The following is a 141878-nucleotide window of genomic DNA, read 5'->3' on the forward strand; positions in this document are numbered from 1 at the left end:
CCAGGATATTAGAATGAAATTGATTAATTCTTGTTGATGTTTGGATAAGTACTCTTTATGGAAAGCAATCTTAATTCTTGTACTATCTTTTTAGGAAAATATACACTTGTCATTGTTTTTAAAGTAAAGATTTAGTAACAAATTCTGAAACTTCTCAAAGAGTTAGATCAGTGTATTGCCAACACCATGTGGCTACCATTAAGGTAGCTGTTGATGCGCTTGTTCATTAGCATCCCCTGGAAAGCCATCTGGGGATGTAGGTGTAGCTGGGGGTCATTGACTGCTTCTGTTAGACGTGGGCTCAGCTTTCTTCTCCTCTTTCTGACTTTGAAAGGACCTAATGTATTTTCTCCTTTCACATGGATTTAAGGGAGTTTTGGTAAGAAATAAGGATGAGTTTTGTTTATTTTTCTTTTTGAAAGAATGAGTCAATTACATGAAATTATTATTTGGTTTGGATGTGGGAAATGTCTTTTTTCTAGCACATGTTTTGAGTTTGGGTTGCCAGTCTCTATCTCATTCCTCTTTCTGAAATATTTTCTTCTATCCTTTCTCTTTAGCCTATTAATTCCATTATGTGATATTGTTTTTTCTTGGAGTGGAGGGAGGGAGTTGAAGTCTTTCCATGCTCTTTCCAGCGTCTTCCTGTCCAGTGACTACTTTTCTGCTCTGATATGGCCCCCTCCAGGCCTTGGGCTTCCTTCCTCCTCTCAGCCAAAAGCAACAAGATACAGCTCTCTGGAGCGACAGGAGTCTGTTGCTCCACCACACAGATGTAGGTGTGATGTCTCATGTGCAAAGGTCTACTCAGTGCCACAGCAAGTGTGGAAGAAGGTTGGTCAGGGACACGAACTGCTATCTCTGTGCACTACTGACTTACTTCATAGCTGACGAATTGCAGAATGTATCTGACTCCTGTAGTTGTTTATTTCAGACTTAAATGCATTCAGTGTGGTAAGACAGCCACACAAATCTCCCCCTAACAACCTGCTTAGAAAATCTGTTTAGAAAATATGAATATATATATATATCTACATACATATATTTCTCCAAAAGCTCTTGCTTTTGGAATACATTAGGATACGTTCCTCTGAAGGAGAGTTAGAAAAAGGCTTTTGCAACAAGTTGGAATGTGTTAGCAATATTATCATTTCAAAGGAAAATTAATCTTTTTTATGAAGTGTGTTGGTTTGTCTGTGGGCATGATTTTCTGTTATGCACAGACAATATATCTTTGCAAACTCTTCTGGCACTTCTAAAGCATCTTCTAAATAGTTGTGCTGCACAGTGGTGTAAAATACAAGAGTGAAATAATAAACTCCTCAAAATCCACACAAGTTTTGTACAATATTATAACTTCTAGCCAACAGTTTTATATTACTTGTAATTTCAACTTTTGAACTCTTTTTAGCCAGGCAAGGAGAGCTTATAAACAGTAATTTATGTTCCAAGCATGTGACGAATAGGGAAGCCTTCCAGTGGAGTTCTCTTTGTGTTAGTTGCACACAGATTTGTTGTACACATCTTAGTGGGTGGTTATGAAGTATGGACTTGTTAGAAAATAATATAACATAACTGTGTCTATTTTGAAAAGTTTCATAAGTGGCTGTAATTGAAAATTGTTGAAATCAATGGAGTCAAGAGGTTATGCTTAAGGGCTAATTACAGTGGCATCATGATATTATCTAGAAGAATATGACAGCATTACCACTGCATAGAGGATATTTGAAACTTTTCAGTAATTTGAGTTGGGGTGCATCTCTTGTTACCTTGTTTTGTGTCCTTTTTATTTTTAATCTTTATTTTTTTCCCTCTTGGAGGCATGATTAAAGCTCTCACAAAGTTTTTAGTAGGAGACTCAAACTCCTTGGCAGTTGCTACCACTATAATTGCATGTTTAATTAATTGCATGCTTGTGACTATTTCAGAACAACCGTGAAGCAGTGTTGATACCAAATATATCACCATCGTGTTTCATGTGGTCTCCCTCAGCCTCTCTGGTTTGACATACACATATATACACATGCCTTAAAAGGATGCTGTGAAGATCATCAGGTTACTAACAGATGCAGAGGCCATGCTGGTTAGAAAAGCTCTCCAGAAGTTGTCCAGTCCAACGCTCTGCTCACAGTGGGACCAAGCAGAGCAGGGTGCTCAGGGTTGTGCCCAGCTGAGATCTGAGTACCTCGAGGGATGGAGGCTTGATAGCCTCTAAGGGGCAGTGCCAGGGTTTGACCACCATCATGGTAAACAAACAACATTTTTACACAGATTCTGAGTTTCTCTTATTGCAGCAGGCCCACTGCCTGCGATCCTGTCACTCTTCACTCTGAGAATAGCCTGACTCAGTCTTCTGTACCCCCTGCCTTTAGGTGATTGTAGGCAGCAGTGAAATTTTGCTGTCTCTTCTCCAGGTTGAACAAGCCAAGCTCTGCCAGCCTCTCCTCACAGGACAAGTGCTCCAGCCCATGACCTGGGCTGAATTTGCTCCAGGTTAGCAAGGTCTCTCTTGCATTCTGAATCCCAAAACTTCAGAGTATAAGGGGGATACAGCAGGACTCTTGATGCAATATCACAAGTGCTGAGGGAAAACATCACATCCCTGCCGGTAGTGCTCTTTCAAACAAAGGGCAAGAAATGCTTGGTCTCCCTCCCTGCAAGGCTGTATTGCTGGCTCACATTCAGTTTGTTGTCCACCAGGACCCACAGGATTATTTCTACAAAGACTGTGTCTTGTCAGCAGTCATCAGCCTGTACCAGTGCAAGGGGTTGTTCTGGCCTACTCTGCGTGTCCCTTTGTTGAATTTTATGAGGTTCCTCTTGTCGCATTTCTCCAGCCCATCTAGACGCTCTGCACAGCAACTCAGCCATAATTCATATCAACTTCCTCCTCTGATTTGGTATTGTCCACAATTTGCTGGGGGTATGTTATCTCCTGTAGCATAGGTCATTAAAAAAAAAAGTAAGCAATTCCTCTTCCAGTACTGTCTACATGGTAAAGAGATCTGTATTCTTGTGTTTTATGCTATTCCTGCTGTTGCATCTAAAGGTTTTGGTTTTGTTTATGCTGCTTGCTGAAGTTTTATGAAGGTGTGAGTTTTGTTTCACCGCAAAAGAAAGAATTGCAGCTATGTGCCTATTTTCCCCTCTTCCCAACTGCCCATGACTCTATAAATATGTCAATCAATTTATTTAGCTGTTATTCTGTACCTTGAAAATGTGGTTAATGTTTCCAAAGCACTATGAAGTAAAGTGCTGCACTGAAAAACTGCCAAATATCATTAAATACAGATTTGTGCTTCTGGAGTATAAAAATAACAGCCTAATATCTCAGATATGAAAAAGGGAAAATCCCAGTTAAAGAACTGTGTTCATGATCATAATTCCAATTTAAATATTAAAATCAGAGAACGGTTTGGGTTGAAAGACACCTTAAAGATCCCCTAATTCCAATCCCCCTGCCATGGGCAGGGACACCTCCCACTAGACCAGGTTGCCCAAAGCCCCATCCAGCCTGGCCTTGAGCACCTCCAGGGATGGGGCATCCACAGCTTCTCTGGGCAGCCTGTGCCAGGGCCTCACCACTCTCTGAGTAAAGAGTTTCTTCCTTCTGTCTTAGCTAAACCTACCCTCTTTTAGTTTAAAGCCATTACCCCTTATCCTATCAACGCAGTCCCTGACACAGAGTCCCTCCCCATCTTTCCTGTAGGCCCCCTTTAGGCACTGGCAGGCCACTATAAGGTCTCCCCAGAGCCTTCTCTTCTCCAGGCTGAACAACCCCAACTCCCTCAGCCTGCCTTCATAGGAGAGGTGCTCTAGCCCTCTGATCATCCTCATGGCCCTTCTCTGGACTTGCTCCAGCAGGTCCATCTCCTTTTTATGTTGGGGACCTCTGAGCTGAACACAGTTCTCCAGGTGGGGTCTCACAAGAGCAGAGCAGAGGGGGAGAATCATCTCCCTCGCCCTGCTGGTCATGCTGCTTTTAATGTAGCCCAGGATATGGCTGGCTTTCTGGGCTGCAAGAGCAGATTGCCAGCTCATGTTGAGTTTTTCATCAACCAACACCACCAAGTACTTCTCCTCAGGGCTGCTCTCAATCTGTCCTGTATTTGTGCTTGGGATTGCCCTGACCCAAGTGTAGGACCTTGCACTTGGCCTTGTTAAACTTTGTGAGGTTTGCCCAGGCTCACCTCTCAAGACCATTAAGATCTCTCTGGATGGCATCCCTTTCCTCCAGTGTGTCGACTGAACCATGCAGCTTGGTGTACCATTGTCAGAAAAGTTTCCATCATCTTCTCTCTTATGATGGTTCTAATAAAGCAGTCTCTCTCCCATCCCAGGTGTTAAGCTGATTCATGGGCATTTATTCCTAATGGTCTTTTAAAAGCAAACCAACAAACTCAGACCAGCCAGCCAATACTGACAGGCCTAAAGTAGAAGTTCTGTTGACCTCCAGTAGTTCTCATGACTTGTCCAGAAGTCTGCAGTTTTTGAGGACATCCCCAGACTGTATTTCTTCCTTCCCAAGCAGAACACATAAACAGAGATTAGGTGTGCTGATAGACCGTCAGAGAGTTTAATCCCAAAGAGGAGATAGGTTCCTAGTCCATATTAGTAGCACCTTACCTCCATGCAAAGCAGGAGCTCCTGGCTCAGGATGGTTTTCTACTTGATTTTGGTGTTACAGATAGTAAATGTTACTTACCAGTAATGTTACTTACCAACTCATATTGGTATCTATGATGAATTACTGACTTGTATGACAGTTGGTACAGAAACAAGAGAAACATGGTAGCAATTCTACTTTACGCAATGTGGAGTGGTAAACCTTCAGGTAATTGGCAATGTCAGATTATATGTGGTGTTGGGGTGATATACTTCTCTGATGGGCTGTCTGTCAAGTACCATGTGGAAACATTAATCAACTCTGTTTCAAAAGAGCTGACTTTTAACCCCAGAAATGTAGAGATAGCAAAAACGTATCACATTGAATACTAATTGTTTACAAAGAAGTAGCATGTGTTTTGCAATAAACTTAGTGCTGAAGTTAATGAGAGCTGGCTGCAGTTGTTTGGATATAAATGAAGCCCCTGTGAAGAGCCCTCTGCAAGGGTATCATAGCTGACCTGCGTGGCACCTGAACTAGATTCCTGTAGTATGAGAGAAAACTATTGCGTTGCAGATGATGTTTAACCAACTCTAATAGATCATTCTTTCAACAGCTTTCTTTAGTGAGTTTTGAATTTATAAAGGATGATGGCAAATGACTTACATTTTTGCCTTTTTTTTCTTTTTTTATGCTAAAAGGTGAGTTTCTGGTCATTTCTGACGGTTGATATGAAGAGTGTAAAAGCCATTTGCTCTGGTTTTCCATTAAATCTGTCAGAGAAGCCACCTCTCTTTCGTGATCTGACAAAACAGGTTTTTGAGTTCACTGGAGAATGAACTTTGGAAGGTTTGCTTAGCACAAGCTTGATGGGTAGGACAGCTGGGAGCTGAGCTGCTTTGCGAGCTGTGAATTATCAGGTCAGGATGGGAGCACTCACTGCTGCTAGATGGCTGGTGCACAATGCGTAACAGACTACAGCTGTAGGTTCAGTAGTAGATATTTTTTTATAGATTCATTTGAGCAAAGTAGAAGACTGATTGTGAGCTGGTGGATTAGAAATAGCCTTGTTTGGCTGTCTTGCTTACCTTTGGCTTCTCTGTGTGGTGTACAGTGGCAGAGAAACTGTGCTAGCTACTTGCATCCTTACTAGCCATACTTTCATGCAGTGAGGTAAGAGGTTTATTGCAGCCTCATTGAGATCTTCTGTACGTGAACAAAAAGGCTAGTTCTCCTATAATTTGTAGGCACAAAACCATCTTTCCTGACTTTTTGTGACTCCGGTATCACCAAGGACTGAGTTTTCTACTGTGTGAACTTAAGATGAGGTAACCAAAACCTCTAAAATTTTGTCCTGTTTCTGTTGGGCACAGGACTAAAACAATTGAAGGACTTGCTTCCCGTAGATTCATAGAAGGAAAAAAGCACCCTTCTTTGTTTATGAACAAGTTTATGGGACAAAGAAATAAATGCGCACACACATACCTATTCTCTCCAGTTAACAAGATATGGAAATATGTGTGGTAACACAAAATGCTTTCATCAAGTGAAAATCATCTTAGCTACTTTGGATTATAATGTCAGGTATCTATACAGACTCTACTGTAAGTGGTCTAAGTGATGTAAATACTAGGTATGCTGAAAATATATCAATGATTTATGGAGAAAAATGCATTGAAAATTGTTACTGCATTTTTTTGTGTTAACCTGTCACCTAGTGATTGCTGTGGCAATACAGTAGGTAATAAAATCAAATATTACTGATAACTCTATAGGCTAAAGTACTTTGCTTTTTAAATATTTTTTCCTTTTTTTTTTTTTTCTACAGAGATTGCCCCCTTTAATACCTGATACATATAATAAGTCTTTAGATTTAACATCTTTCCATGACTAAACTTTTGCATCATTTAAATATGAGGAAGTTTTGCTGTTAATACTGATCGATCCATTACTGTTGTTTTCCTATATTTCATTTCCTCCCTTTCACTTTTCTGTTACTATGCTTGTCAGTCTTAAAATGCTGTATGCATGTTTAATATTTGATATTCAGAGGAATTGCGCTTATACTTTTGATTTAATACTTATAAAGATTATTCTGATCAATAAAGCTGGAGCCAACAGACCTATTTGTTTTCTGCCTCATTGTGTTAGTTCTTACTGGATTTATTTTTCCATTACTATGTCTTTCTTTAGTTGCTTACACCATACCCTTGCATTTCAGGAGTTTTCATCCAGCTGTTACTAGTTATATCCACATTAGTACCCACCAGAGATATTGTTAAGGGCAGTCTATCTCTATTGTATCCAATCTTACAATAGAGTAAAGTAATCCTTCTTATCCTAGCAGTTCCTCCTGGAATACACCAACTGAGAGTTATTCTTGACAGTTTCTGTTCTATGTAATTTTAAAATTCCCATCTGGCCACATAGAAGAAACAGCAGAAAGCAGACATGTTTGAAAAGTTTCCCAGTTACTTGATAGCATCTATTATCCACCACCTCCGGAGTGCCCATGGGAACGTGGCATAAAAGTAGCTCTCAAGTTTGACCAGAAGTAGGCCATGACACTTACACTCCCATCAAAGGACTCACTGCCCCTTGACTTGCTGTTGTCCCAGTCTCTGGGTGTTCAGCAGCATTTCTACAAACCCATTTCTCTACTGCTCCTCAGGAGAGGGACAGTTTCCACCAGGGCCAGTCTCTGAAATCACAGTATTATTGGTAAAATCAATGAACGAGCTAAGTATCTTGCTTCCTATGTTTACTCTTCCAAGAAAACAAAGTAAATTGCTCAGAATACTGCAGTCAGCACAGTGATTAATAACCCTGACTGGGTACCACCATGCTGAAAGTGGCTGTAATGGTACAGGATGCCCTTGCAGTGATGTCTCAAGTAGAGAGAGGTTAACAATGTCCCTGCCCTGTGAACACCTGCAGAAGCAACCTTTCCTCTGGAAACTCTGCATCCTGACAAACCCACATCTGACTCTTAGATAGAGCTGATATAGTTAAAGGGTGACTGCATTCATCTGCTGCAGCTGCAAATGGACATTCAGGATTCCCCAGCTGAATAACTTGACTGTGGATGTTAGAGCTCTTCTCACGTGTTTGAGCCAATGAATATTTAATTACATCATGTCATATTAAAATACCTTTGGCAAGAAACACGGTGCTTTTCTTGTATGCAGGATGTACAAATTACCAAATAACCAAAACTGGATAGAGCAGATGCTAGGTTTTTGACATTCCTGGTGAGTGTGCTCACTGCTGCTCTCACGTCTAGAAGAGTGGTAATGCACAAACTTCCTTCTCTCAGGACTGTGCGTGCTTGAAGTACTTGGTAGAGTGCTTCAGTACCTTGGTAGAGCTTTCACAGCTTTGAATCTCAGCAGAAGACATTTGTGGCTTTCCTGTCATCTAAGTGGCTTTCCTGTCCTCTAAGTGGCTGGAAGTGAGTGCTATGACTTAGCCTATAACCTTTCCAGCAATATTTTCATCTGGATAATTTAGAAGCTCCTCCACTCAGACCAATGACTTCTGTGAATCCTGGTTTTTGTTTGTGCAGCCTCTCTGTGCCTCCCAAAAGGAAGCCTATCATAATTCCTCAGGACGGTGAGACCCTTACTATTTGAGTTGTGCAGCTCCTGCACAACTGCTCCAGGGTGGCTGGAGACAAACAGTGTCAGTGGTATGGTATTTCTCCACATCCATTGCAGAAGACAAGCTATTTAGCAGCCTTTACCTTTGCACTAACTGTCTGTTGGATATCACATTTGGAAGGAAAGCTTGTGCTGTTCTGCTAGATGGTATATTCTTGCTTTAGGCAGTATGAAAGTGTCCTCCTGGTTCCCTTCCCTTGCTGTGAGTCTTCTGTTTGCTATAGATTCAAACCCCTGCTTTCTGAGGGCTCCCACTGGAAGTCAGTAAGTGTGAGGGGTGGAACAGGGATGTGACTTTGCTTCCCTCCCATGAGGAAATGGTGACTGTTTTTGTACCAGGAATGCAGCTGACTACTTGAGCCTCTGGGCAAAGGGGAAGTAAGGCAGGAATCATGTTAAACCTCAATTCCTCTTTAATAGTTCTGGCAGTTTTAAGTTACTGTTGTTTAACTGTCAAGCTGCAGTTGCAGCTGAATTTCTGCCCTTGACCATTGCTTTTCGTCACACAGGGTGACTTTAATTTCAGTAATGAAAACCAATTAGAAGCACATAAAAAACCAGTATCACAACCTTATGTTCTGCCTGAATCTTTTCTCTGCAGTAAACAGTCCCGTGGCTTGCTTTCTGATGGAAAAAACTCCGTGTTCCTGAAACAGCTCTGTGGAAATCAGTGGGGGTCACTTAAGGGGAGGAAGACAGTTGGGTGTCGTGCACCTCCCATGCTTGTCTCTGACTGCGGTACATAAATCTGCAAAATAAATAACACTGCAGTTGCTCAAAAAAGTGCAACGAGCCTGCATCCAGGCAGCTCACCCCTGCCTCAGACGTGAGGGCAACTTTTGTGGATGCTTGTGACTGCGATGGTTTACAGAGGTTGGCTGTTAATGCCAGTTTTTCCTGCGAGTGGCTGTAGGACAGGAGCATGTGCCATCTAGTGGGGGTTGGCAGGAGGGGCCCGTGGGCCCGAGGCACGGGCAGAAGGCAGAAATCCTGTTAATCCCACTTTAGACAAGGCTTGCAGGTCTTGGCGGTTTTCCAAAAATATGAAACGAGAATAAAAGCGACTAATCCTGGCTAATTTTGTTTAGGCTTTTCAGAGCTTGTCTCTGATCCCGGTGAGGAAATGCCAGAATTAGAGCTGTCCCTGCAGCTCTCCTGCACATCCAGGCAGACTTGGAGCCTTTGCGTGAAATGGTCTCTGAGATGCTTTTGCAGGGAAGCCATTCCCCATTGTCACCTGTGATCCTGGAGTGGATTGTGCCCTTGCGGTGAGCCCTGGCCTGTGCCTGGGCCTTGCAGCGCTGCTTGCTCTACAGCTGAATGCCTGGCCAATACAGGAAGCTTTCCGCTGAGGCTGGCCTTGTCAGGTTGGTAGTTACCTCAATTTTACAGCTGATGGCCTGGCATGCGTACCCAACCTAATATGCTTACAAGTGTATTGCACCAAGCACCTGGTATTACGCAGGGCTTTGTACAAGCAAGGCAGGCCTCTGGTGTAACCCGTGGATACTGGGGGCATGCAGCAGCTCTGCAAGGTGGGCAGCATGCTCCCCAGCACACCGCAGTGAGATGGGTGCAGCGCAGGCTGTATGAATTACCCACCATCACAGAAGTGGACCCTAAGGCAATTCTCCATGGGTAATTCAGTAATGTTGCCAAGACCCTTTGTTATCCTCCTGCAGCCCCCATCTGCACCATGCATTTGCTTTTCAGGAAATGCATGTGCAATTTGTTAATGCAGAAGAGATCTAACTGGACCAAGTGGATCTTTGCAGGGATGGCACGAGGCATCTCCATGAGGTAAAGTTTCCTTTTTGTCGTCAGTTAGGTTCTCGAACCAAAATCAAGTGAAGCACACGACCTGCTCAATGAAAAGGTTCAGGGTTCTTTAGTATACTGCAAACATTTTATATATTTTTTTCACTTGCTTTGTTTTGTAAAATGGTAATATCATTTTGACTGAAATCTTCTAGAGATGAAAAAGGGAAAGAGGAGAACAGGAGCTGGCCTGAGAAAGCTTGGTAAAGAGCTCAACAAAAAGCATTTCACTTTGAGAGTGTTTCATAGGCAAATAGAAACATGCTTTAAATTGAAGATCTCAGTAAACAGTACCACATATGGTCCAGAAAAAAATAAAAAATCAGTCAGGGTGGGTTTACCTTTCAGTGAGTTATGAGTTAAGATTGCAATAAGGATTTTGTAGAAATTAAAAAACAAAACAAAACAAAACAAAAAAAAACACAAGCTAACAAGGAATAAGTTGGCTATCATGAGAAAGCCAGGACATTCAAGAGTTAAAGGTTAAAGAAATCCAAATGTTTAAAAACATTGGAAGGTGATATTCAGGTGACCTAATTTGTCACTTCTCCAAGATGGCATGAGGACAGGCCCCCAACAGGAGACTGGTGTCCTAAGGACTGTCCTGTGTCACATGCTCACAGAGAACATGCTGGGCTACCATTTACATTTAGGTTACAGATTTATTACTAGTTTCTATATTACTTGGGGAAGGTGCTATTAGCAACCTTTTACAGCCATCTGCTTTCATAGCCATAAATTTCTACTCTGATTGCAGCCCTTCCAATGAAAATGTTTGACTAAGGGCATGATTTACTTTTATTATAAATAAAGAGCTTGTTTGCAAGAAATTAGTCCTTTTTTTTTTTTTTTCCTTTTAGAAACAAGAACGGCAAAAATGAATTTCATCAGAACTAGATAAAAACATTTACAGGATTTTGCACTTTTTTTAGTCTGTGCTCAGGTGGGAAATATGATTTTTTATTTTTTGATAATTAGTCTAGCAAAATCTGACCCCAAGTCTAAGGTGAAGATAGAGATGGCTAAATGAGGATCTTGTTAATATGCCTACCTCAGGCAAGCCTTTAATATAAAATTACTCTAAGCTAAACACTGGGGTTCAAATATAAGCAACTGTCTGAGGCTGTTTGGATTTTGTTACCTCCTGCTGGGGCAGTGCTCTATTTAATAACTCACCCAGGAAAGGTTTGAGACTGGCCTTTGAGCCAGACTGAGATTCTTTCCCAGTGAACTGCTCTTCTGGTCATGTGTGGACATTATGTGAATACACCTGAGGAGTACCAGGACGTGAGCAGTTGGGTGAGCAAGAACAAGTGACTTGAGCAGAAGCTGAGGTGCTTGAGTGAAATATTTGAATCCCTCAAAACCTGCTCTGTTTTTTAGTGTACCTCTGTACCTGTGCCCAGTTTATAGGCAGGAACCGAGTGTTTGTTGTTTTAATGTGATGTGTCCTCAAAGCCTCATGCAGACTAAGCATGAAAGGGATTCGTGGCTCCTGCTTTTCAGGAATGTGGTGATAATGCAGCCTCTTGCATGCAGTAACTTAGCAGTTCAGGTAGTGCTAACAAAAATCTGCAGTGAATGAGATGAGCATCTTGAATATCTTACTGGAGAGGACAGTGAAAGACTTAGAGCAGAGGCACAAGCTGATAAAACCAGATACATTATATCCAAGACAGAGATAGGGTTCATTAGCTTGGATGTAATGCTGTACAATGGTTGTCCTTCTGACATTGAGTTAGTTTGCATTGAACAGATCCAGCTTCTTACGTGACATATTTGCTCACCATTGGGGATATTTGTGTGGCTGTGCTGTAAGGATGTTGCTATCTGGTCTTGTCTTCAGGGAGCCCCAGTAAGAACTCAGTTTAAAAATGCAGGATGTGGGAAGGAAACCGATACATGGGGCTGGAATGACCCTGTCCCAGGGGTACTCCGGGTGTTTCAGCAATTCCTAAACATTTTTTTTTTTTGACAATTCTTGCAAACAACTATTCACTTTAATCAGGTACTTGATTGACAGATGTCCCCTGCACTATTGAGTAAAAGATATCAGGGGAAATGAAGGCCAGTTGCATTTGTCAGTAAATCCAGAGGAGCAGAAAGGTAAGCCTACAGAAATATTGAAATGGATATTATTGGACACACATTCTCTCTAACATGCCAAGAAAAGCTTACTAATTCAGGCCAAAGCAGATAATAATATCCCTAGACCTTCCACTGCAGCCACCTATTGCCAATTGCATAACACCCCTGCAGTACGATCACTGCAGCCATATCTGTCCTCCAAAGGTCTTATTGCCCTCTTGTACCTCAAAATACTTGTACCTTGTACATCTGGATGTGATGGTCTGAAACTTCGGTTTAGAAATAGTAGTCTGTAACCTCTCTAGGTGTTTTGTTTTTTGATTTAAGTTGCCAGGTTTCCTGTGACTCAGTCCTTTAAAAATTTGGTAATTTGAGGGTGAAGAAGCGTGCAGGCATACACATACATTCTCTATGAGATATTATTAACAAGAATGTAGAGGATTTATTGCAGCATGGTTGATTTGTAAACAAGTTTGTTCTGGGTATGGGCTTGAATTCCATCCAACATTTTTGTTTACAGAAATGATCTCCCAGCTTCCACTCAGGCAGTCAGTTAACATCACTTTCTTTCAGCTATTGATATCTGTCATTGTATAAATGTCACTGTTGCTTTTACTTGTCATCCTAAAATACAATATGCTGCTCTAGATCCATTCTGTTAAATGAAGTGTGTTTCACAAAAACTTTGACCAGGTGCTGAAACTGATGGTAAAGTCAATGGGGTCTAAACAACAGGTTCCTCTCTTTCTGTTGTGATGAGGCCCATGAACAGTTTGAAACAACAGGCCCAGAAGATCTCACAAAAGCTTGCTGCTCCCCCTCTAATGCACCTGGGGCTGGACCAAGCCACTCTTAGCATCAACAAGACCTGGGACAATATCTACTGGTAGACTACAACAACCAGTTGATCATGCATGTGCTGAAATACTGAAAAAAAAACTACACTGTGATGTGACACCTACTTCACTGATGTGGCCAGACTATGCTATTGCTCTTCCCCAGTCTAGGCTCACATATCTTCTTTCCAGAAAACCAGGGGACAAGGGCACAAGAGAATGGAGGATGTCTAGCTGTTTTCATCCTACTTGTAAGTCATGGGTCTGGAGCATGTGCCTTGGCCTGGAAATGCTGGGAATTGATCCCGCATTCCATAGCTAAGTTACGGCATGTGTGCATTGCCTGCAACAGCATCTGCTGAAAACATGCCTGGATTTTAAAAGTAGTAGTCCAAGGAAAGACTGACAACTTCCTCTCACTGCATGAACTTGTCTGAGAGTGAAAAATGTGACATTCAGAAATATGGGTAGATAAGGGTCACTTGGTGATAATACTGCAGGGCTTGTCTGTATATTTTAAGCATGTTCTTTCTGGGTGTTCTTTCAGGATTAGGCAGTGATTGTAGAACCTCACCCTTAAGCACTGAGGGTGGTAATAGGGCACCTACTTCAGTCTTAAGAAGTTAGTCCCAAATGACAGTCTCCCTCCTGCTCCCCTGAGGCAACTGTGAGTACAGCAGCATGTGATCAGGACATCAGAGACACCACTGTACCTTGGGATAATTTAGCTTAACCATAACAAAAGCAGGGTGATTACCTTAGAGCTAGGCAGCTGGGAAAGAACTAGATATATCTGAAAATAAAACAGTACAATGTTAAAGAAAAGCACAACATTAACAAAAACAAATTGACCTACCAAAAAATAAATCCTTCAAACATCCATCCTCTGAGGTTCATTAAACAAAATTGAATTGCATTGGAGTCTGTACGCTGATCATCCTGCAGTAAATCAAATGTTAGCAACAAGAACTGAAGCTGACCATCTGGCTATTTTGCCCAGTGCTTTGCTATCCCAGGCACTCATGCTGTATCTGCTGTTAAATGCAATGATCAAAAAACACTTAAAACTGTCCACATAGCTCTTCACCCTTGGTTCCAGGTTCACCTCCAAGCCTCACCATTACTTAGTAGCAGCCTTCTAATTTCCAGTTTCCAATCATGAGAAATTTGCTTTCCTTGTTCTTGAGCCAAATATAGTCTCTTGACTTACAGCAGCCTTCTTGTCCCCTCCATGATCTATGGTCGTCCACAGAGATATGTGGTTTATTCTTGTAGCCCTTCTAGGCTCCTATTCAAGTTGGATTTCACCTACCATGAGCAGAGGCGACCCAAATTGTGCAGAGTATTACTGTATTTATGTTTGGACATCAGTAGCCGGTGACAGAGACTAGGAAATACCAATCTAATATGTAATATAACATTTATTCCAACTATTTATAGCAATCACATTTACTTCTTTTTATTACTCTGAAGTGAAAATGCTCAGTTTCAGATTTGACTGTAGTGTATTTACTGCAGGAGAGATAAATAATTCAGTTGGTATTTCTAAAAATATAATTGGTTGATGAGTCAGAACAGAATTTCATTTTCATAAATGTTAAGGCTAGAAGATTGGGATTATCGTGATCAATGTGTGTGATCTGTGACTCTGCCATGTCTTAAGACTCTGCCTGATAATTCCTGTGTCACTTCATAATTAAGCTAGAACATTGCTCAGACAAGACCGAATAAAGGGCCTGAGCCACATTCTTGCAATTTGCTGAATGTTATTTCACACAACAAAAATAAAAGGTATGCCCCACAAACATGGCTGCATTTGATGATTCATCATTTTCATTTCAAAATTTAAGACCATTAACATTTACTAATGGGATAATTTCCAATAGTTCAGTATACATTTTTCAAGCATCATACATAACCGTGCACCACTATATATGTGTATATGTGTGTGTGTGTATATATATGTATTTATTTCTATATATATACACACCATTTCTTAAGGCAATGAAACCTATTTCTATATATGGGAATCCAAGTCTTACCAAGAACCTGTATCAGCCATGTGCAATGTGAAAATAGAAAAGGAAGCAGCTGGGATTAAATGAAAAGGCATAAACCAATCAAAATCCAAACTCCAATAAAAGTTGTTGTGAAAGAAGAAGCTGGAAAAAAAAAACAAAAATGAACAACACGTAGAGCAAAAGATCAATATTTTATTGACTGGAAAACAGACTGCTATGTACTTGTTGGTCAGTCATTATCCATATTGATTTTACGCCACTGCAGTTCAGCTCTGCCTTACCTATGCTCACATGCTCTTTTTTTTCCTGCCTTTTACAGTTAAAGTAGTGTCTGTCTTCAATATGAATAAAGCCCTCTCAAGTCAGCCAAAAAATTGTAAGCAATTAACATCAGGGTCTAAAGGACAATGCATGGTTTTAAAACATGTGAGATGAGGAATAAAACAGTGCTGGGCGGTGCAGAACCACTGCACCATTCACCATGGCCTGGTAGATACTGCAACATGAGTCAGACCGTTGTAACATACAGTATGAAACAAGGAAGAGAAGAAATGCTCGTAACTCAGTTCTAGATGACCTTTAATAACAGACAATTGAGCAACGGTCAGCAAGCAGGTATAACCTTCTCAAAGCCAGCTACCTAGAAATGAATACCTTGTACTACAAGCGAGGACTGCCTAGCTTGCAATGGCAACATTACAAATTCTTGACATAATATTGGCAAATGCACGTGGCACATGACAAAATGAATCAGGTATTGGCTCTGAAGAGCTTATAGCCTGCTACCGACAAGCATGCGTTTACAAGAAAAGGAGCAGACTGAATAAAAGACAGCAGTGTGGAAACGTCAAGGTCTTTAAGTGTCTTGATTGCTGGCAAATGGGTTTTGTGGGGAGGAAGAGTGCAAAGTACAACTGTAAGCGGACAACTGTGATTTGGTTCTTGTCTCTACTAATAAAAAATATATTTTAAGTATGTATTTGAAGGTCCAATGAAGACAATGGAGACAGTTTTAAGGTGTATTAGCTATGGAAAACTGTACATTAGCACTATCAAATATTGGGAAATGCTTACCTCTTACAAAATATGGTTTTATTTATGTTCTAAAATATTTATACCTAAAGAACTAAGTAAAATTAACCACTTTTGGGAGAGGACCCATCACTCAGTCTTTTGGATGACTAAAGTCATGGGAAACTTATTTTTCTGAGAAGCAATCTCAGTAAGGATAGAAAAAAAAACTTTTATCCCTTTATCTGGCACTAGAGTTGACTTCTCTGACTTAGTGTCTCTTTGTGTACACCTATGTTCTCTTTGTTAGGAGAGCTAATGCCTCATCATTACTTGTATGCCATACAGACTTTTCATACTTCTTGGTTCATGGGAGATGAAATGTAAATTTTTAAGCTTCTAACAGCAGAGTGCAGTATGTTACAAGGAAAACATACTGTAGTTATATTTTAAATATATACTAATATTTTCTGCAGTTTTCTTAGCCAGTATGTGGCTATTTATTATTATTATATTTTTAACAAACAGTTTAGAACTATGATAGAATTAAACTGCTGTTTGAAAATTATGTGAATGATTAAATAAGTGGTATGCTGTTTAGATAATTTTCTTATTGCAAGTAACAAAGCATATGGTTAAAGAGTGAGAATAATGCATCTGGATAGCTCTCCACAGAACTATGAAGCTGAGCCACATTCATTACAAAGGACATCATCCTGCTTAGTGAGGAATTCTTCGCCCACCAATGAGACAGAGCATTTTGCACAGTTAAAGCATTCCCCATGCCACTGGCGCTCTTCAAATGAGATAAACTTGGCACCTCCAAGAGCTGAAAAAGATTATGAGAATGAAGATGTGAATCCAGTATTTCTGGACATGGTTCAGAAATGCAACAGATTGTTTTCTGATGTATGATCATGTTGTTATTCATATAAGCAAACAAATTAATGAAAAAAAATCCATAGTCTGAAATGCCCTTCGTTAGCTGAATTGAAAAACAAAAACAAACAAACAACAGAAAAACAAACCAAAAAAAAACCCCAAACAAAACAAAACAACAACAACAAAAAAAACCCACAACCAACCACTTTAAGATAATGAGACAAAATAATAGTGAGATAGTGGGAAATATTTTAAGTAAAGCCATAAGTCACTTGATTGTTTTCATATCCCATTATGAACTCTGAATGGGACAGGTTTATCAGAATGGCCATTAAGATTTGCAGATCTTTCCAAGAAATGCTCATGAAAATTATTTGCAGTGCATAGATACATATAGTTTCTATACAACACTGAGTGAAATTTAATTACTTTCACCAAGTATCTTCAAGACAGTGTCTTTGGGAAATTTCCAGATCATGGAGTTTCCAGACCATGGAAGTACACAAGGATGCATACAATAGAGCTTTGTTATGTTTGGCAAGCTCTCTAACTTGACAGGTGTGCCTTACCAGCAGGCAGTTACCTCACATCCAATTTTATCACATTTGTATTTAAAAACAAAGGCAAACCAATTACAGCCATGAGGGACTTGTTTGTATTGGCTGAAGAGGAGCCAAAAATGCCTTTTCCTATATTCCCGGGGATGATTTTTAGTGCATAAAGTGCTAAGTCAAACGATGGGAGAATGTTTGGTAAATAAAAGAGCACAGGAGTCAGGGAATACATGTGATCTGTATGTCCTAGCACGACATGTTGCATTTGACAGAGAGGGGGTCTCGCCAGTACCTAGCTCCCTCAGTCTTTAATTATGATGGGACTATTTTTAATGCCATTTTCTAAGGTAAAGATCCGATTTGAGAGGAGACTGATGATTCCTCAGTGTCTAGTCCCTTCTAAAAGATAAGACTCACCTGTAATAGGTTTCTTGCAAGCAGTACACTTCTCAGCATAAAATTTGCTGTAACAGTCTACACAGTACGGATACTCATCTTTGGAAATAAACCTTTGTCCAGACAGCTGAGTTTTACATCCAGCACAGACAAAGCATTCTTTATGCCAAGGCTGGTCATGGTAGGTCACTCCCCCAGAAGTTATTACCTAACATATTGATAAAAAAGGACAGAGCAATAAAACAAAGGCATGAATCATGAAGGATTATCAAGTGTTTCGTAAGTCCTTCCACTTGTTTTCTCTCTTGCAGTATGCACAAGTGAAGAGAGAGACAGTATGGTCATGTCAACTGTTTTTCATCGGGAAAACTTGACTAAGACCTCATCTGGAAACTTGACTAATTGCAGCTGATCTGAATATTCCAGTGTTTTATTTTTATTTATTTTTATTTTTATTCTTGGTTTCCCATCACAGAATAAACTTATGTTTTGTAATAAACAGGTCAGCTTGTTATGAAATTTTTCTCTTACCCATCTGGGTAATGGCTGAGCATCAGACATACTCTCAGTGCAACACTTCTCAGTGATGGACAGTGGCTGATAGAAATGACGATGAGAATAGGACTAATCTCCAACTGGAATCGACATTTTGCTGTCTCAAAATTGAAGCAGCATTTTAAGTAGGAGGAAAAAGACAGTAAAGAAGCAGAAATGAGACAGAAAGGAGATCTACATTGTCAGAAGAAGGAAAAATAGTGTTTGTCACTGTCATCAAATTTCCATTCCCTGCAACTCACTCATGGCTCTACACTGGTTATTTCTGAAGAAGGAAATTTCCAGTTGCTCTAAGGCTTCCATATGTGCAGTAAAGAGTAGGTTTCAGAGAAGTTTTGAGGGACTGTATAAAGGAATTTCTCTAGAAATAAAGATGAGCTCTAAGATGGTGTTTCTACTGCCAAGACACGTATATAACAGTAAATGAATGAATGAGTGAGTGAATGAGTGAGTGAATTACTGTAGTTGGAACAGGAGAAGAAAGAGTTGGAGAAACTTAATTAAATAAAAATAAAGGCACCATGAAAAGTTGCTGGGAAATACAGCTTCAGGAAAATAAACAATTATACTGGGTGATGTCAGGCAATAAAAAATTTAAGTGGTTCCCGATCCTCTTAGTATTCTAGTATTGGGCTACAATAAGAGTTAATTTGTCTTTCCATTAAAATCTCAAAATTTCAAATGTTTTTTCTCTGGCACAGAACTGAAGACTTTAGCAAGTCAGTCTCTTTGAGCTCACTTATTTATGGAAACTGATGCAGTTTTATTCAGTAAAATTGTTTTAGTATGTATGTAGTCTATTTGCATTCCTATAATTTTTAAGAAGCAAATTCTGATTATTTCATATAAATGCTGTTAACCTCAATTTCTCTAATAAATATGGAGCAGAATTACTATATTTGTCATGTGATCATTTAATGCAAATAAATGGCTAGATATAGAGGCATAGGAATATCTAGAGGTATTTTCTAAAGTTTAACTATTGAAGAAAAAACAGGAAGCAGGCTTTGCTTAAATTAAAGTGTTTTGTTAGAGGTAGAAGTTTACAGCTAAACAGTAAATAAATTTAGAAATTATAAGTCATTTGAAGTGAAAAAAATATTTTTTGCCTCCAGAGTGGTAGAGATACTAAAGAATAAGTGAATTTCTACTATAAAAAGCAGATTAAAACATTTGTTAGACAGCAGTATCCCACCAGAATAATGCAATACTTCAATTGTTTTCACCACCCGGAGACAATTTTAAAACATGAGAAATTTAGGGAGGGAAAAATTTATTTATTTGTATTTGGGGGAAGAAAGAAAAACTCTTTTAAAATAACAGGCTTTCTGGTAACAACAGGGGAAGCCTCACGTATTGAAACAGTGGGACTCTTGACTTGTATTATCACAACTAAATATTACTTAATCTGATTATTGCCTGATACATTTCAAGAGAAAACGATGTATGACCTTGAACACTTTTGTCAACTTAGGTGGCTGATTTTGCATGTGAATACATCTGACAAACGTAAAGGGAGGCATATTTATCAAGGCAAGGTCAGTTGTTATCAGGAACAAAGGGTTTTAAACAACTTTCTGTAAAATTTCAACCTTTGTTAAAAATCACAACTAATAACGACAAAAAAAAATCAAAGTATTTGTTTTTGTCAATAAATATGTTACAAATATAATCAGGCTTATATAAATATTAGCTAGAAGATGGCAAACACTGTCACAGTTAGTTTTCATTGTCCAATATCAATACGAAAAGGAAGACTTAGCTCTTCCTATGATCCAGCATCTTCCCCCATGAGCAATACTGCTCCACTAAGGAGCACAGGCATCTTTGTTATGGCTTTAAAGTTAGGTGGTATGATACCCTCATTATATCCTATTTCTCCAGTGTTAGGAAACCTAGTATCTTGATATAACTTTGCTGTCAGGAAAAGAATTAATGTCTTCCACAGAAGTAGTTATTTAAAATACAGCACTGTTTCCCATAGATCCTGAATTACTATGAACAAGTCACTAAACAGAGAGACACCGTTCTTTTGTTACAAACGCACATCTCCTTTTTTATCATTTACCTCTGCTATTCCCCAGGTTTGTCTTACTGAGCTATCTAAACATACCACAATCTCTGGTGTATTTATTGCCATAATTTACACCCAACATTTCCATGAATTCTGGAAAGTTAATTAGCATTCCTATTCTATTGTTAAAAAACTGAAACAGAAAGGGAGGTACTAAAGCTTCCTAACTTCATCCATGTAACTAGGGCATCAAAGGTGGGAGCTTAAGCTCTTTATATACTTACAGGTGCTTTCCTAAATATATTGAGAGATCTACTGATGAAAAAAAAGACTAAAAGCTTCTAATTTAAGCATCCACATTAAATACTTAAAACAGGTGATATGAATACCTGTTAGTGAGACAAAGCAAGCTCCAGGTGCTCCTGAAAAGCAGCTAACAGCAATTATAAATTGTTGTTGTAGTTATATGCAATAAGAGTTCTGTTGATCTCAAGATCATTTTCCTCTGTTCCTCATCTGCTTTTAGAAAAGCATTTTAAAGCACTAAAAGCATTCTTTGTTGACAAAAAGTGTAACTAAATGGGGATAAAAAAAATACTTTGTTAAAGCTTGTTAAGTATATAGCCTGAACTTTCTTTCAGTTATGTGACTTGTCCTCATAATCTCTAATGTGTGAAGTGTTTTGTTTTTTTTTAAACTTTAGCTGTTTTCAGAAAAGAACTAATCTAAGAAGTCATGTGCTCTGCTGATATTCTCTTTTGCCCATTGTGACTTAAACTTCAGACTTCCAGATGAGAATGGAAGTAAGAATTTGCAGAGGTTATTTTAAGCCTGAACTTTAAAGATTGCAGAAAAAGCTGTTGGCATAGTTTTTGCTGTTGGACAATCTGGTCTTGACTTGACCAAAAATAACATGCCAGCACAGTGAAATTTCTCCATTGTAATTACCTTTTTGCAAGAGTAGCAATGGTGAGCAAATTGCTTCTCAAAACAGGGCACACAGTAATTCTCATTGTCTTTGGTGATCAATGGTTTTGTTCCCAGTGGCTGCCGGCAATACTGACAAACAAAACAGGATTCATGCCAAGAACTTCCCTTAAATTCCATCTTACGCGAACCTGCAAAAATCATCACAAACAATGTTCCCGAATACAGCCTTTTAACAGAAGTTTTAAATGTCAAGAAGACTCTTATTTTTAGTCCTTTTATCTCAGTGTCGTGTACCCAAAAAAATGCTTATTCTTAATGCCATACTTTCTAAGCGTATTTTATCTCTAAAACACATTCAATACTGTACAGTCACCTGGCAAAAGACATGCTAAGCTGTGATTTTTTTCAGTCCTTACCTATACGACTCTTTTAGGGTTACTGTTCTATGATACACTTCAGTTGTTCAGAGTTTTTCTCAGTGCAAGGACAGATGCAATTCCAAAAGGAAGTCACTTAGTTAAATGTCTGCCAGACGAGTTTCAGAGCTTTTAAGTTGTGTACAGGTGCATGGTACACCCTAATGTTGATGTGTAAGCCTAAGATATGTGCATATGTCTGAAAATGACTCTTTCAGTGACTATCCACCATAGCCAGTAGCATCAGACTCCCAAGAGAGGTGCCAGGCACTTTACCATCCTTTCCCTGGGAAGAAGAAAATTGCTGATATAACTGCTTAATCCTGGAACACTTGCTTCCTGGATTGTGGGCTTAGAGGAAAGAGAAACTACTGATGTACTTCAACATAAAAGGTTTGCAGCTTCCTCCTGGTGATCAGAAGGCTAAATTTGCTGTCTTTGCCTACTGGGTCTTTTCAATATACAGCTAGCAAAATGAAGAGGAAGAAGTCAATGATTAACAAGATAGAAACTTGTTAGCATCAGTTCTCTGTTTGCATTGTTATTCCTACCCTCAGCACTTGCTGTGAGGATTTAGTATCCTAGAGTCTAGGACAAAATCTACAAGGTGGGTGGATAAGGGTGAAAGGTGTTTATTTTGAGTTTCTCGCTGCTCTAATCTGCTAGTGATAGCCAGTACATTTCATTAATCTCCCTATGCTGAGTCTGTTTTGCCCATGACAATAATTGTTGAGTGATCTCCCTGTACTTATCTCAACCCTTGAGCCCTTTTCATTGTATTTTCTCCCCCTTTTTCTTTGAGGAGGGGAAGTATATTGCTACAAATACAACTGTAACCTGCAATGAAAAAGAAAATAAATTCAATAGTACTGGTACGTAGTTTTATCAACTCTACAGATTAAACCAGGACATGGGTAACCTAATATTTATATTAAGATGATAATTCTTCACAGCCTGGATCTTATTGTTTGGCGTTAATATGAAAAATAAACTCCCTGTGTTGCTGGTAAGTTTACTGATGTTCTTGGCCAGAGGTTCCCAAACTAGTAGTTATGAGGCCGTGGCACATAGCTTGCTGCTGGTATTTGGACCTGTATGTGTGATCTGTAAGAGGATGTAAGTATTGAGGGTTTCCAAAAGTTTGGGACCCACTTTCCTTGGCAGTCTACTCCATTTTGCTACATACATTGCTGTTGCTTCTCTTAGAGGCAGCCTCTGAAGAGGCAGCTTTAAGCAGTGTCTCTGGTGCATTAGCTTTACTGGTGTGGAGGTAATGAAAGACCTAGACAAACACAATCAAAAGCTGAGAAGCGGTTCAGTGGAAAGAGCAGAATTTTCAAAGTTGCTGATGTCAGGAACTAAACCCATTGTAAACACATCTGTATGTGTTTTTTAGTAAAAATGTTGATAATGATTTGAACATAAAACACCATGTTTTGACAATTAAAGCAAAATATATTTCTGAGGGAAAGAAATGGTTTATAAAGACTGTGAGCCAGGTCTGATACTCAAAGTCTTGCCAAGGCGACAGACAAAATGCAGATGTCTTGTCTAGCCCTGCACTCCTGCTAATGATCTCTGTTTGTCTACCTACACTCACAGTGGGATACACTTCCTAAGAACTGCAGGCAGAATCAAGGACTCAGCGTGAACACATCTTTTTCTATTTTGAACTCTAATATTCTTTATATGGATTCATAAGCCCTGCTAGTGCTAGACCTGAGGTGTTTGCCTTGCCTCTCTTTAATGCTGGGAGGGTACTACAAGAGAGAGATGCAGTCACCTGCAAGCTGTTTTGAATGTCAAGGACTTTGTAGGTAGGTTATTCGAGGATGTTATTTTAATTAAAAATGCAGTTCCATTTTTCAGGAAAGGGTCCCTGTTGTCTTACCAGGCATAATGGTCTTCTGACAGTGGAAACACTTAGATGAATACTCATTAGAGTAGCATTCAGTACACAGCAAGAGCTCATCCTTTGCAGCAAATGGTTTCTCCACCAGAGAGCGACTGCATTTGGCACAGTTGAAGCACCTCTCATGCCAGTGGCGGCCTTTGTAGGCCAGATCCTTGAAGAAAGTAAGTCCATGTTAATGAAGACATTTCTTTACAGTGTTCTTTTTGCTCAGCGGGGAGTGAAAAATGCAGAACATTGCAATGGCAACTCGAAGAGATTACAGTTGCATCTGTAGAAGGTGTGCTCAAAGGTGGTGTCAGTCCTCAAAGTGTCTGTGGTATTTTGTAGGGTATTTTGTAACTCTCTCGTACAGGACATTAGGATCTGCTTTGGCACAGGCAATTGAAGCAATTGTTCTTCCATGTGCAATATCAGAGCGATGTTTATATTGGAAGACCGATCATATATTTTTACAGTTGGCCTTCAAGGGAAAGCAAGTAATTAACATTTTTAATGTGCACAGGCCACCTGACAAGAAATGCATTCTCTGTAGACTTTTAAATAGAACTTCATGCATTTTTTAATGTTACTACTTTTTCTTCCAGCTGACTCTACATAACATTAAAGAAAGATCATATTATCGCAGAGAGCAAGCAATTAAAATCTCATTAATTGAGAACAAAATGATTCTTAGGAAGAGTATTAAAAAATCATTGCTTTTGTTTACACCTAATATAAGTCCTCCTAAAAAGCTGGCAGAAAGATGTTTGTTTAAGACTCAGCAGGCTTAGGAGATGAAAAAGCTAATAGTATATGTATGAGACCTCCACTAAGAATTCACAAAAAGAGCAAACACCAGATTTTATTTTTCCAAGGTTAAAAAAAAAACAAGGGAAAAATGCACCACCAAAAAAAAAAAAACTTAAAAAATAAACCAGACCCTTCCAGGTCTCCTTTATAAATAAGAAGCACAAAAGGGCACAAAGCCAATCTCATTTTTCTAGTTTGTCAGTTCCCCACCCCTTAAAATGCTAAAATGAGAAATGAAATACATACCAGGCTTCATTTTAGGAGGTGCTGAGTGCTTACCACTTTCATTTGCTTTAGTTAGCACCCTGAACCATTTAGGAAATGGGCTAACACCCCATGGCAGCCTGAGGCAAAGAATGGGTAAGATGGAAAGGAAGAGATCCAAGCTCTAGCACCTTGGCAGAAGTGGCAAAACCAGCTGTAGGCCTCTGTGGGCCACTTTTGCTGTGGCCCTCCTTTCATGTTATCTCTGATTTATTTTTTTCTCTCATTTTTTCCTTTCACTCAGTCAAAAGACTTTTGTTTGTTTGTTTGTTTGTTTGTTAATGATTTTTGATATCAGTGGTCTTGCCATTTAATTTTAAATTGTAAAAGTGGAGTTGTTGAGCGCAGAGTATAAGTTCTCCAGGTTACCCTGACTGGAGCTGCACGTAGAAGTTTGCAACTGAAAAACACTGGTGAATGTCTGAAAACTGTCATCATCCAAATTAGCGTTTTCCTTTGACTCCTTTATGGAACTGAGCTATATTCACATAATATACTTTGAAAACCATGAAATGTGTTGACCAGGGAGACCTTCCAAGAGGCTTATTTTATTAACTTTATGGCCCAGCATTCTTTGACACCGAGGGACATGGTTTAGTGATCAGACTCAGTAGGTCAGGTTGATGGTTGGACTGGATGCTCTTGAAGGTCTTTTACATTCTAAATGATTCTATGATTCTTTTATTTCAAAAGAACATAGACAAAATGAGCATTGGGAGAATGTGAGCAGTACATTCTGAACTCAGCAAAACCAAGGTGTTTTGACAGGTTTAATTTCAAATTAAAATTAAAAAAAAAAAAAAAAAGTGTCTGGCAGTAAATTGAATTAAAGAGTACTGGAAACCCTGTCAAAGGCCCCAAACGAATTCATATTATTAATTAATATTCTCAGAACCGGGAGAGGTGAGAGGAAAGTAAGTACAGAAATGCTGCCATTAATGTTTTCTCTGAGAGACAAGCAAAGTGGAATTAAGTTAAAATGAAAGTATATTTCACTTCCAAAAGACAGAGTGTATAAAATAAATATTATAAGCATTTCTTCTTTTCAGCTTGACATCTGTATGTCAACACCTGCAGTCAAAGTATTTTATAAAATAGTTGAAGTCAATTTTTCCAGTGCACGTCCCAGAAATTCTAAAGCTTCACTCAACCTGACCCACTGAATTCCATCGGCACCTTGCTGTTCCTCAAACTGTGGTGAGCACCTTCTGCTGGTGAGTGAGCAGAACTGAAGGATGGAATCCAGATGTGGTCCATGCGGACACCACAGCCTTAACATATGCTTGAAGTCAATGTATGTGCAGATTTCCTCACTTAGGAAAAACCATGGAGCTTTTTTATTCTGGGAAAATAGCTCTGCTGTATACATGTGTACAACTACTGTGCTTAGGTTTCTTCATCAGCACAGGAGTTTGCAGATGGACTGATATAGAATCCATGATTAAAAAAATGGGATTTGTGTGTAATCTAAGAAAAGACCAAGGAAGTTAAATCTTTACCTTAGAATCACACTCAATAGGTTTCTTGCACTCTTCACAGGGGTTGGCAAACAGGCTGTCATAACATGTGACACAGTAAGCGTTTTCTTCCCTTAATGCATACTTCCTTCCACGAAGAGATTGCAGGCAGTAATGACAATCTGTCTGATTGCTGGTCATTCTGGTGGGGCTTTCTGGGTGATCTGGAAAGATGGAAAAATCATGTAATTGAATGAATGGCAGTTTGCTTGCCCAGATAATAAGTAATGCTGCATTACCTGTGAAAGTCAGGATAGGTGTGTTTTAGTCCTTTGCAGTGCTCTGGATTTCTAATGCTGGGATGTTTTGTAATAAAATGGCAGTCTTTAATGACAAATAGTATATATTTTGTTACCTAAATAATGGGGAGCAAGAAGGTTACTTCAGCTTAGTTGAACGGTATTTATGCTGATAGGTCAGGTATGATGATCACGAAGGTGCTTTTGTGTTCTGTATATACAACTACCGATGTCACGAGCATTATGGATGCTGAATGGTGTGGCATGTTTTATTCAGAAATCAAGGAACTGAGGGAGAAATGAGAGTTCGAAAATTAATCAAACTGCCGTTAAAAGGCTGTAAAGAAATGTCAAGTACTTTTTGGTGTTCTCCTGGCTCTCCCTTGTCATTCCTGTTTTTCTGCTCATTCCTCTATTTTCAATGTGCTCCTCCCCACCCAAACCAACCAACCAACAAAACAGAAGGAAGACAAAGGACTCCAAGCTTTATGACTGTATTTTTGCATAATCCCAACTGTGCTGCTAATACTTGATGGCAGTGTAGGGTAATAAAAATACCCCTGGGTAGCAAAAGAGCAAAATATAAAAAGAAATAAACAAAATAAAATCCAAGCAAAATCATAACTCAAAGCAAGTTTCTTTTGTTGTTATTGGAAAAGACTGTTTTTTTCTTATATGTTTCTGTATTGCCAGGTTCCCTGTTGGCAGAGCCAAAACACTGAGATAGATGATATTTCTGTGCCAGCCAAGTGCAGGAAATACCACAAATCTATTGAGATCCAATTGTATGAGTTTCCCATCCTTCAGTTTTTCAGGCTAAAGAGGCTTGGATTAGTATCTGAACTTTAGCTGCTTATAGTTCTGTAACTGCTGAATGTTTTAAGGATTGTGGAGATGAAGACTTTTTTCAGTCATCTTGTTACTGGTTGAATTATCAGCACTTTGCTAAAATTGGGTCTTGATTCCTGGGAATGAAGGACGAAGAATCCAGAAAGTTCCCAGTGAAGCAAACCCAGAAACATCTGCTGGATTCATTGGATTGCAATCTTCATTAAACTCATCAGTGATTGTCACTGCATACAGTGCCAGCAATCATAAATTTTAGATTGAAAACAACTGGGGAAGGTCTCCTAAAATACTTACATATCAGTGACTTTGGGCAGCTGAAATCTTTTTACGCTGACTAATGGTGCAAGTTAGTTTATCTTAACCAGATGCAAGGCCTGATAGCAAGGAAGAGAAGCATATTAGAAACAGGATTTGAGGGAGCACTTACCACCACAGAGCTTACATCTAATCCATTTAGGAGAAGTCACTCATACTTGTTTTTATATATTCAATGGCTATCTTATATACATGGTTCAGATTTAAAAAAGCAATTAACTTTTTCTGAGTTTCTGGTTTGTGAGATGTAATCCAAACTGATAGCTTCAACTATGAGAAGGAACAGTTACTGGAGGTCTCCACTGGCAGTAATGCATAAAACCAGGAATTTATTAATCTATTCCTGGAGGGGCTGCAGTAAGCCTGTGGAAAAAGTGGCAGGGTGAGAGGCTATAATGCTTATCTCAGACCAAAAGTAATGACTTGTTCATTTGGCACAAGCTATGGAAAACTAGTTCCTGTAAATTGAAAATCTTTGGAGTTGAATTGATTTACTGTTTTTCTGACTGCCCTAAATCTTAGTGCTAGCCAAGACAGGGTGTAGTAAGGAAGTCAAATAATCTGTAACTCAGATCAGTGGGAAATGTGCTTTCTTAAAAATATTAAAGATGTGTTTTATGTGATATCCTTGGGATAATAGTATTTCCTTAAGATCAAAGAGAGCTTTGAGTGTGCAAAGAATGAACCAAAGTATGAGAGAAAATGACATCCATCATGCAATACATATAAAAACCAGGCACAGTACAGTAATTCAGTGTGTGATCCATACATAGTTGTCACTAAAACCAAAGTTAAATTTTGCTCATTTTCTTCTATATTGGGAAATTCTTCTAAATTGGTGGTTATAGAGACAGTCAAGAAGGAATGTTTGTGGTTGACTGGGCTCCACGTTAAAGGTCATAGGACAGGCTTGAAACTGGGTTTCAGGGGAAATTTCATTCCTTTTTTCGTGGGAGTTAGAATCATAGAATGGTTTGGATCGGAAGGGACATTAAAGATCATTTAATTCCAACCCCTCTGTCATGGGCAGGGAAACCTCCCACCAGACCAGGTTGCTCAAAGTCCCATCCAGCCTGGCCTTGAGCACCTCCAGGGATGGGGCATCCACAGCTTCTCTGGGCAACCTCTGCCAGTGCCTCACCACTCTCGTAGTAATGATTTTTTTTCTTTCCCACATCTGATCTAAATCTCCCCTCTTTTAGTTTAAAGCTGTTGCCCTTCGTCCTATCACTGCACTCCCTGATACAGTGTCCCTCCCCAGCTTTCCTGTAGGTTCTCTGTAGGTACTGGAAGTCTGCAATAAGGTCTCCCCCAGAGCCTTCTCTTCTCCAGGCTGAACAACCCCAACTCCCTCAGCCTGTCTTCATAGCAGAGGTGCTCCAGCCCCTTGATCATCCATGTGGCCCTCCTCTGGACTCATTCTAATACATACATGTCCTTCTTGTGCTGGGGTCCCTGGAGCTGAACATAGTTCTCCAGGTGGGGTCTCACAAGAGCAGAGCAGAGGGGGAGAATCACCTCCCTTGACCTGCTGGTCACACTGCTTTTGATGCAGCCCAGGATTCAGTTGGCTTTCTGGGCTGCAAGAGCACATTGATGGAATTATGTCAGTTATGAACTAGTCAGAGTTATGAAATGCCTCTGAGGATAACCCTGACCAGACTACCTTTCTGATTTCTTCTCTGTTGAATCAGTTCCTCAGCTTCCTAACAGAGTTTCACCTCAGCCTAAAAGTGGTGATGGTAAAATCCTAACAGGACATGTATGACAAACTTATCTATCACTTATAGTGGGTTGTGTTGCACAAAGCTCATCAAAAAATAGCTTCAGATATGTGCAGATACATTTTTTTTGTCGTTGTTCTAATGAATGTAATGAATGATAATAGGTTTTAACATTATTGAAAACTCTATACTGAACAATTTTGTTCAAAACATGGTTCTCTTGATTTTTTTCCCCGGGCCAGTCTGTTCCAGGAAGCCCAGGTTATGTGTTTGCACAAGACGCACTATTCTAATAGCTAAGAACTTCCAAATCTGTAATGTAGTTATCCTCTTTAAAACCTATATGAGTATGGTAACAAAGTCCTATTACTCTTGTTTTACAGATGACAGTGGTTGCTGGAGAACATAAAAAGAGTATCCCCAAGACCAGATTCGAAGGCAGAGGTACCCTTAGGCTGCTCCTCAAGTAAAGCCCTCAAGTCCTTGAAAGTTTTCTTCAGAAAGTGTTCAGAGTTTGACCATGATGAAATAAGACCATGTTTGGGTATGAAGCATAGATGGTATGGAAAAGAATGATTATTTTTTTGTAAATCCTTCGGCAAAGGTCTGGGTAATCTCTGTGAACTGCTTTTACCCTTAGACAATACAACAAAAAAGTGAATCTCGGCTCCGCCAACTCCACTTACCCTTGCTCCAGTAAGTAAATCACGTTACAAGCACCATGTAGTTAAGTAGAATGTTTTTCCTGTGCTTTGATCCCGATCTCTAGAGAAATGTGTTTACTTTAAGTTTGCTGGAAGCTAGACTCCGTGTTTTGAAGGTCAGTTCAGAAATCTCTGGAGGTCTGGTGCTATTCACTCTCATGGAATGAAATGCTGACTCCAGCATTCCAGCTGCTCACTTGCGCCCTAGGCACAGGGAGAGACTGCCATTTCTTCATTCCTTGGGAAAAGATGATTTTGTTATCTAGATTGGAGCAAAGCTAAAGTAGAGCTGATTTTTGTGTAGATAGTAGGCACAGTTATGCGATGCCATTTGTAGCATTAGGATACTCCTAGGGGTGCAAGGATGCAAGGATTTTGCAGCTGATGTCCCTGGGGTCAGATCTGAGAATGCAGCAGCCTCATGGTATAAATTATAAAGCAGATGAAAATAAAACAACAGAGCTGGCTAGTCTGCCTACTGTTCTAACAGATTAAGGCAGAATTTAGCTACAACAAATTAGGAGAGGGACTTTCTGTAGAGTCAAATGGTTTCTTATACGACATAGAGCACTGGAAGTCTTCTAGCACAGAAAGCCATAATAAAATGGTTGCCAAGTCCACCCAAACCTGATAAATGTGGAACCATCGGGAAAGGAATGCTGGTTTTCTCACTGGATGTAAGAAGCACATCCATAATGTTAACATATCTCTTGATTTATTTTAATGTTCCCTATAGATGTGATAATACACCTTAGATTATGTAAACATAAAAAGCACAAACATTAATCCTACTTAGAGGGGAATGAATATACATATGTATGTACTTATATGCATGCATGTAAAGATATATCTTTTGCTTTGTGGTGATTTTAATGGATTATTTTGTGATCTAAATAAGGCTGCCATTAAACTGCATCATCTTTTTCATTAAGAGCATACCAGGAATGGAACAGGGCCCTCTGTTAGACTCTGAAACAGGCACAAATAAAGAAAAATGATGGCAAAATAAATTGTTGCAACAATGAAGGATAAGTAAAACAAATCTATCTATTACAAGGGTGACATTCCTGCAAGCTATTCCAGACACTTTTTTACTTTCAGTTAAGTACCTATTTTCATCTTGGAACATAGTTTTGCTTATTCGCAAGTATATGCTGATTTAATTTTCCTTTTTTTTTTTTTTTTGTGTGTGTGTGAAAGCTGCTGGACAATTCATCGCATACATTTACAAAATACATTAGTGACTCAAGGTTACAACTGCATTATAAAGCCAACATCATTATGAAAAAAGTATCTAAGAATGCCATTATTTTATAAATGAAAGTTTTCAGCAATGTTCTCCAAGAAACATTTCAGAGATTACAGTTTTTGATTTCTCTGCATGATTGCTACCCCCTAGAAATTTGTTACTTTATTGTGGCTAGACCTAATGTAAACCCTGACCCCTCAAAAGGAAAAGAGAACAAAAAACAACCAACCAAAAAAAAACACAAAAAACAAGGACAACTAAATGGATGTCTTATTTTCAAAACATTGGCAATACCCTTGCTTTCTCTCCTCACTCCCTTAGAGTAACTGCAGTTTTCCTAGTGATACCCTGAAGTTATATTTGAGTGTTCAAAGATACCAGAATATTTGCTCTTATAAAAATGGGTAGAGAAGCAATAGGAACCAGGGGCATAAAGCACAAATCAAGTCAAACCATATACTTACAGGAAAGTACAGACAGATGTTAACTTTGAACAAGCTGTTTTATCTCAGTGGCGCAGCACAGTAGCTCAAAGTCGGATCCTGAAGGCATTTGAGCGGGTGCAGGGCTGTCGCTGACAAAGTCCTGGTTTCAGTAGCCAGGACAGCCGTGCTAAGCAGGGCTGTGCTGTATTGACATGACTACAGTGCTTCAAGGTCCACCAGTGACACAGATTTGGTGGACAGTCTCCGCAAAGCAGCTCATTCAGAGGTTGATCTAGTAGTGGCACCACACTGCAGTGTGCTATGTTTATGCACCCTGTGACCATGAGTGAAAAGGACAAGAGCTCCGGCTTAACTGGGGGATTGATCATCCCAAGTATTGTGCAATTTTCTCCTTAACTGGTATTGCCATCTGCTCTGTTTACACCATGCAAATTCAAACAGTGGTGTTAGTCAACTAAATTCTTCCTTCATCCCAGTGCAACATAGTTTACTGCTTACTCAAACTTCAAGCAAACACACCAGAGCAGTGAAAGCGCCTGGACTGAAGGTGTGCTGTCTTGCAGACATACAGAAATTCTGTTGCAGCAGAGACATGGCTAGCCTGTGTCTCAAAGTCTCCTTGCTAGCTGCAGAGTGGGTTGTTATGGCCTTACTCCAGTGTTTCTACAGCAAGCTGGGTATTTTCCTAAATTCATCCACAGAACTTTCACCAGCAGCACCCAGCTTGTCCAAAACCACTTGTACTTGCTACTGAGGTCAGCCTGAGGGATTTAGTTGGCAAAAGTCAAATTAATGGCTCTGTATGTTTCTCTCCTGAAGTGTATTCTTCCTCTACTGTGAGCTTTGCAATCGAAAGTCAAGAATTACCGCCGCATCAAGAATTACCATACCCACTGTACAGAGAAATTAGAGGTCAGAAATAAGCATATCACATGTAATAGCTGAAAGCTCTTTTTTTTTTTTTTTTTTTTTTACAGAAACGTAGCTGACTACACAATTAAACCTAATGATTTGCTGTAGTGCAATTCATCTTTTAAAACAAACACTACACCGGATCCCAGCAATTCTAGTCAGAACTGGCACCATTATTGTGAATGCAGAAAGCTCAACCGCTCATCAGTATAGCTGTTCTGTAATGCTGCTCTGTGTTTAAGATGAGACAAACTGTCTGTGGAGTGCTCGGTATTGATTCAAGTCTCTCCCAGGCTGTTACTCAGGAACACAAATCCTTTCAATCTGCCCAGATTCCTGGGCACTGTCAATATCGTCAACAGCAGCCATTCAAGAAAAAAAGTAAGGTTAATACCAAGGCTTAGATTGCTGCTTTTATTTTTCTGAAATCATTCTCACCTGCACTTTTTTTTTTTACAGGTTTTCACAGTCTGGTACAGCCAGAACTTTGTCCAGTGTGCACTGTGGATCTCATCTCTTTATGGTTACCGTGAGATTTACAGAATAACATGAAGCCATGAAATGTTTCAGTCAGGTACTGGTATGCCTTTTCATGTAAAATCATGGCAGTTTTCTCAATCATGCTGTATACATTTAGCCATAGAACAGATTTGAGGATTGTATCTGGCACAAAAGGGCCACGTAGAGAAGTATACCCAAATTACCTGGCGAGTTATATACTTAAAAGTCATTTAGGCAGTTTTAAAAAGATTAGCTTCAACTGCCCAAGCTCAAAAAGCAAAGCAGTCATGTATTTAGGATGTGGATGAAAAATCATTAGTGAATCCTAGGTACAACATTAAAGGAGCAAGTTTAAAGTAATTTAATTAGTGGTGTACTCCAGGAGCTGACACTGGGACCAATACCATCATTAATGACCTGGATGATGGGACAGAGTGCACCTGCAGCGAGTTTGCAGGTGACATAAAACTGGGAGGAGTGGTGGATACGCCAGATGGTCATGCTGCCATCCAGAGGAACCTTGGCAAGCTGGAGAAATGGGCTGCCAGGACTGACACGATGTTCAACAAGAAGTGCAATACCCTGCACCTGGGGAGGAACAACCCCAGGCACCAGCACATGGTGGGGGTGACCAGCTGGGAAGCAGCTCTGCAGAAAAGGGCCTGGGAGTCCTGGTAGACAACAGGTTGAACATGAGCCAGCAGTGTGCCTTTGTAGGTAAGAACAACAGCAGCAGCCTGTGGGACATTAAGAATAGCACCGTCAGCAGGTCAGGGGAGGGAATCCTTAATGTCTGCTCAGCAGAGTTGAAGCCACACCTGGAGCACTGCATCCAGTTCTGGGCTCCCCAGTGCAAGAGAGACATGGACATACTGGCAAGAGTCCAGTGAAGTGCCACAGAGATGATTGAGGCACTGGAGCCTGATGACGAAAGGCTGAGAGAGCTGGGACTGCTCAGCCTGGAGAGGAGGAGGCTGAAGTGATGTTCTATAAATGTCTACAAATACCCAAAGGGATGGCAGAGCCAGGCTCTTTTCAGCGGTGTCCAGTGCCAGGACAAGAGGCAATGGGCATAAATGGAATACAGGAGGTTTCCTCTGAACATCAGAAAACTCTATTTCACTGTGACGGTGACAGCACTGGAGGAGGTTTTCCAGGGAAGTTGTGGAGTCTCCTTCCTTGGAAATGTTCAAAACCCAACATGGTCCTGGCGAACCAGCCCTAGGGGACCCTACTTGGAGCAGGGGGCTGAGCTACATGTCCCTTCCCACCTCAACCATTCTGTGGTGGAAAACAGAAAGGTTTATCACTGCCGAATGATAAAAGAGGCTGGGTGAAACAGTCCGCAAAGCCTGTGTTCCCTTATGAGCATTTGGGCAGGAGCGGGGTCATTCCCATATCAGGAATAAAGGTCTCCTGTAAGGTAACTGTTGTGATTCCATGCATAAGCCAGCCATGCACGTAGTCTAAACACATGAGAAATGTGATTGCTTTCAGATGGAATATTTACATGCTCAAAGCTGAATGCATGTTTAGGGCTTTGCTGCCTGTATCCTTGAAGCATAGATTTTGAAAGATATTTTCAAGGATAAGCAAGAAATGGGATTTTTAAAAGTATAGGAGCAATTAGGTTCTTCATTACCATTAATGTCGATGTTTCCTAATATTTCAAATCTGATAAACACAGTCTGTAAATCTTTCTCAATTAAAATACAGTCAGTGGAATTGCACAAATTTGGTTACAGAGGAAACAGCAAATGAAACTTGTGATTCTAAATGATTTCTGTCAAAACAAACAAACAAAAAAAACAGAAACAAAAACCATTTTTCAGTAGATCCAGCATTTCTGCAGGGAAAAATCACTTCCAGCATTCTCAAGTTCCAGCCATGTGTGAAATTAAGAGAGACTGATATTACTTCGTATTGTCACTGAGTGTGAAATGTGATCAACATATCCTTTGTCAACCAGCCTGATATTTAGATGTGAGTATGGCCCAAAACCTTGGCCCTTTTTGGTGGAAAGGAGTTACTGGCTTGTCTGTGGTATCTGGTTTACCACAGTAAAGAAGATTTTGTTACTTTGGTTGTTGCAGGCAGATGCAAGAAAAAAACTCCTTTTCTTCACCAGTTATTTTAAATTTCAGCTGATGTTAGTATAGACGAGGCTACAGAAGAGATGTGGAGGTCTGGATGCCTTCAGTCATCTTGACTATTTTGACAGCTTGGCTCAAAAAGAAACGTAGGCTGAGCTCCATTGCTCAGCCTCTGCCCTGTATGGTACGATAAGGAATAAAGGACTGACATCTACATTAAACATAGTCCGTACTAGAACTTAGGAGGAGAAGCAGATCTAAAAATAATTTTGTGATGCTAAATGACTATAGGGGTACTTATCTTTTTCAGTTCAGCAGGCAAAAATATCCTAAGGAAGATGCAAGAAACCCTGCATGAGGCAACAACCTGCTCATGAGGAAAGTTTCCTAATCCCTTTAGAGGTTTAAATTCATGCTCTGAAACCTGAGCATTTATAAGCTTCCAAAACCAATATAAATTAAGAGGTTATTGCATCAGGGTATTTTTAGAAGAAAAAAGGAGCTTTGCAGAAAGCTTATTTGAAAATGCTCTAACAGTTGTTTTTTTGTTGTTTTTTGTTTTAATTATCTTTTTAATTTTGATGTATTTTAGTAGCAAATATTTGTGAATAAAAAAAACAATGGAAAATGTCAGTTTGATTTAGAAAAGTAAGATTCACAAAAGTGAAATCTGAAAAAGATATTGGTCTAAAATTAGCCTTAAATTCTCAACAGAAAATCTTTTAGTGAAAGCTTACTTTTTGACTTTTGATAGAGAGTTGAATATTTCACTGGGAGAAAAAATTTTATAGCTAGCTGTATGTTTTATTCTAGGAAAAAAAGATGGGGATCTGAGTTAGAGTCATCTCAGTTTGAGATAAGAAATTCGGTGGCAAAAAGACATTCGTGCTTCTTCAATTAAAATGGTGGAAAGGTAGAGAATAACATATTGTACTTGAATGGAAATATTAATGTATTTTCCTTCTATCAACCCACAACCCAGCAAGCACTAAATGTCTTTGAAAGAGAAAAAGGAACGTTAATAATTTGGGGCTGAAATGGTCAGGATAAGAACTGAGGTCACAGGTGATCTCCGGCAGTGAATACAAATTCTCCCCAGCTTTTCAGCCTGGCTTTTTCCAGTCCCCTTTCCTGCCTCCACTCTCACCTAAAATCCCCTAATTGTGGAAAGTACTTTAAAAGTGCTTGAATAAAAAGAGCATGGAAGTTACAAATAGAGAATTGCGTTGAAGTGCTGATCCAAGACTTTTGCCAGTGAATTCATCTGCAGCGTGCAAATGAGAGCAGCACTTCTTACTGAACGCTGCTAGAAGTGGGTCTGCACACCGAGATACCCCACCCAACTCCCCTGTATACAATGCAATGAAGCCAAAAGTCCATCAAGAAAACGGCAACATCTTAGCAATACACTAACAATACTGGGCAGGAACACATCTACCTGAAAACACAACAGGCTTGTCTTCAGGACGGAAAGCTTTCCTGGGGAAAGCAATAGCTGTAGGCAATGATGCCTGTGCTTCACAGGGAGTGGAGTTGCTCATAAAACAAAACAGCTTACAAGAGGTAACAGAGCTTCAGTAGTCAACACTGATGCTGATTTCAGCCTTCAAGATCTTATTAAGAAATAGGCTACGTCTTTTCTCTGCAGATGCATCAGCTGCAGACTGGATTTCCCCCACCCTCATGTTTTAGTTCAGGGACAGAAGGGAGGATGGGGAGTGCTGTGTCCTGTGAGACCAGGGACACCACATGAATTAAAATCCTTGTGAAAGAGTAATGACAATTCACTACTTACTACAACTTTATCTAGCTGGGTTCTTTAAAAGCTGGTGACCTACTTTAGGAATGCTTTAAGAAATAAAATGAGCAATAAGAAAAAGATGAGCAACAGCAGCAGATATGTTTTAAAGCAAGCTAAAATTTGAAAGGGTTTTCATTACTCCTTTTTTTTTTTTTTTTTTTAAAAAAAAAAAAGACCTCCTTCCTCCAAAACCAAACATAAAACCCCCAAGTGGTAACACAGCATCTGCTGCAGCAGCATAGCCTTTTACTTTTCTCTCCCAAAAGTACTGGGCCAACCTGACCTAGTTTTCTGAGGAAAAAATAAACTGAGCTGCAGCACTTTTGTAATAAAAATACGAAACCTTATTGAAATGAAACAAATCTAAGGATTTCTGATCTCAGCTCTGTTAAAAGATTGTTATGAGTTAGGTAGCATTATAGCTTAGGAAGAGCAAAGGCTACTGGTAAGGAGTGTCAGTACATATTTAATTGAGAGAGTTGAGATCCCTACCTCAATTTCATTCTTCCCGAGTTATTTATATTTTTAGGACCAGTGAACAGCCAGTTTTGTTGGGGCTCCATCAGTTTTGGCTGTCACCTTATTACTAAACTTTACACTGAAAACAGAAATGACCTGGTTCTGCAGACAGACTCGGGGCTGCTATGATTCAATCTGTGAAGCCACTGCTGGGCACAGTCTAAGAAATTCCAGCAGCAACAAATGTAGCATCTGCAGCCTCCCTTCATGTTACATGGGAGCTGTTGTGGGTGACCATTGAGAAGGAATGGGCAAGTACATTGAGTACAGCCACTGGTAGCCTCACCAGAAAGTGAGGGCTTTTACTGATAACTAACACGCAGTGTCTCAATTGTAACGAGAAGTTAGCTTGTACTGCTAACCATGTGCTCTAGCAGTAACAATCCTCTATAACTGCAAACTCTTTGGAAAGCAGGGATGCAATAAACACACAGTCTGGTTAAAATGCGTATGTTGCATCTGCTAGGTGGGTAGGTGATAAAAGATCTAATCTGTTAGAGAAAACCTGAAAGATGCGGTACTCTTTGCATTCTGATGCTTTTGCAGCAATGAATTGTTTACAGAATGTAATTGAGACGGGGGTAAGAAATGTTGCCAGGAAAACACAATGTGAATGGTCTTAAGTAGACTTATTTGACTTCCTCTCTTTCCCCTAAGGGTTACGTGAACGTGTGGTTTGTCTTCTCTTAGAACAGGACCCTTAAAACACTTACATATGTATGCAATTTAACATAGCCGAACAATTTCCCTCAATTTATGGATGTTAAATTAGGTGATTTAATATACACTAGATTAGTTTTTTAACTCTGCATTGGTGATCTCGTATCTACTGGGCACAATTCACTTACAAACTCTGAACGTTTGCACCAAGGTTGCAAAAAAAAAAACAACTAGCACAACATGGTTGCATGTGCATTTCACTGAAGATCTGGAATTATGGCATAGTAACTTCTTGTTTTTATTCTCTGCCCTGTATTTGTTTTAAACATACTGTAAAGCTGGAAAACCAAATAGTTATCTATGCAGATGAATCAAGTGCAGGCTGCCGCTGTTAGGATTCTAGGAAAAAAAAGATAAAATATTTGGATCTATGACATTCACTGTAAACCAGCATATTTCATTCCAACACAGTAAAAGGGTAAATGACATTCACTGTAAACCAGCACATTTCATTCCAACGCAGCAAAAGGGTAAACGACTCTCAGCGTAAAAACTCCTTTCTAGAAGACAGCTCACTGCAGGCCTTTCAAGGCAGTGAACCCCTTCAGGAATGGAGTGGCTGATAGAAAGAGCTGGGAGCAGAGATCTGTGACTTCTTGTTCTTCCTTTAGCAGGGAGGAAAAATAAAGGAGTGTTTCTAGGACTGAGTATAGATTAATATAAAAGTATTTTTTATATGTGGTTTTGTGAATTAGACATTAACCAGAGTAAAAATATTAATTGAAGATTTCTTGAATCTTGAGCAGTTGAGTAGATAACATCTTGCCAAACAAGATAAGAGTATCATGGCATCAACTCTGTTTTAACTTCAGTTCTTATATGCTGTGAGCAGCACCACTGACCAGTCCTCAGAAATTCTCAGCTCTGGGTTTTGTTCATGCCCTGCCAGTGACTGCTGTATGATCTTTCTCATGTACCCGAAATCTGCGTGCCTCTTTCTTTACCTGTTCTGCCCACTTAAGAGATAAGGTCTTCAGAACAGTTATGTGACTGGGTATCCTAACATTTCCCTTAAGCCTTAAAATCTCTGTGCCAGACATTAGACATATTTCTTTTTATTTTAACATAGTCTATCTTCCTAAAAGTGGCAATGATTTAAAATTAGACCCAGAAATGAATAGATCTTGGTATTCTGTCTTTCTTTATTATGATGTGAGGTTACTGACCTTTCAGTTACTGCTCTGCTGGGAGTTTTGTAATGTCCTGGCATGTGAAAAGGTCTTTTTTTTTTTTTTTTTTGGCACTATGACTTTCACAGTGGATTTCTTTCTGTGATTACAAATACGTGCTATCTTAAAGCTGGTTCCAGCGTGGGATTGCCCTACTTTGATTGAAGGAAAATTAAAACTAAAGATTATCTGAACACCTCAGACAGCCAACATTTGACTCAGATGAATTACAAGGAATAAAAACCATCAGTTAATTCTCAGACTGCTGGAGGAAACTTAGTAAGAATGAAGAAATTCCTTTCTAACATATAGGAACATTTTAAGAACAAGGATATTGTGGAATAATAAGTCCATTGAAACCATTTAAGTCTATTCAAGTGATAACGTAAAGCCTGATACCAAGCAATAGCAAAGCAACCATGAACATGGAATGGAAACTACCTGTTTCAATAGGGGATGTTGCTCAGAGTCCCTAACTGACCAGCTGTGGGGGTTGAGGCTGCTTTGCTCTGAGAGGGGCAGAGTGACAAGAATTAGCAGGAACTGTTAACAAACAAATACAGGTCAAGCTTTTTTTTACTAAATTACAATGAAATTGGTAAATGTTTTCAGTAAAAAGTGCAAGACAATGATTAAATACATCTAAAAGTTCCGTTCCTGCATTAAAAAGACAAAACACCCCCCCAACATTTTGAGCTTTTAATTTGGAATATTTCTCAATGCTCTTCATTTCCAAATTAAACAGACTCTCAGCTCATCAGCATTAAACAGTTTTCCTCTAATCTTTTCCTTTTTTCGCATGCAAATAGCGCCCCAAATCCAGATACTCACAAAACTCTAATTATGCCACAATTTCACATTATAATACATAAATGAATTATATTGTGGTTGAATTAGAAATTTGCAGAGCTCACTTGTGGAAGACTGGGCTACTGGTTATACATTTATAACCTAACAGAGTTCTGGGCTTCTGATAAATAGAATTATAAGCTAATACACTGAGGTATTTTACAGTCTTCCTTTCAAAGATTTCAGAATGATTTTCTGATGATAATAAAGCAACCCCAAAACACAGTTGTGAGATCCTTGTCTACAGAAAAGGTTAATGCTTGTCCAGGTAGAGGAATTGGCTTGCTCAAGGTCAGAGCTCAGACCTGGAGGAGTGGGAAGACAAGCATCCAGTCATTACGGCTTTGCCACTTGGTGGGTCTGCTCATTAGGCTGTAGGCATGGCACTGGCCCAGGGTAGTTAAAAGCACTGTACAAAGGTTGCCAGGTGGTCAGCCTCCAGTGCTACAGGTAAAAGGCACTTCTAAAATTAGCTGAAGCAATAAAATATTCCAGTTGTGAAGATTACAATTGTCCTTAAGGACTCTGAGGTTATGATTAATATTCTTACACAATTGGTTGAGAGAGTTCCTGGTTATTAAGGCTGTTTCCAGTCAATAAACATGGTTTTGGACTCATTTTTTTTCCTCCCTGAAGTAATAAACCCAGTTCCACATATAGGGAACTGAGGCACAGAATATCTTGCTGAAAGTGGCTCTGGGCTGAGTTGTGGCCTCCCACGTGTGTTCTGCCCACAGTTATGTCACGCTCTGTCACCAGCATCCCTCCTTCTATCAATTCTGTTATCTGCATGCAAAGACAGGTATAGGAAAATGGGCATTGTTCTGAGTCTTAAGAGCATCTAAGTGTGAGGCCAGCAATGAACCAGAGCAGCCTGTTTAGATCCCTTAACCATAATATGTTGAGATGTGCAAGAATTTACCAGTCCTCATATATGGACCTAGAACAAATTGAAACTCGAACGCAACCATGACTGAGAAGGAAAGTAACCTACTAGCATGAATGAAGTAAAACCAGAAAAACCCGCTTAGTCTGAGAAAGGGAAACAAGAAGGGATAGTTGACTTATGCTGTTCAATATCAGAGGAAAATGGGGATATTCACAAAAGCAAACCTAAGCCTACTGAGGCTAATTCACAAGACACTTTTTATAGGTAAAGGAGAGAGAAAAATTCCTCTCCAGGGTGATTCCTAGCAGAAGCTTAATTTAGCTGTTATTATAGAGGCAACCAAGGGAAATTAGTTAGCCTTTGTAATAGTTTTGTCCCTCATTGTATTTCTGTTACATAAAATTATGTCATGGAGTTTTATTAACTTATTTTTAGTATGTTAGTTCAGTGTTTTGGAGTAACGTCAGTGCATTTCTACAAAACTGCCCTTATTTCATCCCCCTTACATTTTACTGGAAAATATAAGCATATGACATTAGAAGTTCACAGCCTCCTAACTAGAACTGCGCAACCTGTTCCCAGAAGAGTGAATTCCTCTGCAGGAGCAGAAATGGAGCATTTCATCATTCCAGTTTCTGAACTTTGGGCTCTGGAGGTTTTAATAGAAAAGTTGAGCTGGAAATCATTAATTTTATGAACATCCTAGAATTAGACATAAGACATCATCTTACCTTTAACTGGCGGGGAAACATGCAGAAAATCTTAGTTTTATTCCCTATATAATCTAAAAGCCTGAACTAAGTCTAGAGCTTGTGTAGTTGTCAGGAGGACCACTCATTTGAACAGGGTCAGGATTTCACCCTCTGAGTTTAGGGTTGAGATTAGTAAGTATGCTGGTTAAGATTTTCACATTTCTTTCTGTCTGTCCATGGTTAGGCAACACTGATTTAATTATTTTTTTTCTTAAAAACTCAAAATTTAAAAAAAAGGTTTGCAGAAAGCTGGGATTATTGGTATATGGCCCATAGAATCTACATTTTACCAAGTCAGCCAAACGCACACACTTAGCAAAATATGATTGCCTGCAAATAACCCGGAGATACCACAGGTCACAATAGATCAGAATCTCTTTCAAGCAGCTTCTGCTTTCATGTTGCTGTAATTTTGCAAGACAATTAGTATGTCATCTTAGGTTTCTACCAGTTACACAACTTTGAATCAAAGTGACTTTCGTGGCACTGCAATCAAATTGCATGGCAAGACCATCAGCAATCTCTTATAACATTAACACATTAAATACATTCTGTTTTGTTCAAATACTCTAGAAATGTCAACTCATCACAGAAATAGAAGAAAAAATGGGTGAAAATGTTAAAGAAAAACAACAAAGGCATCTGAAACTGGTTTTCTAAATAAAAGTCCTCATGTCCAGGTCCAGATATAAAAACAGAACTTCTGAAAACAGAGACAGTTAAAGAAAAATATTTTCAACATTGGTATTATTGAAATATTTTAATTCAGTTCTGATAGTTTCATCCAAATTTAATTTTGATCCCATTATTCAAAAAAAATTGCCACTGTGAAATCAGGTATCAGTACAATTAATATATGTAGACTTTAAGGAATATTTCCACCCCATTACCCATATTTCTTTTTTAATTCTGCAGTACAGGCACGCATTTCCAGAAAAAATACAGCAAGCAGTGGCATAGCCTTTCAATTCCACTCTCTTCAAATTCCAAACCAAGATTATGTTCATAAAAATATGACAGACTGAAGATAAAATAAGTTATATAGAATTGCAAGATACTACCTGATTTCTGTAACAAGCCAAAATATTTCTGTAAGTACCAGCTTGGAAACTGATTTTACTTCAAAGAAAATGCAAGAACAATCAATATTAGGCGATGATATTGTTTGTGACTAGAAACAAGTGACTTTTCTGAAAAGGCATTATTTAGAAAGTTTTCTTGCAATAGCAAATAGCTATGAAAGCTTGATAAGAGATGAGAATGATGATTCAAATGTCACAGGAAACAGCACACTTTTTGTTGGCTTGTTTTGTGGAGTAAACAAAATTAATCCTCATCTCATTACAAAGGGAACCACAGACAATCTTCCCCTATGTTAATGTGAGCCAATTCATAAAATGAAAACTATTGCATCTGAAAAAAGTGTGGCATCTCTTTCAGTACACAGATTTTTTTTTTTTTTAATACGTATAGAATTCTGCATACAATTTAAAGAAGCAGTATCCATGTGAATTAGTAGTTCTGTGTCTGAAGAAAAATACTTCTGTTTCATTTCTCAAAAAGGTAAATTAGTTACCTTGTACAGTACCACATCTAAGCGTTGTCATATAAAGGAATAATGGAAAAGAACCTCAATACTCACATTTGGTTTTAAGCTGCTTCTCCTGGTAACTTGTGCAGCAAAATGAAGAAGAAATAATTACACGTCTGCACAGAAACAAGCATTCATCAAGTCCAAAAGAAACAGAACACTTTGCCAGAGCTATTTGAGGGTCCCATCAGAATTTGGCTGGATGGAAGAAGGCTGAGGGTCAGTTTGTTTCCCTGAGACCTCATGACATGCAAATAGCTAGCTGCCTCACCACTTAATCAAATCTTTTTTTTTTTTTTTGACATACTCTGTTTACAAATGACAAATACATACCGTGTAGGAGGTTCTTAAAGGAACGTATTTCAGACAGTTGTCAAAAAGGAAAAAGGCACTTCTGTTAAAAAAATCAAGAATTAAACCCCCTAATCCGCCAACTGTTTAGCAGAAAATGAAGATATGGATCATCGTTCATCTCTGGCTATGCTGTGGTCCACGCAGAATGAATCCAACAGCCCTCACTTGGGCTTGTAATTCAGAAAAGAAACAGAAAAATCGTGATTACTAACGTATGACTGCTGCGTACAGGAAATGGGCGGGGGGGGAGCAGGGAGAAAGACTTCTCCAATTAAAGGAAAGATTTTTTGGGGACCGAGTTGAATTCCTCTAACACTACTAAAGCAATTTCTGGGCTGGAACAACTCGCCTCTCCTCCAGCACGCAGGAAGTTGTGCATACGGCATTACCATTCGTGGTAGGAATGGCCTCGTCGAGGCTATCCCTCAATATGTCTCAGTTCTGGCCTACTTCAACTTGCAGCCACCTCTTTTTGTTTGGACACAGGAGGGGCCAGCTAAGTTTTGCAGACAGTCTACTGCATGCACGAAGCACACAGAAGAGCTTGTAAGCAAAGTACTGCATCAGGCTCTGTGCAGCACTTTAATCAATTTTAGCTGCAAGTAAGCATATTGTGTCGATTTAAAAGAGCAGGCTGAAGCTAAGCAGAGTGAAAAAAAAGGATGGCTGCTTGTGGTATGAACTACTATTGACCTCCAGGCAGATTTTCCACCGCCAAGAGCCAATGCATCTGAATCATTTAGTCTATAATGTCAAGTGGGTGGGACCTGCTTCATATCACAGGCAGAAGAAAGAAGGAAGCATTTAAACGTTAAAGATGTATTATGTTCTTTGATAAACTGGCAAATCTGGACAATGCGTTCTGGAGGTTATCTGTGCCTGGGTAGTATCTTGCAATTACGACTGATCATTTGATTGTTATTGTCAAAAATTCATCATTTCTATTTGTGGCTGACTGGTTTGTTAAAACTCTGCACACATTTATTTGTCTTCCAGTCAAATTGGATTGAACTTTTACCTCCTACTGTACAAACTATAAGCTTTATTTATATTGAGCACTTCAATGCTTATTTTTCAAGCTTGCAATTTTTGTAGATTGAGAAGGAAGACAGCAAGTTAGGCCTGAATGCATGTCCAAAAGGAGAATCATGAATAGTTTCCTCTTGCCTTTACTACCAAAAAGAAAAAAAAATCTGAAAGTACAATTTTTGATCAAGTACATTTTGAAACCCACAAGTATGAGCAAGACAAAAATATTATCCAAACTGATCTGTCAAAAGACCTAATGACACTTATAGATAGTTCCAACACAGAAGGTTCTTTCCAGAAAGCACGAAAAGCACAGGAACCTCCTCTAGCCATATTATCTTCCTTAAAACTTCAAAGACCATCCTTTTCAAATTTTTCTAGTCGGAGAGATAATTGCTGTATTAATAGAAGTCTTGCTAAGAGAAGCTCTTAGAGGAAAGTATTTTTGCCAACAGGTGCAAATTGAATACAACAGAACAAAAATTCTGCTTTTTCGTATCTCAGTAAGATGATGTCTCATACAGATCTCACATCTTTTCCTGAACTTCCTGAAACAGAAAGCAGTTTATTTTGTTGACCCCAGATGCAATCTGTCTTGACCTAGCTTCCTCTTCACATTGAGGATTTAGGAGTTCATAAACCAAATGATATTTCTCTTTAAAGATCTCAAGTTGCTCTTCCCATCTCAATTTAAAAAACAAAACAAACAAAAAAAACAAGATATAATTCCTTGCTTAAATATTTAAGCATTCCTAAAAAAAAACATTATCAAATTATTTATTGTATTCCTGAGAAAACATCTTTGCCTTTTACTGAATATGCTATTATTTGGGCCAGCAGAGAGAAGGAATCCTGCTCTCACAAGTATCCTGTTTATCCCAAAGCTTCAGATCATTACCATTTTTTATGTTTAAAGTACAACCATCATTCAAAATGTTTGAGTAGCATGTATTTGGAGGCTCCAGAAATACCCAAGGGAAAAATCACTACATGCCTTACGCTTATACTCCTCCCTAGGCAACCCCTTTTGGCCGCCACTGGAGAAACGATATTAGACTACACAGACATTTGATCTGACCCAGTACAACCACTCTTGTGTTTTCTGTGTAAGTACTAAACTTCCTATTCCAACAACAGTAACAACAAATCTACCCAGTTCTGTAGGAATTTCCATTTTCCTGTCCTAAGGAAATATAACTGCTATTTAAATAAGGGAAATCACAGAGCAGTATTTCAGAAGAAGCCTATTCAAAGACCCTAAAAAGCCTGTAGTTTATCTGAGCAAGCTGTTAAAATGCATTAATCCAGACAACAACCCCCAAATATTAACTATTATTTGGAAACTTGTGCCAATTTTTGTTTCAAAGATGTTGCAAACCAAGAGAACAGGAAAGAAGGCTGCGAGTTCCCGCAGAGCACCAGTTCACTTATTCCCAGCAGACCTGAAATAACCAGCTACAAAAGTCACAATTTGCCACTTAGTAATGGGGAAAAGAAAGGCTACTGCTGAGAAAGATATTTTTCCACCTACAGTTAATGCACCTACTCTAATTTGCTGAGAGCAGCAAACGAGACCATGAAAAGTCTGTTTATAAATGTTTGTACATATGTACATGTATTCACAGGAGCTATAATGGTGGTGTTTAAGGTGAAGGACACAAGAGGCTTACACTAAATACTTAAAGCCAAAGTAACAGTGTTGATTTGTATATTGTGCATCCCCTTTCATTTCCCTAGATATGCCAATAGGCACTTCTGTTTTGTGAACTGAACCTCTATGACAAGAATACTCTTACACTCACATACACAGAACCATAGAGTCGTTAAGGTTGGAAAAGACCTCCAAGATCATCTGGTCCAACCATCACCCTACTACCACTGTCACCCACTAAACTATGTCCCTAAGCAACAAGTCCACCCTTTAATTTCTCATAGGGAGAGGTAAAACCCACAAATTAGCATCATATTCAGGAAATTATAAATATTCTTTTTCCCTCTCTTTCAAGATATGTCTACTTCATAAACTAAAGACTGTTTTTCCATATCTAAGAGACAACAAAAGTATCTGTGGGAAGGTTTTCCAACCTGTGTGTCCTAGAATTCTTAGTAACCATAAAAGACCTCTGAATTTTAGTGGCTTTTTCTCATCTACTTAGAAGAATACACATATTTTTATAATTCTTATAACAATGGCTACCATATAGCAACTCTAATGCATGATTTAGTAGATTTTATAAGTTATTATTCCAGCATAAAACAGAATCAAACAAAAACACAGGGACACTCAAAGCAGCATTTTATATAAAACAGTGCATATAACTGACTGCTGTTTGAAAGCTGCAAGTCGCAAGATCATCAACCATTGGTTAGATCAACAAAATGCATTTTAAATACTTCATCATTTAATGTTATTAAAATAATTTCATATTTGCATACAGAATGTCATATGGCATACTATTTACAAAATAAATCCATGTTATATAAAATCGTTTACATTCAGTATAGGAAAATTGTAATTATTCTGGCTAAATAACAACAAATCAAGCCTATTCACTGTATGCAAACTTTTTCTTAAACAAAGCTGAACAGCCAGAACACTACTTTTCTCTTATTCCTCACTGTCCTTTATTGTCATCTAAGATAGCCTCCATCCAAAGAAAAAGAAACAACTACCTTTGCTTCTGCCTTACAACTGGCACACTGCTTTTGTCTTACAGTGGGTAAAAGATCAGAATTATGATGTGAACATCATTAAATATAATGTACTTTTATAATTTTTACCTTATCAAAATTAGCTCAACCTTGGTTAATCTGAGTTTCCATATGTGACCTCATCAACTTTTTGTTGTTCTAATTTCAGGCTTTTAGATAATTTTGATTAAGCATGTAGAATACATGAATGGTATTTGTTTTGCTGAAAAACACAGTATTTAAACAAAGTAGGACTTGCACAGAATATATTTGCTTTCTTTCATCATCAAAGAATTTTGGATAGTATGGGTGAACAACTTTTTCAGTGAAAAGTATGCTTTCTTGTCTTAGTACTCAAATTTGATTTTATGCAAAAAACTGGAATTACACATGTGAAACCAATAGGCCTTACTGAAGTAATACAAAGCTAAGAAGAATCTGATACAACCAAAATATTTCTGGTTTGAAAACGATCTTATTTTAAGTACAAATTAGAAATTAATTTGACAGTGTTATGACAAGTTTTATGTCATAAATAGTGGCAGAACTCTAATTTATTTAACGTACACATTTTCTGCTTTCCTGAATACATAAAGTACTTGTGAAAATAAGGCATGTAAAAAACTTGAGGGAAACACTTTCAACAATATTTAGCTATTTCAGGTTAGAAAAACAAATTTCAGTCCATAACGTTTATGTAAAAATATCTTAAAAGTTACCTTTCAAAAATTTTTTTTTAAGAACCTCAGGGTAAACAGAATACCCGAAGTTCCCTTAAGGCAGCTGCCAGAATGCAAGCATGTGCTTCAAACTGCGAAGGGAACTGGACTGAGAAATCAACAAGACTGCTGAATAACATGTGGTATGTTAAATACGGAAGGTGCAACATCATTTCTCCACCCTCAAAATATCAGTGCAAAAGGTTATTGCCTCTTCTGTCCCAATTACAAGTTTTAAATGAGCTGCTATTACGGATGTTAATACACGAATAGTATGGGTGTGCTGATTTTTGAAAGGTTTCAGTACCTTTAGAAACTCACATTAATACTGAGTCACTTAAGTTTAGGAATATAAACTTGTACTCAGTGTTTTTACTCTTGCGGTTTAGTGAACAGAAGCTGCAAATATCTAGCTTGATATCAAAAAGTAAATATGGCCTTTCATTTGTACACCATTTATAGCAATATTATCATTTCAAAACTAGTCTTTGAGATTGATACATACGCTTACATAAACTTATATGCAATCCTTGTATCACTATAAATCCAAATCAGAAGAGCATAACTAGAAGCATGTAACAGAATAGTGTTATATGAAAAATAACCATTTCTTGAGGTCTCATATGAAGTCGCCAATTAAAAAAACAGTGTTTTCATACCCAAAGTGCCCACATTTGCACTCTGTCACACCTACATCTAATGCATTATTATGCGTGTTACAGGTATGCTGCAGTAGTACATAAACAAAACTCTATTTGTCACTATCACACAACAGCTGTGTACCCTGGCTGTGATTTGCGAGAAGCCAAATATTAAAAGTTTTTCAAACATTTTCTCCTATCCTTCCCCTCAGGATAAAAAAAAAAAAAAAAATCTGACTATATCATGGATGTGGATGTACTCAATAATCATTTTATTCCTCTGTTACAGAAGATTTTCTAGGTCTGAGAACAAGATCTTTGATAGAGGTAGCGATTTCCTGGAGCTCTTTCCGAATGGCATCTGCTCCTTCGTCCTCTTCTTCTGTTTTGTCACTGTCCCCCTGTTCAGTCTTCTTAGTCTGATTGATCAATTGTTTCACTACTAATCCCTGGTATTTGACTAATAGAGAATGCTGATCCTGAGGGAAAAAAAAAAAAGCACAACAAAAAGAAATGTCAACATTACGGAGAAGGTACACAAACTTTTAATTAATTGAAGAATAAATGTTAAAACAATAAAGATTCTTCCATTCTTATGTAAAGGAGGTTAGCGATGCATCTATTTCCATCAAGTTATTTTGCAACCTAACCTAAATTCCATGAAACAGGTAGAAAAATGAAAGTATTTCCATGCTGAGGGAACAGGACAATTAACCACTGAAGCAGTAAAGCAATGCAGTCAGTAAACACCATTAGTTTTGGCTGATTAGATATAGAATTTGAAACTTTTTATTTTTGAAGAGGTACATCTTTTTTAAAACTGAATCAGAAAAGTTCAAAAGCATTCACGCTCTAGGTAGGAGAAAAGAGAGTTTTAAGAATTTTTATTGATTTATAACATTCCATAATGGATAGCTGACTCTACAGATAAAGGCAAAAGCTACAGAACAGATGGATGACAGATTTTTAATTTTATTTAAAAAATGTTGAAAAGAGATTTCTGAAATGATATGCTTGAATAGAAACACAGATCAGACAAACTGCATATTCTGCACATAAAGTAAAGATTAGACATGAAAAACAAAGGTGCTAGTGTTATACAGCAGGAGGAGTCAGTATGAGGCACAACTCTTTATGTTTAGTCATAGAAAAAAATGTGCTTTCCCGCTAAAAGGCTAGAAAGGAATACCTCTGGGATCTTGCCGCTTAGGAAATTAATGATCTGTGGTACAGATCTCCCTGGTGCATGAAGCATACAGTGGGTCGAAAACTGAAATAACAGTACTGATGTCAGGTGCAGAACAAGAGCTGGATCTTCTGTTACTTTTAGCTGTTCAATCAGAGCTTGTCTATGCTGAAACAAGACTTGCCTAAGAAACAGGAATGTATTAGATTAAAATATGTTTCCCATTCTGTCTAAAGCTCTTCTAACATTAATAATGCTATTTTCTCCTCTGATTGACCAGTTCTTGATATGAAACTCCACACTAAAAGGAAATTAAAAACAAAACAAAATGCACTGGTGTAGCTCAGATTTTGAAAAACTCCCTAGTGAACCTACACTGCTATGTTGTAGTAACCAGTCAGCCAAGCACCTTAGGTAAATACAAACTCTCCTCTCTGCCTTCTCCCATGGAATTAGGGCTGCCTTCCTTTGTATTTTTCAGTCAAACAGTTTGGAAAGAAAGACTGCCTCTTACGCATTCTGTGTGACTGCTACCAAACTAACCATCTGACACTTGTGCAACAACAAAGCTACATTTCACACAGTGTAAATAGAATAAATAAAATTAAGGTACCTTTCTTTCTTTTTGTCTCCTTTTTTCACCATAATATCACAAATATCTGCTGCAGAATCAAGGTATGAAAGGAAATCTTCTAAACTCTATTAAAAAAAGTAATAATCTGTTTTAGCAGGTTACAAAATAAGCTAATTACTGTTCATAATTAATCACCCAAACAGATGACAATGAATACACTTGGAATAAACTATGTTAGGAAAAAAAAGTATTTAATAAAAATTAAGTTTATCCATCTTCCAATAGTTCACGTATTTAAATACAAAAACTGTATTGTAATGTTAGTCTTAGAAATGAAATACTAAAAAGGAATTCATTCTACAGTTCTCTGTAGACTTTTCTTCATTAAGAATAGCATTTTGCATGTAAGAAATAATAAATTGTGTTCCTTTATACTTTGACTGCCATAATCTGTTTTTTATTTTATTATTTTAAATACCCAGGAATACTAGTTGAAGAATACATGGGAGAACATCAGGAGCTTCAGGAAGTAAATACAAGAAACATCAATCACTTTAAACTGCAGATTCTCTCTCAGCTTTTGTTTTTCTCATCTATGCATAAAAGATACACTAGAGTCCATCCGGAAGCAAACAGCCAGGTGACCATCAGTATCAAAATATAAGATTTCACCTCTTAAAATTCACAGATATGAAAATGTACTTACTCTCACTGACTTACATACATTCAAAAGATGACTTTGCCTTCAGCATTTAAAGCAGCAGCACCATTTATGTACTACACTATGTCTTTCAGCTGTTTATTAACATAGTATCACCAGAACAGAAAATCTGAGCTCAAAACATTCTGGAATACTTTACCTTGCCATTCAGAGAAGTATGCAGTTTAGTTAAAGGACCTTTGGTGTCTTCTGGCAATTTACCTAAAATCTTAGTCCTGACCTGTATGAGAGAAGAATGGAAACAATCTGCAATACAAATTACTATTTTAACTGTAGGCATATTTGAACAGAAGATAATTAAATATTAAATAAATATCACTGATCTACTTGAGACTGGCGAAAAGGAACTGATAGCTGCGTACCTCACTTGTGATGGCAGAATAATTTTCTGTTGTCATCATTGAATCAGATGCTAGGAAGTTGAAAATAAGATTTGTAATGTCTGTACAGACAGTCTTCAACAGGTGCTTGACAAGGTTAGTCTGAGTTTCATCTGTTTAAAAAAAAAGAAGATTAAAAGTGGGAAAGTAACTTATTACAGCTGATTCATACAAACAATTATCACAACACTTCCTAAATCATGGACTCTATCAACCCAGAGTAGTACAAGAAAGTTATCTAGATACGTGAAGAGAATCTTCCCTCATTTACAGTTCCTCATTCCTCAGTGAAAATGTGGACTTTCGGGTCTGTAAGAGCATTTGAATGCACAGTTAGTACTTCAAAGGTGTATCTGTATGAACAAGAACTACTAATGAACAAACACACTGTTGATTCTACCAATCAACAAGTAGAAGTATGAAAAAGAAAACTCAACAAGACAAGCAGTTAAATGAGCAGGCATGTGACATAAGACTGAAATAGCAGAATTTTAGGAACAAAAGAACCAGTGTACAAGAACAGAGGCTAATGGGAAATAACTAAATTTATTTCAAAACACATGAATACATTTATTTGTTTTGTGTGTGTTAATATTTCCTTTTGCTGTAGCTTTCCACAGGGAAAGTTTCAAAGAAAACTGAACAGAGCACAGAATCTTGGAAACATTTACAGCATTAGGAAGATGCTGTATATATATATATACATACATAAAAATAACATACATGTAATTTACATGTATTATACATAAACACATTATATATACACATATTTTATACATACACATATATATATATACACACATATATGAACAGGAGTTGGCCTGTTAGTAACTCAGCACTTCTGTTTCCAACCAATTTAAAAAAAAAAAGCCACAAGTCTTTGCTTGTAACAGAAGTCCTTTCTGTAACAAAATATAGGTAGCTAAAGATGACACATCACAGAGTAACCCACTGCAAAATGAATCTACACCTTTTTGAAAATGTACTTACAAGGAGAGGTTCCTTTCAATACAAACCAAAAGAAGGTTGAGAGGGGAGTTCTCAAGAGTCAGGTGCTATTCAGTGTTTTCACTAGTTACAGGGGTGACAGAGTGAAGTCAGTTAAAAAAATAGTAGAGAGAATAAAAACTGAAAAGGGACACAAACACTTTGGAAGAAAGGACAAGAATACACAATGACCTGGTCAGAACAAAGACTGTGGATATGAAATAAACAGAATGTGTTTCAGTAAGTGTGCAGGAGGTCAGTTTTAGACATTATAAATACATCCCTAAGTTTTCATTTTCTTAAAATTGTTGTTCTTCTTTGACTCTGAATGTAGATTCTGGAATAAATTCAGCATCCTTGAAGGAGTGCATTCATTTTAACTATATATTTATTATACCTGTGAAATGCTTTGTTCCTTTTTCAAATAACCGAATGTTGTTGTACAAGTTTGAGAATTCTTCCTGCAAGTCCTTCATAGTCTGTCTTCTGCTAGCTCCAGAGGAAGATGTTGAAGACGTAAAAACGGAACGCACAACTTCTTGATAGCTTTTTGTTAGAGGTCTTAGAACAGGGAAGATGAGGGAGAAAAAAAAAGAGTATTAAGCAAAGTGTAAAAATGTTGAAGGTTTTTCCAAACATACCAATAGAGAAAGCTATGTCACGACAGAGTGAGTGGGACATAAAAGCCACAGAATGATGATATAAAGCAAGCCCATAAGGGGCTCTTATGGTCTTCTCATGTCCTCTTTGCCCTGAATACATACACTTATATCTCTCTCTCTCATGGAACATCTTTTAAAATAAATTATTCATCTTTGCTGACCTAGCTTACCATCCAGTTACACAAGTGCCAGTAGTGCCACAAAGGACAGGGGACATACAAGAGCTGTACACAAGATGGCACTGGTGAAATTCCAACACAGATCAGTGTAAGGGTGTGGAAATGCAACCGTGACCCTGAAATCTCTTCCTGACATAGGACACAGAACTTCCTACAGCTTGGCAGAAGCATTATTTCTCATTATTGTGACAGTACAGCTTTCTAATACAAAAGGAAGTATATAACACAGAGCTGTACAGAAAGAGAATATTGATTCACTTCCATCAGTATTTTTTTTCTAAACAAGAAAACAGAATCAAGAGAAGATTCATCTGAAATGAATCACAGACTTTCTAACTCTGTTTGAATTACAGAAGTTACCTTATTAGATGTTCAGCAAGTTCTGTAATAAGCTCCTCAGGGCAGTCTTGCATATGGGTCTTTAAAACATCCTGAACTTCCTCTTGGGTCATGAAAGGGAACTCCAGATGCTTATTCCTATCTGCAGTAGCCATAAACAACATTCATTGTCAAAACTCTATACTTAACATTGCTTTAGTTACTCTGTGGCATGAGACACTGAAACACCTCAAAGTTCAAACCTCCTCAGAAGAAATACATTACCAACAATGCAAAGAAAAAGATGACTATAGATGACAATAAAATTTTGTACATATGAAAAATTGATGAAATCTCCCTTTTGATCACAGTTATTTTCTGTTACGGACAACTTAAGAAATACACAAAAACATTTTGATAGAAGATTTCAAACTGCCTGGCCCATATATTAGTTCAGGAAGGATGACGTCACCAAGACCAAACAGATTTTTTTTTAATGTCAAAACTGAATGGAACATTATTACTTGAGGGATTTCACAAGTTATTTTTTAAACCCAGTTAGTAATGTAGACAATCATATAACAGAGAGTATCCTCAACTTGAGGTTACAGTTCAGGATTACATAGAATTTCAGATGGGATATAGCAAGAAAATTAAACCAGACAAGAAGTTCTGGTATTTTCTGGTATTAAGACCACTTTCTATGCTGCTTGTAAATGCATATAAATTATTGCACCTGTATTTTTTTTTTTGGGCAATATATTAGGTTCATCTGCATGCTGCAGATGTTAGTTTTTACATATAAGAATGAGATCAGGATGATGACGGGGAACTGGAAAAGCACAGGCATTACATATTCCAGCTGCAAGATAAAATAGGGTTATTCTGCACATAAGGTAACTGAATCAAAGGAAATCAATGATTCTCCCAATCGTGCTACAGTAGCAGTGAAGAACATACAAGACTATATAAAACAGATGGAAAGAAGACTTAGACCAGTTTTTGGAAGGGTGTTATTTATATTTGAATGGTTACATCTGAATTTATCTTGGGATTTTAGTTCATGAATATGATGACTGAGTATTTTTTTTCTCCTGTAAAAGAAGTAACTTACAAATGAAGTTAATCAAACAGCATTCATCACACACTATTTAATTCAGTCTATTTATTACAACACAGCAAAACTAGCAACAACTGTAAAACATGAAAGGTCACACACAAAAAAAGGCTGATTTAACACTGTGTTACTCAGTAACTCATCAATCTGGAATAATAACTTCATTTATATGTGAATTACAGGAAACTATGAGAGTGGTATCACCCAAAATTAAGATGCTGTGCCTCAAAACTTCAAATATGTTTAAAAGTGTTTTGCAGTCACTATTAGAAGTCTAGATACTACATATAAAATGGAAGCACACATCTGGTACTTGAATTAAATACAAAATACGTAATTATCACTGTTTCATTTACAGCCACTGTTTAATGAAAGTCTAACCATGTAGGCATCTGCTTATGAGGAAGCCTCCATGCTCCTTTTCCTAACAATCAGCAAGGAGAAATGGGCACCAGCAGGGAGTGATTCAAACTCCTCCTATAATACACATCTAAAAATAGTCAGACTGATGGGCCTTCAAAATACCTACTTTCTGCCACTAAAATGTAGGCTTACAAAGGTAACTAGCTCAGATGTAGAAATCTCATTAACACAAGATGAATCCTATTTAAAAATATTAAAACTGTCTTTTTATGCTTATGAGGACTAATGTCTAAGTACCGTTTCAATGCTATAATTTGTTTAAGTTAACCAAGCTTTGGAACTGGATGAGAACTACTTTATTTATCATAATTCAGCATGAGTTAAGAAACCCACTACAATACCCCTATCACAGAAACACAGCATGGTTGAGGTTGGAAGGGATCTCTGGAGCGTCATCTGGTCCAACCCCTCAGCTCATGCAGGGCCACTCAGAGCTGCTTTCCTAGTACCATGTCCCAATGGCTTTTGAGTATCTCCATGGAGGGAGACTCCACAACCTCTCTAGGCAACCTGTGCCAGCACTTCATTATCTGTACAGTAAAGAGTGTTTACTGAACAGATGAAACATCTTGTGTTCCAGTTGGTTCCCACTGGCTCTTGTCCTAGCACTGAGCACCACTTAAAAAAGCCTGGTTCTGTCTTAATTGCACCGTCCCTTTAAGTATTTATATACATTAATATCATCCTGAAATCCAAACCATTTCCTACATAAAATCAAAATTTAAAAATATCTGCTTTATTTTCCATTACTTCGGTTTCTTTTTCAAAGACTAAGTTATACTATTCAGTGAATATGTCCATTTCACGTAAATAGCAGTATTACATCCATTGATATAATTCTAACTGAATAGTATTCTCATATTCTTTGATATTTTACCTGACCTTACCAACATAGTGGGGAAATCAAAGATGATGAAAAGCAAGTGATATAGACATGTCTCTACGAATAGATAGTACCCAAAATAAAATGACGTACCTGTGCTAGTTGTTTGTGACTCTTCATCACTGTCAGCATCCTTCCTTCCTTTCTTCTTGGTTTTCTTAATCTTGATCTCTCTAGCATTACCACCTCCTCCTCCTCTCACACTTCCACTGCCCTCTGGTGGAGAATTACTTGCTTAGTTCACAGTTCCAGCACTTAAAAGTTCACAATATTATAGTAATTTATCTGCAGTACTTGTTAAAATTTAAATTAAAAAAAAAAAAAGTCAACCTGTCTTGAAAGGTAACCTACAATACATATTCCAAAATACTAGTGTCATAAGTTTAATTCTTAAGAAAAAGAAAAGCATACTGAGTGAAAGCTTCATTTAAGCCAGTGTCACAAATAGACACAAATACTAACCATATATGCTATTAAAAAAACAAACACAATAATGTCTTTTTCCAGATGAAAACAGATGAAATACTAATTTCAATTTTGTAATGGGAGATTTTCTATTGGCTGAAAATAGCATTTTAGTAAACATTTAGCATTTTGTTCAGTGATGCTGAATAACCAAGTTACTCAAAAATATTCCAGATAATGCAACTTTGTTGACTTTCAGAGAAATAATCCTCCATAGTAAGCATTTATCCAAAATATTCTTGAAAACGTGCATTCAATTAACTAGAACACTAAGTTTTGTTCAACTGTTCCATTGCTTCACTGTGAAGCAACGAGATGATCCAGTTCCGACACAAAACAAATTACTTAGTTCATAGGTGCTGTAACCCACGTATTTACACTGCAGATAGCATCTCAACTTACAAAACATTCCCTCTGCACAATGTAAGTTGCTTAGCTGTTTGCTCCCTTTTTCATTACTTGTTCCCTTGTTTTTTGACTTTAAGCTCCAGAATAATTAGTTCTATGCATGCACTAAGTCTTCAGAAAGTAATTATTTTTCCAGTTAAATATAAGGTCCAAGTTTTCAAGTTACTATGTTACCTAACAGTACTACCACCATTTGAGAAAAGGAAACACAAGGGCAAGATGCTACTACTTAGAAAGCTAACTGCATAGCATTACTTTACAGGAACATCAAACTCGTCCAGTAGCATCTAGCAGCGCATTGTAAGATCTTCTGAGTTTCTGACCTCTCCATAAAACAAGAGTTGATGTTTTTCACAAACTTATTTAAAATGTGACTGCATTCAGATGAGCAGATACAAACTGTTTGTGAAGTGTGCAATGTATTAGTTATTTTGAAAGCAAGCTACTTTCATCCTGCATTTAACTTGAATAGCCACACTAAAAAGCCACAATCCATAGTCAGGATCACATTCAGAGAGCAATGAAGAAAGTGAGACTACAACTGGAAAAGAAGTCATAGTTTATGACAACAGGATGGACTGTAACCTACAGGAAGGATCATTTCTGCAGCGTCCATATATACTTATTTGTAAGAGACTGCTACAAATGGCATTATAAGTGGACAACTGACAATTCATCTTGAAATCACTAAGTACATGGCAGAATCCGTATTTGTACTAGTGGCGTTAACACTTAGGCCATGCCAGGTTCCACTTGCACAGAGACACACCTGCACAGACAAGACGGTAAGGCAATGTGACATCGGCCACGTTTTGCCATTATGCAGCAACACCTAATCCTTAAACCATGATTTTGAATGTTGTGAGGTAACACATGTAACAATCAATACAAAAACACTTCACAGTAGTCTTGCTTATTGTGCAGCAGATGTTATCTGTGGATATGAACAAAACTCCAAATGGTACATGCTCAGTAGAGACTTTAATCCTCAGAAGGCTGGAAACTGAAGTCATTCTATTTATGACAGTTCAATTAAAGTTCAAGCTTCTCTACTTCAGATACGGCCTAGAAAAATCTGCTGTCTCTTGTGGCAAGAGTAAGTTTAGTTTCCATGCCAACTCAGTCATGGCCTTTTTAAGAGTAGAATCTTATATTTTATTTTTCAGATGAGTATATTCAATTAAGCTAGATGCATCACTGCTCTAATTCTGTTGCTTTCAATAGCATATAAAACTCTGCATGTGGGTTCAACATAGATTGCTCAGCTGTGCCGTGGCAACACAAGAGTCATGTGAAGCCTCTGGAACTGAAAATACAGTGTTTAGTCCGAAAAATGTTTTAAAAACTAGAAAGATTTCAAAGGGTTTTTAAAACTACATATTTTTATTCTCCTTCAAATTAAAATTTATTCCAACCAGCCAACAGACAAGTGGAGTAAAGCATGGAATTAATTTAACACACAATATACCATAAAGTAAATTGTGTGAAACTCCAAATGACTGTTATGTATGCAAACATAAAATTATTGGCATGGGATTCTCAAAAAAGAAGCATAACATTCCCAATAAAAAAACAAAACACCTTAGTATCTCATTTCTGAAGTTAGACTGAGTGATTTTGGAAGTAATTTCTGAACACTGTTAAGAAATATTTTAATTTTTCTGGATCTCTGAAAGTGTAGAGAGTAAGAGCATATCTGCACTGTGTAGTAAGAAATGGTACAGATGTCCCTGAGCTGGTTCCACAAGACCTCACACACAACTCATTCTTATGTGAATATACCATATACACAAATAAATGAACACGGATTCCATTTCTAGAGCCATGTGCTTTGTGCTGGACTAACTCAGGATTTCTTTATGCTACTTCATCTGTACTTTGAATCTGAAATGAGTTCTCATGTACATAGCTCAGATACATCCACAACTACAGTATAATCATGACAAGTGGTTGGATTGTTTCCTAAATATCTTCAGCAAAGGACTGGAGGAAACTAATGGACTACAAAACAGAATAACTTCATATTTAAGTATTTGTAAGGCTAAACATTTTTTTTTTCATAAGCAAAACATTGATGCTTTACCTGTTGCCTTCTTTCTTCTTTCATCTTTTTTGTCTTTTTTATTAGCATTTGAATTTTCTAAAACAGAAGCCTGTTTTAAATCTTCTTCAGTGATTAAATGAACAGGGTTATTTTTCATTTCCTACAACGAAGAACATGAACTTAATGGGAAAGATATAGACAGCAACAAAAGATGCATACAGGAATGTTTAAGCCATTTAGCAATTTCAAAGTATACTAATCTAACATGATGTTTTCCAAGAGCAACACGTGAAGACACATTTAGTCACCTCTCTAAACTCAGTATCTGATCATACTGTTACTGTGATGGTGTTCCCTGAGCAAAACTGGATATACACTAAACTGCACCAACTGCATACACAAATTCTTTCCTCATTTTTTGCTCGTCTTCTTAAGCTGTATTTCAGATGAGAAGTAAAAAGATGGTAACAGCAAACAGAAAGACAAACTATGCTCCAAAACTCAATGTAGCATCTTGACCAATGAAAAACTGTACCTTTTCAGCCTTCTGTTTCATCATATCAGAAAATAGATCAGTACAGCTGCTTAGAAATTTCTCACTGACCACAATGGTGTCACTGAAGACTAAACCTGAAGAGTTTTTGTTCAGAGATCTCATCACTTGTTGAAGCAAAATTCCAGAATCTTCTACTGACAATGAACTTGGCAGAAGAGTCTAGGGTAAAGAACATCAAAGTTATTTACATACATAGAGTATTCTAGAATAGACAGACATACACATGTATGGATAAATAGGACTCACAGATTTGCTGTTAGCTACTTAAAATATATTTCACTTATAAAATTAAACTAGTAATTTAAGAGTAAACACTATTTTAAATCTCCTAACATCCCAAAACATCACTGCTACATCTGGGAAAAAGCACACTGATTTCTTCAAAATGCAGCTCAAAGTGATACTCTAAGGCCTAAAATAAGGATTTACCTAGGACAAAATGGCTAATATCCCTTACTGAACACTTACATATACTTACTGAAATTTACATAAGACTTCAGCTTAAGGCTTTTTCCAAAAGAATACAAAAAAAATATATTGTTCTCTAGCAAAAAACATTAGCATTAAATTTAAAATGAAAAGTTAGTCTTATGTATCTATCAAGTGAATACTGACATGGCCTTCCTTTGCTTTTGTTCAGACCAATGTAAAGGAAAATAAAGTTTTTTTATATTTGTTATGATATTTTGTCTGAATATTTTTGTTTGACAACATGGGATTTACACTAAACATACATGTAGCTTCAATAAAATATCATCTGACACAAAAATAAGACAAAGCAGATAAACCCAACAACAACAACAGAAAGGATCACTTACTGCTACATCTATCCAGGTTCCAGAACTGATTGCTTCTTCTATGGAAGCTTCAACCTGATCCACAATTTCTTGACCAACACAAGCTGTTCTCAGAAATAAGAGTTTTGCGGACTTGTATCTTTTTTTAATGTAGCCTGCTGGGTCAGGGATTCCAAGTCTGTATAACGCATCAAATTCTATAAAACAGTTAGAAATGTGTTAAGTTTAAATATCTTCTTATACTATTCATGCTACTTACAAGATCTTATGTAGCAATTTTCTAGAAAAGCAGGAAAAAAAGAATTACGTATAGTTTCTATATGCGTAAGTGCAACTTCAAGCTGATGCTGACCTAAAACTTGCTTCAATACAAGCTACAGCTAAACGCAGTCGATAGAAATATGAAGAATAAACCATGGACATGACTTCAGTCCAAGTTTTGGAAAAAATGCTTTTTTCAGATTCTTACACCATTAAATTTATCTTTCCAATGACATCTTCCCAAATCATTCTAACATAGCATTAACAATATTTACAATATGTAAAATGTCAAAATCTTATGTTTTCTAAAATTAACCCAATATACTCGTAGAATTGTTCAGTGCCTCACAAGCAAAGCATTTAAAGCATTTGGCAGTTTAAACTTAGATGTTCTAAAAACATTCAAAGACTCTGATGGATACTCTATTAGTTGAGCAATATTACGGAAACACTTAAAAAAGTACTACAGTATGTAGAAAAGTATGTTGAGCCTTTTCAAAATGCAAGACATTTTCCAAAATGCAGGATTAATAAATGGCCCTCTGGGACCATAAGGGTACGCTCCCCTTTTTATTCAGGTCCACATTTTCCCACAGCTCCCGTTTTAAACCACCATCACCAGGCATCAGTCAGCTTTAAGTCAGATAGACATATCTGGATTCAAATAGGACATGAGTGTTATCCACTCCAGTTCTGCAAATCTTACTGTCGAAAAGGTTCTTCCTGTGCACTGCATGCTTGGCTATCAGGACAACCAATAGTCAAAGTTTGTTTGCAATCTAGATACCTGACCTAAAATTCCCAACTATGTGGGCCAAATACAACCACCTGAAAAGTCCACCATAAGCAGTCTATTTAAGAAACGTTTCCAGAACAGTAATAGAAGTAGCATTTTTAACACCATTTGTGTGAAATAAAGTTACTGTTTAGCAGTATGGTTCTCTCTGCTGAAATATGGTTCCTTCTGCTGAAGTAACACATAATTATAAGCAAGACAGTCTTTTAAAAGGAGTATCAACTGTACTTATTACCACTTATACTTGCAAGGCTTCACACTAGATAGTACCTATATTAGAGTAAGACTAAACACCTATACTAACTTTAGAAAGGTATTTTATCCAAGAGAAAAAAGATTAATTACCTAAGTAACCATTCTGCTTGAAAAAGGAATCCACCCAGTTGCTTTGTGTTCTGGCATAAATGTCTGGAACAAACACAGCCTTATCCTGTTTCCCACCAACTACAGTGCCTTTTAGACGACCAGTGTTAACAAGTTCTTCTAGCACAGCTAAAAGAAAGAAAAACAAGTGAAGCGACATTTTCCACTTTGATGTATCCATTAATCTAAACATAGCAATTATTTTCCCCGTTTTGTTTCTTCTTTTCCCCCTAATTAGTTTTTTTTTTTTTACTATTAATTGAAAGATACTAGAGATCAAAATGCAAGTGCTTGTTCTAATGAAACATTACCAAGTTCTATCCATTATTTTTAATGCTTCTAAGAATTTCTTGACAAAAGCTCACAAAATCATACAATGTTCTGAAAGAGTGAGCCACTGCGGCAGGATCAAAAGTCTCTTTATTCAACATAGGTCTGGACAGTTTCAGCCTTTAAGAAACGCAGACATAAAAGGCTTGTTCTCTGGGCAGACAATACAATATAAAAGTATTTTATTAATAGTGTTCTCTTTGCATTCACTGTTTGCATGTTAGACAATGTGGAAAATAGATTTGAACATACTAAAAAGACATTAAAAATTGCTATCTAAAATGCATAAATGTTAGCACCTATCATACGGTTTACAGTGAGTAATTTTATAATTTTACCATCTTTACGGTTTACAATGTTCACAATGTTGCTAGTAATAAACTCCTTGTAATGAACAAATATTGCTTACAAAGAATGTACTGGTATCTGGTAGAACCAAAGTACTAAACCTTTCTTCATGCTAACTATGGCATTTTCATTCCGTTAAAGGCACATGGGAATGTATGATCTGGCTCTTATGAAAAGGGAAAAGCAGAGCATAAGTCACTAGGTATATTAAAAAATAAAATAAATCAACTGCCAAGTTCTGCAGCAGTTTTGTCTGGAAGAGGCAAAACTCACAACTGCTACTTTAAAACACATTGATAATAACAACAAACATAAAAGACAAAGAGTATAAATAAAGTCATTGAAAAGATATTTTCAAGTTTCCAACATTTGTGGAAAGTTCTAGTGAAACATTACTGAGTTCTATTGATTATTTTAATATTATCAATAATTATCAATTATTTTCCCTGTCTGTGGCAAGGGGGTTCCCTGCTCACGGCAGGGGTGGGTAGAATTAGATGATCATTAAGGTCTCTTCTAATCCAAACCATTTTATGATTCTATGAACTGAAACGTTATCTCTGAAAAATGGATCAAATGAGCTCTGGCAATAAATAAAAAGTTCTTTGAAACTTATGAAACATCAGAGGGAATGAAATACAGTAAGAAGTAAAGAAAAAGATGAACTAACTCATTAAAAAAAAGGGACAGTACTAGAAGCACACTTAGCCACTGTGCTGATTGTTGGTGACAGGAAAACACTCAAACTTCAATTCAAATTAACATTGTACATGAGCAATACATAATCATGTACTTGCAGAGCCTGTAAAAAGGCTAACTGTATACTGAAATTTGTTGCCTGCTGCAACATTGCTATAATGCAGTTTAGCAGATTTCCCTTTTAACCTACAGACAGTTGGGCAGCACATTCCTAGAAAAAATGAAACCTTAAATTGATTATATGAAAGCAGGTTATTTATATGATTTGATTTAACTGCTAAGATTTTCATTTGTAATGAAGAAGCTTGTAACAAAGCAAGAAGGTAAGCACAGATTTTCCTGTGGAGCTCAAGCATGCAATGCCCCGAAGGCAAAAAGACTCAGAAGAGAGAGATTATCTTTCATGAGAAGAGATGGAAAACCATTAAAGGATTCTGAACAGCTGCAACACTTGGTCAGCCAACACACAAGACTAATGATGCTTGAAGCATCATCTTGAACAGATGGGAGGGGATTCCTGGTGGTCAAAGAAAAGCTGAAATATTAGAAGTGAGAAACAATTAAGTACTGCCTACAAGTTTCAGCAGTTGGATAGGAAATCTTTATGATTTTCTATATAAAGAGCTGCAGAAAATAAAGGTAAACAGTTTAAGAGTATGTTTTATCTCTCAGCATATAAAGACATTTAACTATGACTATAACAAAAGCTCTGCCTCTGCTATCAGAGAGAAAAGTCAATAAATAAAATCCAGAGCAGTTAATGCTGTTTGGATACATAAAATCTGTCCCCTTTTGTGCGCTTCACTGATAAAATTGCCAGTAGCTAAGGGCAAGTAACGAAACAGATGGCAAAACGAGTACTGTACTTCTTGCATCATCCTGCCCCCAGAGGCATTTCATTACTATATGCTTTCATTGCTTTAGATACAGAGAACATCTCTTCAGTTACAGATAGCACAAAATGTTTAATGCTTTTTATACTAGAGAGAAGCATACTGTTCTTTACTCCAGAATTAGTGGTATATACTAAAATGCTTCTTTGAAAGTGCACTTCTGGTAAGGAAGAATCTATGAATTAACTAACAAAAATACAAAACGGTCTGAACAAAACTCACAGTAAAGTAAATGTTCTTGAAATCCATACCGAGTGATCAAGTTACTTATTGGTGTAGGCCTTGGAAAAAAGAAAAACAAAACAATGTGACTAAATGACCCGAAATGGATGTGGAGAATCTAGAAACAAGAGGTTATTCCAGATAGACAAAACTATGTAGTATCTTCGCCCCACTCTGCTACACTGACAATTAACACAGGTTACAAGGTTTTAATTGTAAATTACTACGAAATTATAAGATATAACAGAGCTCTGGTAATTACCGTAAGTGACATTTTTTTCTTCATGCAAGCTGACACGCAAGATTTTCGATCTATTAAGAAACATTTCCTATAGGAATGTTTACTGGGTAGATGTTTATACAAAACTGACTGGGGAGTCGGGGAATGACAGTAAGGATAGATATTCTCCAAACAAACAAAAAAAACCCCACTGATCCACACCTTCAGTCAAAAAATGTAAATGTGTCTCAGTTATACTTCCTTGCTCTCCCAGAACTGAACTATACCTAAAGAAAGCTATCCATGAGTTTCTTTTCTTTTTCAGTCTCAAGTGAATTTGGTTTGTAAAGAACTATGGAAAAAAAAAGTTTTAATATGCGGTTGCAGGTGCTGCAATTTACCGAGTAATTGCACTGAAGAGACCACGAATGCGTGCTCGATGCCGGGAAACAAAGGCTTCTGTGAAAATCACCCCATGGTTTTCCTGGTCTAGTCGTCCGTGAATAATTCTACCCAAACGCCTGGATAATGCCTGTAAATAGAAGCAAGGATGACTGATAAAATTGCAGATAAGCAATGTTAAACAAAAATGAATTCAAAAATCTGTATTAACAGATAAGCCAGATAGTTTTGCTGAAAAAGGCAAAATATTCCGAAAGGAGGACTATTGGAAATTATTAGATATATTAAGAATGTGTCTAACTATATGTATGTTGATGCCATTGTAGCCCACATTTCAAATCAGGGAATTCAGCTTCCCTAATAATGCTCTCTTCTGTCTGTCTTAAAGGGATTACTATGTATGCATCCAATGTTGACAGAAAACTTTGCAAAAGAAATCCATGAGGTTTGGAGATGCACAATCAAAACTAAGTTTTAACCTTTCTATTTATTTTGTATGAACTAGAGGCAGAGAAATACACTAACCATTTTTTCAAACAGTCAAGAAGTAAATTAGCAACAATAAACACAAAAGAGGTTTTCATAAATATGCAAAGTAAACTAAACCTTCAGCATTGCCCAAGAAAGAAGGAGAAACCATATAATAACTTTCATTTTTAGAAATGTTTTTTGTAGAAGCTAGCCATCTAACAAACGTTAGAGGAATTCTGTTCACAAATTAAGAGTCAGCAAGTTGTAATTAATATGACTGCTCACTTAATACGCCACAGAACTACCCTTTGAAAAAAGTATCTTCCAAAAAATATCCAACCTTGACTGAAAGTCCCCAATTCTCCCTAATCCTTTTAAGTACTTAAGATAGTCATTTAAAGAAGTAAATAGTTTTTGTGAATGTCTGGCTTCAGATTCAAAAAAATATGTTTATTTTACCTTTCTTGAATAAACTGAAAAGTCTCTACCACTGTATTTCTGCCTCCTGGCTAGGTAATGAGACTGATGAAGTTACCCTAACATCTCTCTAATATGTCAAACAGTGAAATTTTCAGATCTTCCGCTAGTCTAACACATCCTTCTGTTCCTAACACTCAAAAAGACCCTGAAGAAATGTTGCCCAATACTGAAAAGGCAAACATCAATCTCAATCTGTCAACAGCTGTCACACTGCAACCTTTACATAGTAATTCTTTTCTGCTTAGAATGACAACCAGCCTGTCACAATTAAAGCCATGGATATTGCAAAGATGACAAAAGAAGGTGAACACAATTGATTCTACGTTTGATAAGTTGGTGGGTTCCATCACCTGTGTCAGGAAGTCTCCTGGAAGGTCATATGCCTTGCAGAGTTCGGATACTGTCACCTGGCCAGTTTCCTGTAGTTTATCATTTATTTCTTCTGCTAATTGGTCTAGGTAACTCCTTATTTAAAATGCAGGGAAAAAATAAGAGATGAAATTGATGTGAAATTCAAAGTCAACCTGTTATCCACATGCACTTCCGCTGCTGAATTATTAATTGGCCTGGCACTATACCTCGTTCTAGTGCATATTCTCAAAAACAAACTGAAAGTTATTTTACTTGAATAAAAGAGAAAGATGCCAGTGAAAATGTGTGTTTTTAAAAGCCTTGTAACCAAGGCAGCTAGTATTAAAATTGGTCATTTACCTGCTTGTATGAATCTGCCAAAAAAGAAGAAACAGGAAAACATTTTATGACAATGAGACTTAGAAAAAGGGCTTTAGTAAACATAGTACGTCTTAATTGTTTCAAGAGAGCCAGGAACTACACATTCTTTGCCAAGAATAAATCTTGCAATGCAATCAATAATGGAGACAGCCGCATAAGAGTATTACTTCAGTGTTTGTTGGTGTGTTGAAAGCCACAAAATAACTCATACATCTTAGGCTTGTGAGGTAAAGCAAGAGGTGGGTGAAAATGAGAGGGTTTGTCAACAGCTGAGGCAGACAGCGAGCCCACAGAACAAATGAGATCTGTCTCCTGAGCACAAAGACATGAAGAAGTAAGAAATAAAACCTCTGAATACTGGGCAGAGACATTCAGAATGCCTTTGCCCCATGGCTTCAGTGAATACCTTCAGACTGGCCTCACTAGCCATTTTGAAAATAAACAAATCACCAAGCAGCTGTAATAACAATCAAGAAAAAATGTATTTTGCCTCAGAAACAACAAAGGCTGACTCTCATTGTTAGCCTGTGTTTCAAAAAATAGAAGAGATCTAAGTTATACATGCTGCTCCTGAAAGCACTCACTCATTTATAAGTTGTCCCAGCACAAGCTGAATAGCTTTGTCTGACTTAACGATATCATTAGCTCTGTTTTCAATGTGCAGAAGGTCCACATTTATTATCTAAAAAAAAACACAAACAGAAACCAAAACTGTTATAAGAATTTTAAATTGAAAACCATTCTTAAACATCGAGCTATTATACTTAAATATTCTTATGTCCTAAGAAAAGCTGCTTTTATTTTTTTCTAGTATTGCATACATATACTGCAAATCTGTGATTTGGAATGAAGCTGCATTGGGTAAAAATACTCTTTGCAACTGTGACAAGGTTAATAGAAAGCTATGCAATACAAAATTGCATAAAGCTATGAATAGAAAATACTAAATTGCCTTTCAGAAAGGTTTTCTGATTCTAAGTAATTTTTCTCTAGCCAGAAGGGAAAATTAGTCACAGAGGAAGACTACTGGAGGATAAAGGTTAGTGGAGACAAGAGATTAATGTAGGAAGAGGGAAGATCCAAAAAGGCATGCAAAGTTAATTATGCATGCTCCTGCAGTTTTAGATTTAAATGGGAAACAATTCTTTTTTCCCCTTAGTCTGCAAAGGAAGAGTCCACAAAAAAATCTGTATATTTTGGTGCTGATTTCACAGATCACAGAGTATCTGTAAGTACAAAAGAACTCTACATAAAACAGTAAATGGATGCGTTAAATGATCTGCAGTACTCTGACAAAGGCTACCGGCTCGTCATAAACTGTTCTCTTATTAAAAAATGAGTGTGACTGACGAAGTCCACATTTACAACAAACATGATAAAAAAGAATATACTTTTTTATTACTAAAAAGTTACCTGTTGCAAGTCAACAATGTTTACTCGACCTTCAAAAAAAAGTACAAACATACTTTTAGTATATAAAACATATTTAAACAGGTTTAAAATACAGCATAGTCCATTGTGTACAGAACACTTCACTACTTTGTAAACCAACTAAACCAATTTCAGCTTTAAATATTGACAAATCACAGAAATCACTGACAGTAAGTGCAAGATATCCCATGCTGTTCTACACTATGGCTTTGCTGACAAACCAATACAGAAACCCCAGAAATAAAAATCACTTTTTCAGCTCCCTCCTGACTGGTTTTGCCTTGATGCTGATCAAATTTGACCACTAGTCCATAAGTATTAACACAGAGGCTGTCAAGCTTCTTACCTTTGCATAATGCTACTGTCAAACATCAGCAACAGTAATTTAAAAACATTATTATTACAACTAATGATGTGAACAGAGAATGGTTTTGAAATTCTGAGTCCTGTGCAAACATCTGGGCCAGATACTAAAATGCAAAATTCCCTTCAAGTAGACCAATTGCACCTCAGAAATTCTACATAGGCGAAAAAGAATCAAGTAACGTATCTTGATATTCTTAATTAAAGCCTAATACGGATTTGAAATGAAAAATTAAATAAACAAATTCAGATGTAGATGAAGCAAGAGGGAGCACGATCACTTTTTTGAAACATTATGGGTACTGAAGAAAACTATCAAATTCGTTCTGTAGCCTTCAATATTAACTTCCAAGAGGAGGAAAGCAGATGTGACACTTACCACCACAAACATGAAGCTCATCCCGGATCTCCCTACTAATCTGTGCTGGCGTGACATACTCTTTTCCATCCAGTGTATGCACTACTTCCAACTGCTTTTCTGCAATCAGTTTAGTGACGATTTCTATACAGTTCCGTTCCGACAACCTATCAACAGCACAAAGAGCAATCGGTTATTCCAAGCACTCGCTAACTTCAAATGCGCATTTTAAAAATACTTAACAGAGGGAATAAATTGATTACTTGCTGTTCTGTGCATTAAATATTTTTTATGACAGTCACTTTGTGTTCCTACTTGTCTGATGCCCCACAACTCGCCCACACAGCTTTTTGTGTGCGAGTCATCGCTGGGAGGTGATTTCCACTGCCCAACAGCTGTCAGCCCCTTTCGCAGTAGGATCGCACCTTTCTGTGAACGCAGACAGGGCTGCGCTTACAGGCTTTGTTTGCTACCCTTATACACTTCTTTATTACTTCCTTATTTATTTATTTATTTATTTTTTTTAATATAATCGAGTTCTGGGCCACAACCTTAATTACCCAACGACTGCTGACAGATCAGAGCGCTGGGCCCGAGGATGTTTACCGGCCGAGCCTCAGTGTCTCTCCTGGACCTAAATACAATCCTGGGGACCCCCCCGCACCCCCAGAACCCCAACACCCCCACCCCAAACCTCCCCCCCTCCGTGCTGCCGGGCCTGGGGGGAGGCCGCGGGGCGAGGCTCGGGGCCCTGCCGGCGGCGGGCTGCGGGCACCGGCGCGGCCCCGCTCACCTCTGGGCCACCTCGGCGAACTGCGCCCGCTGGAAGTCGGCGGCCAGGCGCCGGATCTCCTCCCAGGCGGCCGCCATGGCCGCCCTCCCCTTCCACGTCGGCCCGGCGGGGCGAGCTACGGGCAGCCAGCGCGGACAAAGCTCCTCGACGCAGCCTCTCCTCCCGGCCGCCCACAGCGCCCCCTCCCGGCCCGGCTGCCCCCGGTCTGCGGGGTTACATTTATTTATTTATTTATTTATTTTTTTGAGCCCGGAGAGCGTAAATTAAACTTGGTTTAACGCGCGAGCCAGGCTTTTGGGGTGTTTGTGGGAACGTTTGTGGAATTAGATGAACGACACTACTGAAAAATTTAGGGAGGCTCAGAGTGGTGTGTGAGGCACACAGCCTGTACAGCTGCTCAGTGGCAGCTCCGTCAGGCAGTGAGCCCAGTTTGTGTGGCTGTTGAAACAGCGGCCAACCACGCATTTTAAGGGCCCCTTCTGCCCTTATGTGGCATCGATTTGTCAATGGTAGTGACAGAGAACATGGGAGAGCTGAGTGTGCTCCTCCTTCATGCCGGCTGGTGAAGGGCCTGGAACACAAGTGCTATGAGGAGCAGCTGAGGGCACTGGGGTTGTTTAGTCTGGAGAAGAGGAGGCTCAGGGGAGACCTCACTGCTCTCTACAACTACCTAAAAGGAAGTTTTGGGGAGCTCGGGGGTGGCCTCTTCTCTCAGATAACTAGCTGTAGAACTAGAGGGATTGGCCTCAAGTTGCGCCAGGGGAGGTTCGGGTTGGAAATGAGGAGACATTTCTTCTCAGAAAGAGTAGTCAGGCGTTGGAAAGGGGTTGCTCAGGGAAGTGGTGGTGTCGCTGTCCCTGGGGGTGTTCAAGGAAAGGTTGGACGTGGTGCTTAGGGACATGGTTTAGTGGGTGATAGTGGTGGTAGGGGGATGGTTGGACCAGATGATCTTGGAGGTCTTTTCCAACCTTAATGATTCTATGATTCTATGATCAAAGCTGCCCATTGTCAGCATGAAATGTTGTGTGGAGATGGCCAGCCCCTGCCCTGGGCAGCCGATGCTGTGCTGCTGGGGCTGTGCAGTTATCCACCTGAGTTTCCTGATGGTAAATTCCCTGCGTGAACATACGAGATGGTACTGGCATAGTAAATTATAACAGCGTGTTTGCGGTGGGATAGATACATAGCTTTGGTTTTGCTGGCCATTTGCTGCGTGAGAAGAAAGTGGAGACAGGATTCATTGAGCTCAGGCATCTGAAGTTAGCAGTTAAATTCTAGGCTCGGAGCTCTTCATAGGCAGTGAGATAGTCTCATAGGGTGAGATAGTCTCCTCAAACTGTTGTGTAGCTCTTCCTATCAGGAAAGTACAGTACTACAGTATTCTAAATATTACTGATTCCAGAGCCATGATAGTTATAGAAATGCTTTTGTTTCATTATAGCTTTGTTGTTAGTAAAGGATTAAATAAAACTTTATGTAACTGTTATAATATCGATTGTTGGCCACATTTATTGATACAATACCAAGCAAATAATGTCATATGATGGCCATGTACAATATTGCATTAGTTCACTCTGGCAGTATCAATTACCTTCATCTTAATTGCAGACAATAAACGAAAATTGTGAGGTTATTAATAGTGTCAAAATGAATCAATGCTGTACATCTGACGTAAAATGCATTATAAAAGTTCATATTGTAATATGTATGTTCATACATACTATACTGAACTCTCTTCTCAGGGAACTTGGAATTTCTGCCAGTCCATTGAAGGAACATGAATTAATGGAAGAGATTTTTCAGTCCTGAGGTCGCTCCTACTTGCTGATGCAGTGCATTAACCTCCAAAAGAGCAAAACATGAAAAACCACACTGAGTCACTCCTGGCTGCCTACTGTTACAGAAAGTTATAACTAATGGTTCTATATTCTACTCAATTGAAGGTATCATCTTCTAGCTATAAGACCAAAAAAAGTTTGTGAGTTCATTGCAACATTTAAAGCAGAGACAGACCCTCAAGTACACAAGCTCCTGTAATATTTGTGTAGAAACATCTAGTTCTGCTTCTGAAACTTCTTCTGTCAAAAGATTCCAGGCACATGTAATTCCATACTCTCTGGAACATTGGCTCCTAAGACAGAGTAAGAGTGTCCTTTTATTATTATTATTATTATTATTATTATTATTATTATTATTTTGAGAGCTCATCTTTCAGCTCTAGAAGCTTTCCTTGAAAGAGGCAGGAAATCTGAAAAATCCGTGCTTTTGGATTTTCTGTTTTGGTCTCTGTGTTCACATATACTTTTATTGCACATTTTATGGTATTTGTTGCATTATATCATTATTCTGGAATAGAGATTAATTAATAAAAAAAATAATTGAAAGAAGGCATCAATACAATACATGTTTGGAGTAACTAGTGATCCCTAAAATTGTCCTTGGTGCATCCTCCTTTGCTGCAGAGCAGGCTCTTCAGATGTCAAAGATTTTGAATCTTGGAGGAGATACCATGAATGTATTTGCAGGTATGTGTGTGCTGTGAAGACAGTGATAACAATGTCCTGCACATCATACAGTCTCACTTGTAGACCCACCAATTTCAGTCTGCGTGGCCATTCTTTTCTGCATTTGTTAGAAGGTATTCAGAAAAGAACGTAAGAGTGTAGTCAGTCCTCACATATTAAACCTGTCATGAAAAAGTATTGTTATTAATACCATTGAAATCTGGATAGCTAGGGATAATAGGTTAAATGTTTTCTGTATCATTTGATGTAGCTGTTGTTCATCTCAAGATAGATGAGGAAATGAATCTATTGATGAAGGAAATCCACAGGACTAGAGGACAATGCTGCAATATTAAATTGCTGTTCAAAGGTTATGGTGCCATGTGCAAACAAATCATACTGATAATATAGTAGGGTTGATTTCTTTTGACATAAAGGGTTTTTATCTGTATATAGAAAATACACAGAAAGAGTGAAAAATGCGAAGTAGAAAAGAATGAAGTTCCTAAGAGGTGCAGTCCCTGCGAAACCTTTTTACTTGGCAAAAAAAATCAGGGAAACGGTGATATGCATAGTGTGTTTTCTTTTCACTCAGCAGGAGTAGTGTAGAATCTTGTTCATCTGGGAATTAAATGTATCTGATATTAACAGAGCAAGAAAGTGTAAAAAAGTGATTATTTGGTAGACTGGACTGTGTGCAGACTATATGTTTTTTATATGGGGCATTTTGATAAGATAACCTGCAAAGACGGGAGATAACAGTGTAACCAGTAATGATAAAAAAAAATAGAAATGTAAATGAAAATGAGTAAATACTTGTCCAACAGGTTGTGTGGGGAACATTTTCATATTCGCAGTCCCTCTTTAATGCACAGTTATAAATAACAATGTTTTGCTTTCCACTGCAATCTTTTTTTCTATTTTGTGCAGCAGTTGTTCTGTATGCTGATGAGAAGGTGCTTAGTTCAACCTCAGGCAGCCTTTTCTATATACTTCAGTTACAAAACACCATACATTCAATTAATTGGTATGATTATCTACCGAATTATAGGTAGAAGAAATTTGTTAATTTGGTTCTTCCTTTGCAGTGAATGTTTATATCAATAGGAAAAGCTTCCCCAAGTAAAATATTTATAAATATACAGAGCATGAAACAGGACATGTGTGTGTATAGTGTCACTACTAAAATAAAGTATTAAACGCACGAGCAGCTGCCTTGTTCATATACTTTATGAATGTTGTTTGGACATACTCAGAAAATTATATTCATATAGATACAATTTTTACTGTTTTAAGTAACTTTTATTGTTGTTGGTATATGTATAGAGCTAATCAAATTTTCTCTACTAAAAATATTAAGTCCAGCTTATATTGTTTGACCTTTTTTTTTCTATATTTGGCTTAGAAGAGTAAATGTACTGAGGTGTTTAGATGAGCAAATTCCCATACTGTGTTTGACAAAAGCGCCCTCGATCTTTTTTGATAAAGTGTTAGACGTAATATACAGAATTCAGAGTAACCATTTGTTTCACCTGGTATTTGAACATATTGCAAAATGTTTAGGGGAAGAGAGATGCATTTCTACAGGTTTTCGGCCATATGCCCAATTAATGTACTGCTGCATTTGTATAAAAAATGCTGGTGTAAATAGCTGTATTTTGCCACTCAACTAAATATTTTGATTAATGCTAAATTGAAGACCAAGCTGTCATTTGTGGCATAGTATGTCATAGTGAGGTACTGCAAACATGAAGTATATCTTTCTCTGATATACTGAGCTGTCGAGGAACAGAGCATTGAAGTAGTATATAAAATTTTTATTTATAGTAAATCAGAAGCACTTGTAAAATATTACAGACAATATAAAATATATGCTGTTGCATAAATACAGAAGTATTTATACTACTGGAGGCAACAAAGAAACTTTTAAGAGGTCTGCCAACAGTTCTCAAAATCCAATGCCAGACAAAGACTTGGGTAGCAACTAAGACCAGAGAAATAGAATAAAAGCACTTGAAGATAGAAAGAAAATGCAGATTTATTGTTAATACACTTTCAAAATGCAGTTATATTAATGAACATGCAAATAAAAAGAAAGCCAGATATTTTTATCAACATTCTTTTTCTGCAGGATTATATTTTCAAATAGTTTTTCATGATGTTTTCTCTGTATTAAGCTTCTGTTGCAGCTAAGATGTCATTGATTTTATCTTAAAACATCTGAACTGAGCTTCTGCATATTCTTGACAGGCATTGAATTATCAGCAGAGGTGTAAGCTCAGGGCATAGTGTGGGTTAAAGCATTAAAGGTGCTGAAAGTCAGCATAAAATGGAAGAGTACTTTATACAAGCATAGTATTCTGTATTTCAGATATGGGAGAATTTTAATGTGAAGAAAAGAGACAGGTTTCAAGCCTGCCTGCCTTCGTGTCACCTCATCACCTCCAAGATCATCCCTTTGAACCACGTGGTTTCTATCACTTTGCTAGGGAGAAGGCTTTTGACTGCACGTTTCCTCTCCCAACCTCCCCAGGCTGCTTTTCAACCATGAATGAGAACAGGGACTTTGGATCATCAGTTCTCCTTTCTCTTTGTTCTCTATGTTTATGCGCATATGGGTTTATTAGTCAATCGCAGAATCAGTGTGGCCTAAAACCATGTAATATTTGTGAAAAGATTCAATAATGTGAGATAAAGGTGCATGGGGAAAGATCTTTCTGGTGAAGATGGAAGTGTTAATGCCACAGAGAAAGACACTGGTTAGACTTCATGAGAGTCATGTACAATTCTATGTGTCCAATTAAAAAAGACAAAATTCTTGTGAGATCTGTAGGGACAATTTATGAAGGCAGAGGAATAGAGGGTCTGTTTTATGAGAAGGGTCCATCTTGTTCAGTTGAAAAAGGCTGAAATGTGATTTATCCCATCAGAAGATATGCAACTGATATGTGGGGAAAACCTATAATTAAGTTAGGGACAAAACTGGCACAAAACCCAGTAACAATGATGCTCTGTAACTACCTCAAGATGTAAGTTATGAGGCAAAAAACTGAACTGATTTTCAGTTGGAAGGGAGAATAGGGTATTTGGTTGCCTAAAATATTCAGGGTCTGGGTCACTGTAGGAGAACTTTCTCATGTTTGCGTTCTTATATGTGGTTATGTGGTTTGTAGGAAAAATAAACTACGTATGATTTAGAGATCATATGATTCAGAGATCTGATCATTGTGTAAATATGAGTAGAAGAAATGGATGGTGATCAGCACATTTCAAGATTTGATCTAATTTGATTATTTAAAACATACGGTGACTCTATTCCATGGTAAATCATTCTGCTGATTTAAATAAGTTGCATAGTTGTGTGCTATATTTGAATCAGATTCTGTGAATGGAGACACAATCAAAAAGTATGATATAGCATGGATGAACATGCTCCAAACCTTTCCAACTGTGAAAGAAAATAAACTCAGGGTTGAAACAACTTTATTTTATGTTGCAGTGGGACCAGCTAGAAGCTTGTGGTGGTCAATCTTTACATCCCAGTTTAATGTGTGGTAATTTGACAAGTTGCAGTAACCCAAATGCTTCTGACTGTGTTCTTGCGTATTATTTGCTAATCCATTTTCTCACTGCTGTTAGCAAAATTTCATTTACAGTAGTAAGCTAAATTAGACAAAGTGTAAGGATGTTTTTCATTTATGAACTGAGCAATAAAATTATTTTAAAAAGTTAATTTTAATATCTTTCTAGAAAAAGTTAAATGGGCACAAAGAAGTAGAAGTGTGGAAAAAAGAATTTAAAGAGTTAATGTGAATTTTGTATAAGCTTTTTTGTTTCAACCGAGCCTCTGAAATTATAGGCATGCTCAAGAAAAACAACTTTGTTCTATTTTAGATCAACATATTAATCCATTCCATTCTGTATATATTTTTAGAGAGTGCCTTCATGTTGCACACACTGCAAATAGCACAGATGTGCTAGGATAAAAAAACTCCACTGTTTTTCAGATGGATCTTTATGAAATGCCAGTGTGTGCTGAGAAGAAAATTCATCCTTCTATTAGAAACAAACACAGAAAATAAACGCAAGTAAAAATTAATCCAAATCTCCTTTGCTAAATTTGCACCTGTAAGTATTAGATTGAAGAAAAAAAATCTTTAATAGTGTTGAATTGATAAGTATTGAGGCTAAGGAATCAAATATTTAGGTAGGAAAAATACCCCTTAGCTTTTGGTTTTCTGCATAGTGTTGTATTTACTATTGCACTACCTTTTTTTTTTTCTTTTTTTTTTTTTTTTCAGGACTTTTAAAATTTAAATCTTGAAAAATTAATTTGTAGAGATTTTCCTCTTCTATTTTCTCTACATGTCACATCCTCTCAATATTTTGGATATTACATGATTAAATCTTTCCTTGCAGAAATACTTTTATTCTGTTGCCAGCCTAATGAAAGAGCATAGAGGAAACTAGTGGAAAAAAAATCTTAGAATTCATTATTGATCTTACCTAACCTCTTACCTAACCTTTTTTTTTTTTCTGGAGTGGGGAATTATGTCAAGAGAAGTGGGTTTTCTGGCACAATCTAGATACAATGCATATATATATATATATATATATATTTTAAAATCTGTTCAACTCTGTGTCTTTGTTTCTAAGGTAGGTTTTTAAAAAATTATTTTAAAACTAGGAGAAAGCTTTCAGGTCAGTTTAGGAACTTAAGATGTCAGTTTTCTTACAGAATGTAATGGTTAGATTGCTGGTATGCTGAGAGCACCTCATGTCTTAAAGCACAGTGGTGTGTCACGGTTTCAGTGTGCTTCCTCAGTGCCAGTCAGCCACCAGCTGCTATCTCCTGTCTTATAAATAGATTGTGTGCTACTAGGGCAGAGATTTGTCCTTTTGTTGGCTGTATATATCACGTACCAAAGTGGAGGTTCGGTTTGGGAAAAGAGTACCTAATAGGGTGATACAAAAGAGCAAAATAATGTTACTTGCTTTTTAGAAATGGAGGATCGCACTGTTGTCTAAGCCACAAGTTACACTGATGGGCAGCGGTGCGTAACATTGGCTTACACAACACAAGTAATCTTCTTACTAGTTACAGCAGTATTCTTGAATAATGCCCTCAACTGAAAGTCCCTGACCATTTTGTGCATTTTTTTTTTCATGACAGTCTTTAAGTTACTTAATTTTAAGTATTAGAAAAGGAACCTTGCAAGGGATTAAATCTGAAATTAATATAACTAAATTTGTCATCTCCGTATAGGTAACTGTAGGGTATGCAAGGTGTTTAAGGTACTTCTGCTGTCAATGGAGAGCTAATTAAGGTGAAGAAGAGTATTTTGAGATGCTATAAAGTATCCAGAATATCTGCATGGATTTGCTCTGTATGACAGAAGGCCTAAGTGAGACCTGGGCTGACAACTGAAAGTTGTGGAAGACCTTTAGGCATCTCAAAAGATTCTCATGCTTGGACAGCTAAAATGAGCACCTAGTCAATATACCTAGCGGAGCCCAGGGAAAGGTTCAGGTGATCAGCCATGAGAGTTGGTTGCACATATACTTAGTGTTATTTCAGATACTAAAGAGCCACCCTACTGGCCTCTGATTTCCACTCCAGAAGGACGCTGGGTCTTCCTCAAGTCCTATTTCATGTTTGGCAGCCATGAGCCTTAAATACCTTAGGGCATCTGAAATAGTAGATCTTCAGATGGGCAACTAAATCAAGCTCTCAATATCTACACAATGAGTTATTGCTTGTCCCACCTTTTAAGACAAAGGGTAACACCAGTTAATTTAACACAACAAGTTAACACTTTCAGTCTGAGGTGCTCGTGAGCCAACTCCCTACCTATTTCCATAACATATCTGTGCTATTTTTTTTGTTACATGCTTATTCCCTCTTTCATGACACATGCTTATGGATTCAATGCTTTTGGCGTGTGCTGTGTAAGAAACCTGGAGAATTACCTTGTTTTACTTTGTAAATGCATAATTCTAAGCATTGTGATACTGAAATGGATAATTCATTTAAATAGCAAAACCACAAATAATTTTACTTTGTACTTGGTTTCATTCCTCCAACTACTGCAGCCTTGTCAGCAGCTCGTCTCCTGGAAATTTGTTTGCTTGTTTTGCATTGTCTGAGACAGGATATTTGAAAAGTCCATTAGCAGAGTTCTGCGAAATTGTGCTTTTTTTTTTCCTTTTTTTTCTTTTCTTTTTTTTCTTTTCTTTTTTTTTTTTTCTTTTCTGAAGGCTCATGTGTATTATATTATGTCTTTAGATATTAGTTAGCTACTAGCTATATAACAACTATGCTGCATTCTGAAAGATTTGTACCCAGAACCTGTCACTATGGAACTTGTTTTCCAGGCAGTTATGGACATATATTCACAAAAATGCCTATGTAGAACTCAGATATAGCAGAGTTCAGATAGTAAGCATTTTAAGCAACCTTTATTCTAGCTGACTTAGAATCTTGGAAGTTGTCTAAGTTTGAACTCCAAGTTTTTGTAGTCAGTGAAGTGAATCAAGTGTCTGCAGAGAGAGATTCATCTTGTCTAAAACGCTGGTTTTAGGATGAGATGAATTACTCTCTGGAGGTGCTTCGTTCATTCCTTTGATATATATATATAGAGCTTAAGGTTACTCGTTTTGAAGTAGTCAACTAACTTCCAGGTGACTGAAGTTGATGATATTAATCTTCCCTTTTGTAATTGGAAAGTGCACAGCTGAGAATGTGCTAACAAGCTCTCAGGCTTTTCATCAAAGGTACACTGACACTGAACGCTCAGAATTAGCTTGTGGAGGGTGGATGTTTCTGCTGGTCTTTTGGTATTGTCTCCAGAGCAGCATCACAGGAAATGATTCACGTTTCACCATTACCCAGCCATAAGAATCCATAGCAAAGCTGCTTAGAACAGCTTAAATGACTGCTGGAGAAAAAAAGTTACTGTGTTTGAATATTGTTGTGCGCTCACTGAGACTATCCCAACAGTTAAAATTGAGAAGCGTTTCTTAAATTTGTAACCGGTATCTTGGTTCCTTTGAAATTCCTTATTTCAGTTGAGGTTGCTGTGAGGTTAGCATGGACAGAAAGACCATGTGGTGGTAATGGTGTTCATAAGCTAAATGAGCTATGGCCAGGAGGCACATGGGTAACAATTTTTTTATTTTTTCCAGGAAGAAACCTGCCAAGGGAAGTCTTGGATAAAAGTGGGAGATACCTCTGCCTGGCTGCTGTTCACTATTTATCTTACACCTCAGGAGTGCAGTAACCTGAGTGCTGTGTACAGGAGCTGCAAATGGGGACTCAATAGTTAGCTTCCTTGACAAGGGGCCAAGCAATAGTAGTCCCTAATGTTCAGCAAAACCTGTTAGCCCCTGAAATTAAGAGTTCTAACTTTGTAGCTATATTTTTCTCCTTTTAATTAAAAGAATACTTTTGGAGTTCTTTGATTGCCTTCTAGGTTTACAGTCTTTTCAGTTCACTCATTATGTTTTCTTAGATTTTTTTTTTTCCAGCAATGGAGATTGAATTTCTTCCAAGAATAAAAGTTTAAACTCATACACTTAAGGTCTAAGTAAGATGCCAGATTTCATGAGATTCCTGGCTCTGGACTCTAAACTACCAGAAGCAGTAGAATAATTCCATACTGCTTTTTAAAGACAGCTTCTTAAAGGCAGCTTCCTCCATCTTAGTGTCAGGGGTCTGTTTTCACAGAATCACAGAATCATTTAGGTTGGACAGGACCTCTTGTGATCATCTAGTCCAACCCCCCTTGCTCAAGTAGGTCAGGTAGCGCAGGTTGCTCAGAAACAATATCCAGTTGGATTTTTAATATTCTCAGATGAAGGCTCCACAGTTTCTCTGGGCAATGTGTGCCAGGGTTTGACCACTTTCAGAGTAAAAAATATTTTTCTTCCAGTTAAACAATATTCCTTGTATTTGAGTTTGTGCCCATTACATTTTATCATGTCACAGAGAAGAATCTGGCTCCCTTTTCTTCATTCTCTCCCTTCAGGTATTTATCAGGTATTTATATACATTGGTTAGATCCTCCCTGAGCCTTTTCTTCTGCAGGCTCTCTCAGATACTTCAGCCCCTTCATCACCTTCATGATACTTCACTGGACTCATTATGGTATGTCCATGTCTCTCTTGTACTGGGGAACCCAGAACTGGACACAGTACTCCAGGTGTAGCCTCACGAGGGCTGAGTAGAGAGAACCTTCATCGGCCTGCTGGCAGTATTCTTCCTTAGTGCAGCTCAGGATACTCTTGGCCTTTTCTGCTGCAGGGGTGCATTGCGGGCATATGGTCAGTTTGTTGTCCACCAGGATCCTAAAGTCCTTCTCTGACAGAGCTGTCTTCCAGCTGTTCATCCTCCAGCATGTGGTGGTGCCTTGGATTACTCTTCTCCAGAAGCAGGACATTGCATTTCCCCTTTCTGAGTCTCATGGGACTCTATCAACCCTATTTTCTAGCCTGTCGAGGTCCCTTTGGATGGCAGCACATCCATCTGGTGTATCAGCCACTCCGAGGGTGCACTGTGTGTTGGCCCCAGTATCTGGCCCCACTATTGGCCTCAGTATTAACACCTGAGGTACACCACAGTGATTTGCCTCCATCTGAAGTTTATGCCCTGATCACTATCCTCTGTACCCAGCTGTTCAGCCAGTTTTCAATCCACCTTCATGTCCACTTACCTGGTCTGTACTTTGTTAGTTTGTCTACAAGGATGATATAGGAGGTGGTGTCAAAAGCCTTACTAAAGTCAAGATAAACAAGATACACTGGTCAGCCCTTATCCACCAAGCTATTCACCTCATTGTAGAAGGCTGTCTGGTTGGTTAAGCATGATTTCACCTTTGTAAATCCATGCTGACAACTCCCAATCACCTTATGCTTCATGTGTTTGGAAATGGTTTCCAGGATTAGTTGTTCCATCACCTACCCGGGGATCGAGGTGAGGCTGACTGGCCTGTAATTCCTCAGATCTTCTTTCTTGTCCTTTCTGAAGATAGAAATGATTTTGTAACATTTTACAGTTACCTTACACAGGTCAAAAAAATAGGCTGCAGTGGGTGAAAAGAGGTAGTAAGGTCCTCACTGTTTCTGTATTCTATTCTTTATCCTTAGCTGTCTCACCATGTAATAGTAGTAGGAAAAGCTTGTCAGGACAGCATAAGATTCTCTAATGTTGGTAGCAGCTTCTACCATAGGAAAATAAAATATATGTGGAGGCAAAACCAGCTTGTGTCAGAACTTTAGGGAATAGAATTTTAGAAAATGGAGAAAAAGGTGAGGTGGATTTCACAGAAGCCTAGTTATACAGACAGAATCTGATATTTCAAATTAGTAACAGACCCAGATCTGTTTTCTGCAGCTTTGAAATTTCAGAAATCAGCTGTGACTTCTTTAAACCCTTTTTTCTCTCATTGTATGAAAGTTTATTTAATGAATCTGGGGACCTAGGAATTTTTTAAGATGACCGGCACTCTAGTTCTACATAGTAAAAAAACTCCTTAGGGCATCAAGTACGAAATACCTAATGAAGTGTATGCGTGTGAATAGATTAAATATGCTTTTATAAAACTCTGATTATTCTGCAATAGGCTATGAGATGTGCAGGTTTCATGACAAAAATGCAGCTTGCAGGTAGCTGAGGCAATAATCTTTTAATAGACTGGAGATCAGAGTGCACAGAAATCAAAGGCGTAGTTTATAACCAGCCAGCCAATAAGAGGGATGCGCATTAAGTTCCACTATTTTACCCCTGCATTTTGCACAGTAGAAAGCTGTAATGTAAATGCACTGAGTAGCCACAGCTCAGTGCTGGCAATATGGCTTTTCATCCACAAACCTTTCAGAAACTCATATATATATGTATTATGTAATATAAAATAAATTTACAGTAGGGAAGACTGCTTAAAAGTAGAGGAAAAGTGACACCGTTTATAAATGTATACATTTCGTGTGAATTCTGAAATTGAAGAGTTATCCACTTAAACACACGTTCACTTTTCTGGATGAGGTAGCACCTTTAAATTGGAGCCAGAGCTTGGGTTCTCACATTCTATGAATCTAAATTGCATTGCTTATTTATTTAGAGTGAAAGATTCCTGAAGTAGGAAATACATTCCCTTCCTTTTATTTTTTTTTTATTTTTATTTTTTTTTTTGTTATTTGTCTTGTTTGGTCCAAGATTTGTCTTGATTGGTCCAACACCAATCAGCTGTCTTAGCTGAATGACTTCAGAGGTAAGTAGTTTGCCAAATGAAATAGACTGGCATTGTATTAGAGGAATAGAAAGTGAAAACTGAGACAAAAAAAGATTGGGCAGAATCATACATTAATACGATGGAAAGATTTATATCCCCACACAAAGGGTATTTTCTTAAATGTTTTAATATTCAAGATCTGTCAGACAGTAAACCAAGTTCCTTTGCCTCAGAAACCAGAATTCCTAATTCCTGCAATGGTGTATTTTGTCCATGCTTCACAGAGGGAGTGAATCGATTTGGATCATGCATTCTCTACAGTTAGCCAACATGCATAAGAGATGCTCTGCATGTAAGTGCTCTGTGTTCCTGTTAGTACTGCACTGTCAGTAGTAGTAAAGCTCTGTGTGTTGAACAGGCACAGCTGGCCCAGAGCAGAAAAATGGTCATCCTTTTTTTTTTTTTATATATATTTCAATTCCTGACAGAGTGCTTATCAGAAATATTATCACAATTGTCTCGGTTTCCCTTACAGCAAGCCCAAAAGGCACTAACAATTTTCTGCTGTTCTCCAATTCTCTGCTGAATAAAGAATCAAAACAACGATGAATATGAAGAAAGAATAAATGTGCTAAAATATTGTAACCTTTGGAAGTAGCTGGCACGGGAGGCAAAGAGTAGTTTAAATGCTTTGTTAAGAACATGCTCAGAAAACAGCTCTTTTAGTAGTTATTTTAAATATGCACATGCATGCCCACATTAAGCACACTCTTAGGGCTGTAGACTCACTGGGGAGCTGTAAACCCAGACTAGGATTTGCCTCCTGCTTTTCAAGCCACGTGGCCCTTTCCTTGAGGGTAGGGTGCAGAGGGAATGAATGCCCATGAGATACCTTCATTCACATAATGTGTTAATTATCTTTCCCAAGAAAACACCAATGTTTTCTCTTGCATGTCTGCAATCCCACTGAAATTGCTTTCCAGTCCCATGAGGAATGGGACTGTCTGCCTCACCTTATTGACTGAAAAGGAGACATCTTCCATCTTCATTGAGTCAAGGGTAAGTTCCAAAGTCTACCTGCTGAAAAACTGCAGCCATGCACCCAGACAAGCACACCTCAGTGGCTGTTGGTTTAGCTGGTTTCACCTGCTGGTGTAAAATACAAGAACAGCAACTGCTTTTAACCACACATGGAATTATAGATCAAAACCATTAACTAGAACAGCCCAAGGAGATGATGACTGAAATAAATATGGGGCATCTGAGTTTCTGAAGAACATTATACTGTCATGTGAAATACAGCAGTACTGAAATTGCTGAGTGGAAGCAGGCAAGAGTTACTGGCAACATGGACCCTCTACTCTCTTCTCTGATTCTTTAAGATGAAGGAAAACGAATATTCTTTCCACTATGCGATCTTAAAAAATCCTTCAGTTTTCTCTAAACTAGAAACAAGCCATGCTTATAAAACCTGAATGTACTCCAGTTAGAAACATTAAAATTTGTCTGCATTATTGCAAAAAGGATTTGCCACTGCTCGTGACTGCTGGCATTTAATTCTCCGAGGCAGCTACCTTTTGGATTTTACATGTTAATCCTATCACTGCATGAATCCCATCATGTTTATACTTCCCTGTTTTGAGTTTTAACTGCAGAGTAAAGGATTGAATACAGAGCATCTGTTTTAAACAGCATGCAAGAGCATCTGTTATAAATAATATTGCAACATAAATGGAAGTCTTAGGAAAATGCTAAATTGGAAATATCGGTTTGGTGGGCTGGTAAGAGGAAGAAGACGAAGGAGTGTTTAGAGCATCCCTTTCAAAACTGTTCCATTGTCTCCCCTGCCTTTCATCTTTCCATGATTTTGTGTCAATGCTACATCAAACAGCTCAGTGTAAATTAAATGGAAGAATTGCACAAGCCACTTAAGGCATTCTTTATCAGTGTGCTGATCACTTGTGCTACTCTGAACGTACTGGCCACATTACATATCAGACACTCAAGCTTGCTGTTGGTCTGTGAGTCATTAACAACCTTCTGGAGGGTTTCTTTGTGGTCAACAGGGTGCTGAGAGGGATAGAGATAGGGTTATGAAGTTTGGCAAAATGATTTGGAGGTCATGTCTCAGTTTCAGACATAAGGGAAATACCCTCTGAAGGAAGTACCTTCAGTGATATCACCTGGTCTAATGACCCTAATATTTACTAAAATTATTTTGCTTATGTCCCCTGACAATCATATCTAGAGTACCTCTAATATCTCATGCTTTGTGATTCTAGAAAATGAGATACAGGTAGGTGCTTTTCAGAAATATACCTGTATCTTTTAAAATTGATTTTCCCTATGGACTGATTTTCAGGATAAGTTAATCTCAGCACTCCCATTTGACAGTGTAACTCATCAGCCTTTTGTCCTCCCACTCACTCATTTGCTGAAGTAGTCAGAGATGTCTCTAGTATATGGCTAATTCCTTCCTACTACCAGTTAGTGATAATTTGTCATGTGAATCTGCCGGGAGGCTTGGGAAATGTTTCCTGCATGTTTTTCCCAACAATTTTCTGTACGTTTCAAAGAGTGAAATGTACACTTGGACTATGACTCCACCTAATAAATGATTAGCAAGACTACATGACCAGCCCACACTAAGTGACTGTATCACTTTTTGTGCTGTTCTTGTAGAATAGGGTTTTGATCTCAGTAGTCTACTCAATTCCATGGGTTTGTAATAGCTATAGAAAACATTGGTATAAAGATGCACCAGATATTCCCTTACTCTACGTGACATAAATAAAATAGTGATGCATCGACCATAACTAGTGAACAGAAATACGTGAATGGAATGAATGGGTAGAATTTGTTGTATTTTGTTTTAAAATCATCTGGTCTAGAAGAATGTTTGCTTTCCTTTATAGAAGAGAAAGCTGGCTTGAATATTATGGCAGACGCAACAAATTGACGACCCATTGCCCCATTTGGCAAAAATATAACTTTAGTACATTGCCTCTGAATCATTTCCATACTGTTTGCACCAGTGTATTGTCAGTGTACACAAGCTGAATTTTCCAGTACAGTGCAATCTAATGCAGACTGGTTCTGTAGCTTGGAATAGAATCTGAGCATGAGCAATCCATTGACTCATTATGCCATGATCAGGCCAGATGTCTATATAATACTAAACATCAGCAACCACCACAATGATATATGAAGAAAAAAGATATGCTTTAGCCATTGCAAAGTCAAACCCATTTCTATTTGCTTTGTCTCCTCTCTGTTTTCTGGTGCCTATTATTTAGAATGAGAAACCTGCTAAAGTAGGACTTTTGCCATGTTCTGGATAGTTCCTTGCTTGCATTTATACACTTTGTAAGGAAGCAAATTATAGAAATAGCTGTCTACCATCAGGTGGTGAAGAGAAGGGTAGTTCAGGTAAGCCATATCACTGAGCAGACACTTCTCTTGAACTTCAGTGTTTATGTACCCCTCAAAGTGGGATGTGACTGCCTGAAATAACAGTGGCAATATACTTTCTGTTAAGAGTGTAAGTATATATATATTTATATATATCAACCTATATGATTTATTGCATTTAGTAGTCTTAAGAAGTTTAATTTTTCAAGAAATTAGATGGGATGGAGAAAAATAAAGCAATAGCTGCTGTGACATCCCATCTTCACCCCATTTCCTCAAGAAATGTATCAGACAAATTGCTGACAGTTTGCTAACATAAACACCTACTCTCCTTGTCCCACTCCTTCCACCCCTGAAGGATATTTTATGGGACTGAGTGGATTTCCTGGCAGCGTGGCTGCTAAATACATGTTAGAAACTTACTCTCTTGCCTGTCACAAGATTATTATTGGTATCAGTTATGGTTATTTTTAAAGTCTCTAGTAAACAGGCAGAATAATCTGCTTTGACTTGTTCTCACCTTCTCCATTTAACATAGACATTGTTTCACAAGAGGAATCAGGGCACTTTTAAATGATATTTAACAAACAATATTTCTTACCCACAGGACCAGCATCCTATTCAGAAACAGCTGTATTCCTATTTTCACCCTGTATTAAGTTGGTGCTTTCTGAGGACACAAGTCTACTTGAGACCAGGGCACAGATCCAAACAAAGCAGTGCAGTTAATGCACATTCTAGCATGATTTTGGTCCATGTCTGGTATCAGTTTCTCAGACTTCCCAAACACAGTTTGGAAAGATGTAGAGGCCAGGGAGTGTTTCCCTCAAGCATTTTGAATGAATCTATCCTGTTTCGTGGAAAGAAAATGTAGCTGAACAGTTGCAAGTTTTGCTTTGGCACATGCCTCTGGGACAGCATTCTCTTTCTAGTGCAGGCAACAGAGGTTTGGGTTGACTCGTTAGAAGAGAATTGGCCACAATCCATGCTGTAAAGCCTGAATTTTACACCAAGGAGTCAAAACAGTTTAAGCTGTAAAGCCCTCTGGAGAAGAGAGAATCTCAGTATGTGTGGTTCTGCAAAATGACTCTTTTAGATGCAGTCTGGACAGAATAGGTGTAAGTGAAGCTTAAATCACCTACTGAGCAGGATATATTTGGAATTAGCTTTTTTTTTTTTCAGTTACCCCTAACTGTGAGGATGGAAAGAACCAGCATTGTGGGACTCAGTGAACACACACTTGCCTCTCAAGCCTGTTACCCACCTTGCAGTGTAGAAGCTACTGCAGGTAACGGAGCGGTGGCTTGTTTAGTCAAGCAGTACTCCTACTGACAGTATGGAAACAATTGGCCTAACCCTCCTGGCTGAGCAATTCACTATAGTAAAGATTTAGTTACTGTCATTCATTAACAGGCAGACAAGTTGCAGATCAGACAGTTACGGGGAATGTAGATTCACATGGAGCTCAGTGGAAATAGAAACTATCACTTTGACAGCAGGCCAGCAAAGGGAAAGGAAAAAATGGTAAGGTTATAGTGGGAATAAAAAATAAAATAATAATAATAAAAAAAAAACCAACACCAAAACCAACCAACCACCACCACCACCAACAAAACAGCACTTGAGTTTGAAGAAGCAGCAAGAAGGTAAAGGAGGGGAGAAAGAAACAGAAGACTTTTCCACCATATCCATTCCTTGCCCCAGTTCAGCTTGTTAAAACATGCATGAAAAAGTATTACCTTGTAATGATTGTGCCTTACTCCTAATTGAAATCTATAATCCCATTACAAATACATCCGGACACATTTAATCAAACCATATCCTGTTGTGCAAATTGAGATCCAAGTTCATAGCTCATTTCTAAGCAAATTACACACAGTGTGAGAGTCCAGGCACTGAATTAGGCATCTAGCAGCAAATGCTGCCAGCTCCTTCAGGTTATCTGAGAAACTGGGTTGCTGCTGTTTGCAATTTCTAAAGCATAGCAGGATAGCTCATTTTCCAGGCTGCCTTGGATTTCCAGTTAGCCTACCTCATGGGGATATTTTGTCTTCTGTGATATTCTGCTGGTGGAGGGAAGCTTAAATATACTTTCTTTAAGACTTTCTTGAAAACTGGCAGGCTTTTTCATCAAAATTGAAGGCAAGGCTGCTCAAGTAGAACATCGCTTAGTCTGCTGACCATTATTTTGCAGACTTGAAAATTGAACTGGAAATAAGTATATTTTAAAAGTATTCTGATAAATGTACAGAATAGCAACTCTGACTTTCTTTCCTGTGCCAAGTTCCACTTTTCAATGTAAGGTCTGAATTTTTCCATTACAGATTTTGTAAGCAAGACACTTAAAAATTCAACTTTAAGATTACCTACTGATTGCATGTTTTGCTCTTTCACCTTTCCCTGCCACTTACTCCCCTAAATACCAGCACCTCCACCTTCCTCTACTTCTTAAAATATCCACACAAATATGATAATTTTTCTTGAAAGTGAGTCTATTATCCATGGTTCCATAACGTCCCAATGTTGGACTCTAGGTGGCAGCATATGTGAGTGAATATTAGACGTTTGTGCTAAACTACTGATTTCAACCATGTCTCAACTGATAGTCATTATAGACTAGTCTTCCCTAATAGCACTTCTTTTTTCTCATCTTACTGTTTATTTTCATCCTATAAAACCTATTAATGTACTTAACCTACAAGTATTGAAAGAATTCAGATTAGCACGTTAACATGCCAATGATGGTTCAGGGCAGACTCCTGTGCTTTACTATAACTTGAGGCACAGATGAGGAAGAACTCCACAGGGCTCTGAGCTATCCTAGTCAAGAACAGAATAGACAATTTTTGGATAGAAGATGTGCATTTTTACTGCTGTCATGGAAGGTAATGTGCATCTCTGTGCCTTGGCTCTTGAGTAGCTGCCTATGCTGTAACAGATGATGCCTTGTTTGGGTAATAAAAGGCTGGGGGCATATATATGCAAGTCTTTTCCACCACCAAAACTAGTACTCAGGGGCTTTTATATCTGTCCCTGTTTAAGCATACTGAAAATGAAGGGAGGATAGAGAGTATCTGTGGAGTATTTTCTTGCACACTTTAAGCCACATCCTGATGTCAGGTTGGACAGATGAACATAGATCTATAAAGGATTAAGTTGATCGGCACTGCAGAAACAGGGATCTCATTCTGTGTTTTTCCTTTCCTCCCTGTCTGCAAATATTTTTGGGGGGGATGAAAAGAAAGTCTCCATTTCTTTGCATCTCTCACTAACTATCTGCCTAATCTGATGTAGATCCAGGTTTGACTAATGAAAATAGTACTTTAGGTATCAGCAGCTAACAAACAAGGCTAGAAACATTTCTAAAGATACATGCTGAAACCAGCACAGTAGCAATGTATTTTGCTTGGAGTCCATGTCCTTCTGCCTGTGTATGGTTGATAGCTAGCCAGCAGCTAAGCACCCACCCAGTTGCTTGCTCACTCCTCTCCCGTAGGATCTAGAGGAATATCAGAGTAGTTCCAGAAGAGTACCAGTGAAAAAGGATAGATACCAGAATTATTATTATTATTATTTTTTTCTAAAATAATTTGAGCTGTATTATGAAAAAGACTCTTCTGTAGTACAGTCAAGGAATAACAAGGTGAAGCTGCTCCACAAGACAAAACAAGCCCAAAACAACAATGCAGAGAGACAGAATCCACTGACAGAGGCATAGGCTTGAGAAGTGCAGGGATGGTGACAGTAAGAGGACACGTTTACAGATCAGTGATTTTATATAGCTCAGATCAGTGATGATCTGAGCTATACGAAACAACCTGTCAAAATAAACCAGGAAGAAACTGTGCACAAACATACCTGCAGGGTGATTCAGGCAAGGAGCCCGACTGAAGTTCGTGGACCGATGGGCAGATGGTGCATGGTGGAGATTGGTCAAAGCAATTAGAACCTATTGGTGCATGGGGGGCCCTGGCAATTAATTAGATAATACAGACCTGCTAAAACTTAATTGGAATAGTAGTACAGTCTTAGCTTTGTTTATGTGGTATGTCCCTTTTGCCCTTGATGAATTTGGGTGTAATGGCATCTCTTTTAATGGGCTAAATGCAGCTACAGCTCCAATTATAGCCCTTTTGCCACAGGGCAAAGACATGGACAAGTCTGTGTTCTGATACAGTATAAACATGGCCACTCTCACTGCCTAGGTGAGTCTCTTGGGCTGTTGTTTCCTCTGATACTGTGTAGTGATTAAATTGCTTCTTTAAAACATTTGTAGAGATATTGCTTTAGGTATGGACAATTGGATTGCTGGGTGCAGTGAGAACAGCCCCAAAGTAGTTTTGCTGTAGCGATCTTGTCTTACAACACTACACAGCAGTAGTATTACGCTTCTGGCACCTAAGAAAAAAAAAAAAAGGGAAAAAAATGTGTAGATAGGACACCAGTCTGAACCTCTATCCACACATATATGCACAAACATAGAGCCACATAAAATAAAATAGATGATTAAATTTACTTGCTTGATGTTCCAGAATGGGCTCTGAGAAGGGAGTGAGCTTTATATGTGAGCAAAATCTGTTAGACTTTGATTATCTTTAGCTATCACTCCTGCTCACCTACCCCCACATCTATGTAAATAGAAAGTTATTCTCTGTAACCTATAAAATATGAAATAGAGCATATGCTAAAATTCACATTTTTCCTTAAAAAATTCATTTGCCTCAGGAGATACCTCTACTTCTCATTAATACCAATCAGGCAAAGACTTGAATAGTGCTGATAATTTTTTCCATCTGTTAGTATCTGTTTAGACTTTCCATTGTGATACTATTGCTTCTATAATTAGCCCATGTCTGGGTACCTGTAGATTTCCAGACTCAACTCTTCAGTATTCATATGCAGGAAGAACAACAAAACACAGCTTTTACCTATATATGCTTCAGTCTTATGCTCTGAGTAATAAGCAAGCAATCTGAGAAATTTTTCAATATCATCTAGCAGTGTGCTGCAGAATTGCATTTTCTTGTTATGTAGTATTTTCATTGTTGTCATTAGTGACAAGTCCAAGAGCTATAGAATGTTTGGATTTTATAGGGTTTATTTTGTATATGGAGCAGAGTCAATGTACTTTTATTTAAATATGTACAATATTGAATCTTATAAGGATGTTAAATATTTCCTATACACATATTTGAATAATAATAAAGAGAGGTCAAATGGGAAGGTTAACAAAAGTCATTTCTTGGGCTCATATACTTTGTTCAAAATATTACTTTTAAGCTCTAAAAATTGACGTGCATAAGGTAGAAGAAGATTTCAACTGATGCCTGACCAGCAGAATGCAAAACAGTGGACTGAATTCTGACTTAGCAAACAGATGTTCAAGGAAACAGTAAGAAACATAGGCATAATTTGGGTTAGATTCATGGGAAGAAGCTGGCCCAAAGGAGCAAACTAAATATGAGCTGTCAGTGCAATACTGTTAGGATTATTCCCATGACCAGTATTCCCATAATCATCCTCATTTATGTCAGAGCTTTACAGAGAGGTTGTGTATTTCACTTGTACTGATTTGCTCATACTTAGAGATAGGTATGGTGAGGTAGGTTTCAATGAAGTTCTAATATAAGTGACTTACACTCTTTGGTTATATTTGGATGTGGGTCTCTGCTGCTCTTAATGAACTAAATGAAAAAACAAAATCTGAATTCCCTCAAGTTATGAAAATCAGATTTTTGTTCTACCTGAGGAAAGTCATAGGTATCTCCCTTCCTAAGAAAATAGGTTTTTATACAAAAGACCTCCTAAATAGATGTGCTTAGGCTAGCATTGCTTAGTCATCCTCATTTTGTTTATGAAAGACCATCTATGCAGCCAGGAGCAACAAAAAAGTTATATTTATGTTGCCTCAATTATAAGCTGTGTTGTGTGGGCTAGATTTACCATCCTGAAACTGTTGGCTTGATACTTTGCTGTAGCATATAGCACACAAACACATAGATACTGTGATAATGGGCAAAGGTGCAAGAGCAATTATACAATGAACTAATTATGTAGAATAATTATATATAATTTATTTATTTATATTTCCTTGAAAGCCACTGAAAGCACTTTCAATTATTTCTAAACAGCAGTGTTGTTTCTAATGCTTTTTAGCTGGTAGAAAAATCATCAGAAAATTCTGGAGTAGATTTTTGTGTGAGAGCATTCATGTAAATGCAACAGAGGATCAAGAGAACAGTATGATACAAAACAAGAAAAGGTAGTTTTTTATTGTCAAAATAATATTAACAAGATGAAAATGTGTGCTGTTGTATGTTGGAAGACAGAAACAAATGTCTATTCCTTTACAAAGGACCTTGTAGCTTTCTCCTCCATGCTTTTTGCACTTAGCCTAAGTGAATGTATTCCTGCCTACTCTGCAAGTGTATGGTTAGCACAAGGAAAAATTACTGATGGCACCATGCAGGGACATGAATACATCAAAATTCTGCAAGGTAGTTAAGGCCAGTAAAATATATGTATGGAAACATATGTTCAAACATATTACTATGTTTCTTTCCACCCAAGCCCTAATGCTAGGCGAGCCTCAGAAAAAGCATGCCAGCCCCATCATGACAAAAAGTTCCTCATGGGAGAATTACAGTTTCTTTTGGCAGCCCATTTCCAGTGGCCATGCAAGTGCAGTTTTGAGATATCTCTTTTTCTCAGCCCTATCCATGGGCGTATATCTAGTTTAAACCATAGGACAGGGACAACACTTTAAGCAAAGAATCACTATTCTCGAAAAATGGATGAAATGGAAAAATGGAAAAGGATTTTAATGTTAGTCTTTACTTTTTAAGCTGCCTCCAAACTGTTATTTTAGGGTTTCTCTTTGTCACAACAGTGACCAAAGCCCTAACAACAAACCTTATACCTCTACTGAGTGTCACAAAAGGCCATACTGAAAATTGGCTGAAAGAAATTTTACTTCTGCAACTCACAGTTCCCTTTGGCAGCCTTTCTCAAGAACCAGTCCCCCTGAAGTTCTGGTCTTTTTTTTTTTCTTTTTTTTTTTATTTCCCTCAAAAGGCCTAACCCCAACCATGTACATTAAGCCTAGGCTGGACCATAGGAGAGAAAACCTCTATTCAGCAATATGCTCTCATAAATATGATGTAATTCTCCATCAGTAGCACCAACTCTTAGCAGAGAGTACAGCACAGTCCCACCATAACTTCACCTCTGAGTTCGCTCTGTATATCTTCTCTAACACAAATGCTTGGATGATGCATATGCCAAAGACAGTGCTCCATCCAAAGATTCGGTGTTCCTCAGAGAGAAATATTAGAGTCTGCTCATGGGTTTGTTTGTCAGCTGCTGACCAGATGCAATCAAACTTAACTCTGGACTTTCCCTTTCAGTCAAAATAACCCTAACCCAAAGCCTAAAATGAACCTTAGAAAAAAACACGGTAGTGAAGATGAAAAATTCCTGAGGACAGAATTATTTTTGCACCACTCAGTTCCTTTAACAACTCTCCAATGATTGAGAGAAACAGCCTAGAGCTTGAGTGGTGCAGGAGAGGGTTCATTTGAAAAAAAGAGAAAAGAAAAAAGAAAAAAAAAAGAAAAAAGAAAAAAGAAAAAAAAAGAAAAAAAAGAAAAAAAGAAAAAAAAGAAAAAAAAAGAAAAAAAATTAGGCTATATTTCTCCCTTGAGTAAATCCTTTACTGGGCAAGATGAAGTTGGGCAACATCTAGGCTTAGTTTATTGTAAGGATTACACTTATGAATAACAGTCAAGAGAAAAAGCGAAACTATGGGATAACTGTTCTTGGGCATCTGGAAAATCTAAGAAAAGGAACACCTGATATTTGAATTTTCATCTCAGGGATAAAAAGCCCTATATCAAGCCCTCTGATATGAGCAGCAGTCATGACTGGCCTCTTATTACAGATCCTTACGGTTCAAGATAAAAGAACCACAGAAGTCCAGTCACACTTAGGTCCTGGCCTCAGCAGAACCTTTGTGCCCAGTTCCCTGGTCCAAATGAAAGGTTCTCAGGGGACAAAATTCTTTTTACAATTTACCTTCACTTTTTCAGTCTGTTTGCAGCTCCATTTCAGCTGGAGCTCTAGGCTTTCTCTTTCCCCTAATGCTAATGGAATCCTAATCCAAATCCTTAACCTTAGCCTCGAGGCATATCCTGTGCTTTATACCCAGATTCCCAGACAAGGCAGAGCTGAGAAAACTTTCAGGGGATAATTCTTTTACCACCTTCTTCCCTTCCCCCTTTATTTTGGCTTTTCATTTGCAGCCCTACTACTACTAAAGCTCTATTTTTTTCTCTTTCTTAGACCTAACCCCTAACCATTGCAAGTGGTGATGGTATTGGCTTTCTTGTAAGTCATACAACCCTACCAACTTCTGACCTTTTTGCCACCATTTCCACTCTCATTCCAGACACAGCTATTTCCATATTGGAATTCTTGCACCAACCTGTCCCTTATTTTTCTGGAACTTTTCCAGAATCCTTAAAACCATTCTTCTGGTGTTTACCTTTCTCTATTTCCTTATTCTTACGGTCTTGGACACCTGTTCCATCACAGGTGCTATATGCTTGAGGACCATTCTGTCCTCAGCTCTTCCTTTCTTTTGGAGAGTCTTTTTATTAGCAGTGGAACTATGAGTTTTTTCTTCGTCTCAACCCCAACCATAAACCTAAGAACAGTTGGAGCTAATGGCAAGGAAATTCAGCCTGCATCTAGACAAATTTTTCTCAGTACAGAGATCTCTTTGCAGACCACACTTTGCTTTGGCAGCACCTTTCCAGACCCCTTCAACTGGAACTCTGTGTTTCTTATTTTTCTTTTATGTGTACCAATTTGTTAACCTACCTGACCACCTAGCCAGTGTGCATGCTCAGTTCCATTATGCAGTGCTCATAGGTGTGAATACTATGTTCATTGTTTCTTTCTACAGCCCCATCACAGACCAATCTGCAGGTGTTTTAAGTTTTTTTTAAACATGTTACTTGCATTTTAAATTTTAGCTCTGTTGGGTTATGTAGCACTGTGGGTCATTAATAGAACTGAATGATAAAGAAATATTTTAGGGAGAAACAGATTTATGTTTAAGGTGATATCTTTGTTTCTCAGGTAAAATTGCTTTCAAATTCCGTATGGGCTGCATACTGTAAGAAAGAAAGTCATGCACGTAAGCCCTGAAGAGCTCTAGCTGGGCTCTTAATCTGATCAGTTGTGAAGGAAAGCATGCCGCAGCACTCAGTTATAAGGACTATCTCTGAGTTGTGGAAAGCCATGCTTTTTGAATAATAGTAGCACTACTTGCTACCTTGATATATAGGTAAAGAGGTAAGAAAAATATTTTTTTTTCTTACAATAAAACACATGTTCTTTGCTTTTTCTCTTGTTCGTTATCTGCTTATGAGTGGTTTTCAAATGCTAAATTATTGATTAATAGCACTTTTCCTATGACTCCCAGGAAGTTAAATTCTCTAGGAAAGGCCAGACCTGTAGGGCTATTGGTACCAGAACCAAATGAAGTATTCATAAATCTGAATCTATGATATTTTAAAGTTGACTTGAGGGGATGAGTTTTTGATGGAATGTACTGTTGGCACTGTTGGCAGTGCTGGATGGCACTTGAAGAAATTTTCCCTTTCAATCATTAGATAAAATCAGTGTCAGGGATAAAATTCTGTTAAAATTTTACTGAAGGAAGGCTATAGATTTATTTGCGTTTGAGTCTTTAGTAACACCAATGAAAGTTTTGTTCAAAACTTACAAGAATATAGCAAATTAAACTATGGAATATTTTCCATTTTCCTGCCCCACTTTCACATTTCTCCCCTTCATATTCCTTCAAAATGTAATCTTCCTATCTGGAAGGGCAGTAGTCCACTCCATAGTCTTAAGGAAGTCATCATTTCAGCAATGGTAAATTAATTGTCATTTCACCCATGTGTAAGTTTGCATAACTTGTTCAGATGCCTGCATGTTTTCATGGATGCTATTCCTCCCAGCTAGTGTTCCTGGCAGAGGGTATTATTTTGAGCAAGCTTTTTTTTTTTTCTTTTCCCCTGAATTATGTAGGTCCTTGCAGACATTATACACTGTGTCTATTTTCTGAGCTATGATATGACAGAATTGATTTTCCTTGTTAGGAGGTTCAGGAAAATGCAGAAAAATGTTTCACCATCTACCTGAAGAAAGCTAGTTCAGGCTGGCAAGCGACGTCTGGACTTTTCTAGTTGGAAACTGGGAATGCTGTGTATCTTTCCTCCCCATTGCATTTCCAAATCATCTTTTTAAATGAATATCAAATCTAACCTAACCTAAAACACATATAGGTTTCCTGCATTGTCTCAAAGATTTCCTTTGTTTGTAAACTGGATTAGATACTTGAGAAACAAGTAAGAAAATCTGAAACTTTCAGCAAGAGAACTTCTGCTGTGATACTTTAAATAGTTGTGATTTCATCACAAAAGAGATGTAACACAATAAATACTTGCTATATGCTGAATCATTGTTCAGGGAAGTAAACAACTGTGTATTGTTTCACCCTATAAAATGTTTCAACATTTTAATGAATATTCCATATCCCTGTCGCACATTCATTCACTTGATAACAAAGATTTACAGTATGAAATCCACTCAGTGCCTGGAGACAAAAACTTAAGCTGCTTTTGATTAGCAATGTTTGCACCCAGGAAAGCTCGCTTTTTTATTTTAATTTATTGGAGAATATTTTTAAAACGCTTTTTACACAGATTATTGTTATAATTTTAATTAAAGTGGCAAACATGTATTTCAACTTTCCCTGCATTCCATTTTGATCCTCAGCCTTTCCCAGAGATCAGTACATCTTCATACATTTGAATTACCTATATTCTGTCACTTCTGTTAATGCAAAAAGCTTAGTAATCAAAATTGATGTAAATTCTTCATTTTTAGCATAATACGGGGAATGATTGTTGCACTAATTATGTTCATATAGTAATATATACTGTGATATTCATTTCTGATGGCATGAAATATTAATTAGATCTTATTTGTAGAATTATAATTCCCACATAAGATGACTTGACTTCTTAAACAGTTTCAGATAATAAATGTTCAACAAAATGTGTGCATCTATTAAAAGTATATTTCTTCTTCAAAGGCTGTATTTGCAAGAACTTGTGTAGAGGATTATTTTTTTGACACAAGACTTTGCTGTAAATTCATATATTCTATTACTCAAGAGGTATGCGCGGTATGTTTCTATGACATGTATATATGATCATACATACCTTTGTGAAATGACAATGTCTTTTTTTTAATTATAGAATTATTCCACAGAAAATGTTCATGAATTACTTCTGTTACTGAAAAAGACTGCAGAATTGCCATAGAAAAGACCTTGCATAAATGTGCAGGAGCATTGTCTTCTAATGGTGCTAAGTTCTGCATGTACTTCTCTTAGGTTGAGTTACTACTCTTTAAATACGAAAGAAAGACCTCTGCTGGTCATTTAAACCCAAACCTATCAAGAATCTATATAGTTTTCTATTTCCACAGTAACATACCTTATGCTTTTTAAATCTTTAATTTAATTGCAAATGCTCTTGCTCTTCTAGGAAATCTTCAAGTTTGTCAGTATCTCTCTTATTAATGTCCTGGGAGATAACCACAAAATCCACCACGTCGTCAAAGCAGACCAGAAGACAGAAAGTCCCACAGCTTCTTTTTCCATACTGTGGATACAACCCTAAATGGTATAAATCTGTTTTGTAGCCATATCACATTGCCAACTCCTGGCTTTCACCCTTTTGGCTTTCACCCTTGGGATTTTCATATCATTTATCTTGCCCAGACTTATCCACCAGAGTGAGTAGTTTTGTATGTTTTTAATTGGATTTCCCCAGTTACATTAGGTACCTTTTTTTTTTAGGAAATGAGGAAACTCATTTTGCTCCTTTTGGCTCAGATTTATAATCCCTCTAGGTCTCTTTGTGTCACGTCATCTAACTCGTTGGTTTTCACAGCTCCATTCAACAGGACTGTTTTCAAATTACTGTCCTGGTCACTCTATCTGCCTGAACATTCCCAAAGAGCTAACTGACTGATCTCCAATCAGGCTGTTTCCTCTCACTTCTGTTTAGGGTCTGTTAACCCACATGATAGCCATTTCTATGCTACTCAGTTTGAATGATTTCTCAAAGCAATTTCAAGATCGCTTTTTTCCCCATATCCTTGCTCATTTCCAAGTATGAATGAATCCATTCAATTTGCTGAAATCAGAAGCATTCCTCTGAATCAGTCTTACAATATGGACTGTGGACGGCACAGAGTACGTTTGAGTTTCATCACCTAATATGTATTGGTATGCTCTGGTTTACATACCTGCTTTGCAATTTTGTATCAGACAGACACTAAAATGAGTGAAATAATAGAAACCAAAACCAGAAGGTAGCAAACAAGAATTTATTATCTTCATTATTAGTTTATGACCACAAATGATGACGAAATTGCTATTTTTTGCAGCACCAAAATGTCTTGTGTCCAGTATGCTGAGTATCTAGTATGCTATATGTTTATAGTTATTCTTGGATAATTAAAATATAAATGGAGAGGAAATAATATGATTTGCATAATAACATGAATGACATCATTGTTTTTTGTACATCTGTGAATGGTAATGGCTTTTTATTTATTATTTAAAAATCATTTTTTCCTGTCATTTAAATGAGACAAAGGTTGAATGCAAAATGATTCTTGTGCTCTTCAACTAGAACACTTACAACATAAAGACCTTTTTAGAAGGAAGAAAGATGTGGAAGGTTTATTTAACTGAATTATTTAAATCTTTTATCTGATTAATATTAATTGCTCATATTATTTTAATAGGATACATAGAAAGAAGTGAATAAAATCAGGTGAGATTTGAATAATAAAAGGTATCTGTCCTGTAAAGTCAAATTTTAATTAATCTGTTAGTGTACCAAGCTTTTCATGACAGTATTTTACAACTTATGAGTTACTTTTATCCAAAAGCCACATAGGCTGTTTTTCATCTGTATGTGCTCCAAATCTTCAACTCATCACTTGCTACTAGCATTCTTCAGTTTAATACCTGTGCTGAAGTGAAAAGCCTCAAAAAGCCCTGTTGTGCTAAACAATAATGTGGAAATGATATCAGATGATAATAAAGAAAAATCTTTTTTTATTATTTTATTTTTTATTTTTTATTTTTATTTTTCTTCTTTAGATGCAGGTTTTTGGTTCAGACCTGCTGCAAGGCTGTGTGGTGCCTTGTTGCCATGCAGACAGGAATTTTAGTGAAGATGGATCGCAATTACATTCAACTAGGCTGCCCATATTGCAGTTATCTACATGTGGAGTGTTTTCATTAACTACTCATTGGAAACACTCTGACTGAAATAAGCATCTTCTGCTATTTGATTTGTGCCTATGTATGTGTGTATGTGTGAATGTGTGATGATTACTGTGGTACTTAGAGGAGTGCCAGGATAGCATGTAGTCAAATTCATCTCAAGGAAATTATATCCTGTAAAAGAAATCAGTTTCTATAAAGCCCTTTAATTGCCAAATAGTCAGAGGGAAACCATCAAAACATCCATAGCAACCACTGTCAGGGTGGCTGACCATGTGAAAAAAGTCTGGAGTGAGCTCCGTTACTATGGATATATAAGAAATACATTCAGTAGTTCCTAGTTAGCTTCATTTCTTATATATCCCAGATCTTTGGTATACTGCTTATAGTTAAAGCACAGAGCCAGAACTTTGCTTCATCTGTCTCATTCATCAGCTACAAAACCAGTAAAAGGCCACCAAAAAGGAGCTGCTGAGAATTCCCAGCGAGAAGGGAATTCTCCACCAGGAGAAGGTTATGTGCTACAGAAGGATATGGATGGGAATAAGATGAAAATCAAAGGTGTGTGATAGGCAGTAGTACAGTGAGGTCTCAAATGAAAATAAAATTAGATAGCTATATGGCATTGCAAGAGGACTGAGACATGTCTGCTGTACAGGTCTGTACTCTGCACCTGTGTAGTAGCAACCCAAGAATACTCCTCAGGTTCATACCGTGTACAGAGGAGCAAGCAGGTCTGCTTTTGATGCCAGATGGCTTATGAACACAGAAGAATCTGTCCTTTGTGAACTGAATTTACTAAGAAGTCATCCTACAGCCAGCCGCTTGCTGCAAATAACCTTACATAGGTCTCAGTCCTCTAGGATATGGAGAGTCTCACGGTTTTTACAAGGTGCTGTACAGGGACACTGGGCTTTTGTGTTATGAGGTGGCTGAAAAGTGCTGGTTGTTTTCATGATTTATATTTTCTCATTTCTGAGTTCAATGTGTGAAACTCTAATGCATTAACAATATTTATGGATGGTAATATAGAAGATTAATTCACTTGTAACGACCGCTGATGAGCTGTTTTTCCTTAGTGCTTCATTTTATTAAAAGATTTATGTACCTAACACTTTGCATTCTGTGGAGAAAACACAAGGACTTTATTCTCTACTTTATTATTCAATATGGGTATTAAGCTAGAGTGGTATTGAGGGGGGTGAGGCTTGGAAAGAGTTACAACAGGTTTTTATTCAGAAATGATAGACATGTACACGAAAATTCCTCTAACAGGACTTGGTACGTCACTTCTGCTCCTCTGGTATTTGAAGTTGATATGAGGAAAAGTTGCTTTCTGAGTATTCAAAAAATGCAGTTTGAAAACAGCTTGTTAAATATTAAAAATTACTACTGCTACTACATTTATATGTCACTTAAAGAAAGTCACAAATACTTCAAAGAATAAAATGTTAGGTGTGGTTTTACATGTTAAATATTTGCAAGAAAAGAGAACTTTCTAGTATGTGTGAAAAGTCTTGCAGAACCCACTAATTTCATTAATTTTACCACAAGTCCTCTCATAAATAGGAAGTATTCTGTTTACTTTTTTCTTAGGAGATAGAATGATTCTATTCTATATCTATTCTGTTCTGAATCATTCACAAATGAATCTATGATTCTATGCTTGATCCTTTGATTCTGTTTCATCAGCCCAGGAAGGAAAAGAAAAATCCTAACAGGTCATCTACTTTCTATTAAAATAGATTCAGCCGCCCACTTTGTCCAGCTGATAAGAAGTGGCACTCTTCTATTAAGGTTTGCCCCTTTTTCCTCTTCTTTTGTAAATTCTGGCCAGCCTGTCCATATAATAGTATCCTGACTAAACCAGTTCATGCCAGAATATTTGTATCACTTCTCTTATGTTGAAAACTTTAAGGAGCTGAAAGAATACCCAAATAAGTTGCAGCTCATGGTAAGAACACAGATACTGGCCAAACAAAGGACCAGCTAACTGGAGTCATGTTTGTGCTATCTAGTAGTATATGACTGAAGAAGAAATTATTGTACACTGTTCCTTCTCTGTGCCTTCTCTCAATTGCTTGGGCTGGAAGCTTCCTGAGCTGCAAATTCCATCCAATTCAATGAGTTTCACAGCTACAGTGAGCCTAATATGCTGTAAATCTGGTATGTTGTAAAAGAAACTGGTTGCTGGGAGTTCTTGCAGAAAATTCAACTACAAAGGATGATTTGATAACCAAAAATATGGTTGGATTTCTGATCTTTGCATAAGTTGGAGTAATGTTAATCAGGAGCACAAGACCAGTAAACAAAAATGCTTGCTCCTGCCTCACTTGCACTACGTTTATCTTTTACATTGCTAAATGAATACATGCCAGACATCTGCTTGATAGTAAACGTTCAGCATGCTCTGCGCAGACAAATGTGGTGGTAATGGAACTGGCCTTTAATAAGTTATTAAAGTTATAGAAGTCAACTCTCTACTACTCCTTCCTAATCTGCCCTGAGAAGCCTGAAAAGGCATGCAGTTTAATAAAGGTTGCTCACTCATTTAGAGCTAACTCTAGATTTGAAGGGTGCTAGCTATTATGTTTCAGCACAAAGCCCACTCAGTTCAAACAGAAGAACAAGTCTCCTTGAGACTTCAAGTTTGTAAGGATAAAGATGCAGGTTCAGAGAACCTGAATTCCACTTCAGTTTCATTGTACAGTACTTCCTATTAGCTGCTTGTCTCTGAAGACCTACCAGCAGGAAACAGAAAGTGCTAGCAGGAGAACTCGAATATAATTTATATCACCTGATTTTGTGCTCATGCACATCCTAATACATGTAAGCTTTCAGAAGTCCTGAATGACATAAAAACCAAGTGAACAAAGTGGAAAATCGGTCATGGGAGTGGTACATGATAGGAGAAGACTATCTCAGAGTTATGAGATTAAATACATGCTGCACTTGTTAAAAGATCATTTCTCCTGGGGAGAAGATAGCAGACAGAAAGTTTACTTCTGAAAGGAAGTAAGGAAGGCAGAAACATCATTAACAATCTATGTTTGTGATTTGTGAGTTGCTGGAGGCAAAAAGCAATATTTTTAAGGAAAGACATATGATGTGACAATTTTATGATAAAAAATGGAGTGAAGAGATAGAGAACAAATAATACATCTTGATTTTTTTCTAAAAGTTATATCTCAGGCTCTGTTTCTGTCACTAGTACTGATAAGTTTGGTGGTCATTGTTCAACAAAGGTTATTACTGTGGTTTCACTTACAGAACAAACAATATAATTGTTAAGCAAACTTAGAGAGAACACAGAAGGAAAGAAAAGAGAAAGGGCAAGGTCTTACCATTTCCTCTGCTCTGCACACCTTCAAACAAAGCAGTGACTGAAGATGAGGTATGGAAAAGAAACCCAACATTGTTTAACTTCTGGACATGAAAGATTTTCAGTGCTCCCAGCCACTAGTTTCAAAACAGGATCTCAGCTTCTCAGAGAAGGAGCATCAATGGCTCATCCCAACAGAGGAGCTGACTTGCTGCATTGCTGTTTTCAAAGTTTGGTGAATAATTTATTGATGTGTGCTTCTGTTTCACATCTGTACACACAAACAGGCAACATCGGTTTGAGAAAGGGTACTGACACGCTGAAGCAGGGATTTGTATGTATGACTGCTTGTTGCATTCAGTGAAACGTCTTTTGCCAGTGGGAGCTTCCTCTAACTGTGAGTACAATTTTCTGAGCTCGGATTAGATTCTGCCTTTGAAGAAAACACTATTCCTGGGCAATTCTTGGGTTCTCAGTACTTTGTGTTTTGTCACTCCCATGTAGTACTATTGTGTTTTCATACTACTGTGTTTTTTATAACCATTTATGCTTACTGTTTACTTTCTTCAAGTGTCTGAGATATGCTTTGTTTTGTTGTTTTGAGACAGGGACTGTGAAAGAAGTGAGAAAGTTTTGCACTTATTTATAGACCCTTAAGTTATATTGCAATTATTAGTTAACACTACAAATAGTAAAGGTTCAGAGTGTTGGCAGTTTCAAAGTCGTGCAAGTTTTAAACACTCATATAATAAATAATTATCTCGCATGTAACAACCTAACGAGTGTTTGCTGTAATCATAAATCGTTGTATCTTCATGTCTTCTTCTATTTTTTTCCATAATATCTGCCTCAAATGTAGAGATAGCAAGAGAAGTTATAGATCCACTAAATGATATGGAGAGACTGATTCTTGGTAGACCCTCACATAAATTTTTTGGACGTCTTATTACAGAGATTCACAGTTTCAAATGAATTTGTGGCATTTCCAGGAAGGTTCAACAAAATTTTCCTCTATCAGCTGCTGCTCAGCTGCTGCTACAGAGGTGATGTATCTCACAGGGAATTACTAAATTATTGGTCTATATGGAGAACCAAAGAGACTGAACATTGGCAATGCTGCTCCTCAGTGGAGAAACCTTGAAAACTCTTTCTCAGAAAAGAAATGTTCCAATTTATGTACATTTTGTTTTGCTTTTTGCCATCTAGTAAAATTACGTGAATAAAAAATTATGGAAAATACTTAGAGAAAGAAATTATCCAGCCTGCAGAAGAAAGATGTTGAAAAGGGGACTGAGAAGCCAGCATGTGGCTAGACTGCTAGTTACAATAGCAAAATCTCTCAATTAAAGACCTGATAAACAGAGGTTCATCAGAAGAAAAGAATTTTCTTTTATATTGTTTACCATGTGATGTAAGTAAAACAGTAGCAATAGTCAGTTTTGTGAGATTCATGCTGAGAAAAAGACTGTGATTAACAGCTGAACACTACGATCCTGAGAAAAAAATCGAACAACTTCAGACTGAAATACCAAACATACATACAAAAATGCAATGAATGCAAGAACTGAGCTGTATACAGAACTCCCATGATAAAGATGAAAAAAAAAAAAGAGATAATACCTTTTAAATATCTTGATGAAATAAAATAAATAAATAAGACACTGACATAGAGATTGTGTCTGAACAACAAGAGAGAAATTTGATGAGTTCTGTGACTCCAGACAAAAACTTCAGATCAAAACATGTTCTAAAAACTTGCACAGTTAAGAATTTTTCCTTTCCCACATAAATTTGGAGAAAGGAATCTCTAATCAAAGGCTGAATCTTTTGTGGAGAGTGTGAATCCAGCTTAGTGGGGAGATTTATGAGAGAAGCAGCTTTATCGCTATAAAGATGTCTCCTACTGAATTTCAGGGAGAGCGCTGAAGTAAAATAGCCATCGGTTTGGAACAAGTGTATCAAGATAAAAGGAGACAAGAAATAAGACAAAGAAAGAATAACAGGGAAAATAACCCTCATAGGTTAGTGTGCTGGAAAGAGCAACAAAACCAGGAAGAAGGACTAGCCTTTGGGCTATCATATGGAGGAGAGGGAAAACAAATCCAAGTCAAATCCTAAACTTCAGGTAGCCCCAGGACAAAAAGGTCACTAAGTACACCAACTTAAAAAGTGGAGCTTTATAACAACACAAGTGTGTGTCTAGCAGATCTATAGGTTCTCAGTGCACAGACTTTGCTGCCAGCAATTCTACTGACATGTTTAAGGCCAGCTCGGTAGACTCCGGCTGGATTGTTCAGCCAGCTGTAGCATCATCTCAGCAATAAGTGGTGATGTTTGCTTAGAAAAATGCGATGAAGTGGTGTTGCTATTTATAAAGCACTGTTCTGTGGGCAAAGAAAGATATCAATGAGAATCTCTATACTAATAACAAAAAATCTGCTAGAGGCTGTTTTTTATTCAAATTCCTTTAGAATAGAAAATTCTGATATCTCAAAACCAAAAAAAATCTTCAAAATGTGGGTGTCAGCTATCTCAAATTATGCTGAAGCTTTTCTTTTAGAGATTAATATAAAAGGAAAATTAAATATCAAGCATTTTATATTTAATATGCTTTTCTGTGGAAGAAAAAAGACTTTGGATCATAAAATACATGCATGTTTGTGTATTAATATGTTTTTTTAATATGGTCTGCTCTTCACTGATGATAGTTTTCATACAACTGGTGATGACTAGCCTTCAGAGTGATGTCTCCTCAGCTAAAGACCCATAATCTTTTTATTTTTTCACTCCTAGAAAAGAAGTGCTTTTAAAGTAACTGACTAAATTCCCTCTAGGGTTAAGGCAGGTGCCTTTAGAGATCTCTGCACTGTGAGTTCTTGATGATGATAGTTTAAGAATGAAAATTAGTTGGACAAAAGTGCTTCTTCAAACGTCTTCAGAGACATCTGATTCTTTCCTTTCACTGCGTATTGTGCTAAGGCACTTAAACAGCATCACTAGGTACCTAAAACTAAAGTCTAAATGACAAGCCTGAATTTGCTAAACTAGACTGCAGGCTAGTCCTAGAGTTTCATGAAAGTAAGTGAATGAGCAAAGGAAAAATACTTTTCATTGGCAGAACCTCAGGAAAAACCTCACTGGGAGCTCACCCAGCGTAGCCACCGGACGATGTACATGGGAAGGAGACTGAATTTCCAGCTGGAGATACCATTTTTTACTTACCAAAGTCTTTCACACAGGTAAAAAGTTCATGGCAAACCAGGCATCCTCAGTTTTGGAGCTTGCAGAACTACGTACTTGTCTGCAGTGATTTGTGACTTTGTCACAAGACTGATCCATAATGCAGTTGACACTGCAGGTGATGGAGCATGGCAGAATTACACGTCAGTAATATGAAAGTACCCGTCCTATGGAGCAGCTTGAGGTGCTACGTTTGTCACTGGGACTGTCTGTTCAAGCACATGATATACTTGACATGTCTGATTCACTTTGAAGAATTGAACTTCATCAAATGGTCTGTATTTTACAAACTAATACATTTCATCCTGCTAGATATGTTGAAGACTAAAAGTTGTTTTAAGGTATATCAGTGGTTCCTGGTCTACAGGATTGCAATCCAAGATGAGATCGCGAGCACAGAAGTAAGGTTACCTAAGGAAATGGTGGAAATTGTTTGACTGAAACATTCACAGATTCACAGATTCACAGATTTCTCTAGGTTGGAAGAGACCTCAAGATCATCGAGTCCAACCTCCGACCTAACACTAAGTACTCCACTAAACCATATCCCTAAGCTCTACATCTAAACGTCTTTTAAAGACCTCCAGGGATGGTGACTCCACCACCTCCCTGGGCAGCCCGTTCCAATGCTTAATAACCCTTTCGGTAAAGAAGTACTTCCTAACATCCAACCTAAAACTCCCCTGTCGCAACTTTAGCCCATTCCCCCTCGTCCTGTCACTAGGCACGTGGGAGAATAGACCAACCCCCACCTCTCTACAGCCTCCTTTCAGGTAACTGTAGAGAGCGATGAGGTCGCCCCTGAGCCTCCTCTTCTCCAGGCTGAACAAGCCCAGCTCCCTCAGCCGCTCCTCGTAAGACTTGTTCTCCAGACCCCTCACAAGCTTGGTCGCCCTTCTCTGGACTCGCTCGAGCACGTCCATGTCCTTCCTGTAGCGAGGGGCCCAAAACTGAACACAGTACTCGAGGTGCGGCCTCACCAGAGCCGAGTACAGGGGCACAATCACTTCCCTCGACCTGCTGGCCACACTGCTTCTTATACAGGCCAGGATGCCGTTGGCCTTCTTGGCCACCTGAGCACACTGCTGGCTCATATTCAGCCGACTATCCACCAATACTCCCAGGTCCTTCTCGGCCAGGCAGCTTTCCAGCCACTCATCTCCCAGCCTGTAACATTATTTCTCTTGAAGAGGGTGAAGGAAAATGAATTCACCATTTCCCTGGTGTGTAGATTGTTAAAATGTAAGACTTTTTCCAATTTGAATGTGATTGGCTTTTTTTTTTCTTTCTGTCTGAGATTTGAGACATCTTTAGTAATCAGTATCATTCAGAAACACACACACAGCCTGAAATAGTCACCTGCCATCTGCATCCACCTTGTACCACAGCAGTCAACTCAGACAGTGAGGATGCTAAGTCCTGTTCACAGCTGCCCAGTCCACAAAATAGTCCCTTCTTTGTCCTGCATGTTTTGCACCTCCTAAGCACATTTTAGTGCATTAAAATGTACCCTGATAGAATGGCGTCAGTTTACTGAGCAATTTACCAAGTGCAATAGTGTTCCTTTATCATTATTTAGTATTCTGTTTATCTTTGCATCATTTGATATGATTTTATCGGCAGTAGTTTTATATTATTTCCATATCACTGAAGAAGATACTAATTAGTGTCAGCTGTATTGTCAGCCCCTCCAGAATTTCCACAGAAAGCAGACCTAGTCCAGTGTTTTTAAAGGTCTTTTTCACTGGAGTTTATAAATATATTGGAATTAATAAACTTTGTACTGGTTTTGATGAGAGTTTTACAAAGGGATTTCTCAGAATCAGGAATGTGTAACAAAACTGAAGATTACAGATTTATCTTTCAGAATGAAAAATACAGATCTTAGGAATTTGGAAAGTCCCAGGGCAGATTACCCTTTTCTTGATTCAGCCTGCTGTGTTTTAACCCCAGAAGGGAGCTAAGCCCCATGCAGCCACTCACTCTCCTCAATGTGGGATGGAGGAGGGAATCAGAAAGTTAAAAATGCCAGAACTCATGGGTTGAGATAAAGACAGTTTACTAGATAAAGCAAAAGCTATGTATGCAGCAAAGCAGAACAAGGAATTCCTTCACTACTTCCCATCTGCAGGCAGACGTTCAGCAATGTCTGGGAAAGCAGGGCTCATCACACGTAACGGCTGACAAATGGCATCACTCCAAACATCCCCCCCTTCCTCCTCCTTTCTCCCAGCTGTTATTACTGAGCATGATGCCATACAGGATGGGACATCCTTTTGGTCAGCTTGGGCCAGCTGTCCTGGCTGTGTCTCCCATCTCCTGGTGCACCCCCAGCCTCCTCTCTGGCAGGGCAGCACGAGAAGCAGAATAGTTCTTGATGCTGTGTAAGCACTGCTCAGCAACAGCTAAAACATCGGTGTGCTATCAACGCTGTTTTCATCACAAATTCAAAGCATAGCACCATATAAGCTTCTATGAAGAAAATTAACTCTATCCCAGTCAAAACCGGTATACAGCCGAAGGACTGGATATGAACCCAGATTACCTACCTCCCAAATATCTTGTCATACTTTAATTATACTTAGACAGGTCTCAATACCTCTTTCGGGGTCTATCTGTTGGATGATTCTTAATTCATCGATAATACAGGCTGCTGCTTTCGAAGTCAGATTTTTAGAAGTCAATACTTAACTATTCTACTTCTGCAGTTGTCTTTATCAACCAAACCTGTAATTCCTGCCAAAATTAAATCTTATTTGTTTTTCAAGACTATTTTCCTTTTAGTCACACCACATGATGCTAATTATACTCTTATACTTTAATTTTTTCATAGCTGCGTCATTTCAACCTTTTCCTAACAGCAGAAGTGATAATTAAAATGAGTTACTTTGTTACATCCTATAGGAATCAAGATGTAATAGAGGATAAAATTCCTAAGAACAGAATGCATTGCAATGAGAGACATGACTCTTTTATGTTCTTCTCCAAGTTTTCCAAAACAAAAGCAAAACACAAACAAAAACAAACAAACAAACAAAAACACAAGCAAGAAAAATATCCTGTAAAGTATATGTTTTTATAATTAGAACATCAGGGGCAGAGAGTGACCATGCAGGAGCGGTGGAGACGAAGCATTAGGGACTGACCGCAGCCCCCATTCCCCATTCCCCTGTGCTGCTCGGAGGGAGGAGGTAGAAAAGGGTGGATGGGGGGGAAGGTGTGTTTAGTTTGCTTTTGGTTTCTCACTGTGCTAATCTGATAGTGATAGGTAACAAATTACCCTAATCTCTCTATGCTGAGTCTGTTTTGCCCATGATGATAACTGGTGAGTGATCTTGCTGTCCTTATCTCAACCCTTGAGCCCTTTACATAATATTTTCTCCACTTTTCCTTCGAGGAAGGGGAGTGAGAGAGTGGCTGTGGTGGAGTTCAGCTGCACAGCAAAGTAAAATCACCACATTCAGGAATCATCTCACTTTTCAGAAAGATCTCTGATGTTGAAAAAATAAATACATAGGAAATGCATCAAAGAACATAAAAAGACCTCTCATCTCTAATTTTCATATTGGAATGATTAGAAGATTACTTTCTTAGCCTTTTTTGTTAAGCAGGGATAAAGCATAAAGGAACACCTCAGTAACCCTTGATTCTTAACATGCACTCACTTTTACTATGCTTTGATACATAATAGTTCTTTGCTGATGTGATTCAGAATAGCTCAGATAAATTGATTGCTCAGATAAATTAGCTGCTTTAAATCAGTCAATAATCTAGCCTGAAATAGATCATTCCAGTTACAGAGTTATCAAGCATCAGAATACTCCAACCATGTTGCCCTACATCCTGCCATCTGACTTTCCTTAATGCTCCAGCTATTAACCCCCACCTTTGTTTTGCCTTTCAGAGGCAGTGCCTCATGCAGAGACTCTACACAATTATTTCCTGCCAGAATCAAACGGAACAAGCTCCTTCATTCTTCATAGCTATTTTCCATTCCAATGAATAGCCTAAAATCATCAACTTGCATCACAATGGCCAGGAAATTTTTGTTTTGTTTCTTTTATATAGAAGAAACCTGCTTCTATAAAATATACATTTTTATATAAAACCATTTGTTTATGTTGATTTTTTTTTAAATAATTCCTTAGGAATACTTAAACACTCATCTTTTTGCCAAACTCAAACAGTTACCTTCAGTTCAGCATTAACTTGGATATCCTTCTGCCACTGAAGAGTTTCATAAAATCTGCAGATTAGGTGCTTAGAGTCCTGCCTGTAATCTGTCTTGCCCAGGCAGATTATAACTCTCACGATATCATATAGTAGCCTTTTGATTGAAAGATGTGAAGATTTGTGTCAGCACATTGTGAAAGCTGAAGTGAAAACTGCTTATGAAGAAGTAGATTATGAGCTGTTGATGAGACAGCTCCTATGAGCCCATGTGGGATGGCAGATAATCCAATTTAATGTCAAACTGACTCATAACAAAATATTTAGCTGTTTCTGAATCTGAGTTTTTCTGAACTTTTTGATGAGAAAAAGCTTCAATATTTTGGCATTGATTTGGAATGAAAAGATGCTTTTCCAAGGGATTAGAAATTCAAACTTTTGCTTATAATATTTTGGCAGTATAATATGATACTCCAAGGGCTGCAAAATCCTACTGAAAGTGCAACTTGGTCCACAGACTACTTTAGATCATCTTATTCCCTCCTCTCCATCAACCCAGTAAACATTTTTTTGTCACTGTCTTTCTCCTAGCATCTAAGTGATGAATTTTGCAGGTGTCAGGATTCACATCTTTCTTCCTTCCCTTTTCTTCTTTAACAAAAAATATTTGGTCAGTACACCCTGAAAGTAACACAGCCACATTTGAAGCATGGTTAAAGGAAACTACCAGTCTGGAAGGAGAATATGTATTTTTTCCTATTTGAAAGATATAAAAGACCAAGCAATTCAAAACTACTACATCCCTTTTACTTCCTAATCAATAACTCTTAGTGGGATATTGGGCTTCTGTGGTAACTCCCAATTGAAATGATAAATGAGCTACTGCAAATAGAAAAAATTTAGAACAGCATAATCACAGAGAAAGGGTCCAAAAAGGTCTGAAGAGCCTTGCTGCAGGATAATGACTGTCAAATTGTGATCACTATTTCTGTCAACAAATAACAGTAACAGGTTCTGTTTAATGAATAGTAACATGAACAAGAGTGCTACTCTGCAGAGATTAAAATGCTCAACACTTGCACCAGAAAATGTACAGTGCACAGTTCTGTTTTTCAAACTGGACTGCAATTTGCTGTTTGACTGCCATATCAGGCCTTAAGTTAAAGGGATAAAATTTTCTGACAATGGTAGCTTTCTATAGTTTGGGTTAAGAAAGGGGAAAAAAAATCTCTAAAATGAACCTGCCATTATGGTTTAACTCATGTTTTAGGTATCACATAAAAGAAATGGCATATTCTTATAGAATTTGAAGGATTTTTTTTCCTGATGACATCAAAAAATTAGAAATTAGTTGTTTCCATAGTCTAGCATATGCATGTTTGAATGTTTTTATCCAGATTCCATGCAGAAAAAGCTTATTTGGCAGCTCCTTTTGCCCTCCAACCCCCAAGAAAAAAAAAATAAAAAAATCTCTGTGGCCAATTTTAACTAAATTTGACAGACAGTTAAAAGTCTGAATTATGTTCATTTCCTATAAATGTCATGCAATAGAACAAGTAGAAAGTGCATCAAAGTATATCTGCACTGAAAGAAAGGACAAAGCCAAATAAATTTATTAAAGGCATATGGGAAAACGAGGTAGGAATTTACTGCAGGAAAAGTTTTTACCAAAATTCACACTTTCAGTACACATTGGCTGGGCATAGAGCCATGGAATCCCACCACGTGCAGGTCTGGCTTCAGATTGGTTTGTGGCCTGGAAAGAGATGGAAAAGCTTGACTCAGGCTTCTGGGCCAGTACTTAGAAACTTGCCATACGAAGTTACCCTTAGTGTGTTTTGCACAGTTCTCAAGGAGTGGGGCAGGAAGCATTGCACAGTGCACAGTACATCGTGCTCAGCGGCTGAGTATGACCTGGGGAAGGAGCGAGGGCAGGAGGAATGGATTGTCACAGCAAGAGCAACCCAGAGCAAGGCATACACACAGTCACAAACTGCTTTCTCATGCCTGTCAAAGCTGATTAAGCTCAGTGACTTTTAACCTCTTCCAGGTAACGCTTTTCGCTTTAATTTTACTGTAAAGAAGGAGGAAAAGGGCCGTTTGGCACTGGCACTCATTTCACACCAGCTGCTCAAGAGGATGGCAGCTGCTCAGCAGCTATGGTCTCAGGCTCTGAGAGTTAAGTTTCTAAAGCTCATCAACATAAAAGGGAAAAGCCTTCAAGGTGTTTTATCCCATCTCTCTTCTCTTATCTTTTGTCTTTGCACACAACACATCTCCATGACAGCGAGCTGTGGATTTATCATTCCTGTATCAAGAACCACAGATGGAAATAGAATTGAAATTAGAGTCCCCTTTAAAAAAAAAAAAAAGCCACAAAAAACACAGCTGTCTGCAGATCCTATCCACAAGGAGTGAAAAAGCGTATCCTCCTTTTGAAAAAAACACACAAACAAACAAAAAACCCAACCAACGAAAACCCACATGAATTCCTGTATGTCACATTCTTCCAGTCTCCCATCTGTGCTTTCCCATATGGAAATCAAGGTGTGTTCAGCTTCCCTGCTGTTATATGTGAAGCAATTAGGACTCTGTCTATTAAGAAGCTCATTTTAGTTGGGGTTGAGAGCAGTCACCACCTTAGTGAATCAGGCCTCAGCTTCTACTTTTGTCTTTTACCCTGGGAAAGATCAACATGAAAATGATTTTATGATTTTTTTTCATTTAGCTCCATTAAAAGGGAAGTCTTTTATATATCAATAAACAATTTTTTTTTATTATTTTTTATTTTTTTTTCATTTTTGCTCACATTTTTACCTGTGTACCTCAACTGGGGTTTTGGCACATGCGACTCTTTTTTTTTTTTTTCCCCCTGTTATTTTTTTTCCTACTTCAGGTTTACATTAAGGAAGCATTAGAGCTCAGACTTTGTATATAGTCTGGACAGGCAATATTTTACCACTTTCTTCTTATTTCTTGTCCTTCTTGACATTTTCAGTAAGAGGTGAGAAGGTATTTGCAGAGTTTGCCAATTCTTTCCTCTTTCCAGCTAAGTCCTGACACATAAAGAGACTTTATACTCATTTAGCAGCATGAAAATTCTCTGCATATGGTCAGACAGTGGGTGACCTCTTAAGCACTTAATATTCTGAGATATATAACGCAGTCTTATCAGTGACTCATGTCTAATATTCTTTTACAAGCTAATGCTCTGATGGGAAATGAGAAGTCCTGCACCTGGGATTTCTGTCCTATGCCCCAAAATGTGCAGGTGGCTACAAGCAGGAAAGAGAAGGACCTGGGGTTCCTGGAGGACGAAAAGTTGAACATGAGCCAGCAGTGTACCCTTGCAGCAAAGAGGGCCAACAGCCTCTACATTGCCAACAGGTTGAAGGAGGTGATCTTTCCCCCTCTACTCAGCCCTGATGAAACATATCTGGAGTTCTGGTCTAGGTCTGGGCTCCTCAGTACGAGGGAACAATGACAGAGAATCCAGCAAAGGGCCATGAAGATGATTATGTGCATCTCATGTGAGGAGGCTGAGAGAGTTAGGACTGTTCAGCCTGGAGAAGAGAAGGCTCAGGGGAGATCTTTTCAAGGTGTATCTGATGTAAGCAGATAAAGGCAGACTGTTCTTATTATGGTGCCCATGGACAGAATAAAAAGCAATGGGCACAGTCTGAAAAACAGGAAATTCAATTTAAACATAAGAAAAAATCTTCTTTACTGTTAACTCGAAGTGCGACTGGCAATCAAAGAGTGTTACCCTTTTCTTCAGACCTTTGAACTGTGCAGATAGAGCACAAAGGAAAAAGCATAGCTATTTCAGGGGGTTCTTAGGGAGACACCTCAGTTGTACAACCAGGAACATGGCTGTATTAATGATAGAAAAAGAATAAGGTACCCTTCAATAAAAATCTGTGATGTAAAGCAATTATTCTCCAAGCATGGCCAGTGGACATGAACACTGTTGAGCATAATTGCATATGTGCCTGAATATTGCCTTTAGGTGTTGTATATTCTTTTCCTCTGTTGCATTTAGCTGTCCTGGAGCATGCTTTCAGATGGGGCTTACATAAGAATTTAAACTGGCCATGTTAGGGATGCCATGGCCTCATATTCTCTCCCAATCATATAGTTCCCCTCTGTTGCCACTGTTGCTTAGAGAGCTGCATGGAAAAGTGATTATACAGCTGGTTTGCCCCACCACAGATACTTATATAAACGTAGGCTGAGTTACATCAGTTCACTGAACTGGCTCCTTGGTTTCATAAATGCCAGTGTAAGGGATGGGGAGACAACAGGTTGGGGAATCGGGGGTGCTGCAACTCCCTGATTTAAATCAGCTGGAATTGCATTCATGTAAAAGCCCAAACTTGTTAAAGTCACATTTAATTCTATGTCACCGAACAATAAGTTTGACATCAGTAAAGACTGAGCAGACAGGGAGGTTGACACATGTAAAGACAATCATAATGCTTCTTACAAACTGTTACTGTATGCTAGTATGAGAATGAAACAAGTCTTCTCCTTCTCCAGCTCTGACCTTTTCCTGCCTTTCTTTTGACACTTTTACAGCCCACATTACTCTCACAGGGCCTATTCACTCAGTGTCTAAACCATTGCTTATACGTATATACAAATGAACTCTAATGCAATACAATACACAATTTCATTGCTATTTTGTGAAATAAGTAACTCACAAATAGATATATTTTTATATATATTTGTATATATATACATATATGTATGTATGTATATATATATACATATATGTACATGTGTTTGTACATATATATATATTTATATAATAGCCAGGAAATGTCACTAGAAGGAATAAGCAGTGAACTTACATACATATCTTTTCAGCCACTTCTTGATTTTGTATCTTCTGTATCTTCATAAAACAGAATCATGCCTACTCTAAAGAAAACCGGACTTGAATTTTACTGTAGTGTCCTTGGTTTTTGCAGAATACACACTCTGAAGTTACTGTTGCAGAGGTTGACAAATATAAACAAAGGTTTTATTATTTTGAAAATAAAGGACACAATCTCTCATATCTCCTTTGTTATGTACTCAGTGCTAAATTGTTCCAACCCCAGCTCCACAGTGAGGAAAATTAGTTCTCGTCTGCTGGTGACAGAAGCTTCCCTCGTAAAAGCAGTCATGGTTTCTATGGATTCACTTCTTTGTTTTGAAGTCTAATAAATAGTGAACTTCATTGCAGCGGAGACACAAATGGGATATGTCTCCTCTACTTGGCTTCTCCCCAGTGTCCCCTCCAAGCATGTCAGAAGTGAGTGTATTTGAACTTTTACCCTTTACCAAGCTGGGTAGAAACTGGCTTCTGAGTTCAAATACTTCCAAGTGCAGATACATAGATTAATACAGATGACTTGACATAAGCCTCTTTTCCAACGAAAAAGAAGCTGAAGAATGGATGAATCTGCATGCAAAGGAAGAACCTACTCTCAGAGAGTGGTCGTTAGGACTGGAATAATCTTAATAGCAACATGATAATTAACAGAGAACAATGACAGGAAGGAAATGATAGTAGCTGCCTAAAGAGGAGAAATCTGAGAATGAGCTAGTTCCAGGTTTCAAAGCATGAAGTGAGAAAAAGACATATGAGAAGTGCATAAAAATATAATTTCCTTCATTCTTTGGTAGACCTTCACAGAAAGGCAAAGCACAGTGAGAGACTCTTTTGAGGCTGGATATCTCCCGCTCTTTCTTTGCTAGGAAGAAAAATAAAATGCTGTTTTCCTATATGCATTCTCCTCAAACCACTTCAGATTACCTATTTTGCACACCCAGTGTGTGTGTGTACATGTGTGTGTTTGAGGGGAAGGGATACCAAGTCCATGCATGCTGATATATGTACATGGAAAGACTTATGTACAAACATGTTTGGCATATTATTCTATGTCAAATAGTGCCAGATTAAAGACTTACAAGGCAAAATGATGATTAACAGATAACGTTGTTTTATTTTTTTTAATCTAACATTTGACATTTTGCAAATTTTTGGTTTGTCTTTTTATTGAATTTCTTATTGCTCTAAATTTAATACTGAGGTATGAGTTTAACATTACATACTAATGATACTCTCACTGTAGTGTCAAGCATGTTATGAACTAAAAAACCCTGATTTTGTAAGGTACATCCAACCACGTGAAATTACGAGTGAAGAAGAAAAATTTGATTTGCTATTTGTGGTCAGAGGAAACAGAACAGTGATTGGTGAGATGAATCCTTATCCCTAATATGTTAATCTCAATTTATATACATTCGTCTGGATTCTGTTTGTTTTCTTGAAAACAGCTTTCCAGATGTTTAAACAGATGAGTATCTGTAACTCCAGGGAAGAAAAGTCCAAATTTTTAAGCCTCATATTGTGATAGTTCAATATAAACTGGAAAGACACACTTTGTATAGAAGATTAAAATACGTTGTTCTTCATATGTAAACATTAGCTGTTCTGGGAGACTGTCTCACTCTTTCTCTGTCTGTTTTCTTTCTTTTTCCCTCAGATAATAAGAACTAAGCATAGATAACTAGCGATAGGACTAGAAAGAATGTCCTCAAGTTACACCAGGGGAAGTTTAAGGTTGGAAATAGGAGACATTTCTTCTCAGAAAGAGCACTCAGGCATTGGAACAGGTTGCCCAGGGAGGTGGTGGAGTCACTGTCCCTGGGAGCGATTAAGGAAAGGTTGGACCTGGTGCTTAGGGACATGGTTTAGTGGGTGATAGTGGTGGTAGGGGGATGGTTGGACCAGATGATCTTGGAGGTCTTTTCCAACCTTAATGATTCTATGATTCCTTCTTGGTGTCCAATCAGCCTTTCTTCTTTCCAGTTCTGACACAGAAACTATGCTTGACTGCAGGATTATGGATTTAGTACAATGTTGGCCTACTGAGTACACCAGAAGACTGTTTAGCCTATTAGGGCCAGCTCTGAAGTACTGGTGGTCAGAAAGCAATGTCCAAATGGTTTATATAGCAGGGTCACATCAGACTAACATTAGTCCAGTTACATGGACTGATGATGCTTTAGTGGCTGAAGCACACTTATGAAGCTCATCTCCCAGTTTAATGTCATCTGAAGAAAGTCTAGTTCCTGTATTTTGAGTGCTTTGTGAACCAGAGCATGGTACGTGGGGACAATCTGGAGATTTGCTTCAAAAATATACTCCTGATCTAAGACATAATGCGAAAGTAGACCACCCAAATCACTCTTTAACTTTCTCCCACCAGTTTCCTCTCTGGCAACTTCCTCATGGAGGAGGACAAATAAGGCTTTTAGCAGATTCTGTAGCTTCTGTTATCTCTAGATTACCTCTATTATTCGTAACTCAGAAATACCATAAAAAACTCATGCTTAAAACATACTAATGCAATCTCTGAAGCATCTTGTACTTCCCAGACAATGCTAAGCTGAAAGGCAGTTCCCTTCTGTGAAGTATCTCCAACAGATAGACCGATTAGTAATCACAGAAGGAAGCAGAACTACGTAGCAACTATGCAATCAGGTAATAGCACAGAGACACATAAATGGTGTCTGTTCCTTGCTTGAGATTGGAACTGCTACTACCTTTGAACCTTTTAGCTCAGGCTTAAAACTTTAAAAGTGAAGAGATGCACTCAGTGGCCCTCAGAGGATTTTACTTTCTATGGGACTTCCGAAGTTCATGCTAAACTTCACAGACAGAGGTCAGATGTCAGTCGTGCTTACTTGGCATGTTTCTGCCAGACCTGGAAACAGACAACGATCCATCCTGAAGGGTTGTTTTGCAGTCAGAGTGACTAACTTCTCTTTTTCACCCCTATGTAATTTATCTGAGTCAGAACGAATTTTATGAGTTTGGCCCAGAGACAAGGCAAAGATTTGGGCCAGCTTCTTCTACTGCAGGGGGCGGCTCACCTCTACTTGTTTGCAACCTATGAATTTATTAATGGATCCAAATATAGCCAATGACCTTCTGTGACAGATGGTGAATCATGTCTTACTTCCAGTGCATAAATTAACATTTTAAAAGGATTTTTAAAACACTGTTGACTTTAGTGAGTGAAACATAATAACAAGGATTTGCAGAAATCTGATGCTAAAAGTTTGGATATGTTGAAAATTTATTATCTGAGGAAAAATGTCTTATTATTGTGCCATTAACAAGGACATTGCAAGTTGCCATTTGTTTTAAAATGATGTATGGTTTATGAGGCTGAAACAGACAAGTCACGATGATTTGCCTTGAAGATGATTTATGAATCATGACTAGAGGAAATCATTTCACTCACACAGCTTGCTGGAAGTCAGATCCCTTGGCTTTTTCTTTCATCAGAGAAGAATCTCAGTGGCCCTCAAAATTTTGAACTAGAACCTCCTATATTCTCCCTCTTTGGTTTAAAAAAAAAATCTATTTTTTTTTCATTGATAAACACATTTCAATAGGCTAGTTATATTTTCTTTTAGCCTGTTTTTTCATACCATGTTTAAGTAATATTACCAAAATATGATAACGCACACTGACCTAGATAATGTGTAGATAACCAAGAGGATCTTAAGTTATAACTGAGCATGAGGGTAAAGTAGAAGATCCAGTAAACAAATACAAATGTAAATGCCTTGCCATATTTTCTCTCCCCCTGGAAAAAGTTGCATTCACACGATTAGAACAATGCACACTTACTGAGCCCTAAGCAACTATTGAAACCACAGGGCACAAGTGTTATATACAGTTACTAAGTTTATTATGTCTTTTCTCCATTTATATTGTATGTGGGATAATACCCATCATTGTCATCCCTCATGCTGGAACAGCAGCCTGCTAATTTTGAATGCCAGTGAGAACAGAGAACAACCAAATGCACATTCTTGCCCTTCCCTTGCGTTTCTTCCAGCTGCAGGTGGGAGGATCTTTTTCTTGGATACAGAGATACTGCCTGATGAGATTTGGATACTTTTTCTTCAACTTAACAAGTTCTTTGTCTGAGTCACTGAAATACTTACATGAACTGGTCATGTGTGAAGCCTGGAGGAAGCACAAAGGATATTAAGTATTGGTCTATTTAAACATAAGCAAGTCAGACAAAAAATACATTTGGATGGATGCAAAATCTTTCAGCCCCTCTCTTTGTCCTACATCCAAAATTAGAAAATTCAAATATGACAATGAGCTTGGAGATCTCATTACATTGCAGAGCAAGAAATCCCAGCAGAACTAGAGTACATGTAAATTGCATATAAGATGTAGGGCCCCCAAGAAATCCCCATAAATTCCTGCACTCCTTTTCCTCTGTAAAATAAATGCACATACCCCAAGGTGTCAGGAATGCTGAAGCAGAACAGACACGATCTGACCTAAGGCAGTTTGATGCAGTTATTAGAAAACATAAAGAAATGACAGACTATGTAAAGACTTTTGTGGATTGTAGTGTAGTTACACTAAGGAGATCTAAAAGTAATTAACTAGTAAGCTGCAGTGCTGCTTAGAAGAAATAAAAGTCATATATTCATCTCATAATCACAAGGATACCACATGGAAATTAATTACCATGTAATTATATGATCAGTATTTACCAAATTTAAATAGTATTTGTGCCCCTTTAATTTGAATTGCCACTTTAATTCTAAAATATTAAATTACTAAACCTCCTGTGACTGTGATCTAAATCTAGAGTAGTAATCACTGTGTGTGGTAAAGCGTGTAAGAAAAAGTCGCTGAATGCTGAATGACCTAGTTCACTTTCTATATACACGAGAAAAAAAAAAAAAAATCTGGCTGATGGAATTTCACTGCATGTCCCTCTTTTGGATTATTTTTTCATATTCTTTTAAAAATATTTCTGTTTTGACAGAGCTAGAGGTTTGATCTAGCCCAGTCCAAGACAGCAGGTAAGCATATGCCCAAACCGAATTAATCTGCTTGGAGACAGGAGGTTTAGAATATGCTTTAAGGTCAGGGCATGACTCAGTGCTGTGTTGCACAGGGGTAAGTCATGGCCTTGTGCTTATGTTTTCTCAGAGGTAGCACAGCAGTCTTCAGCAGAGTTGGCAAAAATTAATATGCTGCACTAAAAGGAGGCTCAGGTTTTGTCCAGTCCTGGGTGAATCCTGCCAGAGGAACAGTAGGAGCAGAAGAGAGTGGACTGTGATGGATGAGAAGCTGAGGGAGAAGTCCTGGGGAAACAGCCTGCTGCTCTAGTTGTGATAAGAGGGATGGTGATAACAGAGCATGGGGTTTGAAGCTTTTATGAGAGATTGGTGCACCAAGCAGTGGCCTTCACCTTCCAGCCTCTCCTGGGTGGCATCAGGAAAGCAAGCTGATTTTTCAGGGCTCTGAAATAGTTACTGTGAGGAGTGAGCCACATCCAGCTTATGATCCTCAGCAGTTTCCTGCCCAGGACATCTGCCATCTTTGCCTGTGCCTTGGATCTGCTCAGTTTTCCTGAAGAGGTATATTGTTATTGAGAGGTATTTTTGCTCTAGGATGGCACAGCTCACTTGCTTTGTACATAAGATCCTGGCTGCTGGCCCTAGCATCGGAAAGCAAAGTTTGCTTCTGGGGTTGGGAGGAAAAATTGTTGTTTTCAGTTGTCACTGCAATTTAGTTGCTGTGGAAATGTGTTTATGGCAAGAGTATCTTCCTTGTAGTAATTTTACTGAGACCACCAGCTATCACTGATATTTGCAAGGTGGTAATATTAATTAATTGACACCCTGAATTGTAGGACTTTGCCTGCCCCCCAAAAAGATTGAAAATTAATACAATACCAGCACAGACCAAATCATCAATTCTGATCAAATGAAAACTGATGAATGGAAGTGGAAATGTCTATAACACAGTATCTGAGACTTAATAAGACTAGCTCCTGCTCCCTGACTTGTTTTTAAACCCTACTCACAAGAGGTATGTTCATGTATGGACACCCACATAATGCTCCGCACAGGTGAAATTTGGATTGACAGCACACAAGGCAAGGCAGCAAAGAATCAGGAATACACTTTTCCAGAATCCTGAAGCAGAAATGTTCATCACTGATTGTCCCTCAAAGACAATGTATTGTTACTCACCTTTCTTTGACATCTACGTCATCCTGAGATACTGGAAGGCAAGCATGAGATATTCAGAAAATCCAAACCTAGACCTGTGTGATACGTCTGGCTACTCTTAAACTCTCTTGATCTTTGGAAATTGAAATTCCAGATCTGGATCTGATATGTTCTACTTCCTATAACTGTGAAATCAAAGCCGAGAGATAACTGTCATTTCCCAGAGATAGATGGAAATAATCCCTGAAGATCTGCCTTAGTATAGGTCTCTTAATAATTTTTTGCTTATAACTTGTATTTTTCTTAGTTGTATCTTTTTCTTGGGCATATCTTGTGAGCATTTTTTCCAGTTTGATTGTAGTATATGGAAGTAGCTATGTGAATGGTATTATTCATTATCCTTTGAGTAGCTCATGAAGACATCTATTCAAATACATGGGAAGGTCATCATTTTTGTGCTGACAGCATGAAAGGAGGTACAGTACTGGGCAAGAAAGCTAAATTTTTTATAGATATTCATTGTTTCAAATTAAAAAAAAAAAAAAAGGAGAGAGAGAGAATGAAATAATGCTCCCTAAACATTTCTGAATGCATGAATACAGAGTGTCTGGCTATAGAATTGGAGGGTAAAGATACAGAAATCTGAATTTAAACTCTCTTTTTCACGCCTTGCTTTTGCAACTCACAGTCCTGCGATTGCCACATTCAATGCTCTCTTGTCAAACAAGATTCTTTTTTTTTTTTTTTTTTTTTTTTTTGTGCTGGTAACTAACAAGAGTGGTAGAACAAATCCTTATATAAAATCAGTAACTTTACTCATTTAGACCAAAAATTAATTGATTTTTCTTATTGCTTGTGGTCCCAAACTCTCCTAGCTCTAAGCTCTGTTTACATAAGTGTGTTGTGTGCCCTCTCCTTTGTCTTTAATCATTTTAATTATTTTCTTCTCTGAAAATCTGTTACTATATCTAATAATTACTGCTGTCTTTCAATGTTGGACTGAAGTATGTTATGTTTTTATGTTGAAAAAATGCAAAATTCCACTCATTAATCATCAATAGAGTGAGAAAGTGTGTTGCAATTGCTTCTCACCATCAGCAATGTCTGAGATAGAAATAATTTTTTGAAATAACGTCGTGGCTTTTAAATATAAGCACTTGTTCACTCGAAAAGTAGTTTGGGATTAATCAGAATGACAGTTTCTATGGGAGTCCTTGTACTTGGGGAATTATTTGTTCTCCTAATTCTATTTATCACAAGGTGATTAAGAGGCAGAGGCTGTCCACAGTTTCAGAGTGAATTTTTGGAGGACTGTATCAAATGTTCAGCGAGAGTGACCACATTTGTCCTTTAGTTACTGATACAAATCTGAAGGGATTACTGCTTGAGGAGTTACATTTGATTTACAGCCGTGCAAAGAGCAGAACTGACAGCAGGATGCATCTGTACTTGTATGTTTAGGGTAAGGCATTTATCATGTGGTGTATAGAATGAACCAGTGTGGAAGTGGAGGTCTTGTTACTTTTATGTCTTTTACTATTTATCACAGCTCAGCTCATTTGCTCATCTTTGAATACTGAAAAAAAAAAAAAAGAATAATTTTGTAGCATATATCACATTGTCAAATTACCAGTTAAAAATTAAATTTGATTAAGCCTGTAGGTTGAGCCAAGTAAAACAGTGAAGGTAGGCATATGTTTTGGTATTCTTTGTCAATGAAATCCACACTTGAGAAAGTGAAACAATCCAATATGATCTAGTTTTCATACACTGAAATGACCATAATATAAGGAGTTGACACATAATGCTGAAAACTGTTGCTGGAACCCAACCGCATAACAAGTGAGCAGCAGGAACTGATGTGTTTTTCCAGACTCTTATATGGGCCCTTTTCATGCAGTAACACAAAACAATTTCTCTCTTCCAGTCCCTTTGCCTGGGTTCTGTGGTACTCACTAAGGCATCTTCATGACTGGCAGGATTTCTAGATGAAGCTGGACTTTAAGGACAACTACCATTCCTGATTACTTGTGAAAATCAGGACATGTAGATAGTTCCATAATTCTTAACATTAAAGCTAATATCCAGATCAAAAACTTTTGTTACAGTCTTCTGGAAATCTTTAGATCAAGAGTTACCTTCCTGATTTCGCTTGGTTTCTATTTTCTCATCTAGGCTTCCTGAATGCAGGAACTGTGGGTCATAAAAATACCATCTGCTGGGACAAAGAAACAGCCTACATAAGCTCTGAGAAGATGGCGCAACTACTGCCAGTACTGCAACTGTGTCTTATGCTGTATAATGTGTTGCAATTAAGGGTATGTGCTTGAAAATTCTGTATAGCCTTCTGGTGGCTCTTCCACAAATAGGATAAGAGACAGCTTTTACATACAATTACAGAAAGTTTTTCACTTAAAGTGGTTTTGGAGACTTCTGTTTCTGGAGCTGAAGGACATCAGAATTACATTCATTATATGTTCTTGATGCAGATTTTATGTACCCTTGCTTTGATTCTTAAAATTTTAAACAAAAGCACATCAGCAGAATTAAATCACACAGGAAGACAATATTCCTACTAGGGAAAAATATGTATGCAGTGACATTCAAGATAATATTGTTGCCAAAGATTCTGTTCTAATTTGTAACAGCAGCATCACACAATTATTAACCTAATAATATTAAGAACTGCATCAACTGTATCAACAGCATTTTGAAACTCAAAACCTTATCTGTGTGGTATACGCTATGCCACAGAGAGAAAATGTAAAATATTTCTATGTCATAGCAGGAAGAGTCAGCATGAGACAGCAATTTTCATCTCCAAAACATTTCATAAACAATAACAGACACTGTAAATATCACTACCCCCATTTCTATAGATGACGAAAATATAATTTACTTTCACACTATCATGAGTCACTCTGAGCAATTTCAGGACTGCTCAGTTTCATTTTCTGTGTTCTTGACAAAAACATCAAACAGACTAATATTCCAGCCTCTCAAACATAATTATTTCAATCTACAATCTATATACATTGGCCAATGTGAGTTACATGTAAACAAAAAACTGAGAAGGTGAGACTGCATATGTAGTATGTGATATTCATGCACAAAGAAATAAAACCAAGGGAGAATGAATAAGGCAAGTGTGAATTATGACTTATTTATCAGAAGCTTTAAATTTCATAATCACGTTAGTTATTTAATATAGACCTTTAGTGCTACCATTATGCAAACTGTAATAATTAAATTCATATTTATTTAGTCAATTGCAATTAAAATAATTAGAAGTATGAGGCATATAGAGTTATTAGTCCAGTGCTGATAACATGATTACTGTGCTAGTAAAAACAGATAATATCACAACAGAGAAACTGACCCCTATAAGAGAGGTTAATAGTTTTATATATCATTTATTGACACATATGTGCATGATCTCCAACCTCACTGTCTTTCCAGAACATGATCAATGTATTCTGAACTTCATTACACTTCTTATGCTAAAAAGCTGGAAAAGCAAGAACTTATTGATGCAATTATTTCACATAATTATTACACGTTTTCTAATAATGAGTTGTGCAATCTTTATTAGTTGAATAGTGAATATTATTGATCTAATATTAGATAAACTCTAACTAGTCAGACAGATAACAGCTAGATTAAAAAGCTTGATGTGGTACAATATATTTTTTTCAATCAGTGGAAATACAGTAAAATAACGTTCCTCTTAAAAAATGTGTTGACTTTACTTAATTTATTCCAGGCAGTTTCTGTGCCATTATTCATCAGATAAACTCCAAAAGTTGAGTTAAAGCTGGGTTGGAAGTGGGGATACTCTACTTTATTAAGATGAAACCATTTTCTCTTTAGAACTGTGGTTGACTTCAGAAGAAACTATACTGGAATAGCAAGTGGTGTGTTTTGACTGAGAAAGCAAATGGCTGAAAAAAATTGTAACATGTTTGGCATAGTTAAGTATTTTGTTAGCTAAGGGGAGAGCTTCATAAGTAGGAAATGCTGAGGGTGACTTGATTTAGTCATATTTAGAAGTCATGACTGGCTCGTCATGACAGGCTCACTTTAAAGCACCAGGTCTGTGATGGCAGTTCTGGCTTCATTCTGGGTCTCAATTCCCTTTTAACAAGGGCACAATACCTGTCATGGCCTGATGAGAAAAGGAAAAGTTTTAACAACATGACCACTTGACATGACTACAAATGATGGGACATTTTATTCTTTGAAAGTTTTATTTTTCTTACATCTAGATAAGAATGTTATGTGTAAAGACAACACTGTGGGATGGTAAGGCCTAAAGGTTTTAGTGACATAAGTGTTGGAAGCCCACAGAAGTAATCAGACTAAAAGTCAATCACTCAGGTCATGCTGTGCTTTGATATATCAAAAAGAACTCAGAATATACCAAAAAGACTCAGAAAAAGCCTTTCTTTAATTCCCATCATTTCAAGGTGAATTAATGATTTGAATTAGGAGATTTTAATCCTCTTCAAAACATTTACTTCCACTCTCTGAACTTTAACATGGAGGTGTATACCCATGTGGACATTTAAGTATGAATGTGCAGCTTCATGTATGACTTGTCTGTGTGCCTAATCCCATTTTTGTTCTAATTTTTTAGTCTCAGCAGTAATCTGGCACAGAAGAGTCTTCTGAATAGTTTAGATACATCTACATTTGCCTCAACTGACTGGTCTCAGGAGTGCTATGATATGTAGAGCACTCGATTTTCCCATAATTTTCCTGTAGGCAGCCTGAATGTGGTTCAATTCTGGATTTCATCTGTCTTTGTATTAGGTAACGATGAAGCTCTCCTAGGAAGGGCCAGCTTCTCTCCCTGACAAGCATGTCAGTCATGTTATGTGACTGCAAGGGCAGATGAAATAAATCAAAGGCAGAGTGCAGAGTCACAAAGTCCATCCACATACTAAATAAATCTCTGCCACATTTTGCAAATTCTCCTGGCTCCCGAGATATTTCCTGCAAAACCACTGCAAGAATGCTCCTGCAGGCAAGGAATATAGATGAATGCAAATATGGCCATCAGCCTGGCCTTAGAATATTTCTTACCCACCAGTGTAGAGGCAACCATTGTACTGTAGTAGGATACATACTAAGTAGATACAAATTTGTTTCTGTGAGAAAATTTGTCTGCAACACAAGTCCTGTATATGCATGAGTAAGGCTCCATATGACAGCTATAGCCCTAAACTTGATCCCGAGGTAGAACTTTAAAATATCATTAAAAGCCTGCAGCCTGACATCCTGGCTTACAATGTTAGGCTATAAATATGTCTACATATTCTTTTACAGACACGTTTTTTACTTATTCCACCTGTGCTTTAAGCCAAAAGGATATCAGCCAGCTTTAAACTAAAGGCACCATGGTCAGAATTATCCTTGCTCAGAGCACAATGCTGGCTAATGAAGCTATGTTGTTTCTGGATGAGACCTTGATTGCATCCAGCCAGTTCAGCGCACAAGCACAACAAGCTCAGAGCTGTCTGCAAAGGATCAAATGGATCCTGAAATGAGGCAAATTGCAAGCTCTTCAGTGAAAAACTGAATGGCTACTTCCCCAATTTCCAGAGCAAGAGTGAGACCAAACTGTGGTTGATGTGAGAATTAAAGTTGTGTTTTTGCAGTGGAAAATTCCACTAACTATCTTGCATATTCAAAAGTGATTGTGCAGGCATAACAGTGCCATAAGCTTTGTTGGGTTAGAAACTGGCTGGGTAGCCAGGCCCAAAGAGTTGTGGTGAATGGAGTCAAATCCAGTTGGAGGCTGGTCACTAGTGGTGTCCCCCAGGGCTCAGTACTGGGGCCAGTTCTCTTTAATCTTTATCGATGATCTGGATGAGGGGATCGAGTGCACCCTCAGTAAGTTTGCAGATGACACCAAGCTAAGTGCGTGTGTCGATCTGCTCGAGGGCAGGAAGGCTCTGCAGGAGGATCTGGATAGGCTGGACCGATGGGCTGAGGCCAACTGTATGAAGTTCAACAAGGCCAAGTGCCGGGTCCTGCACCTGGGGCGCAACAACCCCAAGCAGCGCTACAGGCTGGGAGATGAGTGGTTGGAAAGCTGCCTGGCAGAGAAGGACCTGGGAGTACTGGTTGATAGTCGGCTGAATATGAGCCAGCAGTGTGCTCAGGTGGCCAAGAAGGCCAACAGCATCCTGGCTTGTATAAGAAGCAGTGTGGCCAGCAGGGCTAGGGAAGTGATTGTCCCCTGTACTCGGCTCTGGTGAGGCCGCACCTTGAGTTCTGTGTTCAGTTTTGGGCCCCTCGCTACAAGAAGGACATGGAGGTGCTCGAGAGAGTCCAGAGAAGGGCAACGAAGCTGGTGAGGGGTCTGGAGAACAAGTCTTACGAGGAGCGGCTGAGGGAGCTGGGCTTGTTCAGCCTGAAGAAGAGGAGGTTCAGGGGCGACCTTATCACTCTCTATAGGTACCTTAAAGGAGGCTGTAGCGAAGTAGGGGTTGGTCTATTCTCCCACGTGCCTGGTGACAGGACGAGGGGGAATGGGCTAAAGTTGCGCCAGGGGAGGTTTAGGTTGGATGTTAGGAAGAACTTCTTTACTGAAAGGGTTGTTAGGCATTGGAATGGGCTGCCCAGGGAAGTGGTTGAGTCACCCTGGAGGTCTTTAAAAGACGTTTAGATGTAGAGCTTAGTGATATGGTTTAGCGAAGGACTTGTTAGTGTTAGGTCAGAGGTTGGACTGGGTGATCTTGGAGGTCTCTTCCAACCTAGATGATTCTGTGATTCTGTGATAACTATGACGAGTATGTTGTATGTTAAGCAGAGAAGGGGACAGTGGAAGGTCCCACTGTCCCAAAGTAAGGAGGATAGCTAAGAAAAACAAGATGAACAGTGGGAAATCAGTAAAAACAAAAAATCACAGGCCCTCTAGTCACGAGAGAAGGAAAAAAAAAATGAAAAGGAGAAAATAATGATTGGTCAAATAAAATTGTACGTATATGATATAGTAATAAGTGTCGAGTAGTTTGTGAACCTGTAGTATTCAGCCAGAGAGGAAACAGGGGAGGAAGTAAGCTTCATGTAGTAGGGAATATAAGGATATGATATGCTTTTGCTGTGCACTCCTGCTTGCAATCGTGAATAAAAATGCTGCTTCACCTTAGATCCTCACCTGAGCCTGCGGCTGCAGATTCTCACAGTTGAGAAACAGTAACCTGATGCCAGTTGTGAAGCAAAGTTGTGGAGTGCTTGTCTGGTGTTGCATCATACTGTGTCAATACAGCATAGATGTAATAAAGAGTGATGAAGAAATATTAGCAGTGAGTGACATTTTGGAATGATTTTTAATCTTAGATATCCCAGTTGTTTTAATGTGGAAGGTATTTTTGGGTAGCTATGTTGAATGAATATCTATATATCTATATATCTATATATCTATATATCTATATATCTATATATCTATATATCTATATATCTATATATCTACATATCTTTGTGTGCATGTGTAAAGCATGCTTGTATTTATGCTTGTGTGTCCCTATATTTGTTCTTATTCATAGATGTTCTAGCAGAAAAATAATGAATGCATTGGAATAACAGAGTGGAAGTTGACATGGATATTGGAGGCAGAAGGCAGCATGCTTTTAAGAATGTCAAGTGAAGGTAAATCTAAATTCCTGATATAAATTTTGATGACTAGACCATGATTTGTTTTTCAGTGTTCATACTTGTATCATTTATTCTCTTACTGCAGGCAGAAATCACGTGAGAAGAAATTCTGACGTCCTTATTCTTTAGTCAAGCAAAACTGTCAGAGACCAATTATTCCACTATTCTTATGTGGATTCAAACCATCAAAATATACTTGTTATCTGTTGTTGTCCACAAATTCCGTAGGATATTAATATGCTGAATGCAGATTTCAGGCATGTTTAGGTCTTGCTGTGCAGAAGCAGAGGGGGATTAGACTCTTTGATGCCCAAGGCCTCATCTCTGAATGCCTCTCTCTTCACCACACCGCATGAGAATTTAGCAGCTGATGAAGCGATGGAAGGGGAAGAAAGTCTGTGTGACTAACGTGCTCGATTGGTTGTATTCTCCCAAAGCAAGGCAACCACCTAGGACTGAATTCTGATATTCTGAGTCTCAAGATTCGGACTGCTGTGCTCCTGGGGCAGTACAAATATGTGCTGTTCAGGGCTTGTCATAAATCCAGTTTTGCCCTTAAAAAATGGTGGATTTTCTTACAGTGAGAAAAATACTGTTAGTGAGAAGAAGGGCACATTTGGAAGTGCTGTAAATAGCTCGTCTCTGTTAAACTCGGTGGAATTTGACTGCTATCACCAGTTCACAATTTTGATAATATTCTGGCAGAAATGAGCCTTGAGGTTCTGCCATAGTGAGTTCATTGTTGCTGTTATTTTCTCTTAGGTTTCACAGCAGGGAGAAATGAAATGAGTGTGAAATCTTGTTAGCTATCTGAAGACCATCTGTATTTTCTTAATGAATGCAGCACTCCTCTTGGAACCATGAAATATATAATGTATTATGTTGATTCTAAAACAAATTGTGTGGAATTTAAACTTTACATATACACTGAGCCTTCCTTTATTTAGGAGATTCTCCTGTGAAATCTACCAGTGTGATATTAATCATTTAGCAGCTGCTACAAGAAAGAGCTCTCAGAAGGTTTTTCTTAAAGTCTTGCATTGAAGTAATTACTTGGTGGCTATAGGCACTTGATTCTATCCAGTGAGGAATGCTGAATTTTAGTTCATTACTTTTTATGATGGCTATGTCCTTTAGTGTAAACCTTTCATTGGTTGTAAGCAGCCTATACATACTATAGCTATAAAACACAAGGATGGGGGAGGACAAATTATATGTACAGCCTACCAGAAAGGAATTTTTCTCCTTTGAAATCCTTTGAGGAAACCTTCAAATAGTACCAAATGTTAATGCAGAATAGCAGTAAAATATTCAGCTGAGTTTCACAAATGAAGACGGGTGTTTCATAAGTGTCCCAGAAGAGCTATGAAATGTCATATCTTATAAGCCATTAAGTATTAGGCTGCTTAGATTCTGAGTGCAGAATTGGCACGGTTTAATTTTTGCATTGTCATTAACACAATGATACAACATATTGAGGTTTCACAGAGCCTTTTAAAAAGCAAGATGGCATGAAATGTGGTTGGGGAGTAAGAGGCAGGTTGTGCCAGAGAATCTCCACTGCTCTTACTTACCAAAATAATTGGCACTTCATTATGTCAATGCTGTGGGACCTAGGACAGGTTCACAGCTCCTGAAATCAGACACACAGCTAAGCCACAACCTCACTCCATGCTGGAAAAGGTGATAGACATGAATCACTCCTATACAGCTGGCTGATCCTGGTTTCCATGAAAAGAAAAACTACTACTGAGCAGAAGAGGACCCCTGGTGCACTGTCCCACATCCCCAGGTTCGGACAATGAAGGGTCAGGTGCCTTCTGTGGCACCATCAGAAAGGTGCCACAAAAAATACCCCCACTGTGAGCCAGGTAGTCAGGGAGGAAAAGAACTTTTTTTTAAGTCCACTTAAATTTTTTATTCTATGCACTTGCTTGACCTAGTCCACTCATTACTTGATGAAATAGGGTAGTGTAATTTAGCTTTATATCTATAAGTTTGTTGCTTTTGGAAAACCACCAGCTATAAATCAAGTATGAGAAAGAAAGTCTTATATAAAATAAGGATTATAATAAAAACTGTTAGGGACCATTAACTTTAGGCATCATTACTGCTCTGTCTATGAATACTACAATTAAGCATCTGCTTAAATTTGAAACATTAAGTGGTAACTTCTTGCATACACAACATTAAGTTTGGGTGTAAAATGTTTGCAATATAAACACCACAGAGGTGAATGCAGACAACTGTTTTTGTTTATGACTTTCTTATATGATTAAGTGAAGCTTTTCCTATTCATTTGTTTTGCTGGACATGGGACCATGCTTTGGAGGAACTGCCCTATTTCCATCTATGTAAGTGAAAGGTATGGGGGGCATTCTTCTACAACAACTTTGCATAGCATAACATTTAATTTTTGAAAAGCCCTTACATTTGACCCTCAAGAAGCAGAAGTCCAGATGAGAAAGCTCCACAGTGATGTTCTTTTATTTAAGCACCACAGAGAATGAAAAAGGAAAGGAGCCAGGGGTTCCTTGCTTAGCTGTTTGACACAGGTAATCAACAAACAAAGCACTAAGCAAAACTGTGGCAAGAAATAAATACCACGTTCATACCTTTAGTTCCCTTTGTTATCATGGTCTCTTGTCTTCATGGAACTAAGCACTGTTTCCTACTACAATAAGTGTTGATTCGAGAATCACCGTGTAAAAGCTGTATTTGGTGTGGGTGCATTCCTTTCACTTAGCACAATAATCTTCTGTTCTTACTGTTCTCATGCTCGATCACATCTCTGTGATGTAATGAAATGGGGAATGGAAAGGGGGAAAAGAAAGATTTCACGTTTGAAACATGCCTGTCAGTTCATTCTCCTTTTCCTTCTCCTTCAGCTTGGCCTTGAAATTCTCCATTACAGAATCCCTTGCTGAGCAAAGGAGTGCATGAAAACCAGCCAAGAGCCCTCAGGTCCCCTGCCCCACAGCACACAGTATACACCATTTCAGAACACAGGTTGGAAGATTTGAAGACAAAGAGATGAACTTTTGTCAGGGAATGAAGACATGGCTTGATGGGAGGAGTGGGTGAGGGGAGCCTGTGAATTACTTGTTTCGTGGTGAACAGAAGGTTTATCTGAGAACATGCACTTCAGGGAGAGGATCCCGCCTCACCTCTCCAGGCACAACTTTGGTTTTGGATGGCAGCACACTTGGGTCTCTCACCTGGAAGCTGGGAACTTAAATGTCATGCTGGCTCCAATGCAGATCAGGGTCTGCCCTGTGATTCTCCCACTGCTGATTGTGCTACTTAAAGTGGCTGCAACAGACAGGAGGTGCCTCACCACAATTTTGGTAGGTGTATATGCCTCTGTTGTGACTTTACCTTGAAAGAAAACTGCTGCATTAGACAGAAATTAATTTAATCTGTTGGGCAGTCCCTGGATTGTTCTCATACACAACTTTTCAATTAGCAGTAGTGGTGTTTTCAGAATTGGGAGCTCTTTTACCCTGTGTCTCGCTGTAATTTCCTGCCAGTGTTTAAAGGAGCATTTGTGAAGAAAATACAAATGCTTTCTATGGCTTGACTTTTCATCACATACTCCAATGTGCATGGATTAAGTTGTTAAGTGAAATCCTGTGTAGACAGGAGTTCTGTTTATACTTACCCACAATGTGTATAACATTATAATATATATAAACTGAGTAACTTTGTCATGGGATATTGTTTAGACCATGCCTCTATTTCTTGTAACATATGCATTGTTAAGTTCAATAATACTAGGTACTTGAGGGTAGAGAGGATTAATTGCAGGCTCTGTTTTTGCAAGCAGGAAGCAGCCACTTAGGGTGTATATGTGTGGGTACTGAAAGTGAAATGAAAAGCAACAATGGGTAACGACAAAAGTTCATGCTGAAACAGAAAATAATATCAAATGAGGCTTTGTTGAACAAGGAGCCCCTGTGCAGTGGGGTTTTGTACCCCATATTGGCTTCATATTCTTTCTGTAGAGCTCAGAAATCCTGAGCCTTCATTATTCTTTTATTGCAGCCTGCACCTTTCCCTACTCCCACAGGCACACATGTAGCAGAGCGATGGAAAGGTTTATTTCCTCATGCTAGCAAGGATTTCATTGTGTGAGCTGTTGGATGCCTATATCTTTTCTTCAAGTCATCACAGTTGAGGGCACTCAGGGTCCTCCAAGATCAAATAAATAGAAACCACAACATCTTCCCATCTTCCAAGAAGTGAGAAGAAAAGAAAATCCACAGTAGTGCTAATCCTGCTCTGTCTCTAGTGCTAGTAATTCTTGTTTGAATGAGTGCTAGTGCTGCTTTTGTAATTTCTGATTTACAGCAGGTGATTATCACTTGCCCTCCTAACAATCTATTTTTAACTACTCCTAGTAAATATCTACATTTTTGAAATGAAATGGGATCATGAGAAGTCACTCTACGTTAACTTGAAAGCCAGGAATTATTCAAATTTGTTGCTGTTCTCAAGGCTACCTCAACAGATAAAGTAATTTAGATGTTAAACCACCTGTAATGCTTCTTCCCATAAAACATAGAGTGAAATTCTAACACACCGATTAGTTTGTTATTTTTTGCTTGCCATTCATAACACTGCAAAGCCAGGCTGTTTTCAGATGTCCTATGTTTTATTCATAAATCTACCTTTAAAATAATAATAAATTTTAAATGATACTAAAGCAAAAAACATTTAAGTTAGAGGCAGCTCTAACTGTTTCCTTTCAACCAAAATAATTAAATAGGGATTATAATATTATTTATTTTAACATGATTGGAATTAAGTTTTCTCATATATGAGCTTTTAACATTGATTACCTTTATTTTCATTTAAATTAAAGCCCAACAAGAAGAAAAAATAAAAGTCAAGTGCCCATCAGACAGTACAGTCTCACACAGAATTCAGAGCACTGAATGAAATGAAAACCATCTCTGCAGGAAGAGCGCTTCATAATTTAAAAGCAAAGTACACAAAAATCAACTACTATGTGTTTACTGCCTCATATGCCATATGAAGGATGTTATCACTCACACTTTTTAAATAGCTCTTCAAAATGAACTTGTTCTGTATGGCTTGCAGCTGTTTGCATTTTTATAAGTCTGGGAGAAATTTACAAATTGTGGATGGATTTGCACTTATTCAGCTTTGTATCTCAAAGATTTTTTAGAGATATATAAAGGCCAATATAAAAACAATTCAGTAAGGAAAAATAAGCTTGGACAGACCTGTTTTTGCTTCACAGAAATTGAACAGCAAGATAGCTAGGTTTCCTTTTCATCACCATTAATTTATCTGAATCTGTGTTCTGAAAATTGACTAGATACTGGTAAGAGCATAAACATACAAGTTGGATAATGACATTAGGTTAGTTTTTATCACAGGTGATACATGGCAGGGAGAATTCAGTGCTCTAAATGTCAGTGCAGGTCTCATAAGAGGTACTTGACTGGTTCTGGACACCAGAAACAGTATACTTGAGCTAGCACAATGTCCTCCTGCAGCTCTTTTACTATATCTAGTAACAGTATGCTTTGACTTTCAAACCCTATGCTGCATTTCTCAGACTGAGATCCACCATGAACCCCAAAGCATATTTTACCTGTGACATAATAAAATGTCAAGCAGCCACACACATAAAATGCCTCATTTTGCAGTATCTTCTCATAATACAGCCTCATTTCGAACATCATAGTGGTAAGTGTGGATTCTCTTAGTTACCACATAGCCCTCAGGTACAAGAAGTCTTTTCACTTTTGCCCCTCATAACTAAAAAGCAAAAAGTTGTTGGCATCTTGATTCTACTCTTGCAGAAGATCTTCACAGAATCACAGAATATCCCGAGCTGGAAGGGATCCACAAAGACCATCGAGTCCAACTCCTGCTTCCATATAGGACCATCCAAAAACCAGGCCATGCGTCTGAGAGCATTACCCAAACACTTGAACTCTGGCAGGTTCAGTGCCATGATCACATCCCTGGGGAGCCTGTCCCAGTGCCCGACCACCCTCTGGGTGCAGAACCTTTCCCTAACCCCCAGCCTGACCCTCCCCTGTCCCAGCTCCATGCCGTTCCCTCGGGTCCTGTCGCTGTCCCCAGGGAGCAGAGCTCAGCGCCTGCCCCTCCGCTCCCCTCGTGAGGGAGCTGCAGGCCGCCATGAGGCCTCCCCTTGGCCTGCTCTGCTCTGGGCTGAACAAACCAAGGGGCTTCAGCTTCTCCTCACACATCTACCCCTCCATTCCCCATCTTTGTAGCCCTCCTTTGGATGCTAATAGTTTTATGTCCTTCTTATATTGTGGCGCCCAAAACTGCACACAGTCCTTAAGCTGAGGCTGCACAAATCTTCCTCTCCAATTTATTTCATGCTTTACTGACATAAACCCTTTCCCACCCCTTCCACTCATTAATCCTCTCTGCCCACTACAACAGTTCTTTGATCATTCACCTCTAAAAAGTCTGTGAATATCAAAATGATATGTCATTCTGGACTTCTAAGGCAGGATTTGCTTCCTCTAATTTAACTGCCTAGAATTTGTATATTTAGACTTTCAGCCATTCATTTAAACTTCATTTACAGTGAGTGGAGAGAGACAGGCATCTTCAAGTATATATTCATCCTACCTATCTAAAATACATACCTTTTTAATCATTCCTTTAATCAGTTCAAGGGAGAAAGCCTAGGTGAAAGTACCTACACATAAAGCTACATTCATAGCCTTAATGTTATGCAAGATGAAGCAACTTTACCAAAAATCCAGTTGGTTCTTAACTACTTATTCCATTTGGGAGGCTATTGCTTCCAGTAAATTTCCAATTTTTTTTTTCCTTCTTCTAAGCTAAATCAATGTGTGTAATGATATTTTCAGCCAGCGTTGTTGCTGTATATTGAGAAGAGAGGCAGTGAAGATCACATCAGATAGCATAACTGGGGATGTGTTAGAATAGTGAGCTTCTTACTCTGGAGTAACACAGTAAAGTAGTAAAACTTTCAGAAGAAATGATCTCTTCAGGGTTGCTCATGATCTCCTCAGCTGTTGAGTGTTTACATTGACTCTGACCTGGAGCTTTTTTTTTTTTTTTTGATATCTTTGATTTCAGAAATAGTTAATTGTTAAATACCCTTAGAAATCTTGTGTGCAGAACAAAGGCAGGGAATAGTATAACAGGTATTTGCACCCTATATTATGTATTCCTTCAAAAGAAATGGAATTATTTTGATGAAAAGGCAAGAGTTCTACTCGGACAGCACAATATAAAACAGTAAAAGCATTTCTTATTTTCTTGAAGCATTTCTTTCTTTTACTTTTTTTTTTTATTAATATTATTATTTTTTTTCCTAGCTGAACTGACAGTCTGAACATAGCAAATTTTCTGGATCATGAATTTCTAAAATGGTCTCAGTTGCTTTACACTTCCCTGTTAGACGCTTCTGTTTGAACTTGTCCAGGTTCTATAACTTTTAAACATTTTCATTCCCACCTTTTACCCAGTAAATACCAATTCCCCAGTGTTGCTTCATTCTGCTTATAGTTTTTCTAAACTAGTGATTAGAAGCCCATAAACCATCCAGTTTCCTGTTTTGCTGTTATGACACTGCAACTTGTGTGCTTCTTTTCCTGTGGAAGAGGCAAGGAGCAGGTGATGAGCTGTGGTGCTGGGAAGAGGTGTCTTCTCTCCACCTACAACTGTGCATGATAACCCCACAAGGCTGAGGGAGGATGTGACAGGTAGAAGTGATCCCTTGCTACATGACTGGACATTAGCAAAGATAATCTTGTATTACTTTACATAGTTGAAGCCGTTCAACCTTACTCACATTTCTGCTAAAAACACACATTTGAAAACAACATAGGCTTTGGATCTAGGCACATGGGCTTCTTCAGCTGCAAAGTTTCCTCACCTAGAGCAAAGTGATAGGTAATGGGTGAAAATTCTGTTTCACCCCTCCCACCACACAGAGTTACCAGATTCATATCTCCATCCACTTGGCTGAATCAGGGCTGAATATTCATCACCTCACAGGACAGACCCTTTGATGCATGTACATGATGAACGCAGCATCCAGTTTAGCTCATCACATTAGCAGACAAACAATTTGAAAGAGAAATTAACACTTTTTTTTTTTCCCCAGTTTTATCTGCTTTAGAGTTTTATCAGTTATAATCTCCTGAATTTAATATCACACCAGCAAATATTAATGTAACCAAAGAGAGGGACCAGATTGTATTACTTTTGTCTGTCCTAGCTGCTAAGCTTTGTGGAGGAGCCTGTTAATTTCACGCTGTGATGCAATGCATAGTTAATGGTAAAGCCTTCATCACATCAAACATTACAGGACACAACATAGGGAATGGGATTTTTAGTCTGGGAGGACAATTCAGGTTAGGTCCCTTAGGCTTTTTCTGATGCTGGTAAAATATCCTCGTTAGTGATTTGGATAACAGAATAAAGATTAAGCTTATAAAATTTGCAGATGATGCTGAGCTGAATGATTTGAAAGCCCTGTGGAGGAATCAAAAAGATTAGAATTCAAAGGTTCTTGATAAATTGAAGAAATAATCTGAAATCAGAGAAACAAAATCCACTAAAGGGAAGTGTATAGTTCAACATTCAGGAAGGCAAAATCAAAGGTTTAAGTACAAAACGAGTTATAACTGAGTTGTCAAAGATAGTGCAGCGAAGACCGTGAGGGCTATAGCAAATCACCAATGAAACATGAATCCCTGCTGGGATGTTATAACGAAAAAAATGCACCTCATTCTGTGATATATTAGCAAGAATAGTATATAAAGGGAACAATTCTTCTGTTAAGTGCTGGTGAAAAACTGGAACTTAGGCAACATGTTTAAAGAAGGATCTATATAAAAACTGGAGACAGACCACTAAACCCACTGAAATGAAAGAAAACTGTACTTCTGAAGCAGTTGGCTTTATTTAATCTAGAAAAGAGAAGAAGTGGGAACATGGCAGCAGCCTGTGGATACTAAAATGTTAGTGTAAGGATATTGTAAGGATATTGTCCATAGTTATCAGAAGCAAGAGAAAGATTACTTTGCAGCAAAGAATATAAGTCTATGAGAATTGTCAGCCTTCTTGAACAGTGCCTGTTTTATCACTTATTTCTTGTGTTTATTATTTTTAAACAGATGAATGTAGTTCATCCTAACTAGAGAGATAATGCAAGTACAAACAGAAATGCATGTATGTTTACTCATTCTTTTCATAATTTACTGTGAGATCTTACCAAGGTGAATTGCTTCCTTCCAAAATACTTAGTTAAAGGATGAAACAGATGGGCAGGGACTTTATGTTGTTACGTGTCTATTCAATTATAATTTAAGTTTACCAAACTATGTTCTGTCCAACAGGGGACCCATACATGTGCAGTATACTCAGTTCTACGCACAGTACAACATTTGGTAGAGATTTTTATAGACTTAATAGATAAGTAAGTAGATATCAATTTAAAATCAATATAAAAAAATCTTAGAAAGCAATCTTAGAAAGCAAAAACTAAGACCAGAAGATATGCTGACATAATCTTAGAACAAAACATAGAGATATTAGTGTGGTGGTTTCACACTGTTACGTAGCTAAACTCCACCATGCTGCTCTCTCACTCTCCCTCCTCAGAAGGCCATGGGGGAGAAAATAGGATGAAAAAAGTTTGTGGGCTGAGAGGGAGGGGAGATCACACATCAGTTACCATTGCGGGCAAAATAGGCTCAGCATAGGAAGATTAATGAAATTTATTACCTATTACTAACAAGCTAGAGCAGAGAGAAACTGAAAGAAAACTAAAACCACCTTCCCTCCCCATTCACACTTTTCTACCTCCTCCCCACAAGTGGTGCAGGGGAATGGGGAATGAGGGCTGTGGTCAGTCCCTAACTCTTCATCTCTGCCGCTCCTTCACGGTCCCTCTCTGTCCCTGCTCCACATGGGGTCCTTCCTGTGGGATGCCGTCCTTCCTGAACTGAGCCTGCAGGGGCTTTCCACAGGCAGCAGCTCTTCAAAAACTACTCCCACACGGCTCCTTACCACGGGGTCCATCCCCCAGGAGCAAACTGCTCCAGCACGGGTCCCCCCACGGGCGGCAGCTCCCCCCAGACCCCCTGCTCCTGCGTGGGCTCCTCTCCACGGGCTGCAGCTCCGGCCCGGGGCCTGCTCCTGCGGGGGCTCTCCATGGGCCGCAGCCTCCTCCAGGCCACATCCACCTGCTCCACCGGGGGCTCCTCCACGGGCTGCAGCGTGGAGATCTGCTCCGTGTGGGACCCATGGGCTGCAGGGGGACAGCCTGCTCCACCAGGGGCCTCTCCACAGGCCACAGGGGAACTGCTGCTGTGTGCCTGGAGCACCTCCTGCCCTCCTGCTGCACTGACCTTGGGGGCTGCAGGGCTGTTTCTCTCTCCTCTCTTCCAGCTGCTGTTGCACAGCATTTTTTTTCCCCTTCCTTAAATCTACTCTCACAGAGGCCCACCCAACGTCACTCCATGGCTTGGCTGTGGCCAGTGGCAGATCCCTTTTGGAGCCGGCTGGAGCTGGCTCTGCTCTGACATGGGGCAGCTGCCGGGCTCTGATCACAGAGGCCACCTCTGCAGCCCGCCTGCTACCAAAACGTTGCCATGTAAAATACATGTATAATTTTGGAACCATTTTTTTTTTAAATTATTTTTTTTATTTTTTTCCCCCAGCATACTTGTTTTTAAGCCACATGGAATAACATTGTACTATTTGCAGGATAATCTAGACTGTGGTAATGGTATATTCTGTTACCGATGTTCCTCAATGAATAAAATAGAAAGACCCAAAAAGACTGCTCGGCCACAGTATCTTGGATAAAGCACTCTGAAGATATTGCTAGTGGGTTCAGAGACATGCTACAACTGGAAAGTGATCTTGACTAAATATCAAAATGTAACTTGATAAATTCTAAAGAAATTAAAAAATAAGCAATCTGAATTGCTTCAATCAATTATTCCCCCCATCTTGCCTGCAGTTGTATGAGTGTTTATTATTATGCTGAAGTATAATCCTGTTGTAGGCACGTAAATTCCATTCTGGAAACAAGGTAAACAAACATATTTCTACACTCAGAGTCACTTCAAAGTTTATGAGTAGTGTAGGCACAGTTAAATATTGCTATTCTAAGAATGGAATAGAAGGGCCTTTTTATCTTCTTAAGGTTTCTGCTAGAAAAGGGAGGAAGAAGGATGGGGCAGAGACAGAGGGTAGCTTAAACAGAGATGTCAAAATATGTACCTTTCATTCACACTGTGTTAGATATCAGACAGTGTCATCTTGCTGGTGACAGACTGATCTAGAACAGCTTGGAATACTGAATATAAATCCAGCTCAACATAACTTGATTTTTTAAATTATTTTTATTATTTTTTTTTATAAGAAACATTGTTCTTTTAACAGGATCTAACCAACTCTCAGGATATCTACGTGGAAGCTATGGTGATGCAGATTTTTTGTACTGAGTTTTGAGTTTTGATGAAAAAGTCATAATTTGTTATGACATCAGGGAGTGTTGCACCAGTGAAGTGATTTTAGTGTTTTTTATTTTTATTTTTATTTTTTTATTTTGGTACTGTGGTGAAAATCAGAACAGAACGAAATTGTCATATAGTCATAAATACATCAGCATTGCACTTTTGTTCAACTTTTGATGCCCTAACTTCTAGATCTACTAGGTTTCACATTCTTTACTTAAAACTGCAAACAAACAGAACAAAACAATGCAACAGAACTTACAAATTGTTACAAATTGTTTTAATTTGTAGTTTTTTTGTAGTTTTCACAATTTTTGTCTAAAAAGTATAACATTTTAGAAACATTCTCACCTAGCTGACAAATTCATTTCCTAACATCCTCCTTAAATGTGGAGTGTTGATATATGAAATAATAAGTGAATTTGGATGGACTTTCAGTCAGTTATGTATGCAAACATGCAAATACTCCTTTGATTCCTTTCATTCAGGATGTACAAATTGACATAATTCACCCTTCTCCTATGTTTCTATAAAAATATTCAGTCCTTGTTGGAGTCATTAAAAGAATGTGTCACTAGATTCAAGGAATGTCAGCAGATACTTATTAAAAGAACAGAATTTCTTCTGCTTATTATTTATCTTGCATATCTGTATGAACAGCATCCTGGTCTTGCCTTCTATTTCAATTATATGGAAAATATCATTTTGGAGAAGAAAAAAAGTATATCCCCAAATAGATATTGTGTGGTGCGGAATAATGAATGAACCATTTAATCAAGAGCTACCTATTCTCCAAATACGTGAAGGACTCAATTCACTCTTACACTGTTGAACTCTGGAGGACTTTCATAATAATCAAGGGAGGGAAGGCAGGACCAAATTTAGATATTAGTTAGTTTCACATTTTATGTAATATCAGTTGTAGAATTTTGTTTCCATTAAGAGTAAATTATCACTTAAAAGGTTAAATTCACAGTGAATATGTGAATGTGAATTGTCAGCATGTTGTCAAATTGATCACGCACTGAACTGTAACAGCAATTTCCTGAATGAGTTCATAGCTCTTTCAGGGTAACGTGATTGCTATCCCCAAGGGAATATGACAATACCATTTTGTAGGTGGTGGGTTGTTACATTGTTCTAGTTCATGAGAAAGACACGGATCAAGAATTTAAGAAATGACATAATATTAAATGCTTAAATATGTACTTACCTTTAACTGCATTTATACTAGTGAAATATATCCACAGCCATTTTCTGGCACTAGCCAGCATCTAGCCACGCTAGTCTAGTCAAGTCTATCCTCCAGAACAGAGTAATCTCATATTAAATGCCTCTTGGCATGGGATGACTTCCTGAAATGTGCTAAAGCGATACTGGGAGTGTAGCAGCTGGCCTGAGGCATAAACGGTACTAGGGATCACTCTAACAATTTAATAATATAGATCAGATTACAATGCTTGGGGCATGATGGAAAAAGTGACCTTATATATTCA

At 38.1% G+C, this 141878-nt stretch overlaps 2 protein-coding genes and 1 long non-coding RNA gene across 7 annotated transcripts; 1 reads left to right on the forward strand and 2 right to left on the reverse strand.

Moving 5' to 3' along the window:
• Positions 1 to 15200: 15200 nt before the first annotated feature.
• Positions 15201 to 44369, reverse strand: FHL5 (four and a half LIM domains 5). 5 transcript variants are annotated; one of them, XM_080585965.1, is made up of 7 exons: positions 43927 to 44369; positions 43645 to 43673; positions 26254 to 26435; positions 23678 to 23852; positions 21389 to 21558; positions 17893 to 18079; positions 15201 to 16868 (listed from the first exon to the last, which is right to left on the reverse strand). In XM_080585965.1, the coding sequence occupies exons 3-7, from the start codon at positions 26410 to 26412 to the stop codon at positions 16717 to 16719; spliced, it is 843 nt and encodes a 280-aa protein (XP_080442091.1). In that variant the 5' UTR covers positions 26413 to 26435; positions 43645 to 43673; positions 43927 to 44369; the 3' UTR covers positions 15201 to 16716. The 5 variants fall into 5 exon arrangements, with proteins under 5 accessions (XP_080442091.1, XP_080442089.1, XP_080442088.1 ...); XM_080585963.1 differs by having other exon boundaries at positions 43645 to 43791; positions 43927 to 44368; XM_080585962.1 differs by lacking the exon at positions 43645 to 43673 and having other exon boundaries at positions 43927 to 44357.
• Positions 44370 to 47255: 2886 nt separating this feature from the next.
• On the reverse strand, positions 47256 to 70048 carry UFL1 (UFM1 specific ligase 1). Its single transcript, XM_080585951.1, has 19 exons — positions 69890 to 70048; positions 69118 to 69263; positions 68358 to 68386; positions 67529 to 67626; positions 66563 to 66677; positions 65261 to 65391; positions 64640 to 64698; positions 62130 to 62276; positions 60749 to 60924; positions 59910 to 60089; positions 59414 to 59534; positions 56551 to 56673; positions 54077 to 54197; positions 53273 to 53436; positions 51871 to 52001; positions 51648 to 51728; positions 50827 to 50912; positions 50217 to 50397; positions 47256 to 49506 (listed from the first exon to the last, which is right to left on the reverse strand). The coding sequence occupies exons 1-19, from the start codon at positions 69964 to 69966 to the stop codon at positions 49300 to 49302; spliced, it is 2373 nt and encodes a 790-aa protein (XP_080442077.1). The 5' UTR covers positions 69967 to 70048; the 3' UTR covers positions 47256 to 49299.
• Positions 70049 to 102975: 32927 nt separating this feature from the next.
• LOC308192395 lies at positions 102976 to 130384 on the forward strand. The gene is made up of 3 exons (XR_013948773.1): positions 102976 to 103130; positions 123377 to 123519; positions 128755 to 130384. It is a non-coding gene; the product is annotated as an uncharacterized lncRNA (long non-coding RNA).
• Positions 130385 to 141878: the final 11494 nt, after the last annotated feature.

The sequence above is a fragment of the Anser brachyrhynchus genome (genome assembly GCF_964034855.1).
Source record: "Anser brachyrhynchus genome assembly, chromosome: 3".
Taxonomy (NCBI): Eukaryota; Metazoa; Chordata; class Aves; order Anseriformes; family Anatidae; genus Anser; species Anser brachyrhynchus.

Excerpts from the sequence above, each read along its gene's own strand:
- FHL5 (XM_080585965.1), bottom strand. The coding sequence starts at position 26,412 with ATGACCAGCAATCAGACAGATTGTCATTACTGCCTGCAATCTCTTCGT. Across the intron at positions 21,559-23,677 it reads TCAGAAGACCATTATGCCTG|GTTCGCGTAAGATGGAATTT; the intron begins GTAAGACAACAG and ends TGATTTTTGCAG. Across the intron at positions 18,080-21,388 it reads ATTGCTACTCTTGCAAAAAG|GTAATAACTTCTGGGGGAGT; the intron begins GTAATTACAATG and ends TCAATATGTTAG.
- UFL1 (XM_080585951.1), bottom strand. The coding sequence starts at position 69,966 with ATGGCGGCCGCCTGGGAGGAGATCCGGCGCCTGGCCGCCGACTTCCAG. Across the intron at positions 67,627-68,357 it reads ACATTGTTGACTTGCAACAG|ATAATAAATGTGGACCTTCT; the intron begins GTAACTTTTTAG and ends GTTTTTTTTTAG. Across the intron at positions 65,392-66,562 it reads CAGGAGACTTCCTGACACAG|GCATTATCCAGGCGTTTGGG; the intron begins GTGATGGAACCC and ends TTCTATTTACAG.